The sequence below is a fragment of the Silurus meridionalis genome, chromosome 12, assembly GCF_014805685.1.
Source record: "Silurus meridionalis isolate SWU-2019-XX chromosome 12, ASM1480568v1, whole genome shotgun sequence".
NCBI lineage: Eukaryota > Metazoa > Chordata > Actinopteri > Siluriformes > Siluridae > Silurus > Silurus meridionalis.
The window spans coordinates 24,905,817-25,007,673 of NC_060895.1; the positions used below are offsets into that span (position 1 = coordinate 24,905,817).

The following is a 101,857-nucleotide window of genomic DNA, read 5'->3' on the forward strand; positions in this document are numbered from 1 at the left end:
CCGATGATAAAAAATGTGTTATGGTCATTTGGAATGACTGCTTGTTGCTAGTTTAACTCAACATGCTAGCAAGCTAACTGCAGACAAATTAGCATGCATCAGTCAAACACATTTAGTTTCTCTGTGATTTATATGAGTTAGCTAGCTAGCTGGTTTAGCATTCGGTTTCTGCAGCTAAAAGTTTGTAAGTTACAGATCCAACATCATTGAGACTATTTTGTGAAGGAACATTGGGATTAATGTGTTTTTAAAAATCCAGGACTGTGGATGGAATCATGTAAACGTCCATCCAGACAAATGATGTTGATTATATGTGTAGTTATTTCTATATCTTGAGAACAACGATGGACAATTGTGTATGACTCAATCAGTCATGTGATCTGTAGATCGTCTAAGCCCCACCCCCTTTAAACAACCCTGTTCATCTTGAGGAGTTTCAGCAAGTCTGCCCCTGAACGTCATTTCAAAACGTTTATAACATGAAACCACGGAGCGTAAAGAGCTGATATAATAACTGATAAGCAGTGAAAGGTTGAGGTGAGATGATCAGTAGGCCAGGAGGTTGGACCTGCTGCGTGTTGAATGTAAGCCTCTGATAGCGCATTGTGAAATGTCAGGAACAGAACAAGGAGATCACCAAACCCATGGAAACACACGTCCTTACCTTCCCCTCATCGTCTAACAGAAGAACCTGCTTCCCATCGAAAGCCTTCACCCGAGCCCCAACCGGGACCCCGAGGCCAGAGTCCACCCAGACATGATCACCCTAAACACACACACACACACACACACACACACACACACACACACACACACACAGCCGTGTTAGTCTTCATACACTTAAAAAATTCATCATAAAACCATAAAAGAAAAACACAGTTATACTAAAAAAACTAAAAAATGTATTTATAATAAAATTAATAATAATCAGTAATAAGTAACAAATAATCAATAATTATAAAACGCTTATAGAAATAAATATAGAAATATAAAAGTACACAAACAAATATAAAAATATAAAATAATACACATTTATATCTAAAAACAAATATTTTAAATGACAAACGTCACCACAAAGCAGCTGTACAGATTCGGAAAATAAATAAAAAAATTTAAATAATAATAATAATAATAATAATAATAATAATAATAAAAGAAAATACATGACATGGACCATTTTGTAGGCATAAAAATCTCCTAAATAATTGTTGTTATTTTTTTAAAAGGATTTGTTAATTTTTATATTAATGACTAAAATAAATATAAAATGAACGGACAAACGTTGATTAATAAATATTTGAAAAAAATTCTGTTTGTGTCAAAGAAGTGATTAAAGATCATTTTTCTTTATATTTTTTTCCCGTTATATTTAAAAAGAAGAATCATAAGTTTATTTACACTTTAAATAAATAAAAAAGAAAGAGAGAATAGAATATTCTAATCTATGACATTAGAAGGAGAGACGTTTCTCCTGTACCTTGCTCAGCACCACCATTGAGACGTCTCTCCTGGCTCAGAAGTCACACAAAGTAAACCTCGTTCAAACACAGAACATGTAACCCAGCTGTAAAATCTAAGCTCCTGAGATCATTCTTTCTCCAAGCAGGATCCTCTTCAGAAGTTAAGGCGTTTCTGAGTGAGGAACAAGGAAGAAGACACAAATGGTTCTCTTTATAGAACTTTGCTCTAAATGTTGGGTTCGTCAGAAAGGCACCTGAGCAGCTTCTGGAAGGAACAACTCACCACCTTGAATATGTTAAGAGGTCAAATCATATCACAAGCAGGAGGTGGCCTTTTGGACCCGGGAATACACACACACACACACACACACACACACACACACACACACACACATAAAACCATAAAGCTGTAAAGCTAGAAAACAGAAGAGCACTTAAATACACGAAGGAGGATTTCACAACATGTTCTATAAACTATATATTAATATATCCACATTAGCGTGCAAACGTTTTCTGCAGGTGTGAAAAAAAGTCAGAACACCATCAGAAATTGGTGTGAAGAAGTGTTAATCTTTTTTATTATTATTTGAACTAAATGGAAAATAACTGAACAGAAGAAATCAATATTCAGCGTGAGCACCTTCTCAATCTTCTCAGTTCACTTGAAGGAATTCAAAAGATCTTCTGTGGATGGAGGCTCCTCGAATCCTTCTGTCTCTTCATGTAATCCAGACTCACACACTGATGTTAAGATCAGGACTCTGTTGAGGCCAAAAGGATCACTTCCAGGGCTCCTCGTTCTTCTCCACGCTGAAGATAGTTCTTAATGACATTTGATGTATGTTTGGGTTCATTGTCCTGCTGCAGAATAAATTTGGGGCGTATCAGACGCCACACTGATGGTACTACGTGATGAAGGAGTGTCTGTATTTCTCAGCGTTGAGGACACCGTTAATATTTCAGATTTTGACTCATCAGTCCAGCTGCCATTTTTCTGCCCCAAGTTCCTCCGTTTTCATGCAGAGTTGAGGCACTAAGCCTCGTTTCCACGTTGAAAGTTTGGCGTTTTGGTCCCAGTTCTTCCATGAAGAACACTTCTGGCCAGACATTTTTTTTCAAACAGCAAATAGGTGTACCTGGATCCTACTAGTTCCTGGCAGATTATTACTGATGGATCTGATTGATCTTTTCTGATGTCAAATGAAAGTAAGCATGATGTGTCTTTTACCTGCTGCATTAAGTTTCCTAGGCTGACTACTGCATCTACGCTCAACATCACCCGTTTCTTTGTGCTTCTTCAAAACCGCAGTTTTAAGATCTTTGCCTGGGAAGGACCTTGCTGATGCAGTTGCTGTGCTCAGTCTTGCCTGGGACATGAAACCTCACGATAGAAGCAGAGTTTGGCTGCTCCTCACCCAGTTTGAAGCTCCTACATTCCTACTCCTGCTGTTTTTGGTTCACTTAAAGACTGGGTTTCATCCTACATATGAAGTTGGTCTTCAGCACCTGCTTAGCAGAATCGGTTTATCAGACACCAGACTCTGATCCTACAATAATCCCTGAATTTGTGTATAAAGCTCATTCCAGAAATAATGGATGTGTTTGTTCTTTGGATTCCATTGCTCATGAACACTAACAAACTCAGCAAGTGATGAAGGTCCAAAGATAACGCCGCATCTCTCTTCCTTGTCACTCGTCTCCGTGGTGATGATGTATACAGAGAGATCATCGGAATACGTGATGACTTTCTGGAAGACAATAAATCGGAAGGTACTGTGGAACCATGATTTACATAAGAGCTCACTAAGGAGCTGAGACACGCCCTGAGACTCGGCTCTTATCTACAAGCGCTCGCTTCCTCCCAAAGATACGGAAGTGTGTAGACACATTACAGGGCCAAAAGTTTGTGAACACCTGGTCAGGGTGGAGGTACCAAGGATTCTTCAGGGAAAACAGACGTCAGCAGGACACTGGTTTAGTTAAGAAACAACTCCAAACACAAGCACACAAGCTCTTCAGTTTATTATATAATGCAGAAAAAAATCACTTTTTCAACTTGAGATTTGCACACACACACGTGAGCACACACACGTGAACACAAAAACATGAACACAAACATGAACACGCAGGCATGCACCGGTTCACCCACACACACTCTTTACTTCTGTGTATATATTTCACCATAAAAAGTCGGCTAAGGCAGAAAGACAGTGGTGATCATGAGGGCGTGCACCGAGATTGCTGTGCTACACACACACACACACACACACACACAAGTTCTCATCCATTCAGAGGTTTTGGTCCGAAGTGGCATAGTGATGGTCAGGAGGTTGTCAGTTCCACCACCCAGCACCTCCAAGATGCCACTGCTGGGCCCTTGAGTGAGGCCCTTAACCTTTAACCCAGTTTTAAGTCGCTCTGAAAAAGAGTGTCTGCCAAAGTGCTGTAAATGTGATGTAATGATTGTGTACGAGGCACACAGGAAGACGACTCCGTCCTGTACTGCACTGTGGGAAAAATACTGCACAGGCCCGGGTTAGAACAGTATTCCATAAACGGTCTCATTTATATTTAATACCTGATCCATGTGTGTGTGTGTGTGTGTGTGTGTGTGTGCATTATAATGGAAGTCATAGGCCAGGTGTTGGGGTGTTATAACATTTAATATATAACTGAAATATTTATAGGTAGCTTTATAGTGTGTGTGTGTGTGTGTGTGTGTGTGTGTGTGTGTGTGTGTGTGTGTGTGTATACACCAATCAGTCATAACATTACGAGTGGTGAAGTGAAACACTGAATGGCACCTGTTAGTGTGAGGGATTATTAAACAGCGAGTGAACAACAACAGGTGTGAGGTGTAAAGTAAGAGGTTTGGAGGTTTCTACTGCACTGCACTGCACTGCACTGCACTGCACTGCACTGCACTGCACTGCACTGCACTGCACTGCACTGCACTGCGTAAGGCCTGTACTTAAGACTGACTCAATACACAACCGTCTCGCAATATCATTACTATCATCATCATCATCAGTGAAGACGCTGTAATACTGCAGGTTGGCTGTAGATGCTCTCACACTGCTTTAGAGGAAACTCTTCTTATATATCGAGATGTTTTGATAGTATCTTCTGAAGGGAAAATAAAATAGAAATGAAACTTGGATAGATTTTAGTAGTCAGTGTGCAGCTTCAGTAGTTTCACTGTACTCTGAAAAATAACTCATCATACACACATTCATGTCTAAATAACTGCCGACAAAAGTGAGTCCACCCTCAGTGAACACGTCAAAACTGTGTCTGAAGTGTAAATATTGTGTTCGAGCACATCCTTATGAAGCACTGCTTTAATCCTCATGGGTGTGGAATTCACCAGAGCTGCACAGGTTGTTGCTGGGATCCTCTCCCACTCCTCCATGACATCACGGAGCTACTGGAGGTTACACACATGGTGCTTCTCCACCTTCCGCTTGAGGCCCACCGATGCTTAATAGGGTTCAGGTCTGGAGACATACTTGACCACTCCATCACCTTCAGCTTTCTCAGCAAAGCAGTTGTCTTCTTGGTGGTGTGTTTGGAGTCGTTATTACGTTGGAAAATTGTGGTTCGGCCCAGATTCTGAAATGAGGCATCATGTTCTGCGGTTCATTGAGGGAAACATGGATTCCAAGATGTACTGCAGAACATGATGCCCCAGACCATGATGCTGCCACCACCATGCTTGACTGTAGGCAAGACACAATTTTATCACAATGGTTCTCCTCACCAGGGCGTCGCCACACATCTGAGCCAAACAAGTTTATCGTAGTCTCATCAGACCACAGGACATGGTTGCATGCTCTTGGACAGGTTGTTCTTCAGCAAACAGGTTGCAGGCTTTTCTTGTGAGCAGCTTCAGAAGAGGCTCCTTCTAGAATGTATGAGTGGTCAGTATGAGACAATTGTACCAAATTTGACCTGCTCGAATACAAGGTACACAAATTAGTTTGGTCCTGTTGAGCAAACAAAAACACAAACGTGATGAATAGGACGTGTGGCTTTGCACGTTTACACACGTACAGCTGTGATCACTGAGGGTGGACTCACTTTTGTTGGCAGTTATTTAGACAGTAATGTCTGTATGTTGAGTTATTTTTATAGGACAGTAAATCTGTACTGGATACAAACGGCACATTTCTACAGTATGAGTAAATCTCCCTTGAGAAGATTATACTACAATAGATGCTGAAATGTGAGGGGTGTACTCACTTTTGTGAGATACTGTACATAAGGCGAGAGACCGCCTATAGCTCTTATATAAAACCACCTGCAGATACACTATCTGGGGAAGAGTTACATTCTGAACTATGTGCGTCTGAGTCTGTGGAGTTTGGCGAAGGAGCACATACGGCTGGGAAAATCAGGCGTCCTAATACTTTTGACCCGCGTTCTCAAAACATTCACGACCCGAAAATTTTAAAAAGTGGCAAAAAAACAAAACTGAATGGATTACCGTACGAGGTGCGCCGCCCCTGACATCCTGTGGTGCATGATGGGAAAGTTTGGGGTAATCAGTAATAATGTGCGATCGGAGACAAGGCGATATATTTATTATATACATTTTTTTATATAATTAAAGAGACAAATGGAAAAAAAAAACTACACATCCGACTTAATCTAAAGATACTCGAGTCCAAGGGTGGACAAATCAGAAATCATAGAAGACACTGTCCAGGCTGCTACTGTTCTCAAACAAGGATATTTATACAGTCTGGGTCTGTAAAATATATAAACAAAAGTATGTGCACCCCCCATTACCAAACCCAACCAAGTCTGAAGCTGCACACTGTAGAACTACAGGTTCCTCAACACCTAGGAGACACTATTACTGCTCCAGCACAAGGATACCTGAGCTCCATGTTGATGTGAAAGTTGGATTAGAAGAACTCGAGTGTCCTGACCTCCTCAACCCTCTCAGCACTTGATGAATAATCCTCCTTACCTCCTCCCTGATCTCAATCATGCTCTTAACACTGATTGACAAAGCCACACCCCCAAAAAGAGAAGAAAGAAAAAGAAAAGTGGCGCTTTTGCCAAAACAAAAGGGGGAGGATCATATCAGCATTCATATGTAGGGTTACTGCACACGTGGCACCACGTTTCAGACTCGGGAACATTAGTGCGTGGGTTCACATCCCAGCACCACCACTGTTGGTTACCAGTTATAATAATATGGATAACGGCGTCAGCCAAACACCTTTAATACAAATGTTATGGTTTGGGGGTTGAGGGGATTTTATACGCTTTCTTTCTACTAATGCGCCCAGCTATCCTTGTGTTTACGGAATTTCTAAACATCCTTAATTACAGTATGATACAAGGTGGTATTAAAAAGGTTTTGAAACACGCCACCAGGATGCGCACACAGTTACAGGGAGCACCGACCTTCATAAGTGCGCCAGACATCGTCCTGTGTTCATCGGGAGCCGTGCGACCGGTGCGTGATTGCGTCTGCGATTTCATCACAAGTTAGAACAAAGAGCAAAGTGAAAATCTGTGTGAAACTGGGCAAATACGCCACAGGGAGGTTGCGACTTGATTCGGCAAGTTTACGGCGACGCAGCAACGAGTCGTTCAAGGTGTTCTGAGCAGCACGCCGTGCTTCAAGAGCAGGAGAAGATCACCGGAAGATGGCGAGAAATCAAGAAGACCTTTAACGAGCTCGACCCCCGATAATGTCGAAACTCGTGCATGATGATCGCCGGAGAACAAGCCACAGCATTGCTGCCTTTGTCGTTGTGTCACACGTGATTTGTACATGTGCCGTGTTGCTGCCGTGTTCCTCAGGCTGCTTACCCAGGAGCAGGAGGAACTCCAACCTCGGGTGTGGGTACGATCCTGACACGACAGTCTTCACAGTGGAAGAGTCCAACGTCTCCGCAACCGGAAAAGGTGAGGCAGGTCGCGCATGGAGAATTTGTCCCCAGGGGGCCACTCCGTCAATAGCGAGTTCTAATGCCGGGTCATTTGGCGAAAGCGACCAGAACTGTGGGGATCTAAACTCAAAACCTTTTAATACCACCTCCTATTAACCTCTTTATGAACTTTGGATTTGTCCACCCCTGGATCATTACGGGGGTCCGAAACAATCACCTACGTGTAAACGCTTTTAGCATACAGTTTGGAAGAAGAGATCGACATGTTTCCGTTCAGGCTGTACGATAACTCTGAATAATACATTTTATTTATTAATTAGAAGATAAATAATCGTTTCTTTGTTTAATATGGAACTATCGATAGCATATTATATATGATACGTCATATCATGAAAAAACGTCTTCAAGTATTGTCCTATCAAATCCTATTATAACTATTATATAATCCTATATTATAGAGGGTTTTTTCACCATCTCCAGCACCCTCTAGTGTACATATAGTGTGGAGGAACTGAGACTGTCCCTCGTGTGTGTGTGTGTGTGTGTGTGTGTGTGTGTGTGTGTGTGTGTGTGTGTGTGTGTGTGTGTTCTGTAGTGGAGGTAAGGCTGACGTAAAGACAGTAATGCTAACCACGTCCAGCTCGAGGACAGATGTAGAGAAAGGGAGAGGGAAAAGAGAGAGGGAGAAGCTTCTCCAGGTTTTAATGCGCTCCTCTGCCGGTTTTCTTTTCCTCGGAACTGTTTATTCCGTGCCGGACGTGACGTGACTGAGGTGTGATGGTTGCCGGCTACCGTGTGTGTGTGTCACGCCCTGTCTTTGCGTTTCTGGAGCTTCTGGAGCTTCTTGGTGCTGCTGTTCTTGTTGAGGAGCTTGAGGACTCGCTCTCTGTGGTCCAGCACCTTCATCATGGACTCGCGAGCCTCCGTGATCTGATCCATCACCAGCTTGCAGCGCTGCATGTTACCCTGTGGAGTAACCATCACAAACATCGGTGAAGCTTTCACCAAAAAAAACCAACAACAACAACAACAACAAACAAAACCATTTCCATTGTGTTGGTTCTCTTCAGGTCTTGAAGTTGCACCTTGGTTTCCCAGGAGAATCTTCTCGTCTGGTTAAAAATTCTAATTGCGAGCAGAAATATACCTTCACCGTACACATCAACAGGAACACCTGCTCGTTTGTGCAAATGTTTTGAATCAGCCAATCACATGGCAGCTGAGGACTCTGTATAGATCATGCAGGTAGAGGTCAGGTTAGAGTTCACATTGGTCCATGGTGGATTGGTTTAAGTATCTTAGAAATGTCCTTAGATATGAAGATGGAAATGTCTTGCTGATAAGAGCAGAATCAACAGATTGGTTTGAAGCTTCAAGGATGGAGAAACTCTCATATTTACATTTCACCTCCAAGGTGAGCAGAGAAACATCTCACCAGGAACAAACTATCAGACTTTGAAGTTCCTCTTACTAACTCATATCACGTTCCACTATTATGAGCACAGACTCACCCACACTCGACATATAAAGATTGAAGGGCTCAGGAAAGCCTCAGGTTCTTGTTCTTGGCTGACAGAACCCAATTTTTCTCTGATTCCTCTCATCAGTGAGGCACCTCCCACTCGCAGAACTCACTGTTTTTTGTTTTTCACACCACTCTGTGTAAACTCTGTGTGTGCTGTTTTGGTTACACGGGTCGTAGGTTTCTTGCTCACCTGTATGAGCTCGCTGATGCGGTGCAGACCGTCATCTGCTGATGCTTTCTTCTTAGGGACCAGGCCCTCCTGCAGACTCGTTAAACGGCTGTAGACGTCGTGCTCCAGATTCGACTAGACGTCGTGTAAACACAAAATAGAGCGTAAAAACCTGATTCTAGATAACTATTGTAAAAAAAAAAAAAAAAATCTAATAGTTGCGGTAGGAAGTGGAATCTGCCAGACCTTCACTTCCTCTCCAACAATGACTACACAACACAGCCAACAATCCACTACGTCTCTGTCAAGCTTCTCAACCTTAACAGAAGATGAGATACTGCAAGTCATCCGTTCTTGCAATCCCACCACCTCTCCTCTGGATCCAATCTCTTCAACTACGCTCCAGACCATCACGCAAGATCTCCTGCCCTTCATCTCCACAATCATCAATGGGTCATTAACATCTGGCTATGTACCAACTACCTTCAAGCAAGCAAGGGTCATTCCTATCTTGAACAAACCTGCTCTGGATCCATCAGACATCAACAACTACAGACCTGTATCACTTCTCTCCTTTCTTTCTAAATCTCTGGAACGCACTGTTTTTAACCAACTGTCTGTCTATCTCTCACAGAACAACCTCCATGATCCGAACCAGTCTGGGTTCAAAGCGGCACATTCCACAGAGACGGCCCTTTTGGCTGTTTCTGAGAAACTGCATGCTGCTCGGTCAGCCAAGCTGTCATCTGTACTTATCTTCCTAGACCTTTCAGCAGCATTTGACACAGTCAACCACAAGACACTTTTGTCAACCCTCAAGAGCCTTGGTATCTGCGAAACAGCATGGAAATGGTTTGCTTCCTACCTGGAAGGTCGCTCATACCAGGTAACATGGAGGGGATCCACACCTGCCCCGTGCAGACTCACCACTGGTGTCCCACAAGGCTCTGTACTTGGTCCCCTCCTTTTCTCCCTCTATACCCACTCCATTGGTGAAGTCATATCCTCACATGGGTTTTCTTATCACTGCTATGCAGATGACACTCAACTAAACTTTTCTTTCCCTCCATCAGACACCACAGTTTCCGCTCGGATCTCAGCATGCTTGTCAGATATATCTTTATGGATGAGTGCTCACCAACTAAAACTCAACCCCAGCAAAACAGAACTGTTGATCATTCCAGGTGATTCATCTCCAGGTCAAGATCTCCAAATAACTCTACATGACTCTCTGCTCTCCCCTTCAGCCACTGCTCGTAACCTTGGGGTAACTATGGACAATGAACTTTTTTTTTTTCCACACATCGCTAATGTTGCTCGTTCTTGTCGATTTCTTCTCTATAACATCCGAAGGATTCGACAATTTCTGTCCACACAGGCTGTCCAGATGCTTGTTCAGTCTCTTGTCATTTCAAGACTTGACTACTGCAACTCTCTGATGGCAGGTCTTCCCCTGAACGCTATTCGTCCACTGCAAATGATCCAAAACGCAGCTGCACGACTTGTGTTCAATCCCTTCACTGGCTTCCAGTAGCTGCACGTATCAGATTCAAAACACTGATGCTTGCCTACAAGGCCAAAAATGGACAAGCACTATCTTACCTCGGTGACCTCATCACATCTCGCACTGCACCACGCTGTCTGAGATCCTCTAGCACTGCTCGACTGGTACCTCCTTCTCTCAGAATGAGAGGTAAGTACACTTCAAGGCTCTTCTCTGTTCTGGCACCGAGGTGGTGGAATGAACTCCCCCTAGATGTCCGTACAGCAGAGTCCCTGACTATCTTCAAGCGTCGACTGAAAACCTACCTCTTCCTGAAATACCTAAATTAGCACTTTCCAAGTTTGTAGAATTCGAGTTATATTTATATTAAGTTTATAATCTTGCGTACCAGTGTAGATTTATTCATTACTAGAGACTCAAAGCACTTTTGTGCGTCGCTCTGGATAAGGGCGTCTGCTAAATGCCACAAATGTAAATGTAAATGTAAATGAATCATATAGTCATAATCAAAACACATTAAACTTTTCCTTAATAGTTTTCTGTGGGAGAAAAACACAACGCATAATTAAACAATTTACATTCGTATTCTGGACTTGTTTGGTGAAATTCTGAACGTTCTGATTTCTACCCCTGATAATAATTACCTTTGTATCGTTTCTTCCTGAATGAACAAACAGTTCATTTGGCGCCCATGAGGTATCCATGACAACGCTCTTACCTTAGCTACTATAGGGATAACTATACCAACACGGCTAGATTTATAATTCTTATTAAAGGTAATGTAGTGCATGATGATGGAGGAGATTCCTCACCAGCTGCACCAACTGAGCAGCACACAGATGGATCTTCCATCCCTGAGCTCGACACATGACGCCCTTCTGATTGGCCACATCCTGTAGGCTTCCTTTCTTCTCCTCTGCCAAAAAAAATTAATTTGTTAGGACGCTTATAATCCATCTAGCATCTAGTTACAGGTGTGTGTTAGCGGTGTGCTCTGACCTTTGACCCGGATGTCACTGTATCTCTGGAAGTGATGATAAGCAGCTTTCCAGGGGTTACGGTAATGACGCAGAAGTGTGACGGGAGGACGGATTCGGACGGGGACGTAGCGCACGCCCTCCTCGTCTACACACACACACACACAAATAGTGTCAGATCCTTCAGGTGTAGGAATTTCACTAAAGTGTTTCTCGACCTTCATATGACATTCTGGATGCTCTCGGTTTAGAAGGTATTTCCAAGGTATTTCTTTTATATACTGAAGCATAAAATAGATCAAGAAATAAAAGTAACGTTTAAAGAAACAAGTGTTTATACGCTATACGGACACCCGACCATAAGATTCTACGCTTTCTGAACAGCTCAGATTTTTTGGAGATTTTGTGCGAGATAAATTCAGCCACAAGGTGGCGTGGGTTAGTAAAGTCAGGTACTGATAGGTGAGGAGTGCCGAGGTGCAGTCAGCGTTCACATTCATTTTCATTTCAGAATGGTTGGAGCTCTAAAGCACAAGATCTTCCACACACTTCCAACCCATGAACAGCATTGTCATGCAGGAGCCTACAACATTGTGCTACAATTTAAAGAAAAACACATATTTGGATGGTCAGGTGTCCTGTGACGTCCTGTAACGTCCTGTAACACACGCAGGAGCATGAAAAAAACTTAAGGACTGACCGATGTACTCTTTAGGAGGCGATTTGCGTTTCTCGGGTCGGTGGCTGACTGGTTTGACGGGAGGTTTCTCTTCATCTGTGCTGTTGGTCTCCACCATCTCGCTCTCCTCAGTGGAGATGACGTGCTGCTGCTTCCGGGGCTTTTTCCTGGGTGAAGCTCCGGGTGTGAGCTCTGCAGCCGACACCGAGAGAACAGGAGTGCCGCTAGGAGGCGCTGGAGGCACTTGATGAAGTAAGATACGGGCAGAAGGAAATTATATCATGCACAGGTTTAAAATCCGGATAATGTTTTAGAGTAGAAGAATCATTATTGTAGCCACACTACCTGGCTTGGAGGTGTCCATGGGCGTCGCCTCTTGCTTAATTTCTGGAAGGGCAGAGCTAACCGCACAAGCCGCGGTACTACTGGCTGCTGGGTGAGAAGGCGGCGCCACAACATTGGCCAAAGAAGGGATGGGCGGAGTCACAGCCATAGCAGCAGGGACAGGCTGAGAAGGAGGTGTGACCGAAGCCAGGAGAGAAGATCCGGACTGGGAAGGAATTTGAGAAGGAGGCGGGGCTGCGTTCTGCTCGCCGCTTTGTCCAGACATGACATCCACTGCAGCGGGAAGAGGAGGAGCCAAACCCAAGAGGACCTCAGGTTTGGATTTCACTCTGTAACAGAAGAACCTTCTAGATTTACACAAGATTTGTGTAGCAATTCAGTCCAGTGCACATCAAAGAATTTCACAGGTTTTGCTCATCAAACAAACACAAATGTTCTGAACCAGGGACACCTATAGGGGGCAGCAATGCTCAATGCTACTACTGATATTCTGCAGGGAAAACTAATTCTGCTAATATTTTCACAAAGTAAAATACTTGATATGAAGGATTAGAACAGGGGGTGGGAGCTGTACCCAGATGGTCGTGGCGATCCTGCAGCATTCCTCAGACCTCCGTCCATCCTGGAGGAGTCACTCAACTGAGCCACCATCAGGTTTTTTCTCACAGCAGTTCTTCACAAAAACAAACAAACAAAAACCCACATATATCCATCTCAATGAATGTAGCATGTTCTAGAAAGTGGTAATTAATGTATCATTGTTGGAGCTCTGTAGAAGGTGTATTACAACACAGGATCTTGAAGAAGCAGCAGGTTTACCAGGGCTTCAGTAACGAATATAATAAGTTTTACAATTCCCCACTGAGCTCTAGATAACATGAGGGGGCGAAAAAACTTCACAACACAATCTTGAGATGCTGAAATTATAATACTTATAATCGTTACACTTTTATCAACATTAAAACCATATGACCAAAATATCATAATATATTATTCTGTAAACATACTAAATGTGTGTCGAGAAATTATAATTTTACCTTTTACCTGTTTATTATTAAACTTTAAAACATTTATTTAAAGTTTATTTTATATTTATTTATTATTCAGAACTGAAATAAGGTACTGTGAGGTGGGAGTTTTGTTCTTTGCTGGTGTGTAGTAGTGTGTAGTGCGTATGGTGTGTGTAGTTGTGGTACGTTTGGCTTGTGTAGTTGTGTGTAGTGGTGTGTAGCTGTGGTGCGTATGGCGTGTGTAGTTGTGTGTAGTGGTGTGTAGTTGTGGTGCGTATGGCGTGTAGTTGTGTGTAATGGTGTGTAGTTGTGGTGCGTATGGCTTGTGTAGTTGTGTGTAGCATGTAGCTGTGGTGGGTATGGCTTGTGTAGTTGTGTGTAGTGGTGTGTAGTTGTGGTGTGTATGGCGTGTGTAGTTGTGTGTAGTGGTGTGTAGTTGTGGTGCGTATGGCTTGTGTAGTTGTGTGTAGCATGTAGCTGTGGTGCGTATGGCTTGTGTAGTTGTGTGTAGTGGTGTGAAGTTGTGGTGCGTATGGCTTGTGTAGTTGTGTGTAGCATGTAGCTGTGGTGGGTATGGCGTGTGTAGTGGTGTGTAGCTGTGTATAGTGGTGTGTAATTGTGTGTAGCTGTGGTGTGTATGGCGTGTGTAGTTGTGGTGTATATGGCTTGTTTAGTTGTGTGTAGTGTGTAGTTGTGGTGAGTATGGCTTGTGTAGTTGTGTATAGTGGTGTATAATTGTGTGTAGTGTTGAGTAGTTGTGGTGTGTATGGCGTGTGTAGTGGTGTGTAGCTGTGGTGTGTATGGCATGTTTAGTTGTGTGTAGTTGTGGTGTGTATGGCATGTGTAGTTGTGTGTAGTTGTGGTGAGTATGGCTTGTGTAGTTTTGTGTAGCTGTGTATAGTGGTGTGTAATTGTGTGTAGTGATGTAGTTGTGGTGTGTATATGTGTAGTTGTGTGTAGTTGTGGTGTGTATGGCGGTGTAGTTGTGGTGTGTAGTTGTGTGTAGTTGTGTGTAGTTGTGTGTTGTGTAGTTGTGTGTAGTGGTGTGTAGTTGTGGTGAGTATGGCTTGTAGTTGTGTGTAGTGATGTGTAGTTGTGGTGAGTATGGCTTGTGTAGTTGTGTGTAGTTGTGTATAGTGGTGTGTAATTGTGTGTAGTGATGTAGTTGTGGTGTGTATATGTGTAGTTGTGGTGTGTAGTTGTGTGTTGTGTAGTTGTGTGTAGTGATGTGTAGTTGTGGTGAGTATGGCTTGTGTAGTTGTGTGTAGTTGTGTATAGTGGTGTGTAATTGTGTGTAGTGATGTGTAGTTGTGGTGTGTATGGCGTGTGTAGTTGTGGTGTGTAGTTGTGTGTTGTGTAGTTGTGTGTAGTGGTGTGTAGTTGTGGTGCGTGTACTCGGAGCAGATTTGAGACGCACCCATCACCGGCCGGTTTTTTGCGGAGGATGCTGGGTCGAGGAGACGAGGCGAGTGCCGGCGTCCCGGCCCCGCCCCCCTGTGAGTGCGTCTGTGTTACCGTGGCGACAGGCTGACTGGCGTTGAAGCCGCTGTGGATGGAGTTGGCGACCAGAGCGGAGGCGTCGGTCAGCACCACTGAGGAGACGGAGGAGAAGGAAGGACAGTGAGACCGGTTCTGAACGCGAATCAATAAATCAGGGGTCGTGGTCGAGCTCCTGACCTGAAGTCTTGACCTCACTTTGGTTTTGTTGGGGGTTGATGGGAGCAGCCTGGATGTTCTGCGTGGCGATTGAGGCGTTGGGGTGAAGCCCCTGAGCCGCTATGGTTGCGTTTTGGCCTCCCTGCGCCGCTGCGACCGCCGGCTGCGTGTTCTGCGTGTTGATCTGAGCGATGCGATCCACCGTCATCAGCTGCATGGAGTTCAGATGGACAGCCGAGGCCACGCCCATACCAGGCTGAGCAGCAGAGGGAGCCTGAGCTGTCAGTGTTACACACACACACACACACACACACACACACACACACACACAGACAGAGTGAACCAAGAACGACATGTAAAAGGGTAGCTTTTCCATTACTGCTGGTCCACCAACGAGAACGCTCTTTATGATGTCATAACTTTGCTTGATGTGCGTCATGGCGATATTTTTTTTTCTGTACCTTCCAATAAGGGGCGTGGTCTTGCGTGTTACCTGGATACGGGCGTATGGTGGACACCGAGCTGGTGATGGGTGTGTAGGTGTGTGTCAGCGGATAAGAAGCTGATTGGTAAGTTGGAAGGAAGTACTGAAACTGCATAGGAACAGACTGCCTGTGAAAAGAAACACACACACACACACACACACACACACACACACAGAGAATAAGTACACACACACACACACACACACACACACACACACACACACACACACCCAATGCCAGCACCTGAGACACTCCGTTAGGGTTTGTACCTGGCGTCGCTGCGGTTCTCCATGACAGCGGTAGGATTTGGGGAGGCGCGATGGGCTGAGATGGGGATGAGGTTCCCTCGTTCTCCACTGAACTCAGATGGGATACGAGGAGAGGTGTGTGTGATGGGCTGGGGCACCACCTTCGCTATAATGGAGAAGAAAATGACCACAGCATTATAGTGTATGGGTTGTGGACTCTTCACCACTGGGATGGTGGAGGTGTGTGAAAGTGTATGTAGATGTTCAGGAGGTGGACTCTTATCCATGGGGATGGTGGAGGTGTGTAGAAGTGTGTGTAGATGTTCAGGAGGTGGACTCTTCCCCACAGGGATGGTTTAGGTGTGTGAAAGTGTGTGTAGATGTTCAGGAGGTGGACTCTTACCCACGGGGATGGTGGAGGTGGTCACTGCAGTGGTGTGAGTGGAATGAGAGGCCATGGTCACTGTTACTATGTTGTTGGTAGACACCTGGGACTGGGTCATGGAACCTGAGAGAGAGAGAGAGAGAGAGAGAGAGAGAGAGAGAGAGAGAGAGAGAGAGAGAATATATTTTTAAAATAAAATTTTAAAAATAAAAAAAAATGTAACAGAAAGAAAAAAAAGAAAGAAAGAAAGAAAGAAAGAAAGAAAGAAGTGGTGGATGAGGTGGTTGGAGCTTCAGGTGTTTTGTACCTGTAGTTGTAGTGGATGAAAGTGTATTGGTGGCCAGGATTGGGGCCACGGTTGCCGCGGCGACAGGAGTCACAGTGCTAAAGATCGGTTTCTGCAAGAAACAGTGCAAAATTTTAACAATCACAAAAAGAAATGTAATAAGTCGTTTCGTTTTTTGGATTACAGACCTGTGCCATGGAGTGTGGGAGGGGCTTCTGAGCGCCGATAGCTGGGTGTGATGGAAGTGTGATGCGAGTGGGCGTGTCCCGAGCGTGAGGAGCTCTCTGGATACTCAGGGTCGCAGGAGGAGGGTGGATGGTAATGGCGGAGCGTCTGTTTAAAATAAAAAGGCAGTATTTCAGGCTGGGGCTGAACCCGAGTGCAGGTGTGGGGGTGAAGGTGCGGTGGAGTGCTGCTCTTACCCGTGCACTAACTCTCCAGAGTGAGCCGTCACCGTGCTGATTACAGGAGACTGAGGCCTGGTGGCTGCCACCGGAGCCACGACTGTGGGCAGGACCGCCGTGGACGTGGTGACAATCGGACGCGACTGTTAAACAAACAAGCACAGTGCAGTGTGGGATCATCAGCAGGGCGGAGTCACTAAAACAACCCTGAAAATGATTATTATCTAATAACTGCAGGTCTGACCACTGCAGCGGACCTTCACAAAGTGCTCACATTACTCACAGAAATTCTGCTTTTTATTAAATACGTTTGAGAAAAATACACACACACAAACACGTGATTCGCAGCTGCACTACAGTCAGTTACACTACAATGTAATCAACACCCCACATGTATAACTGTAGCTTCACGCTTTTACTTACCAAGGAATAAAAGTAAAGAAGGAGAAGAGAGAAGGGCAACAAGAAAACGAAAATTAATGAAGTGTGAATGAAGCGGACGTGAGAAAGAAGTGAGAGTGAGAATGAAACGGAAGCAAGTATGAAGCAGGATTTAGAATGAAGGAGGAGTGTGGATGAAGCAGAAGCACACGCGAAACAGAACTGTGAATGAAGCGGAACTGTGAAGGAAGCGGGAGCGCAAATGAGGCAGAAGTGTGAATGAAGTGGACAGATGAATAAAGCAGAAGTGTGAATGAGTATGAGCAGGAGTATGGATGAAGCGGGAGAGTGCATAAGAACCTGAATGGGCTGGTGAATGATGTGTTGCACCGTCGGCGGTCCCACAGTGTTACTCGGTCCGGACGCCGGCCTCAACACAGTCGCCCCCTTTGAACTGGACATTACAGCAGCGGCCGCAGCTCCTACAGTTATCACCAACACACACACACACACAGACAGACACACACACACACACACACACACACACACAAACCCCCCATGAATAAATACTCTTACATACTGAATAAATGTCATAAAGAACACAAAATCGTCTCTGAGATGCTTCTCTTACTGACCTCTGGGTAAATGTGAAGGAAATTGGTGCTGTGGAGCAGCCGAGGAGCCGAACTGCAGTGCCGGAGTCCCGCTACGGATAATCTGCAAATTGGCGGCCATGATGCGATGCAGGTTTCCAGTGTGACCCTGGCCAAAAAAGAAATAAATAAATACCCATGATCCCAAACAGGATATTGAATTACGTACCGTGACTGAATACGGGTTATAGAGGTTTTCTGAACCTGCTGCCCGCTGATGGTGGCCACCGGGATCCCGGAAGCCTGCGGCATGGCGCTCTCCATGGTGACGGTGATGTGAGCGGGGACTTTGTGAGGCAGGGTGAGATGCCCCTGTGCCGGGGCTGGGGCTGGGGCAATTACACGGCTAGGAACAGGAGTCTTCAGAGCAGACTGGAGCAGAGAAAGAGAACAAATTCATGATCGAACGATCCTGTCTTCTGGTGAGGGTACTAAAGTGGAGATGCTGTACCTTGCCAGGTCCCTCTGTGAAGGCGACGGGGAGGTGCTGGGACAGCGACGGAGGAGCGGAGGACGTCGCTCCATACGGTCGTACCACCACCGGCTCCTGCTTATCGTCTCTGAGGGAGGACCCGAGACCCGAGTCACGCCCACCGTCCTCATGACCTGCGTAAATTCAATCACAGACACATATTTATTCAATCTCTATAGAAGACCAATAGGACATTTAAAATATATACATTTTATATACACTTTATACAAATAAATCATTTGATCAAATTTATATGCACACACACACACACACACACACACACACACTAACTACCCGGGAGTACAACTGAAGCGGGAGACTGAACAAGGTGGAAGTGTGAAAGAGTAGGGATGAAGCGGGAGAGTGAATTAGCATGAATGAAGTGAGAGCACAAATGAGTAGGTATGAAGTAGGAAACAAATATGAATGAAGCAGGGGTTCGAATAAAGCAGTATATAAATGAAGCGTTAATCTAAATGAGTAAATATTAAGTGGGAGCATAAATTAAGGGAGACTGTAAACACGAATGAGTATGAATGAAGCAGGAGCGTGAATGAAGAAAAATATAAATGAAGTGAGATATGAAGGAAGAAGTATGGACATATTAAATGTAAAATTCTAATTATAAATAATATTTTACAACCCTAGAGGTAAAAATAAATAAATAAATCACATGTACATAAGTATCACAGTCTTTGCTCAATACTTTGTTGAAGCTCTTTGGCACTAATTACAGTGTCGAGGCTTTTTGAGTTTGATGCACTTTTTTTTTTTGGCAGTTTCTCCCGCTCTTCTTTGCAGAACCTCTCAAGCTCCATCAGGTTGGCTGGGGAGCGTCAGTACACAGCCATTTTTAGATCTCCAGAGATGTTCAGTGGGTTTCAAGTCTGGGCTCTGGCTGGGTCACTCGAGGACGTTCACAGAGTCGTTCTGTAGCCACTCCCTTGTTATCTTGGCTGTGTGCTGAGGGTCGTTGTCCTGTTGGAGGATGAATCGTCGCCCCAGTCTGAGGTCCAGAGATGGAGGTCCAGAGATGTACATAGACATCAAGGACGTCTATGTACATTGCTGCATTCATCTTTCCCTCGATCCTGACGAGTCTCCAAGTTCCTGCTGCTGAAAAACATCCTCACAGCATGATGCTGCCACCACCAAGCTTCACTGTAGGGATGTAATTGGCCTGGTGATGAGCAGTGCCTGATTTCCTCCTGATATGATGTTAGCATCCAGCCCAAAGAGTTCAATCTTTGTTTCTCATGGTCGGAGAGTCCTTCAGGTGCCTTTTGGTAAACTCCAGGTGGGCAGTCATGTGCCTTTTACTGAGAAGTTGCTCCCATCTGGCCACTCTACCATACAGGCCTGCTTGGTGGAGTGCTGTAGAGATGGTTGTTTTTCTAAAAGCTTCTCCTCTCTCCACAGAGAAACGCTGCAGCTCTTTCAGTGACAATTGGGTTCTTGGTCACCTCCCTGACTAAGGACCATCTCCCTGATCGCTCAGTTCGGCTGTGCAGCTCCGCTCTAGGAAGAGTCCTGGTGGTTCCAAACTTCTTCCATTTACAGATGATGGAGGCCACTGTGCTCATTGGGACCTTCAATAGTGCAGAAATGTTTGTCTCCTTCCTCAGATCTGTGCCTCGATACAATCCTGTCTCGGAGGTCTACAGACAATTCCTTGGACTTCATGGCTTGGTTTGTGCTCTGACATGCACTGTTAACTGTGGGACCTTCTATAGACAGGTGTGTGTCTTTCCAAATCATGTCCAATCAACTGACTTTACCACAGGTGGACTCCAATGAGGTTGTAGAAACATCTCAGGGATGATCAGTGAAAACAGGAGGCACCTGAACTCAATTTTGAGTGTCATGGCGACGGTTGTGAAATTTAAAAAATTTGCAAAGATTCCTAACAAACTTCTTTCACGTTGTCATTATGGGGTTTTGTTTGTAGTATTCTCAAGAAAAAAGATGATTTTAATCCATTTTTGGAATAAAACTGTGACATAATATGTGGAAAAAGAGAAGTGCAGTGAAGACTCTCAGGATGCACTGTTTATTATAATGTTTATTATCTAATAATAACTGATGCATTATTGGTGTGTGTGTGTGTGTGTGTGTGTGTGTGTGTGTGTGTGTGTGTGTGTGACCGACCTGTGCTGGTCTGCTTGGTTTGGACCCCCGGTGTGTTTGGGGTGTGTGTGTGTGCAGGGTTCAGTCCTGCTCTCTGGTACTGCTGTGAACTCATCTTCCACCACTCTCACGTCCTGAACGTCACACACACCGACAATAACCATCAATAATCACACAAACCTGCTCATGAGACTCCACCGACACGTACACAAAAACCCCAAAACATTTTATACTCATTATTATTTTGCAGGATCCACAAAACATCTGTATATAATATTAATAAAATAATATAATTTTATTAATTGGTCCATTCACTTTGTCAGAGTGACACTTTACCTATTTCTCTAGAATATAATATTGTGAACGTGTGTTATTTAAAAACTAAATATATATTTGTAATTATTTACAAATATTTGTAACGAGTTGCATATAATATCTGACTGATTATTATTATTATTATTATTATTATTATTATTATTTTACAAAATCTAAAAAAGCTGCACGAACCTGTGACCCTCAAACCACAGGCAATAATAATTCGTATTATTTAATCTGGTTTATATCATTGTTTTTATAGGTTTTAACAGCAAATAAATAATAAACAATATAAAAGAATCAGGCACTTGTGATGCTAATCCATGGAAGTTAGCAAACATGCTAGCATGCCAGATTTCTTCTAGCCTAGAAAGCTAACCGGTGACGTCACATCCCGGGTCACGTGTCGGTTTTAAACGCTTTAAATGTCTCACGTGCAGATGTCCATCAGAACCGGTTGTTTTTTTTCCTCGACACGGTTTTTGGTACCTAAAAGCGGAGGCGAACTCTCTCCGTCCGGTTCTGGGTCCACCGGACCCCCTCCACCTCCTCCACCGGAACTGCCGCTACAGCTGAACCGGCACCTACTTCCGGTTCCAGATTTTATAGTATATAAGTAACTGATGATGATCCCAAATAATAAATTTCCTCTCATAGAGTTGATCTAATAACAGTGAAACTAAAACTGAAATATGAAGGTTATAAGAGATGATATGGAACTCTTAAGAGGCTCTGCATTATGATGTGTTTTTCTTTCTTTTCTTTCTTGTTTCGTGATCACTACTTCATTTTTCATTATATTCGTTATTAGAGCATGTTCTAGAGGCAGCATGGTGGCAGCAGCATGTTCTAGAGGCAGCATGGTGGCAGCAGCATGTTCTAGAGGCAGCATGGTTTGGTTTGGTCCGCTGCCACAAACGCTCATGTTATTATCCATGATGCTGCTCCTAGAACACGCTTTTGTGCCGAATACACCGAAAAATCAAGTGCTGGTCACAATAAAACGATTTTTGTTATGTTGAGTTCACGAGAAAATTAAGTGGTGATAAGGAGAAAATGAGAAAGAAAGAATTAAATGATTATAATGCATGGCCTCCTAGGACTTCCGTAAGATAGAGGTTATAAAATTGTTTATAAGAATGTACACGTTTTTTCCTTATAATTGTAAGTTTGTCTCAGTGGTGACTGAGGTAATAAAAATAAAGTTGGCATGAGGAGGAAACTTTATTCTCCACAGTGAACTCTGTTTAACAGATGTTGAGTTATTTTATGAGTTGCTCAGTAGCTCCTAGTTTTATAACCATAAAGACTGTATAAGACTGTAGAAAGATCATCAGTCATAATCACACACTCCAGTGCTCATGTTAGTTCTCACTCTCCAGTGTTCTGTAGTGTTTAAAGACTATAATCACACTCTTGATGTCACCCAAATGAGGATGAGGTTCTGCTTTTGAGTCTGGTTCCTCTCAAGGTTTCTTCCTCATAACATCTAAGGGAGTTTTTCCTTCACCGCAGTCTCCATGGTGATCATCAGAGATAAACACACACCATTCACCTTCACTTTTAAATTTTGTAAAGCTGCACAATAGAAATAAACTTGACTTGACTATAACACACACACACACACACACACACACACACACACACACACACACACACACACATTATTTTGTGTATTGTGTATTGTCCTGCACTGTCCTGTGTTGTCTTTTTGCACTGTTTGCACACATGCACTTTATGTGGCAAGGATTTTCTTACTAGTCCTTAACCCTGTGTTTTTCTGTTTCTGTGATTGTTGTTTTATGCTGTTGTATGTAGCATCAGGGTTCAGGAGGAACGTTGTTTTATTTCACTGTGTTCTGCGTCAGCTTTATATAGTTAAAATGACAATTAAAGCTTCTTGACTCTTGACCAGGAATTTCCTCTCAGAGGATACGAAACTCAGAGAAATCGTAGTCTGTCTCTCTCACACAGCAGGAAAATGGCAGAGGCCATCTATTTCAGTAGACCAGGATCAAGTTATCTGTGCAGTGTGTCTGGATCTTCTGAAGGATCCTGTGGACACAGGAACATGTTTAACTCGACAGAGAGAGAGAGAGAGAGAGAGAGAGAGAGAGAGAGAGAGATCAGGGGTGATGAGAGATAAGAGAGGAATAAGGATTATTGAGTCTCCTTATTGTTGTATAAAAGGTAAAGACACTGTACAGTGATCAGAGTGAAAGTAGGAACAAGACTTACTGTAGCAGCAGAACTAAAAGGGAGAAGCAGAAGGAAACACAGACATGAGGATCTCTGGGATAAGAGACGACCCACCACACCACCATCAACAAACCTGAGTGAACATGTGAGAGTGAGGAGACGACAGCATCCAAATATCCCAGTTCACCAAACACTCCATATCCATGATCCCTCCAGATCTGCTCCTTTACCTCACAAACACCTACTGATTAAGGTTTGATTTAACAAATGTCTGAGTACTGAACTTGGAAGGCTGTTCCCACTGTGAGGTTTTGAATGATGAGTCAGCATACAGAGAGGGGGTGCAGAGCTTAACGGACTGGTGTAAAGCCAAGATCCTGTCTCTGAATATAAACACAACACAGGAGATATTTGTTGACATTAGGAGGACACAAAATAACCACTTCCTGATGAACATCAATGGCTTTTCCATGGGGATTGTGGAGAGAACCAAATTGCTTGGAGGTCATTTGGCAGAGAACATCTCCTGGTCCCTCAACAACGGCTCTGAAACAAGGAAAGCCCAGCAGTATCTCTAAATTTCTGAGAAAGCTGAGGAAGACACAGCTTCCCTCACACATCCTCACAACTGTCTACAGAGGGACCATCGTGAGCATCTTGAGCAGCTGCATGGTTTAGGAACTGCACCGTCTCTGATCACAAACCTTACAGCGGATAGTGAGGACGGCTGAGATGATCATTGCCGTCTTTCTTCCTTCCATAATGGACATTCACACCACATGCTGAATCCATAAAGCCACCAGCATTGTGGCTGACCAGACACACACCCCTCATTCACACACACACACACACACACACACACACACACACACACACACACACATCTCACACACTCTCCACTCTCCCGTCTTGTGGAAAGAGGTACAGAAGCATTCAAGCCTCACATCTAGACTGTGAAACAGTTTCTTTTCACAAGCCATCAGACTCCTCAACATGAAGGGACTGGAATCACACACACACACACACACACACACACACACACACACACACACACACACACACACACACACACATATTCATCAATGATGAACAAAAACAAAACTCTGGACTACTCTGTTCCTTACAAGCCTGAACTCTCTTGTGTTTAAAGCCACGCCCACTCTGTGTGTTACACTATAACACACACAACAGGAAGTTCATTCCAAAGAAAATGAGACTCAGAACTTGTAGCCCCTCTCTCTCTCTTTCTCACACACACACACACACACACACACACACACACACACACACACACACACACACAGCAACAGCAGCAGCAGCAAAATGGCAGAAGCCAGAATTTCAGTAAATCCGGATCAGTTCATCTGTGCAGTGTGTCTGGATCTCCTGAAGGATCCAGTGACTATTCCTTGTGGACACAGTTTCTGTAAGGTGTGTATTAATGGCTGCTGGAATCAGGAGGACATGAAGAGCATCTACAGCTGCCCTCAGTGTAGAGAAACTTTTACTCCAAGGCCTGTTCTATGCAGGAACAACATTCTGGCTGAAGTGGTGGAGAAACTGAAGAACACTGAACTCCAAGCTGCTTCTGCTGCTCACTGTTACACTGGACCTGGAGATGTGGACTGTGATTCCTGCACCGGGAGAAAACTCAAAGCCGTCAAGTCCTGTCTGGTGTGTCTGGCCTCGTATTGTGAAGATCATCTTAAACCTCACTATCAGTCTCAGGCTTTTAAGAAGCACAAGTTAGTTGAAGCCTGTGTTGATCTCCAAGAGAAGATCTGCTCTCAGCACGACAAACTGATGGAGATCTACTGCCGTACTGACCAAAGCTTCATCTGTTACTTGTGTATGACGGATGAACATAAAGGCCATGATACAGTTTCAACTACTGCAGAAAGAAGTAAAAAACAGGTGAGATCTGAACATTAATTTATGAATTCACACAAATTCTGTTTCTACTGTAAATTCTGTTCAGTGGATTTACTCGGTTCTGAGGTGAATTTGTATTTACTGTTAGAGGATCGTGTGTAAATACGTGTTAAACACGGGCGAGCAGTCAGTGTACTTTAAACAACCTTCATACAGCTTTTTACAGCTAAAGTGCACAAATCAACAGATGATATTTGAGATATATATGAGAGATCAGATCTATTTATAAATGCACACAGACACACACTATAGAGAAAGATCATATCTGAGAACCTGCATCTCAATCAAATAGTAAGTGATGCTGTTAGACTTTCTACCTTAAAGTTTCTGTAACAGGAAAAACAGTGACATTTCAACCAGGTGCCGTTTTCACCCAAAACCAAAGAGATCATGTGACACCTGCTGAAGAATGTAGTTTATTAGAACTTTTATACTTTAATTCTCCTTTTAGCAGAATTAGTTCTAGAGACAATATTAAGAACTTTTACTATCATTCTGTAGAACACAATAAAATCTATCTGAAATGTATTTTATTTGGTCTCAGAATGAACTAAAGGAGGAGCAGATTAAATCCCAGCAGAAGATCCAGGAGAAGCAGAAGAAGGTGCAGGAGCTTAAACAGACTGTTGATATAATAAAGGTGAGCAATGAACACACACACACACACACACACACACAGACACACACACACACTATAGACTCATTATAAAGATGTGTGTCTGTGTGTGTTCTAACAGATGCGTTCACAGGCAGCAGTAGATGATAATGAGAAGATCTTTAATGAGATGATCAGCTCCCTGGTGAAAAGGCGCTCGGAGGTGACGGAGATGATCAGAGTTCAGGAAAAAGCTGATCTGAGTCGAGCTGAACAACACCTGAAACATCTGGAGCAGGAGATCACTGATCTTCAGAGGAGAGTCAGTGATCTGGAGCAGCTTTCACACATACCTGATCACATCCACTTCCTCCGGGTAACACTCACTGTCTGATCTACAGAGGGCGCTGTTCCTCACAAAGTTTCCTCCTAAAAGCTCATTACAGCAAAAATAAATGTTCCTGTCTGAGATCACAAGTGTGTCTTTGGTCTGATTCAGTCTGAGATTCATTTGTTTCTCTCCTCCACTTTTCTCCTTCTCTATGATGTGTTTCCTCTCTGTAGAGTTTCCCGTCTCTCTGTATTTCTCCTGGATGTGACGACTCACCCAGCTTCACTGTCAATCAACATCTCTCATTTGATGGAGTGAGGAAATCTGTCTCAGATCTGAAAAAACGAGTCGAGGAAATCTGTCAGGAGAAATTCAACAAAATCCGTCCACAAGGTAAACAAACAGTTGTGTTGGAAATGATTTATTTGTTGTGTATCACAGTAAAGAGGGAGAGAAATTTCATGGAACAGGAATAAGTGGAGGTCACATATGCAGAAGAAGGTAGATAGCGTTCTCCTCTGAGTGTATTCCACTGCCTTGTGAGACAGCATGAGCAGCAGATTGTAAATATGCAGTTGTCTGGATTCTCATGTCTCTGAGGAAGCAGCTATTAGTGTTTCCTCTCCCCAGATGATAACTGTCATATAAGTAGAGCTGTGTGTTGGGTGGGAAGTGGCAGGGGACCAAAAAATGGAATTACATCAAGATAAACTCACCAGACTGTCAGAAGAAGTCAAGTCAAGTTTATTTCTATTGCGCTTTTTACAACAGACATTGTCTCAAAGCAGCTTTACAGAAATCCACAGTGAAGGTGAATGGTCTGTGTTTATCCCTGATGAGCAGCCGTGGCGACTGTGGCAAGGAAAAACTCCCTTAGATGTTATGAGGAAGAAACCTTGAGAGGAACCAGACTCAAAAGGGGAACCCATCCTCGTTTGGGTGACATCAAGAGTTTGATCATAAATCTTTCAACAGAGGTTTCCAACAGAAGAACTAATCTAGAATATCATAGTTGATGTTTCAATTACAATCTGGAAAGTTTCCTTCAAAATTTCATATTACTACTTCTTCCTCCGGCTTTCTTCCATTAGGGGTCGCCACAGCAGATCATCCGTCTCCAATCTCCCCTGTCCTCTACATCTGCCTCTTTCAAACCAACTACCTGCATGTCTTCCCTCACCACATCCATAAATCCTCTTTTCCTAGCCCTGATGGCTTCATCCTCAGTATTCTTCTATCCCATACCCCATGTCCCTCCTCTCCACATGTCCAAACTATCTCAATCTCACCTCCCTCACCTTGACTCCAGAACATCCTACATGCGCTGTCCCTCTAATAAAATCATTTCTAATCCTGTCCATCATCATCACTCCCAATGAACATCTCAACATCTTCAGCTCTGTCTTTTACTCAATGCCACTGTCTCTAAACCATACAACATCTCAGGTCTCACCACAGTCCTATAAACTTTCCCTTTCACTCTTGCAATTAAATAAAATTCATGGTTATTTGTATTGAGCTTTTAATAATGAACATCGTCTCCGAGCAGCTTTACACAGATAATGTGGTGATAAAAATGAAGATGTTCTTTATAAGTGTAAGTTTGTCCCTGATGAACAAGTCAGTGGTGACTGTGGTGAAGGAAAAACTACCCGAGATGTATAAGGAAGAAACCTTGAGAGGAACCAGACTCAACAGGAAACCCATCCTCATCTGGGATGCACCGAATGTCCATTTATTACAGATAAACTATGTTGAGGTGCACTGATGATGGTCAGAAGCAAACTGTAGTCCTGAGTCAGTGTAGCAGGCTGTTGACATAAACTACAGTCCAAATCCATCCTCAAAGCTCCAGTTCTTACTCCGGAATTTCATGGATCCCCAGGGCATTGATGGGAAACCGTCCCCAGCTGCAAAGAGTCGCCTCCAGTTGAAAGAGAACACTATCCAGAGGCAGACCAGGACAAAGTGGGCAGATACAAGGAGGGGAGAGAAGCAGGAACAGTGGTCACTGGAACCTTGGGAGCATGTTTAACTCGACAGAAAGAGAGAAACAGAGAGAGAGAGAGAGAGAGAGAGAGAGATTAATAAAATGGAGGACAATATTCAGGAGACTGTGAAAGAATAAATGAATCCATAAAATCCTTAATTTTTACTTTTTTATTTTATTTAAATAAAGTGGGAAGATCCACGGAGGGGAGAGGGGCAGGAACAGTGGTCACTGGAACCTCAGAGCATGTTTAACTCGACCGAGAGAGAGAGAGAGAGAGAGAGAAGAGGGTGACAGGAAGAGAATAATATGGATTATTGTGTCCTTATTGTTCTATGAAATGTAATGTCATTGTGCAGTTGGGACTCCAGCAAGACTCGCTGTGGCAGCATAACTAAAAGGGAGAACCAGAAGGTAACACCAACATGAGGGATCTCTGGGATAAAAGACCCACCACAACACCATCAACAAACCAGAGTGAATGTGGGAGAGTGAGGAGACGACAGCATCCAAATATGCCAGTTTACCAAACACTCCATATCCATGATCCCTCCAGATCTGCTCCTTTACCTCACAAACACCTACTGACCAAAGACTCCACTAAATAAATGTGTTCAGCCTTGACCTTATAACTGTGGGGTTTATAAGAGAAATATCTGCCCCCTGCTGTAGTCTTTATTATTTGAGGTACCAACAAATAGCCTGCACCTTTTGATCAAAGTAGGCGTGGAGGATCATACTGGTACAGAAGTTCACTCGGATACTGCGGAGAGCGTTAAGTGCTTTATACCTCAGTAGTAGTATTTTATAATCAGTGTGAGATGTAATTGGGAGCAGTGTAGATGATTAAAACAGGGCTAATGTGCTCATATTTTCTAGATCTAGTGAGGACTCTTGCTGCTGCATTCTGAACTAACTGAAGCTTATTTCTGCACTTCCTCCAACACCCAGACAGTAAAGCGTTACAGTAGTCTAATCTAGAAGTAACAAAAACATCAACTAGTGTTTCTGCATCCTGTAACAACATCATATTTCTAATTTTAGCAATATTTCTCAGGTGAAAGAAGGCGATCCTGGTAATATTATTCACGTGAGCCTCAAAAGAAAGACTCGGGTCAGTAATTCCACCAAGCTCTTTGACAGCCGTACATGCTGAAACAGAAACAGCTCAGGGATGGGCAAACTTTTTGACTCACGGGCCACAATGGGTTCTAAAAATTTAAACGCACGACGATGTCAAAAGATAAACTCTCGAGAGAAATAGTTGTGAAAGGAAGGAGGAAGACAGTGAACAATGACTTTCTTGGTAGGCTTCTGTTTAGATACAAGCCGTTGTAACGAGTTGAGTCTGGGTGAAGGGAGAGCTCGCTAACTCCAGTTACAACAGAAATCATATAAGCACAGACAGGTTTCCAAAACTCGTGTTTTTTATTTTTCTTGGCAACAGCGATACGGGTTAGTCAAAAAAACTTCGAAATCAGCATCAGAAAATAATAAGGACATAATCCTCGGTCTTGCACACATGCAGTAATAGCGGGAAAATGCGGCAGCAGGCTATTCCCAAAATACCGCTATGCTCCTAAAGGAGCCACAACATAATTCACCTGTGTAACAGACACTGTCATTAAAACCTGTGTAAAGTTCATTAGTTTCAATGTAGACACCTGCAGCTTTTAGACAGGTGCGGCTTATGTATGTTTAAATTAAAAATCTTTGTCAAATTCAGTGGGTGCGGCTTATATATGGGTGCGCTTTATAGTCCGGAAATTACAGTATATATATATATATATATATATATATATATATATATATATATATATATATATATATATATATATACATACATGTATATATTACATTAGAGATAGAAAAACCTAGGATTCTGCTCATTATTTTCTATGAGTGAGGAGAAATATGCTGATCAGCAGCACTAAGAGATTTTCTATAATTTAGGAGATTCTCCTTTCATGCTATTTGAAATACTGTTCATTTGTTTTGACGCCATTTACGTTGTAATTTCCGAGAGGTCTGTTTTAAGGTGCGCATATAATAATTATACCACCGTGCTGATTTTTTCTCTCTGATCATTTTGGTTTTAAGGGGAGCTCTTTCATCTAAAGTTTAACGGAATGTTGATTCTGGACATTCAGTGGGCCAGTCGAGCTCTGCAGGGTCAGACGGAGATCTATTGATTAAGATTATTGATAAAACTTGACGTGAATGTGCTTAACACTGTAACGTAGCAAGGAACTAATGCAGTGACTGAGACAGATTTAAAAAAGATGAGGTAATGATCTGAAATAGCTTCAGACTGTGGAATTATGACTAATTTATTTTTTTATTATTTAGTTTATAGTCAGTGCTTTTGATGTGAGAGATCTAATATTCAACAATCCTATCTTTGGATCAGAGGTGCTGCTGTGCATTAAGTCCTATTTAATTTAATGTTAATCAGGTTACTTAAACAGACTTTCTGAGAATTTCTACTTTGGTTTTGCTCGGGGGACAGACACAGTCTCAATATGGTGAATCCTGAGTGAGGACTCTGTGCAGCTAGCAGACGGTGGGTTTAGCTGACAGGCTGCTCCCTGGCCTTGGCTCTGGACAGTCACTGGTTAACTGGTGCTGTTCCGAGACTATGACCTATACTACAAGAAATTAGAGCAGCACCTTCTTGAGTGGCATGGATACCATGCCGCCCTAACAGTTCTTTCAGGTTTCTCAGCAGGTGCTTCACTGAGAAGAGCAAACCTTTTGGACACATGAAGCAGAGAGGAATGGTGCTCCCGTGGGCAATCATTAGCACTAGCTTTGGCTTTACGAGTATGCCGCCGAGTCATCAACCTCTCGCCTCGCTGCGAGGGCTCTAATGCTGGAGTCCGGAAATGCTAACTCCACCTAGGGCATCCAGACGTTCTCCTGCAGAACCTGGACTGCTCTTGCACTCACTTCTTCTCTCTATGCTCTGGATGCTAAGATCTTCTCCGTCAAAGAGCAAACTAACTTACACTTCTCACAAATAAAATTATCGCTAGCAAAGGGAGAAAGACTGAGTAAACATGTCACACTTTACACACCGAATGAGCTGGATGTTCGCCATAGCAGAAAAATTACGTACCTTAATGTGGTTACTGTAGTGTTTGTTCGTAGCTCTGATGGGAATGGTCTCACACTCACTGCTTTCAAACAGGGAATAAAGCGCTCTTCCAAAAGAAAAAAAGAGAAGAAATGGAGCCGAAGGAAAATAGACAATGCAAGAAATCAAAATTATATTTTGAGATTTTTAAGCGAAGAGAGAGAAAAAAAAACAAAACTGTACAAATTTGAACGCAGATACTCTTCTATTACAAATCACTCCTGCTATCACTCTTCTCCACCCACTCCATCCTGCCTGCACTCTTTTCTTCACTTCTCTAACACACACTCCATTACTCTAAGGCCACTAAGGACAGATTCATAAATAACCTGCCTGATTTATCTCAATTTCTCACTAAACCCATAACTACTAATAATCTTTATGAGATAACTAAGAACATAGACCTTATCCTCACTAGCACATTAGACACCGTTGCCCCTATCCGGTTAAAAAAGGTTAGAGAACAAGCACCTGTATATAATAGTCATACGCATGCCCTCAAGAGAACAGCCCGTAATCTGGAGAGAAAATGGAGGAAAACTAAATTGGAGGTATTTTAGAATCGCGTATAAAGACAGTATGCTCAACTACAGACGGGCGCTAAAAGCTGCTAGAGCTGAACACCTGAGCAAACTTATAGAAAACAACAAAAACCATCCCAGGTTCCTTTTCAGTACTGTAGCTAAACTAACTACAAATCAGGGCTCTGAAAATTGTGTTCCATCACAGTTTAGTAGTGAGGACTTTTTGAATTTCTTCACTGAAAAAATAGATAACATTAGAAAAACAATTGTGGCAGTTCAACCTCTGAGACCATCTCCTGAGACAGTGTTACCTTCAACTCCACAACTCCACTATTTTACATGTACAGGACAGGAAGAGCTGTATAATGTTATTGCCAAAGCTAAATCGACAACATGTCAGTTAGATCCAATTCCTACTAAATTACTGAAGGAAGTGTTATATACAACTGGTGAACCTCTTCTGAATATTATTAACTCCTCACTATCTTTAGGTCACGTCCCTAAATCCCTCAAATTAGCAGTTATTAAGCCCCTCATTAAAAAACCTAATCTGGATCCAAACACGTTATCAAATTACAGACCAATTTCAAATCTCCCATTTATGTCTAAGATTTTAGAAAAGATTGTCGCTGCACAGTTATGTTCCCACCTGCAAGAGAACAATATCTTTGAAGAATTTCAGTCAGGTTTCAGGCCCCATCATAGCACAGAAACTGCTCTAGTTAAAATAACTAATGACCTGTTTTTAGCTTCAGACCAAGGCTTCATTTCGCTGTTGGTTTTACTAGATCTTAGTGCTGCATTCGACACTATAGACCATGATCTCCTCCTAGATCGCTTACAAAATTACATCGGCATTCAGGGACAGGCATTAAGCTGGTTTAAATCCTACCTGTCCGATCGTTACTATTTCGTAGATTTAAATGGAGAGCTATCCAGGCTAATGCAAGTAAATTATGGCGTGCCGCAAGGTTCAGTTCTAGGACCCTGCTCTTCACAATATACATGCTTCCGTTAGGAAATATTATTAGAAGGCATGGAATTAGCTTCCATTGTTATGCTGATGATACTCAGCTATATATCTCATCTAAACCAGGCGATACAGCTCAATTAACCCGGATAACTGAGTGTGTTAAAGAACTAAGAGATTGGATGACCCATAACTTTCTACTTTTAAATTCTGATAAGACTGAGATTTTGCTCATCGGCCCAAAACTAGTATACAGACGCTCCAGCATCTCAACCTGCATTTAGACGGATGTTCTGTAACCACTAGTTCAACGGTAAAAGACCTGGGTGTTATTTTAGACAGCGACTTGTCTTTCAAAAATCACATCAATCAAGTTACAAAAACAGCCTTCTTTCACCTTAGAAATATTTCTAAGCTAAGAAATATGTTGTCTATATCTGATGCAGAGAAGCTCGTCCATGCTCATGACCTCCAGAATAGACTACTGTAATGCATTACTAGGTGGATGTCCTGCATCATTAATAAACAAGCTTCAGTTAGTCCAGAATGCAGCAGCCAGAGTTCTTACAAGGTCAAAAAATATGATCACATAACCCCGATCTTATCGTCCCTACATTGGCTTCCTGTTAAGTTTCGAATAGACTACAAACTATTACTTCTCACTTATAAAGCACTAAATGGTTTGGCTCCATGTATCTATCCAGTCTTTTAACACGCTACAATCCGCCACGCTCCTGAGATCTCAAAACTCTGGGCTTCTAGTAGTTCCTAGAATAGCAAAGTCCACTAAAGGTGGTAGAGCATTTTCACATTTAGCTCCTAAACTCTGGAATAGTCTTCCTGACGGTGTTCGGGGCTCAGACACACTCACCCAGTTTAAGTGTAGATTAAAAACATATCTTTTTAGCAAAGCCTACACATAACACACATCACATCATAACCTTGTGCTCCAGAACATCTGATCACATGCACATTATCAACTTGTGCTGTTAATATCATCATGAACAGCAGCTACGCTAATTCCTCTCCACTGCTTCTCTTTCTCTCCCCATCCCGAGACACCCTGAGGTTTGGCCAGCTCCAGTCACCTCCCACCTCGTGATGATTACGGACCTTTGAAGAAGTAGATGCCGAACTCACAAACATCCCGAACCATCTAGAGACGTACCAGTGCCATTTGGATCCCGCTACATGTGTGGAGTTTTGACATTGGACCTCCTGGAGTGTTTAAAGGCTCTGGCATGGAGAAGCTGATGCTGGATCTGTGGTGACCACAAATGCTGAGCTCATAAAACTCGGAGCTACTAACCATATAGACTGTATAAGACTGCAGAAAGAACATCACTTATAATCTTATACTCCAATAATCATGTTAGTTCTCACTGTCCAGTGTTCTTTATTGTTTTAAAGATTTATGATCAAACTCTTGATGTCACCCAGATGAGGATGGGTTCCCTTTTTGAGTCTGGTTCCTCTCAAGGTTTCTTCCTCATAACATCTAAAGGAGTTTTTCCTTGCCACAGTCGCCACGGCTGCTCATCAGGGACAAATTCACACCATTCACCTTCACTGTTGATTTGTGTAAAGCTGCTTTGAGACAATGTCTGTTGTGAAAAGCGCTATACAAATAAACTTGACTTGACTTGACTTGACTTGACTTGACTACTCTGCACTGTTGACCCCAGGTACCTGAACTCCTCCTCCAGGCTCTTCTCCACCTGCTCCCTACTCTCACCACAAATCACAATATCACAACTTTCATATTTATGATGTAAAATGTTTCCACATATTTTTTAGTCTCCATTTTGTCTCTGTGTCTCCACAGCTGCAGCAGTTCAGATGATTTTACCCTCAGAACCAAAGAGCAGAGCAGATTTTCTGCAGTGTAAGTGTAACACACACACACACACACACACACACACACACACACAGAGTGTAAATATGTCTGTATTGTTGATCTAAATCTGATCCATGTCTCCCTGATGACTGATGATGTGTAATATTTAAAATAGTTCATGTAGAGCAGCATTAGGAGAACAGAAACACACACAGGTGTCTCACACACACTTATTATAAATCCTGTGATTAACATCAAACCTGTGCACATTTTATTGTTCTAGATTTCTGTTATCTGACTCTGGATCCCAACACAGCACATCCTCAACTCATTCTGTCTGAGAAGAACAGAGTCGTGACACGCAGTGATACAAAACAGCGATACTCTGATCATCCAGAGAGATTTGACTACAGGCCTCAGGTGTTGTGTAAAGAGAGTGTGTGTGGACTCTGTTACTGGGAGGTGGAGTGGAGCGGTCGTGGTGTGGACATATCAGTCTCATATAAAGAGATCAGCAGGAACGGACGGGGTTTTGAGCATTTGTTTGGACACAACAGTCAGTCCTGGAGTCTGGTGTGTTCTTCTTCCTCTGTCTCTTTCTGGCACAACAACATTAAAACTGCACTCGAGGTCCAGCGTCCTCCAGAATAGGAGTGTATGTGGATCACAGTGCAGGAACTCTGTCCTTCTACAGCGTCTCTGATACGATGAGGCTCCTCCACAGAGTCCACGCCACATTCACTCAACCTCTATACGCTGGATTCTGGATAGATTATAACACAGTTATGAGGTTTTGTGATTGAAAATGAACTGCATGTAAAGAATCTGTAGAATTTTTCTAGAATAGAGGAGGGAAGTAATGAAGTACAAATCCTTTGTTACTGTAGTTAAGTAGATTTTTCTGGTATCAGTATTTTACTTCTACAACTTTTAACTTTCACTCAATACATTTTGACACAAATATTGGTACTTTTTACTTCTTACATTTTAAAACCTCGTTACTTTAGTTTTAATTTATTTGGTGAAATGTCAATATTTATTTTTCTCATTGTGCCGTTTTCAGTCCATCAACATATTTCTTGTAATTTCCTGTCTCTCTCACACAACAGATGTAGACTAGTTTCTGAAGCTCACAATGAGCAGGCAGAAGGCAGTAAGAAGTCTGGGGTTAAAGTGAATGAGACAGAGGGAGTCAGTGATGAGAACATGACTGAGAACAGAGACATTCCTGATCATCATCATCTTTTCTCTGCTTTTGTTCTATATGGTGGCTCTTCAGTCTGAATACATTTATTAGAGAACAACATTAAATAGGGCTGTCAAAAAACGTGTTAACGAAAATTCATTTTAACAACATTCATTTTATTAATGAGCGCATTTCAGTTTGAGCATTTTTATAAAAAATATAAATTAAAATCTTCAAAGCGACACACGTTTGTTGTTTGTTGTTTGTTCTTTTTTTACTCATATATACTGTGTATATATATATATATATATATATATATATATATATATATATATATGAATACAAATAAACTCCACCAAAATATATTTTTTTTCATATTAAGTAGAGTATCTAAACTTGAAAAGTATTAAATTAAGGTACATTTAGAACAGATAAAAATTTACAAATTAAGTTTCGTTTAATGTTGAGTGAACCCACGATGGTCATGCCATTAATCGTGATTAAATATTTGAATTGATTAACAGCCCTGATATTAATCTGATGTGAGGTTCAGTTACAGCGTGACACTAAAACAGGCAGTAATAATCACTAGTTCTTACTGAAGAACATGTCGGAGCCCAAACTTCTTTACTTTAACCTGAGTGAAAAAGTGCAGTCAGAACTTCAACTTTTACCAGAATCTTTTAAAACCTCAGTATCTGCACTTCTACTGAGTGAAGAATGTGTGGACTTTTAACATCTCTGTTCTAGAATGAAGGTAAATGTCCAGAGATGTTTCTCACGGTTGTGATAATGGTTTAAAATAACAGAAAGAGAGAGAGAGAGAGAGAGAGAGAGAGAGAGAGAGAGAGAAATGAATGGAGGATAATATTCAGGAGACTTCTGAATTAGTGAATCGTTTATTTTTTATTTTATTTAGCTTTGTGCTGATTTACTTATTATTCCAGTTAAATATTATTAATAAGCTTTGATGCATTGTTATTGCAGCATCAACTTTTTGTTTCTCTCACACCTATTGTGTGCATGTTTTTTTCTTATTAACTGTAACTGGCATAACATGATATAATCGTGCATTTTTTAAAGTTAGTAGTGCCCCTTTTTGAAAAAGGTTAAATTTGTAATTTGTACTGTTGGCTACCAGGTGGCGCCAAAACACCATAAAATAGCACCGTGCATAGAAAGCTTAGTTTCTGGCTCTATGCAGTTTTCAATGGAGTATATCAGAATATAATAGTGTGTGTGTGTGTGTGTGTGTGTGTGTGTGTGTGTGTGTGTGTGTGTGTGTGAGAGAGAGAGAGAGAGAGAGAGAGAGAGAGAGAGTGGGTGACCTTTAAGCACTGACCTTAATGTGTCAAAATCTGAAAATATGCACCTCAGCTCTCAGAACTATTAAAGTTTACATTAACAAAAATAATATTATTATTATTTATGCACCTGCATGTCATCCTGCAGGTCATTTGATAGTGAGAAAAGCAGCAAGCAACATGAGACCCTTCACTTCTGCAGAGGTTTTAGACAAATTTTTAAAGCCCGACCTCAGCAAGCTGCAGGAAACATCTCCCCCCTGACACCACCGACTCAGGAGAGTCACATCCAGATTTTGTTGCAGCACCTGGCTGAAGGTGAGGAAGATTCAGAGGATCCTGGAGCGGGTTGGATTGGAAGAAATGGCCAAGTGTGGTTTTCCACCAACGCAGAGACAACTCTTTCTGCAGCATGCCTGAGGCGTGACTTCAGGGCCGACACGTTATGCCATTGTGAGGGTCCAGAATGTGAACTCTGGATTAAAGTTTTTTTTGGAGGAGATTTAATAATTCACTTGTCATGCTGAGCAACCATGTGGACCGACAGATGTCAGAGCCTACATGGGACTACTGATTTTGTCCAGGGTCTACAGGCCCGGAGGTGAGTCCACGAGCTCCCTGTGGGACATTCGAAGTGGCAGTGCAGTTTTTTCAAGGCCACTATGCCCCTTTCGGATTTTTAATTCGTGATCCACATATGTAGAGGACAGGGGGGTAGGGAGACCATTATTATCTCCATTATTTTTGCACTGTTGACCACAGGTACCTAATGTCCTCAACCTTGTCCACCTCTTCTCCCTGCAACCACACCACTCCACTGCCCTCCCTCTCATTCACACACATGTACTCTGTCTTACTCCTACTGACTTTCATTCCCCTTCTCTCCAGCGTATACCTCCACCTCTCCAGGCTCTTCTCCACCTGCTCAAACTACTCTCATCATAAATCACAATATCATCCACAAACATCACAGTCCACTGAGACCCCTGTCTGACCTGGTCCATCAACCTGTCCATCACCACTGCAAACAGGAAAGGGCTCAGTGCCAATCCTTGATGCAGTCCATCCTCCACCTTGAACCAGTCTGTCATTCCTACTGCACACTTCACTGCTGTCACAATGTCCTCATATATGTCCTGCACCACCCTCACATACGTCTCTGACAAACCAGACTTCCTCATACAACACCACAACTCCTCTCTCCACCCTGTCGTATGCTTTCTCTAAATCGAAAAACACACAATGCAACTCCTTCTGACCTTCTCTATACTTCTCCAATGCTCTTCCTCAGCATGAAACCACACTGCTGCTCACAGATGGTTACCTCTTCTCTCAGCCTGGCTTCCACTACTCTTTCCCATAACTTCATGGTGTGACTGATCAACTTTATTCCCCTGTAGTTACTGCAGGTCCGCACATCTCCTTTATTCTTAAACATCTCCATGCTTCTACTGGTATGTCATCTGGGCCAACTGACTTTCCTCTATTCATGCTCTTAATAGCTGCTTTCACTTCCTCCTTCCTAATCCTTTTTCCCAGCAGCAGTGGCTCTGAGACTTCTCAGGATTTAGGAAAAGATTACCAGATTGAAGGTATGAGATGAGCTTGAGGAAAATAAGATCTCAGACAGGAGACAATTTTCACCTTCCAACATGACAAAGAGCCGAAACACACCCAGTACACTGTGCTGATGAAAGTGTGTGAATGTTCATGAGAGGTCTAGTCAGAGCCTGGATTTCAATCCAAATGTATTCTCTCTGAAAACAGCTGTACAGTGACATTCCCTAATTCACATGACAGATGTTGTAGACACTGCAGAGAGCAAACGGAGAAGATCCTCGAATGCAGATGTGGTGAATTTGTAGCATTACACCTACAAAGACATGATGTGCTGAGTGAAGCGTCTGAATGCTGTCAGTTTTATATTTCTGTTATTATTAAACCCACAGTCAAATTCACAACAAAGAACAAATCAGACTGCATTGGATTGGACTGTTTAGATCAGAAAGTATCTCCAGGTGTAAAACTACAATGTTCCTTACAAGCCTGAACTCTCTGTGTTTAAAGCCACGCCCACTCTGTGTGTCACACTATAACACATAACAGGAAGTTCATTTCAGAGGAAACGAAACTCAGAACTTGTAGCCCCCTCTCTCTCTCTCTCTCTCTCTCTCTCTCTCTCTCTCTCTCTCTCACACACACACACACAGACACACACACACACACACAGCAGGAAAATGGCAGAAGCCAGTATTTCAGTAAATCAGGATCAGTTCATCTGTGCAGTGTGTCTGGATCTCCTGAAGGATCCTGTAGCTATTCCTTGTGGTCACAGTTACTGTAAGGTGTGTATTAATAGCTGCTGGAATCAGGAGGACATGAAGAGCATCTACAGCTGCCCCCAGTGTAGAGAAACTTTCACTCCGAGGCCTGTTCTACGCAGGAACAACATGCTGGCTGAAGTGGTGGAGAAACTGAAGAAGACTGAACTCCAAGCTGCTTCTCCTGCTCACTGTTACACTGGACCTGCAGATGTGGACTGTGATTTCTGCACTGAGGGAAAACACAAAGCTGTCAAGTCCTGTCTGGTGTGTCTGGCCTCGTATTGTGAAGAACATCTTAAACCTCACTATCAGTCTCAGGCTTTTAAGAAGCACAAATTAGTTGAAGCCTGTGTAGATCTCCAAGAGAAGATCTGCTCTCAGCACAACAAACTGATGGAGATCTACTGCCGTACTGACCAAAGCTTCATCTGTTACTTGTGTATGATGGATAAACATAAAGGCCATGATACAGTTTCAACTACTGCAGAAAGAAGTAAAAAACAGGTGAGATCTGAACATTAATTTATGAATTTACACAAATTCTGTTTCTACTGTAAGATAAGATAAGATAAGATAAGATATACCTTTATTCGTCCTACAGTGGGGAAATTTCTTTGTTACAGCAGCAAAGGAAAGAAATAAAAATAAAAAAAAGAATAATAAATGCAAATATATAAAAAGAATATACACATACTATAATATACAGTATATACACAGTACATTGTATAAATACAATAAGGGAAGGAAAAAGTACTCATTGCAGGTAGTATTTTCACACAGGTGGTATTGCACATATTGCAGGTAATATTTCACATGTTGCATGTAATATCGCACACAGGTAATGATATTGCACTGCTAAAAAGTAATAACAGTGTTGTATTTTTGTAACTGGTTTTACTGGGAGCAGCTTTGATTGTAAAGTCTAATAGCAGCAGGGAGAAAAGACCTTCTATAACGCTACTTTAGACACTTAGGATGTAACAGTCTATTACTGAAGGAGCTGCTCAACGATGTAATGGTTACATACAGGGGGTGAGAGGCGTTCTCCAGCAATGATGATAGTTTTGCTACCGTCCTCCTTTCTCCCACCTCCTGTACAGTGTCCAGAGGAATCCCCAGGACTGAGCTGGCCTTCCTGATCAGCTTGTCCAGTCTCTTCCTGTCTGCAGTAGAGATGCTGCTGCCCCAGCAGACCACTCCATAGAATATGGCTGAGGCCACCACAGAGTCTTCAGTAAAAAAGGTCTTCAGTAGCTCTCCTTGCACTCCAAAAGACCTTAGTCTCCTCAGCAGAAAGAGTCTGCTCTGCCCTTTCTTGTAAATTGCCTCAGTGTTGTTTGTCCAGTCCAGTTTGTTGTTTAGGTGAACACCCAGGTATTTGTAAGAGTCCACTCTCACAATGTCCTTTCCCTGAATGTTCACTGGTGATAAAGTTTGTTTGTGCCTACGGAAATCCACCACCAGTTCTTTGGTTTTTCCCGCATTTACAGTGCCCTCCACAATTATTGGCACCCCTGTTTAAGATGTGGTCGTGGACTTCAAAAAATTCTCCTTTTTTTTAAAACAACATAGAACCCAAATGCAAAAAAAGAGAAAAATCCAACCTTTTATTTAAGTACATTACTTTGGTGGTAAAAAAATCACACATTTAGAAAAAAAAAAAAACTTGAAATCATGTGCCACAATTATTGGCACCCTGATGTTAATACTTTGTACAACCTCCTTTTGCCAACAAGACAGCACTTAATCTCCTCCTATAACATTTCACAAGATTGGAGAACACAGAGAGAGGGATTTTTGACCATTCTTCTTTGCACAATCTTTCTAGATTATCCAGTGTCCTGGGTCCTCTCTTATGCACTCTTCTCTTTAGCTCGCCCCACAGGTTTTCGATTGGGTTGAGGTCTGGGGACTGAGATGGCCATGGGAGGACCTTGAGTTTGTGACTGCTGAACCGCTTTTGTGTAGATTTTGCCACATGTTTTGGATCATTATCCTGCTGAAAGACCCAATGACGACCCATCTTCAGCTTTCTGGCAGAGGCCATCAGGTTTTTATTTAAAATATCCTGGTACTTCAAAGCGTTCATGATGCCATGCACCCTAACAAGGTTCCCAGGGCCTTTGGAAGAGAAACAGGCCCACAGCATCACAGATCCTCCACCATACTTCACGGTGGGCATGAGGTGCTTTCGGCATACTCATCTTTTGTTTTACGCCAGACCCACTTAGAGTGTTTGTTGCCAAAAAGCTCAATCTTAGTCTCATCTGACCAAAGCACACGATCCCAGTTGAAGTCCCAGTACCGCTTAGCAAACTCCAGACGTTTACGTTTGTGAGTGTTAGTGAGAAAAGGCTTTTTCCTTGCATGCCTCCCAAACAGCTTGTTGGCATGTAGAGAGCGTCTGATGGTTGTTTTGGAGACTCTGTGACCCCAAGATGCCACTCTTTGATGCAATTCTGTGACGGTGAGCTTGGGAATTTTTTTTACTTCTCTTACCATCCTCCTCACTGTGCGTTGTGGCAAGATAAACTTGGGACCTCTTCCAGCCTTGTTTGTCACTGTTCCAGTTGTTTTAAACTTCTTAATGATTCCTCTGACTGTAGATACCGCAAGTTAAGGCGAGTGGCTATTTTCTTGTAGCCATTGCCTGACTTATGAAGGTCGACACACATCTGCCTTACTTGAATGGTGTGTTCTCTTGTTTTTGCCATGTTGACAAATGGGTAAGAGAATTAGGCCTCTGTGTCACGTCATATTTATACCCCAGGGAAACAGAAAATCATGAATTACTAATTAAAAGTCCCTAGATACCCTGACCAACCTTAGCAACTACAGAAATATATATATATATATATATATATATATATATATATATATATATATATATATATATATATATATATATAAAAAACAATTACATTTTTCAGAGGAATTGTTAGGTGCCAATAATTGTGGGACACATGATTTCAAGTTTTTTTTTTTCTAAATGTATGATTTTTTTTACCACCAAAGTTATGTACTTAAATGAAAGGTTGGATTTTTCTCTTTTTTTGCATTTGGGTTCTATGTTGTTTTAAAAAAAAGGAGAATTTTTAGAAGTCCACGACCACATCTTAAACAGGGGTGCCAATAATTGTGGAGGGCACTGTATCTGGGGGCAGCTCCGTTGGCACCAGTCCACAAAGTTCTGTATAAGTCCTCTGTACTCCCTGTCATCATCATCCGTGATCAGACCGACGATGGCAGAGTCATCAGAGAACTTCTGTAGGTGACAGGTTGCTGAGCTGAACATGAAGTCTGCAGTGTAGACGGTGAAGAGAAACGGGGATAGAACTGTTCCCTTTAGGGCTCCAGTGTTGCAGACAATCATGGCAGACTCACAGTCACGAGTCCTCACATACTGGGGTCTGTCTGTGAGGTAGTCCAGTATCCAGGCAGACAGATGATGGTCCACTCCCATGTACACCATCCTATCCCTCAGGATCGCAGGTTGGATGGTGTTAAAAGCACTAGAGAGTCATCAAAAAACATGACTCTCACAGTGCTCCCAGCCTTTTCCAGGTGTGAAATAGCCCGATTTAGGAGGAAGATGACTGCGTCTTCCACTCCAATGCCAGGTTGGTAGGCAAACTGAAGTGGATCTATTTATGGGCTCACCAGAGGTCAGAGATCAGTGTGCACCAGCCTCTCCAATGTCTTCATCAGATCTACTGAGGTCAGTGCTACTGGTCGATAGTCTTTGAAGTCTTTTGGGCGCAATGTCTTTGGAACAGGCACGGCGCAGGATGCTTTCCATATCTGTGGCACCTTTCCCAGCCTCAGGCTCAGGTCAAACATGTACAGCAATATGCCGCACAGCTGGTCTGCACAGGTCTTAAGTAGCCTGGAGCTGATGCCGTGTGGGCCCGCAGCCTTCCTCGCTTTGATCTTCCTGAGCTCCATTCTCAATTGGGCTTCTGTGAGGGGCATTGGTGTGTATTGGTTGGAAGTTAGGTGTGTTGTGTATTGACTGTGAGCTGATAGCAGTACAGAGAGAGATGGGGCTGGAGCTGCTTGCTGTGATAGCAGAGAAGGGGGATTGCAGCAGGGGGGACTGGATGGGGGCAGGGGAGGGTAGCTGATCAAATCTGTTAAAGAATAGATTCAGATCATTCACCCACTTCTGGTCACCCTCAGCCTGAGAGCTGGACTCCTTATGACCAGTGATGGTTTTGAGCCCCTTCCACACACCGCTGACGTTGTTCTGCTGCAGCTGATCCTCCATCTTCCTCCTGTAGCATGCTTTTCATTCCCTGATCTTCTTTCTCAGTTCTCTCTGGACAGTTTTCAGCTCTTCCTTGTTTCCTGATTTAAACACCATCTACTTCTCTTTAAGGAGAGTCTTTATATCAGGGTTAATCCACGGTTTGTTGTTGGAAAAACACTGTACAGTCCTGGTGGTTACAGTATTCTCTACACAGAAGTTGATAGGCTGTAATACAGTCTGTTAAATTGTCAATATCCTCCCCATGTAGATTGTACAATTCCTCCAACATAGTTGTTTCAAAACAGTCTTTCAGAGCCTCACTGGTCTTATCAGACCATGTCGTCACTGTGCGGGAGGTAGCTGGTTGCCTGCATACAAGGGGTTTGTACACAGGTAGGAGATGAACCAGGTTGTGATTCGATCTTCCCAAGGGGGGGAGGGGTGCTGATGTATAAGCCTCCTTTGAGTTTGCATAAAATAAATCCAGTGTTTTATTGTCTCTAGTGTGGCATGAAACATACTGAGTGAATGTGGGCAGAGTGGAGGATGGAGGGGAATGATTAAAATCTCCAGAGATAATGAGAAGGGCATTTGGGCTCTGTGTTAACAGTCTGTTAACAACAGAATGCAGGACATCGCATGCCGATTCACCGTCAGCAGAGGGGGGAATATACGCAGCTATTGTGATAACATGCGAGAATTCCCTGGGCAGATAGTACGGCCTCATTCTAGCGGCTAACAGCTCAATGTCCTTACAGCAGATCTGCTCTTTAATAGTGATGTGTCCAGTTTTACACCATCAATAATTCACAAACACTGCCAGTGGTGAAAGGCAAGGAAAAGGCATATGAGGAGCTATAGGAGAGGAAGGAAGGAGAAAAGGATTTGTACCGATTGGCCAGGCAGAGGGACCGAGCTGGGAAGAATGTGCTGCAAGTTAAAGCAATAAAGGATGGAGATGGACGAGGAAAGTGTGCTGAGAAGGTGGAGGGAGTATTTTGAGCAGCTGTTGAATGAGGAAAATGAGAGAGAGAGAGAATGTGAGAGTGTGCTGGTACCAATCTTTAAGAATAAAGAAGATGTGCAGACCTGCTGTAACTACAGGGGAATCAAGTTGATCAGTCACACCATGAAGTTATGGGAAAGAGTAGTGGAAGCCAGGCTGAGAGAAGAGGTGACCATCTGTGAGCAGCAGTGTGGTTTCATGCTGAGGAAGAGCATTGGAGAAGTATAGAGAAGGTCAGAAGGAGTTGCATTGTGTGTTTGTGGATTTAGGGAAAGCATACAACAGGGTGAAAAAAGGAGTTGTGGTATTGTATGAGGAAGTCTGGTTTGTCAGAGACGTATGTGAGGGTGGTGCAGGACATGTATGAGGACAGTGTGACAGCAGTGAAGTGTGCAGTACGAACAACAGACTGGTTCAAGGTAAAGGTTGGATTGCATCAAGGATCAGCCCTGAGCCCTTTCCTGTTTGCAGTGGTGATGGACAGGTTGACGGACGAGGTCAGACAGGAGTCTCAGTGGACAGTGATGTTTGTGTAGTACCCTCACCGCCTGATGAGGGGAGATAAATGTGAAATAAAAACAAGTGACACGGAGCTGCTGCGGCTTCACCACTGTCAGTGTATTGTTTTTTATTCTTTATAACAAATGAGAACAATATTATTTTTTATATTCAAATAAATTATATAACTTTAAGAAAGTACAATATATAAATATATACACATGTCAGTACAAACACAACTGTTGCATTTTTATGAAAAAAGAAAAACACATTACACTTAGCAATTAACTCATACCATGCTATTTGTGAGACCGCATGGTCTCCATGACTAGTATGAGAGCTGCAACAAACACATACAAAACAAACTTCCACGCTGATAACAACAAGAACCCAAACACTCTAAATAGTGTCATCTACAATCTTTAAAACAACCACAACATGCAAAAAAACACATTTTAAACTTTAAAAATGTTTTTCCCATACCTGATGAGGGGAGATAAATGTGAAATAAAAACAAGTGACACGGAGCTGCTGCTGCTTCACCACTGTCAGTGTATTGTTTGAGCAGCACGCCCCCTCCCCACTCAGGTGAACACTTCAGCCAAGACAGAAGCAATCGAATGATCGATTGTCAGACAACATTAATACAACGACACACCATTCAGTCACTACCAAACCATCTATCCATCACTATTTCCCCCAGCTACCACATTTGCGGATGATATTGTGATTTGTGGTGAGAGTAGGGAGCAGGTGAGAAGGGGAATGAAAGTCAGTAGGAGTAAGACAGAGTACATGTGTGTGAATGAGAGGGAGGGCAGTGGAGGGGTGCAGTTGCAGGGAGAAGAGGTGGAGAAGGTGGAGTTCAGGTACCTGGGGTCAACAGTGCAAAGTAATGGAGAGTGTGTTAGAGAAGTGAAGAAAAGAGTGCCGGCAGGGTGGAGTGAGTGGAGAAGATGACAGGAGTGATTTGTGATAGAAGAGTATCTGTGAGAGTGAAAGGGAAAGTTTATAGGACTGTGGTGAGACCTGAGATGTTTTATGGTTTAGAGACAGTGGCATTGAGTAAAAGACAGGAGGTGGAGCTGGAGGTAGCAGAGCTGAAGATGTTGAGGTTTTCGTTGGGAGTGACGATGATGGACAGGATAAGAAATTAGTTTATTAGAGGGACAGCGCATGTTGGACGTTTTGGAGACAAGGTGAGGGAGGCGAGATTGAGATGGTTTGGACATGTGCAGAGGAGGGACATGAGTTATATTGGTAGGAGAATGCTGAGGATGGAGCCACCAGGAAGGAGGAAAAGAGGAAGGCCAAGGAGGAGGTTCATGGATGTGGTGAGGGAAGACATGCAGGTAGTTGGTGTGAAAGAGGCGGATGTAGAATACAGGGTGGTATGGAGACCGATGATCTGTTGTGGCGCCCCTAATGTGAGCAGCCGAAAGAAGAAGACGACTATAATTCTGTAGAACACAATAAAATCTATTTAAAATGTATTTTATTTGGTCTCAGAATGAACTAAAGGAGGAGCAGATTAAATCCCAGCAGAGGATCCAGGAGAAGCAGAAGAAGGTGCAGGAGCTGAAACAGACTGTTGATACTATAAAGGTTAGGAATGAACACACACACACACACACACACACACACACACACACACACACACACACACACACACACACACTAGAGGGAGACTATAAAAAAACTAAGTGTGTGTGTGTGTGTGTGTTCTAACAGAAGCGTTCACAGGCAGCAGTAGATGATAATGAGAAGATCTTTAATGAGGTGATCAGCTCCCTGGTGAAAAGGTGCTCGGAGGTGACGGAGCTGATCAGATTTCAGGAAAAAGCTGATCTGAGTCGAGCTGAACAACACCTGAAACATCTGGAGCAGGAGATCACTGATCTTCAGAGGAGAGTCAGTGATCTGGAGCAGCTTTCACACACACCTGATCACATCCACTTCCTCCGGGTAACACTCACTGTCTGATCTACAGAGGGCACTGTTCCTCACAAAGTTTCCTCCTAAAAGCTCATTACAGCAACAATAAATGTTCCTGTGTGAGATCACAAGTGTGTCTTTGATCTGATTCAGTCTGAGATTCATTCGTTTCTCTCCTCCACTTTTCTCCTTCTCTATGATGTGTTTCCTCTCTGTAGAGTTTCCCGTCTCTCTGTGTTTCTCCTGGATGTGACGACTCACCCAGCTTCACTGTCAACCAACATCTCTCATTTGATGGAGTGAGGAAATCTGTCTCAGATCTGAAAAAACGAGTCGAGGAGATCTGTCAGGAGGAATTCAACAAAATCCGTCCACAAGGTAAACAAATAGTTGTGTTGGAAATTATTTATTTGTTGTGTATCACAGTAAAGAGTCCTCCCTCACCCCATCCATAATCCTCCTCCTTGGTCTTCCTCTTTTCCTCCTTCCTGGTGGCTCCATCCTCAGCATTCTCCGACTGATATACCCCATGTCCCTCCTCTGCACATGTCCAAACCATCTCAATCTCACCTCCCTCACCTTGTCTCCAAAAAGTCCTACATGTGCTGTCCCTCTAATAAACTCTTCAGCTCTGCTACCTCCAGCTCCACCGCCTGTCTTTTACTCAATGCCAATGTCTCTAAACTATACAACATCTCAGGTCTCACCACAGTCCTATAAACTTTCCCAATATCACAACTTTCATGTAAAATGTTTCCACATCATTTTTCAGTCTCCATTTTGTCTCTGTGTCTCAACAGCTGCAGCAGTTCAGATGATTTTCTCAAAACCAAAGAGCAGAGCAGATTTTCTGCAGTGTAGGTGTAACACACACACACACACACACACACACACACACACACACACACACACACACACAGAGTGTAAATATGTCTGTATTGTTGATCTAAATCTGATCCATTTCTCCCTGATGACTGATGATGTGTAATATTTAAAATAGTTCATGTAGAGCAGCATTAGGAGAACAGAAACACACACAGGTGTCTCACACACACTTATTATAAATCCTGTGAATAACATCAAACCTGTGCACATTTTATTGTTCTAGATTTCTGTTATCTGACTCTGGATCCCAACACAGCACATCCTCAACTCATTCTGTCTGAGAAGAACAGAGTCGTGACACGCAGTGATACAAAACAGCGATACTCTGATCATCCAGAGAGATTTGACTCCTGGTCTCAGGTGTTGTGTAAAGAGAGTGTGTGTGGACGCTGTTACTGGGAGGTGAAGTGGAGCAGTGTTGTGTACATATCAGTCTCATATAAAGAGATCAGCAGGAAAGGAGAAGGTGATGAGTGTGGGTTTGGATGCAACAGTCAGTCCTGGAGTCTGGTGTGTTCTTCTTCCTCTGTCTCTTTCTGGCACAACAACATTAAAACTGCACTCCGAGGTCCAGCGTCCTCCAGAATAGGAGTGTATGTCGATCACAGTGCAGGAACTCTGTCCTTCTACAGCATCTCTGATACGATGAGGCTCCTCCACAGAGTCCAAACCACATTCACTCAACCTCTATACGCTGGATTCTGGATGGGTTATAACACAGTTATGAGGTTTTGTGATTGAAAATGAACTGCATGTAAAAGTGTTTAATAAAATTATAACTGAGGAGTCAGATTTCATTTCTCCCTGAACTTCAGTAATTCTGTTTGCAGAATATGTAGAATGTAGGATGTTTCTAGAATGAAGGTAAAGCTACAGAGATGTTTCCAGGCCGCGTTCCTCATGATTGTGATAAATGTTTAAAATAACAGCGAGAGAGAGAGAGAGAGAGAGAGAGAGAGAGAAAAAATGAATAAAATGAAGGACAATATTCAGGAGACTGCTGAAGTAGTGACTCTCATGCCAAAGCTTCTCGACTTTACCTTTATTTTATTTTATTTTATTTGCTTCTGATTAACTCGTGATGATCTGTGACAAGCAGAATAGACTGGGGTGTCCTAATACTTTTGGTCTAACTTTTATGATGATTTTTTATGACGATTGTATGAATCATTTGTTTGTGTCAAAACAGAATCTATGTTCAAGTCAAATTCATAACAAAAAGTTTAGCTTCAATTTCCTAATATTTTTTGGTAATTTTAAATGTATGTATCTGTATGTTTTTATTTTATTTCTATTTGTTTGTTTATTTACGGACAATACGCTAGAAATTATTACACACTGATGTCATGTACATAGTGCATGTAGCATAAAGCTGGTTTGTGGCTTTCGTCCCTCGTTAGACTTTTACATAAAGACAAAACAACCGAACAATCACAAAAAAACAAAACAAGTACAAATAAACGAGTGAATATAAATTAGTGCTGCAACTAACGATTATTTTTCTGATTAATCGGATAAAAAAAAATGTGAATAAGCCGTTTTTCTGATCATAAATATATAAAACTCTAATTCAGGGTGTTTATGTATAAAAGTGCACTTTAAAAAATGCAAAAGCCACATATTGAGTTTAACTACCTTTATTTTGGACATTATAATGTTTATAGAAGCTGCTTGTGGAGGAGTGAATGCGTGATTTCACCTTTAAACAAATTCACTCATGTTGGATTGTTTCTTTCTGTAAAAAATAAATAAATAAAGCATTCAATTATGCAAGATGTAAATTGTGTAAATCAACATTTATATTGTTTTAATAATATTGCAGATGGCAAGAAGGCAGTATAATAAGCTTATTCCCACAAAGCTTATTATTTCCTCAAAACTTATTAATAATCTTTGATTAATTGTTTTTGCAGCATCAGTTTTTTGCACACACTTATTGTAGATGTTTTTCCTCATTAACTGTAACTGCCATGACATGATATAATCGTGCATTTTATAATAGTGTGAATATAATAGTGTGTGTGAGTTTGTGTGAGAGAGAGAGAGAGAGAGTGAGAGAGAGTGGGTGACCTTTGACCACTGTCAAAATCAGAAAATATGCACCTCAGCTCTCAGAACTATTAAAGTTTACATTAACAAAAATAATATATAGTAAGAAAAGCAGCAAGCAACATGAGACCCTTCACTTCTGCAGATGTTTTGGACAAATTTATAAAACCCGACCCCAGCAAGCTGCAGGAAACATCTCCCCCTGACACCACTGATTTAGGAGAGTCAGGTCCAGATTTTGTTGCAGCACCTGACTGAAGGTGAGGAAGATTCTGAGGATCCTGGATTGGGTTGGATTGGAAGAAATGGCCAAGTGTGGTTTTCCACCAATGCAGCGACAACTATTTCTGCAGCATGCCTGAGGCGTGACTTCGGGGCCGACACGTCATGCCATTGTGAGGGTCCAGAATGTGAACTCTGGAGTGAAGTTTTTTGTGGAGTAGATGACTAATTCACTTGTCAGCATGACCATGTGGACCGATGAATGTCAGAGCCTACATGGGCCTGCTAATTTTGCCTGTGTTCTACAGACCCAGAGGTGAGTCCACAAGCTCCCTGTGGGACGTTCAAAATGGCAGTGCAGTTTTTAGGGCCACTATGTCCCTCTCGAGGTTTCACCAGATAAGCAGAGCGCTCCACTTTGATGACAAGCTGAATAGACCAGCGAGCCAAAGAGACAACAACCTTGAACCTATCAGATCCCTGTGGGATATGTGGGCTCATTGACTTCCTCTACTTTTTTTTTACCCAGGCATGAGATGTAATACCTCTTATTCACTTGCATAAGAGCTTCTGAGAGAGAAAATAGTCTTAATCTGCACAATCCTAAGAAATAAACCTGGACTGCCAACCAACCTACTGCAGGTTAGAGGAAGACCTGTCCTCTCGTCTGTCTTTACCTTTACCAGAAACTCAATGGCTGTTAATTACATTCCCAAACGAGGGAGGAATGTTATCCCTCTAAGCACAAGGCACTGTAAGGCAGCAGTGACAGAAAGACATAAATGCATGCATCAAATCATCACTGTCTACAACCACTGGAGGTGTCGACAATCTAGACAAGATGTGTGCTATTATATATTTGTTACTACATGCATCCATTGAGATTTGTACTGAATTCATGTGCTTTTTTGAGATAAATTTAGAAGATACAGTTTGTGTTTGCATGTACTGTATGTTGCAGGATTATTCTCGTTGTTATGTGCAGCTTTAGAATTAATCTTTAAAATAAATTATAGATGAAGTCTGTACTTATTGTTTTCTTGTTCTTTTATCTTTGAAGGTTGTTTGCAGCCACAGCTGTAGAAGAAAAACCAAACAGTGTCCACAGACGTTATTTTTTAACATAGTGGATTTATCTGCTTATAATGCATATGTTATTTATACAGCTGTGGATCAGACCAGGAACCACCAATATAATTACGGGAGGAGGCTTTTATAGAGGAGCTGCTCAATTCAATGGTGTCTGCAGCACTTTTAAAGAGACAGCACTTTCCTCATTCACCAGTTACTGCTGCACTGGTGAGAGAGTTCCAGTCCACTGTAGCTGCTCCTCAGACACCAGCAGACACCAGCAGCTCAGGAGTTCAAAGGGGAACTTAACTATCAGCAAAAAAAGAACATTCAGCAACTGCATCGCCAGTGGTGGAGACACTTAAAGATCATCAATTGATTTGCTGCAAAGCTAAATTAAACACACACACACACAAATAAATGTGCCTAAATGTAGTTAATTCTGTCCATCCGTCCTTTTACACTTTTATTTATTTTTTTGTTTTATTTGTTTGAAGGTTGTTGTTGTTGCATTTTGTTGTTTGTTGTAACAATAAATTATGTTTACAAATCTGATGTGGAGTAGTGTTTTTTTTGTTTGTTTTTTTTTTACAGATGAATGGAAAAATGTATCTATGTACCTATTTTATGTTCTAATGGCGCCACCTAGTTGTCAACAGTAAAAATCACAAATTTTACCTCTTCCTAAAAGAGGAACCAACAACATTCAAAAATTCATTATTACAGACCGTCCCCGAGTGACGATGGTATGACTTAAGATTTTCTCACGATGACGATATCGATACGACAAAATTTAAAAACATTTCATGCCAGGCAGCCTACAAAGTACAATGTTGGACGTGCAGGTGGGATGAGCGTATCTTTCAACTTGTAAGATGCCCCACTCTCTCTAGCGTTCTACGGTCTAAAGTTTCTCACTGTGTGTATTTGTGAAAAGTGGGGTGTATGCGGTACCTCGAGGGCAGCTCCAAACTGTAAGACATTTTCACCTTGAAGGGCCCGATGAACCGGGGGCTCAGTTTGCGACAGGGCAGTCCCAGCCTCAGGTCCTTCATAGACGGCCACACAAGGTCTCCTGGACGGAAGCGCGGGGACTTCAACCGCCTCACGTCGGTGTGCCTGCGGGTGCTACTGAGAGCCCGTTGCAGCAGTGTGTTCTCCCGGAACCAGTGATCCACAACAGGGATGTCGCACGGCTCGTCTGACCATGAGAACAGGTGCGTTTAAAACCCCAGCATGCACTGTAATGGAGTGAGACCTGTGGTGTCCTGACAGAGCGAGTTTTGGGCGTACTCGGCTCATGGTAGAAAGCGGCACCACTTCGCCTGGTCTCGATTGCAGTAAGTCCTTAGGTCCTGACTCAGTTCTTGGATCTTCGTTCCGCCTGGCCGTTGGACTGGGGATGGTAGCGAGACGTCAGGTTGACAGACATCCCCAATAATCAAAAGAACGCCCTCCAGATCCATCCGTGCTGGATGACGGCCTCAGCCGTTTTAAGTGCGGTGGGCAGACCCTTCAGGGGAATGAATCGACAGGCCTTTCAAAAGCGATCAACCGCCACCAAGACGCAGGTGTTGCCCTCCGACCGCGGTAGGTCTGTCACGAAGTTGATACCTAGGTGGGACCAGGGACTTTAAGGGATATGCAGTGACATCAACTTGCCCACAGGAAGGTGGCGAGGGACCTTTGATACGGCACAGTTGGAACATTCCTGGACGTAGTGTGTGACCTCCTGTGACATTCTCGGCCACCAATTTCGAGTCTGAACGAGCTGTACAGTCCGTTTCGAGGGCCCAATGAGCTTGCCTGGAGTTGAGCCTATGCCGCTCTTAGTCGCAATCCGAAGGCCGAGGTTCTTTTACTGATGTTTATTAAGCTTGACATCAACACCGACATCAATACAGACATCAACACTGTAGAATTTACACCGTAGAATTTACACCGTAGAAATGAATAAAAAGGATAAATATACAAAATACTTCAGTTACAAAGAAAAATATTAAATTTAGACATAAAACAGAAAATATACTTACATACCACTTTGCTTGTAGACTAAGACTGGTAACTTCTTGCACAAACATATTTTAATTAAACATATCTTCTTTACAATAAGCATAGCAGCGTTTCAGTGCTCATCGTGGCTTTCTCTTGCAAGCGGTGAACAGGAAGTGACCTGTACTACCAAGTATTATGCGATATGTATTAATATAACCCAAGAAAAAAAATATCACATAAATCTGTTTATCTTATATCTTATATTATAAAAATAAACAAGTTAATCTAACGAGAAAATAATCAAAATAAATGAATACTTAATTGTGAAAGTGCCACCTTGTGGACATGTCATAGTACAAAAGGCATGTTTATGACTGCAGATACAGAGCCTCCGGGCCTCCTGTAGATACTGGAGGTTTTTGTGGTCGGTAATCACTGAGAATAGGTGTTCGGCTCCCTCCAGCCAGTGTCTCTATTCTGCCAGGGCCAGCTTGATGGTCAACAGCTCGCTGTTGCCTATATCATAATTCTGTTCGGCAGCCGACAGTTTGTGGGAGAAGAACGCGCATGGGTGGAGCTGTGGAAGGAAAACAGACCGCTGAGAGAGGGCGGCCCCCACGCCTGTTGAGGAAGCGTCCACCTCAACCACGAAAGGCCTCCGTGGGTCTGGATGGCGTAGTACAGGTGTGTGGCAGAAGCATTTCCAGGGCCTGTGGGAAGCCTCCTGGGCTTCGTGGGTCCACCGTAGGGTTTTAGCCTTGCCTCGGAAGAGAGAGGTAATCTTGCTATACCCCTGGATGAACCGACAATAGAAATTAGCGAAGCCCAGGAAACGTTGGAGCTCTTTCACAGTCTCCGGGATAGGCCAGTTCCAAAGGAATGTTATTATGAAAAAGAAGAAAAAAAAAAAAAATATATATATATATATATATATATAGATAGATAGATAGATAGATAGAGAGAGAGAGAGAGAGAGAGAGAGAGAGAGAGAGAGAGAATAAACAGAATAAATATGGATGGACATACAAAAGTGTAATTATAGTTTTTGGGTGGTGCAAGGATGCATGATTTTAAGGCAAAATAGTGCAAAACACAGAAGAAAAGTGACAGTGCAGTGGTGATTGTTAACACCATATCAGCTGTTCAGTGCAGAAACAGCCACAGAAAAGAAGCTATTTTTCAGTCAATTTGTTCTGGCTTTGAGACAACGGTAGCGTCTGCCCAATGGGAGAAGTGTAAACAGTCGTGGTTGGGGTGAGAGGAATCTTTGATAATGCCCCTCGCCCTTTGCAAACAGCGTTTTTTAAGAAATGTTCTGCAAGGTGGGTAGTTAAATACCGATGATTTGTTGGGCGGTTTTCACCACCCTCTGAAGGGCTTTACGGTCTGAAGCTGTGCAGCTGCTGTACCACACTGAGATGCAGTTTGTGAGGATACTCTCAATGGTACAGCGGTAAAAGTTATCCAGTATCCTGTAGCACATAGGCGCTGTTGTGCCTTTATGATCAGAATGGAGGAGTTCAGAGACCAGGTGAGGTCCTCAGAGATGTGTATTCCAAGTAACTTGAACCTGGGTACACGCTCAACAGCAGTTCCGTTGATGTGAATTGGAGGATCAGTGTGATTGCCAGCACGTCTGAAATCCACAATAACCTCCTTGGTCTTTTTGGTGTTAAGTTCCAGGTTATTGTCATCACACCATGCTACTAGGTGCTGGATCTCCTCCCTGTAAGCTGTTTTGTCGTTATCTTCAATCAGACCTTCCACTGTGGAGTCGTCTGCAAACTTTATAATGCTGTTTGAGGTATGGACAGGTATGCAGTCATGGGTGAAAAGTATAGCAGTGGAGACAATACACATCCCTGAGGAACCCCAGTGCTGATGGTGAGACTGGAGGAGGTGACAGTGTTCAGTAAGGAAGTCCAGAGTCCAATTGCAAAGTTGTGTGCTGATGCCAAGTTGTTCCAGCTTCAGGGAAAGGAAGGGCTAACTATATTTAAAGCTGAGCTGAAATCAACAAACAGCATCCTGGCATAGGTGTCAGGGGTATCCAAGTGAGTCAGGGCAAAATAAAGTACAGTGGAAATAATGTCCTCAGTTGATCTATTTGGGCGATAGGCAAATTGGTAAGGGTCCAGGCTGGGTGGCAGACAGGCTTTAAGGTGGGTGAGGACCAGTCTTTCGAAGCACTTAGCGATGACAGGTGTGAGTGCGACGGGACGAAAGTCAGCCAGTTCTATTGCAGTGAAGTGCTTTGGCACCGGCACGATGGGACTTGAAGCAGGTGGGGACGATTGCCTGGGCCAAGGACAGATTAAAGATGTCTGTGAAGACCTCAGCCAGTTGCTCCGCGCATGCTCTTAGTACGCCAGGGATGCCATCAGGGCCAGCTGCTTTCCCTGCATTCACCCTTCCCAGGGTGGCGCACACTTCAGAGGTGGAGAGTGTAAGTGACTGCTCACCTGGTAATGGCTCTGTCTTAAGCAAGGGCTCCATGTTCCCCTTTTCAAAGCAAGCGTAGAAGAGGTTGAGCTTGTTGAGGAGTGAGGCAGAACTGGTTGCAGGTGTTGCGTTGGGTGGTTTGCGGTCAGTGATAGCCTGTATTTATTGCCACATGCGTCAGGGGTCAGCAGAGTTGAAGTGCTCCTCAATCTGCTGTTTGTAAGCATGTTTGGCCTTGCAGATTCCCCTCCTCAGATCGGCTCTGGCGACGCTGTAGGCCCCCCGGTCTCCAGACCTGAAGTCGGTATTGCGTGCTTTGAACAGAAGACAGACCTCCTGGTTCATCCATGGCTTCTGATTGGGGAACACTTTGATGTTTTTTAGTCTAGTCACCCGATCCACACAGCTATTGATGTGATCAAGAACAGCATTGGTGTAGGTGTTGATGTTGGTGACAAAATCGGTCGTGGCCTGTGAAGCGAATTCACTCCAGTCTGTGTGTGAGAACTGCTGCTGGAAAAAAGCGTCAGCCCCATCCAACCAAACTTTAACAGTCCTGATAGTGGGTTTCACACGTCTGATGACTGGAGAGTACTTGGGCAGTAGAAACAATAAGAGATGTCCTGATTGTCCGAGGTGGGGGAGGGGTGTGACTCTGTAAGCATCGGCCACACTTGTATATACATGATACAGAGTTTTTTGTCCCCTGGTGCAACAGGACACATTCTGTTTTTGAATTTTGGCAGAACAGATCTTAAATTGCAGTGATTAAAATCCCAGCAACAATAACGGCTCCATCAGGATGCACTGTCTGCAGTTTGTTGATAGCAGAACTTAGTTCTTCCATGGCTATGCTAGCCTTAGCATCCGGAGGGACATACACTGCTATCACAACAACGCATGTGAACTCACGTATTAAATAAAAGGGTCTACACTTAATGATCAGGTATTCAAAATCAGCAGAGCAGTGAGAAAAAACAGTGACAGAGACAGTGCACCATGTTTTGTTTACATAAATGCATAAGCCACCGCCTCTGTTTTTACCCGTGCATGCTGCATCTCTATCCGCCCTGAAAATGCACCCCTTGAGCTCCAGCACGCTGTTTGGGATGCCGGTGTTGAGCCAAGTTTCCGAGAAGACCATGATATTGCAGTCCATAATCAGTCTCTGTGTGAGGGTCCAGATCCTGAGCTCATCCAGTTTGTTCGTCAGGGACCGAACATTGGCTAGAAAAATACTTAGAAGCGCTGGTCGATGTGGGTTTAGCTTTAACTTAGCCTGAAGTCCTCCACGTTTTCCCCGTCTCTGTTTTCGGTCTCTGCGTCGGCGCTGGCGCCGGACATGTCCGGTCAGGATAAAGGGCTCGCTGTGTTGCGGCTTCCTTACGAGCTCCGATGGTATCTGGTCAAATGTGAAAATAAAGTCCGAAAGAGAGTTTGTGCAGATGTGACTAAAAGTAACTGTCTGTTGAATGATATGCTTGCATGACAAAATCGCGCAATCATGCAGGAGAATAGTGCGTAAATAAGCACAAATACGGCAAATCTAAAGAGACGCTGAGCCTCGCGATGTGTACGCACCGCCATCTTGATCAATGTCTGCGGGGTAATCCAAGTATAAACTTCGGCAGAAGCGTAGCGCAGGATTAGCGAGTGAGTCCAACTGTAGACGGGGCATACAGAAAACAATAACGGACGGTGAGTGAAAGTGAGTGAGGGTTTTATGTGTGTGCCAGGAATGAGTGTCAGGTGTGAATAATCAGTAGGATGGCGAGGAGCTCCGTGCGGGCGAGGCGCTCACGGGAGGAGAAGCAGGGTGCTCCCTGACATCCTGCTTGTAGTGAATAAATGAAGAGAAAAGTCAATCAGTTTAGAGAAATTAAAATTATTAATCAGCATGATCCGAACTGAGGTTGATTGAGGTTAACAGGTTTAAACAAATAAAAATTTATCAAATATATTTTACAGCAGTTGAATTTATTATTTTGCGGGGTTGTATTGTATTTGTATGCACTGTGTGGTTTATGTGTGCAGGTGCCATCATAAGAGCCAGGCCCACTTCCCTGTAGATGACGTCACCAGGAGGATTTTTTTATAGGCGACCTATAAAGTCGGGTCAGACTCCTCATCATGAATGGACTGGAATGACCCACACACACACACACACACACACACACACAAACATTTAGAAATGACAAACAAATACAAAACTCTTTTTGCACACTTCTTGTTGATCCAAATGTTTACATGTACAGTATTTATTTATTTTTTTATATGGACAATCCACATGCACAACCTTCTGATCGGTTTTACTGTGTATGACAAAACATACGCAAAAATCACAGTCCATGAAGACTCCTGTCTGTCCTTGTCCATCAGTCTGTCCATCACCACTGCAAACAGGAAAGAGCTCAAAGCCGATCCTTGATGCAGTCCAACCTCCACCTAAAACCAGTCTGTCGTTCCTACTTCACAATTCACTGCTGTTACACTGTCCTCATACATGTCCTGCACCACCCTCACTTCCACCCTCACTTCCACTACTCTTTCCCATAACTTCATGGTGTGACCAATCAACTTTATTCCCTTGTAGTTACTGCAGATCTGCACATCTCCCTTATTCTTAAACATCTCCATGCTTCTACTGGTATGTCTTCTGGGCCAACTGACTTTCCTCTATTCATGCTCTTAATAGCTGCTCTCACTTCCTCCTTACTAATCCTTTTTCCCAGCAGCAGTGACTCTAAAACTTCTCAGGATTTAGGAAAAGATGAACAGATTGAAGGTATGAGGTGAGCTTGAGGAAAATAAGATCTCAGACTGGAGACAATTTTCACCTTCCAACATGACAAAGAGCCGAAACACACCCAGTACACTGTGCTGATGAAAGTGTGTGAATGTTCATGAGAGGTCTAGTCAGAGCCTGGATTTCAATCCAAATGTATTCTCTCTGAAAACAGCTGTACAGTGACATTCCCTAATTCACATGACAGATGTTGAAGACACTGCAGAGAGCAAATGGAGGAGATCCTCGAATCCAGATGTGATGATCTTGTAGCATTACACCTACAAAGACATGATGTGCTGAGTGAAGCGTCTGAATGCTGTCAGTTTTATATTTCTGTTATTATTAAACCCACATTCAAATTCACAACAAAGAACAAATCAGACTGCATTGGATTGTACTGTTTAGATCAGAAAGTATCTCCTGGTGTAAAACTACACTGTTCCTTACAAGCCTGAACTCTGTGTTTAAAGCCACGCCCACTCTGTGTGTCACACTATAACACACACAACAGGAAGGTTATTCCAGAGAAAACGAAACTTAGAACTCGAAGACCCCCCCCGCAGCCGCCTCTCTTTCTCCCCGTCTCTCTCTCTTACACACTGGCGAGAGAGAAAATGGCAGAAGCCTGTATTTCAGTAAATCGGTTGTCAGTGGATCAGTTCATCTGTGCTGTGTGTCTGGATCTCCTTAAGGATCCTGTAGCTATTCCTTGTGGTCACAGTTACTGTAAGGTGTGTATTAATGGCTGCTGGAATCAGGAGGACATGAAGGGCATCTACAGCTGCCCCCAGTGTAGAGAAACTTTCACTCCGAGGCCTGTTCTACGCAGGAACAACATGCTGGCTGAAGTGGTGGAGAAACTGAAGAACACTGAACTCCAAGCTGCTTCTCCTGCTCACTGTTACGCTGGACCTGGAGATGTGGACTGTGATTCCTGCACTGGGAGAAAACTCAAAGCCGTCAAGTCCTGTCTGGTGTGTCTGGCCTCGTATTGTGAAGATCATCTTAAACTTTACTATCAGTCTCAGGCTTTTAAGAAGCACAAGTTAGTTGAAGCCTGTGTAGATCTCCAAGAGAAGATCTGCTCTCAGCACGACAAACTGATGGAGATCTACTGCCGTACTGACCAAAGCTTCATCTGTTACTTGTGTATGATGGATGAACATAAAGGCCATGATACAGTTTCAACTACTGCAGAAAGAAGTAAAAAACAGGTGAGATCTGAACATTAATTTATGATTTTACACAAATTCTGTTCAAAATACTTTGAAGAACCTAGAATATGACATTTTTCAGTTGTTTCACACTTTTTTTATGTATATAATTCCATATATAATTCCACATGTGTAAATTTATAGTTTTGATGCCTTCAGTGTGAATCTACAATTTTCATAGTCATGAAAATAAAGAAAAATCTTTGAATGAGAAGGTGTGTCCAAACTTTTGGTCTGTACTGTATATGAGAGATCAGATCTATTTATAAATGCACACAGACACACACTATAGAGAAAGATCATATCTGAGAACCTGCATCTCAATCAAATAGTAAGTGATGCTGTTAGACTTTCTACCTTAATGTTTCTGTAACAGGAAAAACAGTGACATTTCAACCAGGTGCCGTTTTCACCCAAAACCAAAGAGATCATGTGACACCTGCTGAAGAATGTAGTTTATTAGAACTTTTATACTTTGCTTCTCCTTTTAGCAGAATTAGTTCTAGAAACAATATTAAGAACTTTTACTATCATTCTGTAGAACACAATAAAATCTATCTGAAATGTATTTTATTTGGTCTCAGAATGAACTAAAGGAGGAGCAGATTAAATCCCAGCAGAAGATCCAGGAGAAGCAGAAGAAGGTGCAGGAGCTGAAACAGACTGTTGATACTATAAAGGTGAGGAATGAAAGAACACACACACACACACACACACACACACACACACACACAGATAAACTCTTACTGTGTGTGTGTGTTTTCTGTTGAGTTGTGCTACACTACTGTTACAGCTAGCGATGCATCCGGAAGATAAATTGACGATGGAAATTAATCATCTTTAGCCGTTTTAGGCATATTTATTAAACTGCTGCCGACACATCAGTCTTACGGTCAGAGCAGCTCTCACACACACACACACACACACACACACACACACACACACACACACACACTGAGAAGAACCGTGAATCACAGTGGACAAACATTAACGCAAACGCGTTTCACAATAGTTAACACTTTAGTGCCCCCTAGTGGCTCACTCATATGCACAACACAGAAGAACTATACAGCATTACATTACATACAACTGAGGACATTATAAACATATTTTAACATTTACTAACAGTTGCATTCACAGGCAGCAGTAGATGATAATGAGAAGATCTTTAATGAGATGATCAGCTTCCTGGTGAAAAGGCGCTCGGAGGTGACGGAGCTGATCAGAGTTCAGGAAAAAGCTGAACTGACTCGAGCTGAACGACTCCTGAAACATCTGGAGCAGGAGATCACTAATCTTCAGAGGAGAGTCAGTGATCTGGAGCAGCTTTCACACATACCTGATCACATTCACTTCCTCCAGGTAACACTCACTGTCTGATCTACAGAGGGCGCTGTTCCTCACAAAGTTTCCTCCTAAAAGCTCATTACAGCAACAATAAATGTTCCTGTCTGAGATCACAAGTGTGTCTTTGGTCTGATTCAGTCTGAGCTTCATTCGTTTCTCTCCTCCACTTTTCTTCTTCTATATGATGTTATTCCTCTCTGTAGAGTTTCCCGTCTCTCTGTGTTTCTCCTGGATGTGACGACTCACCCAGCTTCACTGTCAATCAACATCTCTCATTTGATGGAGTGAGGAAATCTGTCTCAGATCTGAAAAAACGAGTCGAGGAAATCTGTCAGAAGGAATTCAACAAAATCCGTCCACAAGGTAAACAAATAGTTGTGTTGGAAATTATTTATATGTTGTGTGTAACCCTATTTTTAAACCCAAAAGGTTACAATTTTATATTTTTAACGTAACTCAGAAAACCTGGATTCCCGGCAGTTGAATGGTGAATTGGCTGGTAGTAGTATTCTATTTACACCAGTCTCTTATTACAATACAGAACCCTAATTAATGAAACACCAAAATACAAATTGAAATGAGCAAATTAACAACTTATTTATTTTAATTATTTCAGAGTTTTGCTGTTTTAGTTTGGCTGTAGTTTAAAACAAAAAAATGTATGAAACCATTAAACAACTGTAGAGGGTCAAATATTTAGAAATAAAATACTGTATCAAAATGGTATGAAAAGTAAAATTAAAGACCTCAAAACAAATAAATACAATAGAATATAACAAAAACCCAAGTGCACAATATTACACAGTCTATCAGAAAACTCATTTCTGTATGCAATATACAGTATATGAACCAACAACTCAGTCACATACACTATGTTTTCGATGGGGCCCAGTTGGTGCACATTCACAGTGTGAAGGGTTAAAGAAATTCTCTTAAGCTGAAACTTGGAAAACAATCACTTACACCAATCCAAGGAAACTAAGATGAACCGCGAACAGCATCAACTCACTGTTAGCGTAGTGAATAATTCCCTCAGCGTGGAGAGTCAGGCCGATCCGAGCACAGTGTAACCCTGTGATCTTTACAGCAGCAACAACGCAACACGTCCAGTTGCAAAGTCCCAGGTCCAACTAGATCCCATCTGCGTTCACTGTTCACACACGTTGCTAATGCGATAGCCGCTAGGCCTTGATCACACGTGATGGCGGAGATGGTGGCTTATAAACAGGCGGTGCCATTAAATAAACGTAAACTTTGAAAAAATCAAAGAAGAAAACCCGAATACAGTTCCGTTACAATTTTGGCCGTAATATTCAAGAATATACTCGGTCTCCAAAAGATGTTACCCTCTGTCTCCTGTATCGCACACAGCCTGCACGCAGTCTCTTCACGCCATGTGCGTTACTCCTCTCTCTCCTGCGTTGTAACTCTCATGACCTTTAACCTTTTGGTCAACAGTCATTGGCCAACAATAATTTACATTTAACAAATTAATTTTCTGGATATAAAACAAACCCATATCTGAACAAAACAATGTGGCATGTAATATTACATTTTGAAATAAAAAGAAAATAAATAAATTGTCTTCATAAAACATTGGAAACAAAGCACATTTTTAAAGGTTCCTACATGTGTATCACAGTAAAGAGTCCTTCCTCACCACATCCATAATACTCCTCCTTGGTCTTCCTCTTTTCCTCCTTCCTGGTGGCTCCATCCTCAGCTTTCTCCTAATGATATACCCCACATCCCTCCTCTGCACATGTCCAAACCATCTCAATCTCACCTCTCTCACCTTGTCTCCAAAACGTCCTACATGCTCTGTCCCTCTAATAAACTTATTTCTAATCCTATCCATCTTCGTCACTCCAAATGAACATCTCAACATCTTCAGCTCTGCTACCTCCAGCTCCACCTCCTGTCTTTTACGCAATGCCACTGTCTCTAAACTGTAAGGATGGTCAGATCTGTTCATAGTACCAGACCCCGAGAACTGCCATGCAACTTCATGAGGCCAGACCCCGAGAACTAACATGTAACAAAACAATAAACCTTCTAATCTGAGGAGAGGATCTCTTTGATCTGAGGAGAGAAAGCCATTTGTTCAGCTGCCCAGTCACCCATCCTTGAGCCCCCCTCTTTCCCTCCTGGGGAGAAGGCCGGATAATGGAAAGGTGACTGAGAAAATCCCAGAATTCAATTTACTTTACTTGAATAATGTATACATTTTACCTTCACATGTTTAGTATCATTTTAAAGGTCTCAGTGTGATTGAAAATATGATCTCAGTCCCATATCAGTAGAACAGACCCCAGGTTTGGGGAAATTCTGTCCTACTGACATAAGGTTTGCCCCGGAGAAGATCCTTACCAGGTGGTCTAGGTGACATTTGGTTTTTAGGTCACATCCTGTTCAAAGAATGGGTGTGCAAAGCTTTATCACTTTGAATTTACAAGTGTTTATGATGGTTTGGGTATTTAAGGAAATTTGGCGAAACAGTCTGGGAAGGTCCCCTGGTGGTCTAGTGGTTAAGACGCAGCGCTCCCACCGCTGCGACCCGGGTTCGATTCCCGGTCAGGGAACCATCCCCAGCCACTCTCAGTGCCGGTGTTTAATAAAATTATAACTGAGGAGTCAGATTTCATTTCTCCCTGAACTTCAGTAATTCTGTTTGCAGAATCTGTAGAATGTAGGATGTTTCTAGAATGAAGGTGAAGGTACAGAGATGTTTCCAGGCCACGTTCCTCATGATTGTGATAAAGGTTTAAAATAACAGAAAATGAGAGAGAGAGAAATGAATAAAATAAAGGACAATATTCAGGAGACTGCTGAAGTAGTGACTCTCATGCCAAAGCTTATTGACTCCTCAGTATTTCTGAATTGTGTTTGGAATCCTGTGGAGACGAGTGAATTGTAAAAGAATAAATTAAGCCATAAAATCCTTCATTTTTACATTTTATTTTATTTTATTTTATTTACTTCTGATCAACTCGTGATGATCTGTGACAAGCAGAATAGACTGGGGTGTCCTAATACTTTTGGTCTAACTTTTATGATAATTTTTTATGATGATTGTATGAATTATTTGTACATGTTGAAACAGAATCTATGTTCAAGTCAAATGTTCAAGTCAAATTCATACATTTTCAAGTTTAGCTTCAATTTCCTAATATTTTTGGGTCACTTTAAATATTTCTATCTGTATGTTTTTATTTTATTTCTATTTGTTTGTTTATTTACGGACAATACACTAGAAATTATTACACACTGATGTCATGTACATAGCGCATGTAGCATAAAGCTGGTTTGTGTCCTTCGTTTTTCGTTAGGCTTTTACATAAAGACAAAACAACTGAACAATCACAAAAAAACAAAACGAGTACAAATAAACGAGTGAATATAAATTAGTGCTGCAACTAACGATTATTTTTCCGATTACTCGGATAAAAAAAAAATGTAAATAAGCCGTTTTGCTGATTATAACTATATAAAACTCTTATTCAGGGTGTTTATGTATAAAAGTGCATTTAAAAAAAATGCAAAAGCCACATATTGAGTTTAATTACATTTAATTTGGACATTATAACGTTTATAGAAGCTGCTTGTGGAGGAGCGAATGCGTGATTTCACCTTTAAACATATTCACTCATGTTGGATTGTTTCTTTCTTCTTCTTCTTCTTCTTCTTTCGGCTGCTCCCATTAGGGGTCGCCACAGCGGATCATCCGTCTCCATACCACCCTGTCCTCTACATCTGCCTCTTTCACACCAACTACCTGCATGTCTTCCCTCACCACATCCATGAACCTCCTCCTTGGCCTTCCTCTTTTTCTCCTACCTGGTGGCTCCATCCTCAGCATTCTTCTACCAATATAATTCATGTCCCTCCTCTGCACATGTCCAAACCATCTCAATCTCGCCTCCCTCACCTTGTCACCAAAACATCCTACATGCTGTCCCTCTAATAAACTCATTTCTAATCTTGTCCATCCTCGTCACTCCCAACGAAAACCTTAACATCTTCAGCTCTGCTACCTCCAGCTCCACCTCCTGTCTTTTACTCAATGCCACTGTCTCTAATCCATACAACATTGCAGGTCTCACCACAGTCCTATAAACTTTCCCTTTCATTCTTGCAGATACCCTACTATCACAAATCACTCCTGTCACTCTTCTCCACCCACTCCACCCTGCCTGCACTCTTTTCTTCACTTCTCTAACACACTCTCCATTACTTTGCACTGTTGACCCCAGGTACCTGAACTCCTCCACCTTCTCCACCTCTTCTCCTGCAACCGCACCACTCCACTGCCCTCCCTCTCATTCACACACATGTACTCTGTCTTACTCCTACTGACTTTCATTCCCTTCTCTCCAGCACATACCTCCACCTCTCAGGCTCATCTCAACCTGCTCCCTACTTTCACCACAAATCACAATATCATCTGCAAACATCATAGTCCAGGGAGACTCCTGTCTGACCTCGTCCGTCAACCTGTCTATCACCACTGCAAACAGGAAAGGGCTCAGGGCCGATCCTTGATGCAGTCCAACCTTCACCCTGAACCAGTCTGTCGTACCTACTGCACACTTCACTGCCGTCACACTGTCCTCATACATGTCCTGCACCACCCTCACGTACTTCTCTGACACACCTGACTTCCTCATACAATACCACAACTCCTCTCTTGGCACTCTGTCGTACGCTTTCTCTAGATCCACAAATACACAATGCAATTCCTTCTGTCCTTCTCTATACTTCTCCATCAACATCCTCAAAGCAAATAAGGCATCTGTGGTGCTCTTCCTCGGCATGAAACCATACTGTTGCTCACAGATGGTCACCTCTTCTCTCAGCCTGGCTTCCACTACTTTTTCCCATAACTTCATGTTGTGACTGATCAACTTAATTCCCCTGTAGTTACTGCAGGTCTGCACATCTCTGTTATGCTTAAAGATCGGTACCAGCACACTCCTTCTCCATTCCTCAGGCATCTTCTCACCTTCCAAAATCCTGTTAAACAATCTGGTTAAAATTCCACGGCCATCTCTCCTAAACATCTCACGCTTCTACCGGTATGTCATCTGGTCCAACCGACTTTCCATTCTTCATCCTCTTAATCGCTGCTCTTACTTCCTCCTTACTAATCCTATCTACATCCTGCTTCACCAACTCCACATCATCCAACCTTCTCTCTCTCTGATTTTCCTCATTCATCAGCTGCTCAAAATACTCCTCCACCTTCTCAACACACTCTCCTCACTAGTCAACACATTTCCTCTCCATCCTTTACTGCTCTAACTTGCAGTACATCCTTCCAGCTCGGTCCCTCTGCCTGGCCAATCGGTATAAATCCTTTTCTCCTTCCTTAGTGTCCAACCTCTCATACAGCTCCTCATATGCCTTTTCCTTGGCTTTCGCCACATCCCTTTTTACCTGTTGCCGCATCTCCTTGTACTCCTGCCTACTCTTCTCATCACTCTGTCTATCCCACTTCTGTTTTGGGAACCTCTTTCTCCTTATGCTCTCCTGCACTTCCTCATTCCACCACCACGTCTCCTTGTCTTGTTTTCTATTTCCAGATGTCACACCAAGTACTTTTCTAGCTGCCTCCCTCATCACTCCTGCAGAAGTAGCCCAATCATCCAGCACCTCTTCACCACCACCAAGCCTCTGTCTGATCTTTTCCCTGAACCTCACACTACACTCTTCCTCCTTTAATTTCCACCATCTTATTCTTCTTTCAGTCCTCACTCTCCTCCTCTTCTTCTTCGCCTCCAAAACCATCCTACAGACCACCATCCGATGCTGTCTAGCTACACTGTCCCCTGCCAACACCTTACAGTCTTCAATCTCCTTCAGGTTGCATCTCCTGCATAGCACATAGTCCACCTGTGTGCACCTTCCTCCACTCTTATACGTCACCCTATGATCCTCCTTCTTCTTAAAATAAGTGTTCACCACTGCCATTTCCATCCTTTTAGCAAAATCTACCACCATCTGCCCTTCCACATTCCTCTCCTTAAAACCATACCTACCCATCACCTCCTCATCACCTCTGTTCCTTCACCTACATGCCCATTAAAGTCTGCCCCAATCACCAATCGTTCTTTCCTAGGTACACCATCTACCACTTCATCTAATTCACTCCAGAATCTTTCCTTCTCCTCCATCTCACAGCCAACTTGTGGAGCATAGGCACTGATGACATTTATCATCATCCCTTCAACTTCCACCTTCACGATCATCACCCTATCAGAAACTCTTCACCTCCACTACACTCTTACTGTACTCTTCCTTCAGAATCACCCCTACACCATTTCTCTTTCCATCCACACCATGATAGAACAGTTTAAACCCACCTCCAATGTTCCTGGCCTTACTCCCTTTCCACTTGGTCTCCTGAACACACAACATATCTACCTTTCTCCTCTCCATCATATCAGCTATCTCTCTCCCTTTACCCGTCATAGTACCAACATTTAAAGTACCAACCCTAACCTCTACTCTCCTACACTTCTCCTTTCCATGCCGTCTCTGTAGACGTCTTTCTCCTCTCCTTCTCCTCCTTCGGCCAACAGTAGCCCAATTTCGGCTAACGATACCTGTGGCGGTCGTTGTTAACCCGGGCCTCGACCGATCCGGTATGAAATTCTCATTTGTGATCCGCATATTTGATTTGGCACATTTTACGCTGGATGACCTTCCTAACGCAACCCTCCCCATTTACCCGGGCTTGGGACCGGCACTAAGAGTGCACTGGCTTGTGCATCCATAATGGCTGGGTTGTTGGATTGTTTCTTTCTGTAATAAATAAATAAATAAATAAATAAATAAAGCATTCAATTATGCAAGATGTAAATTGTGTAAATCAACATTTCTATTGTTTTTAATTATATTGCAGATGGCAAGATGGCAGTATAATAAGCTTATTCCCTCAAAGCTTATTATTTCCTCAAAACTTATTAACAATCTTTGATGCATTGTTTTTGCAGCATCAGTTTTTTGTTTCTCTCACACTTATTGTGTGGATGTTTTTTCCTTCTTAACTGTAACTGGCATGACATGATATAATCGTGCATTTTTAAAAGTTAGTGGTGCCCCGTTTTTGAAAAGAGGTTAAATTTGTAATTTGTACTTTTGGCTACCAGGTGGCGCCAAAACACCATAAAATAGCACTGTGCATAGAAAGCTTAGTTTCTGACTTCAATGAAGTTTTCTATGCAGTTTTCAATGGAGTATATCAGAATATAATAGTGTGTGTGTGTGTGTGTGTGTGTGTGTGTGTGTGTGTGTGTGTGTGTGTGTGTGTGTGTGCGTGTGTGTGTGTGTGTGTGTGTGTGAGAGAGAGAGAGAGAGAGAGAGAGTGGGTGACCTTTGAGCACTGACCTTAATGTGTCAAAATCAGAAAATATGCACCTCAGCTCTCAGAACTATTAAATTTTACATTAACAAAAATAATATTTAAGCACCTGCATGTCATCCTGCAGGTCATTTGATAGTGAGAAAAGCAGCAAGCAACATGAGACCCTTCACTTCTGCAGAGGTTTTAGACAAATTTATAAAGCCCGACCTCAGCAAGCTGCAGGAAACATCTCCCCTGACACCACCGATTCAGGAGAGTAAGATCCAGATTTTGTTGCAGCAAAATCTCTTTTTTTAAACCCAATCCAGGATCCTCAGAATCTTCAGAAACCATCCGCGATGCTCTGAGATCCCACTCTGCTGCCTATAACACGGGGCTCGCCACCGGGGACACGAATGAGTACAAGGCTGCATCTTACAGTATTCGCAGAGCGGTGGAGGATGCAAAGCGGTGCTATGGGAGAAAACTAGAGTCACAGTTCCAACATGGTGGCTCTAGGAGCCTGTGGCAGGGACTAAGAACAATCACAGACTATAGAACACTATCTTCTATAATGGTGAATGCGGACGCTTCTCTGGCAGACGAGCTAAACACCTTTTACGCGGCGCTAGCACGCCGAGAGAGCAGGAGAGGTAAACACGTTCACCATCTCAGAGCATGTTTTGAATAGGGCATTCAAGAGAGTGAATACCAGGAAGGCAGCAGGACCAGATGGCATCACAGGTCGGGTTCTGAAAGCCTGCGCTGACCAGCTAGCACCGGTGTTCACTGAGATATTCAACCTCTCATTGGAACAGTCTGTTGTCCCCTCATGTTTCCACCATTGTTTCTGTCCGGAAGAAACCCCAGCCCGCCTGCCTTACCGACTATTGCCCTGTAGCCTTGACCACAGTAGTGATGAAGTGCTTTGAGAGACTGGTCAGAGACTTCATCACTGCCTCACTACCAGACACACTGGAGCCACTACAGTTCGCGTACCGTCTGAACCGTTCTACTGAGGACGCCATTGCTCATCTCCTCCACACCACGATGAGCCACCTGTACCAAAGAAATGGGAATTATACAAAGATGCTGTTTGTGGACTACAGTTCAGCATTTAACACCATAATTCCCTCCACACTCACCTCTTAGTTGGAGTTCCTGGGACTCAGCCTGCCGCTGTGCCAATGGATCTCTAACTTCCTGACAGACAGACCACAAGCCATACGGGTGGGAAAACACACCTCATCCACCCTCACCCTCAGCATTGGAGCTTCCCAGGGTTGTGTTCTGAGCCCCCTGCTGTACTCACTGTACACATATGACTGTGTGGCCACTTCCAACTCCACCACCATCATCAAGTTTGCAGACAACACTGTTGTGGTGGGCCTGATCTCCAACAACGACAAGACAGCCTACCTACAGGAGGTTAAAAACCTGGAGAGATGGGGCCAGGAGAACAACCTTCTCCTGAACATCAGCAAGACTAAGGAGTTGATCGTGGAATTCAGCACAAAGCAGGGGCGGTCATATCAACTGCTAAACATCAACGGGACCCCAGTGGAGAGAGTGGACAGTTTCCGGTACCTAGGTGTTCATATCACACAGGACCTGTCTTGGTCCTGTCACACCAAAACCCTGGTGAAGAAGACCTGGCAGCATCTGTACAATTTGAGATGTTTAAGGGACTTTAAACTACCCTCTCAAGTGCTAAAGACTTTCTCCACCTGCACCATTGAGAGCGTTCTGATGGGTAGCATCACTTCCTTGTTCGGGAACAGCACCATGCAGGACAGGCAAGCCATCCAGAGGGTGGTGCGTTCAGCTGAACGTACCATCCACATCGGGCTCCCTAACCTGCAGGACATCTACAGCACGTGGTGCAGGACCAGAGCCAGGAAGATTATGAAGGACCTCAGCCATCCCAACAATGGACTCTTTTCTTTGTTGCGTTAGGGTTTCTGCTCCCTGAAAGCAAACACAGAGAGAATGAGGAGGAGCTTCTTCTTCCCGCAGGCCATTCGGAGTTTAAACCAGGAAACACCCAGGATCTAAAAACTGGCCCACTCTCTCCATCATCACACTTTTTCTATGCACATATCTCTCTTTTCGCTCTACGACACTTTAAACTCTGGACTCGCACAGCACAGTGCACTTTATATTTTATACCACACCATACCGCACACAGACACTTTATGGACAATCACAAAACCACCTTAAATTGTTTACTCTTTTACTGCTTACTGCCAGAAGCATATTCTGTATATACATCTTTTTTTCTCATAAATATCTTTATATATTCTTATATTTTATATAGTTTTTAAACTTTATTTATCTGCCTTCTTTTTCTTTGTTTAATTTTTTCTCCCCATCCTATTTCCTCATGCCGAACCATCGTAAAAAGCATTTCACTGCATGTCGTACTCTGTGTGTATGTGACAAACAAATTTGATTTGATTTGATTTAAACATCTCCACGCTTCTACCGGTATCTCATCTGGTCCAACCGCCTTTCCATTCTTCATCCTCTTAATCGCTGCTCTCACTTCCTCACTAATACTTTCCACATAGAACATAGTCCACCTGTGTGCACCTTCCTCCACTCTTATACATCACCCTATGATCCTCCTTATTCTTACAATAAGTGTGTGTAAAAATAAGTATAAAAATCTTTGTATATATACTTAACTCAGTTGATTCTAGAGTATTGGTCTGTGTTTATTATTTCTATCAGGTGATTAATCAAGGGTAATCTCAAATTGGGAGATCAGTCATGTGTCTTAAACCCATCTCTGTAGTCATCTCTTACAGACACGGACGTTCCCATCCACAAAACAGAGGTCACATTGCCAGTAACCTCATCTATCCTCCTCTGTTGTCTCAATCTCAAACAGTGGTGGTAGGTGGGCTCTGGAATTGCCAGTCTGCTGTAAGGAAAGCTGACTTTATACCAGGCTTGGCTTCCCACTACACCTTCGACTTTCTGGCACTTACTGAGACCTGGATATCCCCACAGAACACTGCTACACCAGCTGCTCTGTCTTCTGCCTACGCTTTCTCTCAGTCACCAAAAGAGAGTTTTATCATCACCCCTTTCAGCTTCACGTTCATCACCCTATCAGAAATGTTCATCACCCTATCACTCTTACTGTACTCTTCCTTCAGAATCACATTTTATCATCACTTTCAGCTTCACGTTCATCACCCTATCAGAAACGTTCATCACCCTATCACTCTTACTGTACTCTTCCTTCAGAATCACCCCTACACCATTTCTCTTCCCATCTACACCATGATAGAACAGTTTAAACACCTCCAATGCTCTTGGTCTTACTCCCTTTTCACTTAGTCTCCTGAACACATAACATATCTACCTTTCTCCGCTCTATCATATCAGCTCCCTCTCTACCTTTACCAGTCAAGTCAAGTCAAATTTATTTCTATAGCGCTTTTCACAACAGACATTGTCTCAAAACAGCTTTACAGAAATCAACAGTGAAGGTGAATGGTGTGTATTTATCCCTGATGAGCAGCCGTGGCGACTGTGGCAAGGAAAAACTCCCTTAGATGTAATGAGGAAGAAACCTTGAGAGGAACCAGACTCAAAAGGGGAACCTATCCTCATTTTGGGTGACAGTTTGAGCATAAATCTTTAACAATACAGAACACTGGAAAGTGAGAACTAACATGAGCAATGTGCTTTCTACAGTCTTAAACAGTCTATATGGTTAGTAGCTCCTAGTTTTATGAGCTCAACATTTGTGATCATCACAGATCCAGCGTACACAGATCCACTGTTACCAGTCATAGTACCAACATATAAAGTACCAAACCGAACCTCCACTCTTCTCCTTTTCCTGCTGTCTCTGTAGACATCTCCCTCCTCTCGTTCTCCTCCTTCAGCCAACAGTAGTACAATTTAAACTGGTACCGTTGGCTAACAATACCTGTGGCGGTTGTTGGTAACCCGGGCCTCGACCGATCCGATATAAATTTCTGATTCGTGACCCGTATATTTGATTTGGCATGTTTTACGCTGGATGCCCTTCCTAACGCAACCCTCCCCATTTATCCGGGTTAAAGAGCTGAGGCTGATTAACAGGTTTAAACAAAAAAGTAAAAAAAATTGATCTGATATTTTACAGCAGTTGAATTTAGTATTTTGCGGGTTGTATTGTTTTTGTATGTGGTGTCTGGTTTATGTGTGCAGGTGCCATCCTGAGACTCCAGTCCAGACCTTCCCTGCACTCCAGTTAACTAAAGCCATGCCAAACAGCTTGAAGTCAAAACTGTCGTAGGTCATTAACAGGTAATTACACCTGTTCTGACTTCAAACCCTGAACTTTGCGTTGCTTATTGTAAATACTCACTGTATTATATGGTTGTAAATATATGTACGTGTGTTGTCTTGTTCACCTTGTTCTCACTTTATAACCACTTTATTTCTTGAACTTTTGAAAATCAATATCTGTTTGTTTTGCAAATATAGCAATTAGACTACTCATCATGAAGGGACTGAATGACACACACACACACACACACACACACACACACACACAAACAAACAGACACACGTTCATAAATGATAAACAAATACAAAACTTTTTTTGCACAGTTCATGTTGAAACAAATGTTTACATGTATAGTATTTATTAATTTTTTTATGGACAATCCACATGCACAACCTTCTGATCCGTACTGATCGGTTTCACTGTGTACTGCACTGTATATGACAAAACATACTTGACTTGACTTGACAATATCATCCGCAAACATCACAGTCCACTGAGACTCCTGTCTGACCTCGTCCACCGGACTGTCCATCACCACTGCAAACAGGAAAGGGTTTAGAGTCAATTCTTGATGCAGTTTCACCTCCACCTTGAACCAGTCTGTCATTCCTACTGCACACTTCACTGCTGTCACACTGTCCTTATACATGTCCTGCATCACCCTCACATACTTCCTAATACAACCACAACTCCTCTCTCCACCACAACTCCTCCCTCCACCCTGTCGTACGCTTTCTCTAAATCCACAAACACACAATGCAACTCCTTCTGACCTTCTCTATACTTGTCCATCAACATTCTCAAAGCAAATAATGCGTCTGTGGTGCTTTTCCTCAGCATGAAACCATACTGCTGCTCACAGATGGTCACCTCTTATCTCAGCCTGGCTTCCACTACTCTTTCCCATAACTTCATGTTGTGACTGATCAACTTTATTCCCCTGTAGTTACTGCAGGTCTGCACATCTCCCTTATTCTTAAACATCTCCATGCTTCTACTGGTATGTCATCTGGGCCAACTGACTTTTTAATCTTCATCCTCTTAATAGCTGCTCTCACTTCCTCCTTACTAATCCTTTATCCCAGCAGCAGTGACTCTAAGATGAACAGATTGAAGGTATGAGATGAGCTTGAGGAAAATAAGATCTCAGACTGGTGACAATGTTCACCTTCCAACATGACAAAGAGCCGAAACACACCCAGTACACTGTGCTGATAAAAGTGTGTGAATGTTCATGAGAGGTCTAGTCAGAGCCTGGATTTCAATTCAATTGTATTCTTTCTGATATCAGCTGTACAGTGACATTCCCTAATTCACATGACAGATGTTGAAGACACTGCAGAGAGAAAACGGAGGAGATCCTCGAATCCAGATGTGGTGAACTTGTAGCATTACACCTACAAAGACATGATGTGCTGAGTGAAGCGTCTGAATGCTGTCAGTTTTATATTTCTGTTATTATTAAACCCACATTCAAATTCACAACAAAGAACAAATTAGACTGCATTGGATTGGACTGTTTAGATCAGAAAGTATGTCCTGTTCTAAGACTACACTGTTCCTTACAAGCCTGAACTCTCTGTGTTTAAAGCCACGCCCACTCTGTGTGTCACACTATAACACACACAACCAGGAAATTAATTTCAGAGAAAAAAAAACCTCAGAACTACTTTATTCTGAGTCACTCCCCCCTTCTTTCTCTCTCATTACACACACAGCAGGAAAATGGCAGAAGCCAGAATTTTAGTAAAACAGGATCTGTTCATCTGTGCAGTGTGTCTGGATCTCCTGAAGGATCCTGTAGCTATTCCTTGTGGACACAGTTTCTGTAAGGTGTGTATTAATAGCTGCTGGAATCAGGAGGACATGAAGAGCATCTACAGCTGCCCCCAGTGTAGAGAAACTTTCACTCCGAGGCCTGTTCTACGCAGGAACAACATGCTGGCTGAAGTGGTGGAGAAACTGAAAAAGACTAAACTCCTGCTTACTGTTACACTGGACCTGGAGATGTGGACTGTGATTCCTGCATTGGGAGAAAACGCAAATCTGTCAAATCCTGTCTGGTGTGTCTGGCCTCGTATTGTGAAGAACATCTTAAACCTCACTATCAGTCTCAGGCTTTTAAGAAACACAAGTTAGTTGAAGCCTGTGTTGATCTCCAAGAGAAGATCTGCTCTCAGCATGACAAACTGATGGAGATCTATTGCCGTACTGACCAAAGCTTCATCTGTTACTTGTGTATGACGGATGAACATAAAGGCCATGATACAGTTTCAACTACTGCAGAAAGAAGTAAAAAACAGGTGAGATCTGAGCATTAATTCATGAATTTACACAAATTCTGTTTCTACTGTAAATTCTGTTCAGTGGATTTACTCGGTTCTGAGGTGAATTTGTATTTACTGTTAGAGGATCGTGTGTAAATACGTGTTAAACACGGTGAGCAGTCAGTGTACTTTAAACAGCCGACACCCAACAACCTTCATACAGCTTTTTACAGCTAAAGTGCACAAATCAACAGATGATATTTGAGATATATATGAGAGATCAGATCTATTTATAAATGCACACAGACACACACTATAGAGAAAGATCATATCTGAGAAACTGCATCTCAATCAAATAGTAAGTGATGCTGTTAGACTTTCTACCTTAATGTTTCTGTAACAGGAAAAACAGTGACATTTCAACCAGGTGCCCTTTTTTCACGCAACACCAAAGAGATCATGTGACACAACTGCTGAAGAATGTAGTTTAATAGAACTTTTATACTTTGCTTCTCCTTTTAGCAGAATTAGTTCTAGAGACAATATTAAGAACTTTTACTATAATTCTGTAGAACACAATAAAATCTATCTGAAATGTATTTTATTTGGTCTCAGAATGAACTAAAGGAGAAGCAGATTAAATCCCAGCAGAAGATCCAGGAAAAGCAGAAGAAGGTGCAGGAGCTGAAACAGACTGTTGATATAATAAAGGTGAGCAATGAACACACACACACACACACACACACACACACACACACACACACTAGAGGGAGACTCATTATAAAGGTGCGTGTGTTCTAACAGAAGCGTTCACAGGCAGCAGTAGATGATAATGAGAAGATCTTTAATGAGATGATCAGCTCCTTGGTGAAAAGGCGCTCGGATGCGATGGAGATGATCAGAGTTCAGGAAAAAGCTGATCTGAGTCAAGCTGAACAACACCTGAAACATTTGGAGCAGGAGATCACTGATCTTCAGAGGAGAGTCAGTGAACTGGAGCAGCTTTCACACACACCTGATCACATCCACTTCCTCCAGGTAACACTCACCGTCTGATCTACAGAGGGCGCTGTTCCTCACAAAGTTTCCTCCTAAAAGCTCATTACAGCAATAAATGTTCCTGTCTGAGATCACAAGTGTGTCTTTGGTCTGAATCAGTCTGAGATTCATTCGTTTCTCTCCTACACTTTTCTCCTTCTCTATGATGTGTTTCCTCTCTGTAGAGTTTCCTGTGTCTCTGTGTTTCTCCTGGATGTGACGACTCACCCAGCTTCACTGTCAATCAACATCTTTCATTTGATTGAGTGAGGGAATCTGTCTCATATCTGAAAAAACGAGTCGAGGAAATCTGTCAAGAGGAATTCAACAAAATCCGTCCACAAGGTAAACAAATAGTTGTGTTGGAAATTATTTATTTGTTGTGTATCACAGTAAAGAGGGAGAGAAATTTCACGGAACAGGAATAAGTGGAGGTCACTTATGCAGAAGAAGGCAGATAGCGTTCTTCTCTGAGTGTGTTCCACTGCCTTGTGAGACAGCATGAGCAGCAGATTGTAAAGATGCAGTTGGCTGGATTCTCATGTCTCTGAGGAAGCAGGTATTAGTGTTTCCTCTCCCCAGATGATAACTACATTTACATTTACATTTGCGGTATTTAGCAGATGCCCTTATCCAGAGCGACATACAAAAGTGCTTTCAATCTCTAGTAATGAATAAATCTACACTGTACACAAGATTACAAACTTAATATAAATATAACTCTAGAATTCTACAATCTTGGAAAGTGCTAATTTAGGTGTTTCAGATAGAGGTAAGTCTTCAGTCGTCGCTTGAAAATAATCAGGGACGCCGCTGTACGGATATCTAGGGGAAGCTCATTCCACCACCTCGGTGCCAGAACAGTGAAGAGCCTTGAAGTGTACTTACCTCTCATTCTGAGAGAAGGTGGTTCCAGTCGAGCAGTGCTGAAGTATCTCAGACAGCGTGGTGCAGTGCGAGATGTGATGAGGTCACTGAGGTATGATGGTGCTGGTCCATTTTTGGCCTTGTAGGCAAGCATCAGTGTTTTGAATCTGATACGTGCAGCTACTGGAAGCCAGTGAAGGGAGCACAGCAGTGGGGTGGTGTGGGAGAACTTGGGCTGATTAAACACAAGCCATGCAGCTGCATTTTGGATCATTTGCAGTGGACAAATAGCATTCAGGGGAAGACCTGCCAGCAGAGAGTTGCAGTAGTCGAGTCTTGAAATCACAAGAGACTGAACAAGCACCTGGGCAGCCTGTGTGGACAGAAATGGTCGAATCCTTTGAATGTAGTAAAGAAGAAATCTACAAGAATGAGACACATTAGCAATATGTGGAAAGAAGGACAGTTCATTGTCCATAATTACCCCAAGGTTACGAGCAGTGGCTGGGGAGAGCAGAGAGTCATGAAGTGTTATTTGGAGATCTTGACCTGGAGATGAATCGCCTGGGATGATTAGCAGTTCTGTTTTGCTGAGGCTGAGTTTTAGTTGGTGAGCACTCATCCATGAAGATATGTCTGTCAAGCATGCCGAGATCTGAGCGGAAGCTGTGGTATCTGATGGAGGGAAAAAAAAGATTAGTTGAGTGTCATCTGCATAGCAGTGATAAGAAAACCTATGTGAGGATATGACTTCACCAATGGAGTGGGTATAGAGAGAGAAAAGGAGGGGACCAAGTACAGAGCCTTGTGGGACACCAGTGGTGAGTCTGCACGGGGCAGATGTGGATCCCCTCCATGTTACCTGGTATGAGCGACCTTCCAGGTAGGAAGCAAACCATTCCCATGCTGTTTCGCGTATACCAAGGCTCTTGAGGGTTGACAAAAGTGTTTTGTGGTTGACTGTGTCAAATGCTGCTGAAAGGTCCAGGAAGATAAGTACAGATGACAGCTTGGCTGACCGAGCAGCATGCAGTTTCTCAGAAACAGCCAAAAGGGCTGTCTCTGTGGAATGTGCCGCTTTGAAGCCAGACTGGTTTGGATCATGGAGGTTGTTCTGTGAGAGATAGACAGACAGTTGGTTAAAAACAGTGCGTTCCAGAGATTTAGAAAGAAGTCAAATCAAGTCAAGTTTATTTCTATAGCGCTTTTCACAACAGACATTGTCTCAAAGCAGCTTTACAGAAATCAACAGTGAAGGTGAACGGTGTGCATTTTTCCCTGATGAGCAAGACTGTGGCAAGGAAAAACTCTCTTAGATGTAATGAGGAAGAAATCTTGAGAGGAACCAGACTCAAAAAGGGAACCTCATCCTCATTTGGGTGACATCAAGAGTGTGATCATAAATTTTTCAACAGTACAGAACACTGGAGAGTGAAAACTATCATGAGTACTGGACTATAAGATTATGAGTAATGTTCTTTCTACAGTCTTATGCAGTCTTTATGGTTAGTAGCTCCTAGTTTTATGAGCTCAACATTTGTGATCATCACAGATCCAGCATCAGCTTCTCCATGTCAGAGCCTTTAAACACTCCAGGAGGTCCAATGTCAAAACTCCACACATGTATTGGGATCCAGTTGGCACTGGTACGTCTCTAGATGGTTCGGGATGTTTGCGAGTTTGGCATTTACTTCTTCAAAGGTGCATAATCTTCATGAGGTGGGACGTGACTGGAGCTGGAGCAACCTCAGGATGCCTCGGGATGGGGAGAAAAAGAGAAGCAGTGGAGAGGAATTAGCGTAGCTGCTGTTCATAATATTAACAGCACAAGTTTATAATGTGATGTGATCAGATGTTCTGGAGCACAAGGTTATGATGTGAGACATATGTTATGTGTAAGCTTTGCTGAAAAGATCTGTTTTTAATCTGCACTTTAACTGGGAGAGTGTGTCTGAGCCCCGAATACTGTCAGGAAGACTATTCCAAAGTTTAGGAGCTAAATGTGTAAATGATCTACCGCCTTTAGTGGACTTTGCTATTCTAGGAACTACTAGAAGCCCAGAGTTTTTAGATCTCTGGGAGTGTGGCGGATTGTAGCGTGCTGGAGCGAGACGTCACCAACGGAGGAGCACGGAGGCAAGGCGTCGCTGACGGAGGAGCTTGGGGGCAAGCGGGGAGCCCGGGAGCGAGACGTCGCCGACGGAGGAGCTCAGAGGTGTGCCGTCGCCTTCCGGGGAGCTCAGAGGTGTAACGTCGCCATCGGAGGAGTTTAGAGGTGAGACGTCGCCATCAGAGGAGCTTTATGGCTATTATGTCGCCCTCAGAAGAGTCGGGGATCGCGACATCACTGCCGGATGGCTCTGGAAGCAACCTGGGGCTGGAGGAACTGTGGGTGGCCATGCCACCGTCATAGGCGGTCGGAGGCGATATGACCTCCTTCTTGCGTCCAGGCAGCGGTGCGACGACCCTTTTGCGACCAGGCCGCTGTGGAACGAGTGGAAATCCCCTCTGAATGCGCTCCACAGCTTACCAGCGAGAGAGAGAGAGTCTCCAGACAAGATGGCGATCTTAGCTGTTTTGGTGGCGTAAGAGGAGAGATGGAAACTCATATATTCACCCACACTCCATACAAAACCGCTTCACTCTGCCAATTCGCTGGAAAAGCGAGCCAGGATTTCCATAAGATTCGCGGGGGGCTTGGCGCGGCCGCGCTTGCACGTTCCTGAGCCGGCGAGGACGAATCATCAGCGTGCTTCCGGGTGTTTCCAGAGGCGGAGCTTGGCCGTCGCCTTCTCGTGGCACAGCGAATCCTCCATCCGAGGTTTGGATCGCGCCGGGACCATGGCAGCAACCCGATCATATTCCTGTCTTCTTTATCCTTCCATTTTCTTTTTCTTTTTTATATTCCTTTTCAGGGGTTCATTATTCTGTCAGGGTGCAAGTAAAACAGGAGGCGGACGCTGGAATACAGCTCGCTCAGGTTCAATAAGAAGATTGAGGGAGATACACACGAGCACACTCACACACACACACACACACACACACACACACACAGGCCAGCCCTTAGGTTGAAAGAGTACGAGGTGCGCTGGGGGAGAAGTGTAGCTGATCCGAGATGCGGGGGGAGAAGCACGGAGAGTCCGAATGGGACGGACAGCATAGAGCACTGCATGCAACAGTGGAACCATCGGGCAGTACGTAACATCTAACACATTCAATAACGAACGGGGAGTGAATGTGAGTGAGGGGGTTTATGTAGGAGCTGGGTGGAGTGATGATGAGCTTCAGGTGTGCATAGTTAAGCCTGGAGCTCCAGAGAGAGCGGCGGCATGAGTGACAACGAGCTTCAGGTGTGCGTGGTTAAGCCTGGAGCTCCAGGGAGAGAGCGGAGGCATGAAAGCCACAAAAGGAGGCATGGCAGGTGGCCTCCCTGACACCTACCAGGTCGATAACGTGGTGAAACATGGCTGTTAGGAAGTTTTTCCTATCCGGCTCAAAGGACCAAATGTTAGGAAGTTTTCTCTATAGCTCGAAGGACCATATAAGGATTCTCACTATCTGGTATACGCTGATCAGTGGATTGTACTCGCCCCAGCGCGTCAGTAAAAACACGATACAGGATTCAGAACACTCTACTTTACTGGGTATAGAATTGATAGTATATGAGGTGATTCTTGCTGTCTTCTGCTTGCTGCTGTTCAGTGGGTTGCGTGATGCAGAATGCATGCAGCGGCTCTGTGTTCTGGCCTTTTATACTCTTGGTGGAGGACGGTGTGCTGTGATGTCACAGATAGCTTGTCATTGTTTGGTAAACTGTATATCTGCCTCTAGTGGTGAAGCATGGAATTACAACTAAATAGGAATCCTTTCTAACACTGCCGCCCCCAAATATGCATAGCATATTTGCTTCTAAATCTTAGCTAAAAGTCTGTCGATTTGATCTTGGTGTCATCTTCAACTGCTAACTCTGGTAGATTAATGAGTTGGGTAACTGGCCGTGTGTATAATCGACCTTTAACGTTGACCTCTGCAGACCTAACTTGTCCGTCTGCTCCAGGAAATGTCTTTGACACTCTCCCGATCAACCAAAGGGCTCGTGGTAACTGGGGATCGACAATCATGACGACAGACCCAACTGTCAGAGTTTTAGTTTCTGCATACCATTTGTGGCGTAGCTGGAGATTGGGTAAGTAGTGTCTCACGAAGCTTGACCAAAAGTGATCAGTGAGAACTTGACTTTGTCTCCATCTACGTCGTTCTATGAGTTCATCGGCAGGGTATATCACTTGAGGTAAAGAGCTGTCTAGCCGCCCCATGAGCAGAAGATTTGGGGTGATTGGGTCTAAATCTGCTACATTGGAGGAGACATAACCTAAAGGTTTGCTATTAAGGATTCCTTCTATTTCAATAAGTACTGTTTGAAGAACTTCTTCCGTTACTGTTTGTGCACCTACTACTGTACGGAGGGCATTTTTAAGAGATCGGATCTCCCTTTCCCAGCTGCCACCAAAGTGAGGGGCATTAGGTGGGTTAAATCGAAATTCGATCTTCTGTTTGGCAAGATGTCGTTGAAGTTCTTGGCTGCAATTCTTTAAAGCATTTTTTAACTCTCTCTGTCCACCCTGGAAGTTAGTGCCTTGGTCAGATATCAGTTCTGAGGGGGTGCCTCTACGTGCTATAAATCTCCTCATAGCCATGAGGAAGGAATCGGTGTCTATAGCTGTGAGAAGCTCAATGTGTACACATCGAGTTGTAAGACACTTAAAGATTATTCCCCATCTTTTCTCTAAACGCCTGCCTATTTTGGTTTGGAAAGGTCCAAAACAATCCATACCAGTGCTATAAAAGGGTGGTTTATGAAGTCTCAAGCGTGCTGGAGGAAGGTCAGCCATTTTAGGGTTCTCAGGTTTAGCCTTCCACTTACGACACTCCATACAGTTATGTTGGGATTTTCGAATTGCTTCACGACCTCTAAGTATCCAGACACTTATCCTCATTTCAGCAAATACTCGTTCTGGTCCTGGGTGACATAACTTACTGTCATAGTCTTGAATGAGTAATTTGGTGGCTTGATGATGAGGGTCTAGGACAATAGGGTGAACTGTTTGGAGTTCTAAGCCTTCAGCACGACGTAGGCGTCCTCCTACCCGTATAAGCTGACTGGCTTTATCGAATTCTGGGGCTAAAGTGAGTAATCTACTTGTAGGGGATACGGGCTTACCAGAGCTTAGTTGCTCGTATTCTTCTGGGAAACTATCTTGTTGAATATTGCAGAAGAGGAGATGTTCTGCTGTCACATAGTCCTTAGCTGTAGGTATACTAGATTGATCTAAGTCACTTGGATGTTGTTGAACTATGGCTTCAACAAGGTCTTTTCAAGAGTGATACTTACTAGGGTCTAAGGACTTCAATCATGCCAATCATGTGACTCAGTTAGATCTTGGATTTCTGCTATTCTAGTGCCTACAAAGACTTTAAAACTGCAAGATTCAGATCTTAGCCATGAAAGAACTGTAGTTGAATCTGACCATAAGATCACTCGGCTGATCTTAAGAGTGAGTTCATTTTCGAGCAGCTTCGATAGTTGGGCACCGATTATGGCTGCACATAGCTCTAGTCTAGGAATGGTTTGTTTACGTTTAGGGGCAATTTTGGATCTGCCAATCAGAAAAGCAAGCTGTATTCTACCTTCTTGATCTTCAGTTCTCAGGTATGCTACAGCACCGTATGCTTGCTCTGAAGCGTCACAGAAGATATGAATTTGTTTTGTGGTATTGGGCCTATCCATATCTGGTGTAACATAACATCGGGGAAGTGTGACCCGAGAAAGAATGGGTAGTTCATTCTCCCATTCACACCAGGCTTTCACCAAATCTGTGGGCAACATGGGATCATCCCAACCCCTCTGTTTGTTCCACAACTGCTGAATTAGAATTTTGGCGCGGGTGGTGAATGGAAGGATGAATCCCAAGGGGTCGTACTGTCTTGCTACTATCCTATAGATGTGTCGCATAGTGGGTGTGGTTTTAGGTGTTGGGCGGTGTTTGTAACCGAGTATATCTAAGTTATAATTCCATCTCAGTCCAAGAGTGGATTCATGGGGATCGGTCTTGTCATGTGATAACCAAAGCTCAATGCTATCTGAACGGGCCTCTTTGGGGAGATGATTAACGACTCTTGGGATATTACAGGCCCATTGTCTAATCTCAAACCCGCCGTTAGCAAGAAGGCCACATAACCCATCCACTACTTGCTTGGCATCATCTGCGGTCATTAAGCTTTTAAGACAATTGTCTACGTAAAAATTCCTTTCTACTGTCGATCTGAGAATATCGTTAGGTTGAGTGTTATCGAGAACATGGCGTTGCAAAGCATAGATGGCACAACAGGGGCTACAAGTTGTGCCAAAAGGTAGTACTTGCCACTCATAAATACTGGGAAGATTATTGGTTTGAAGGTCACGCCATATAAAGCGAAGGAGTGATTTGTCTTCAGGCAGTAGGCGGACCTGATGAAACATACCCTTAATATCGCCACTTATTGCTACAGAATGTTCCCTAAAGCGCAACAGCACTCCTAAGAGGGAAGGGCTAAGTGTAGGTCCAGCAAGGAGGTAATTATTCAGATTCTGGCCTACGTGTTCGAAAGAACAGTTGAACACTACTCTATTCTTTCCATTATGTTGTACCATATGATGTGGAATGAACCATGACTCTTCTCCGGTGTTTACAGAGTCAGTGGTGAATTTGACTACATAGCCGCACTCCTCTAATTTCTTAATCTCTTCGTTATATGCTACTGCCTTTTCAGGATCCTTTGCCAACCGCCGCTCTATACTTCTTAAGTTGGGCATAACTGAGTCCTTAGTTGTACAGAGTATTAGCTTTCCTTAAAAGGGGGGTTGCATAACGATTCACTCCATCTACCATTACTCTAGTTGTTCTAGTTTGTAATAAATCTATTGCCATTAGATCCTGCTTTGATCGCGTGACTAGTTTCTCATTTCTGTGTGGAATGGTATCGCTTTGCCAGAGTCTCTCTACGTTTCGGGAAAGTTCTTCCATTTGGGGAGTGATAGAGATATGTAAGCATTGTTGAAGCTGTATCTGCTGCTGCAGAAAGCACGTTGGACCTTGAAGTGTCCAGCCTAATCTAGTTCTAATAGCTGCTGGGCCTCCTGGGGGCCCTAGGCGTATAGGCTCAACAGGTGTTATAAGGTGGGGATGGTCTGCTCCTATCAAGAGGAGGGGTTGTACTTTATCTATGGGCTGTAAAGGAATGTCCTTTAGATGTTGGTATCTCTGCTGGAGTGTTGCAATGGGATACGAATGTTCAGCTAAACCTAAGTGCTCAGAGGTAAAGGCATTCTGGATCCAATAACTCTTTTGGGGCTTTGATATAGAACGTATTCTAAAGGAAACTGCTGCTCCATTTAGTTTCTTCATATCTTGTCGAATAGTTCTTAATGTTAGATCTTCCTTCTGTCCTTGTAACCCTAGTTTCTTAACTGCAGCTGGGAGTAACATAGTCCTTTCGGATCCGTCATCGAGTACTGCATAAGTGTTCAGGGCTCGATTGTTGTGTTGTAATACAACGGGGATCACTTTCAGCAGAACACGCTTGGAACCTTGTGGCCTGTCTAGGTACAGAGTTTTGTTCGTGGAACTCACTAAACAAGTACTCTCCTTTTGAGGTTGGCTATTAACTTCATGAAGGATTTGAAGATGTTTCCCACTGCATAAACGACAGGGCTTCTTTAGGGTACAGTCTTTGGCTAAGTGTGATCGCCCACATTTCCAACAACGCTTGTTGTCTTTGATCCATTTGATCATCTGCTCTGTACTAAATGCCTGGAAAGTGGTACACTGGCTTAAATAATGTTCGGCACTGTTACAATATGGGCACAGAGGTCTGCTCTGTTCAGATCCCCGTGCTGGCTTGGACTGATGCGAGGGCGTCGGCACTCTAGTGATCGTCTCTGGAGGTCGGTCAGCTCCATGCAGGACAGAAGCGTGTTTATGCTTCGCCACTGGGCCTGGTTTGGGCCGCTCCATCCTACTTATCTGATCTTTTCCCTGATTCGATTGCGCAGAGTCTTGACACCGGGATTCAATCCTGAGCCACTCTGCCAGATCCGGTAGAGTGTAGGAATCTTGATGGGGCAGGTGTCGTTTGAATGCGGCACGCATATCCGGGGGTAACTTAGTGAGTAAGCGGGCTGCATGTGAGGCGCAACTTAGTTCGTTTTCTCCCTTTGGACCTAATGAGTTCAGGAGACCCACGAGAGCCTGAATTTCGAGAGCAAACAGTTTAAAACTAGTCGTATCTCCTGTCTGTACATTAGGGGCATCCATGACTCCTGCTATCTTAGCCAGGGCTAACTGGAAAGGTAGTCCGTATTGGCTATTAAGCATAGTCATAGTGTCTGTGTATGGCTGAGGGGAATTCAGGAAAGAATGATGTTTGATGTTTGCGGGGGCTAGTTTGTTTAGTATGAGGCACTGGCTTAGGCGCGGCTCCTTTAAGTGGTTTATTGAAAGTCGGGGGCAATGGGACCGATGTCTCTCTGACTCGATGATGCCGAGGAGCCAGCAGCTTTACTGTTAACTTCTGCATATCCTTGTAAAGGGCCTTAAGTTCTCGGAGTTCTTCCAGAATGGCCGCCTTATCTTCACGGAGTTGCCTAATTTCCCTCTCCATGTCATGACTCTTTGATTGGCTCTTTGACTTTGATTTATGTCTAACGGGTGTAAGGGCAGCCTCTTCCTCCTGTGAAGAAGGCTCTTCCTCTTCATCACTTTCAAAAGTCTGTGTGTTAACATCTAAATGCGGAGCGCTAGTAACTCCCATAATTGTGTCGATGTCATCAGCATATAAACTAGAGGGAGGAGAATCACTATCATCTGAGGTCAAAACACGAGATTCATCTCTCATTGTATTTTGCTGCGTTTCCTCCTCTTGTTCACGTGAACGCTGTGTATAGTATTGCACCTCATAGTCTTTAAGGTGGGATGGGGGCTGAGTTCTCGCTGGAGGGTTGTTCTGACATCCTTCTTCTGTGGTAAGCACACTTATCTGGCTCAAAGGACCAAATGCTGGCTAATGGCTAATCTGCTCTACCGGTAGTGTGTACAGTAAGAGGTAATTGTCTGTGATGTCATCTCTCTGATGTAAAATATCTATATCAGTGACGTCTGCTCCGTGGGATATTATTAAGTCTAATGTGTGGTTAAAACGATGAGTTGGTCCGGTGACGTTTGTTTAACCCCAAAAGAATTTAATAATTCCACAAATGATAATCCTAGGGCATCATTTGCATCATCTACATGAATATTAAAATCTCCTACAAGCAGCACTTTATCAAAATTAATCAAGAGGTCTGAAAGAAAACAAGCAAACTCTTGAAGAAAATCTGCGTAGGGCCCTGGGGGTCTGTAAACGGTGACCAAAGCGAGTTTTCTATGTATGTCTGAAAGTACAACTTTAACAACGAGCACTTCAAATGATTTAAAACTGAATCCTAATCTCTGACTAACATTAAGAGAGGCACTATAAATGGTACACCTCCCCCACAACCAGTCTGACAGGGCTCATGCTTATAAACATATCCTGACGGTGTTGACTCGTTTAGACCCATATAATCACCTGGTTTAATCCAGGTCTCAGTGAGACAGAGTGCATCAAGAATATTATCTGTGATCATCTCATTTACAATCAGTGCTTTGGGTGCAAGTGATCTAATGTTTAAAAGACCAAACTTTAGAACTTTTAGAACGTTATTTCTGGATCTTGTGTATTTAATTCTTGGTTTTACTACACGAGGAATAAATATGGTTTCTATAAATTGGGCTGTGTGCTCACTTGTAACTATTTGGTCTGTTGTATGCGTGTTCTTATAGTTGAAGATTTCCTGATGTCTTACCAGTCAGATGGTGTGAAGTGTCCTAGAGATGTTATCTGATAGCACTGCTGCTCCAACTCTGCTAGGGTGCAGGCCATCAGGGCGGAATAACCTAGGACGCTCCCAGAAACAGTTCCAGTTATCAACAAAGAGAAGTTTGTGCTCTCGACACCATGACTGTAACCATTCATTTAGTGCAAGGAGTCTACTAAACTTCTCAGCCCCTCGCTGGTAAGTGGGACGAGGTCCTGACACTATGATCCTCGTTGTGGGCGATGTGCTGCGTACCGTCTCCACCAGGATCCCGAAATCCCTCTTTAAGATCTCTGTTTGCCTCAGCCTGGTGTCGTTTGCTCCGGCATGGAGAACAACAGCTCCGAAGTTCCCGTTCAGGATCGCGGGTACCTGCACAGTGACATCGAGAACACGAGCACCAGGAAAACAGCAAGTGTTCACCTTACCTTTGGCTCCGGTAGCGTGAACATGCTGGACGATGGAATCTCCGAGAATCACGGTATCGCGTTCCGTCTCGTGGAGAGGGGCGAAGCGGTTCTCGGTCGAGATCTCGAAGGCCGGTGGTGGCGTGGGAGACGTCCTCGACCGGGGCTTGGCTAGCGGCTTCCGCTGCTGCAGCATCCAGGGTCCGTGGTGCACCGGTGCCGAAGTGAACGATACCTGGGCAGGCAGCATTGTAGGTGCGCTGAGCCTGGGCAGAAAAACACGCGGAGTTGAGGTGCTGGGAGCACCAGGTTCATTCCTGGAACTGGCTGTCGCAGCTGGTCATGCAGCTCACGAATCTGTTTCTCCAAAGCCTTCATCTCCAACTCCACCGTTTGCAACTCGAACGAGTCCTCACCTGTGCTCAAGGGCAGACACACAGCCGGCATAGTGCTTATAATCAAGAGCAGAGATATGATAGAGTGAGAGGCAATGAATATAGTCAACACTAGTTATAGTCGAGTTAACTAACTACAGGCACAAGTCAGGAAGACAAAAACAATTTAGGATTATTTAAAAGAGGAACAAAAAGGATAGATAAATAGTAAAGTTTGTTTGAAAACGCCGAGAGAAATACAAACACGGAACTCGCGGCAAACAAGTCAAACACAGGAAGCTACGTCACCGGAAGTGAGAAAGAAAGGACAGAAGTGATACCGGTCTGTAGTTGTTGATGTCTGATGGATCCAGAGCAGGTTTCTTCAAGATGGGAATGACCCTTGCTTGCTTGAAGGTAGTTGGTACATAGCCGGATGTTAATGACCCGTTGATGATCTTGTGTGATGGTCTGAAGCATAGCTGAAGGAATTGGATCCAGAGGACAGGTGGTGGGATTGCAAGATTGGATGACTTGCAGTATCTCATCTTCTGTTAGGGTTGAAAAGCTTGACAGAGACGTAGTGGATTGTTGGCTGTGTTGTGTAGTCATTGTTGGGGAGGAAGTGAAGGTATGGCAGATTTTCTTAATCTTCTCATCATAGAAGGAGGCAAAGTCATTAGCAGTCAGGGAGGATGGAGCAGGTGCAGCAGGGGGGTTAAGGAGTGAAGAGAAGACGTTGTGGAGCTTACAAGGATCTTGTGCAGAGGCCTCAAGCTTTCCCTTGTAGAAGGCAGTTTTGGCAGAAGCCAACTCCAAATAAAATTTGGTCAGGAGTGCGCGGTAAGATGCGAGGTCTACATCGAGTTGTGATTTTTTCCACTTCCTCTCTGCAGATCTGAGCTCTCGTTGATTGCTGCGCAAAACCTCCGACAGCCACGGTGTTGGATAAGAATTCTTCTTGGGTTTTGTAGTCAAGGGGCAAAGGAGGTCCATGGTTGAGGAAAGAGATGAGAGGAAGGAGTCAGTAGCAACGTTCAAGGGTAGAGAGGAAAAGGAGTCAGGGTCAGGAAGAGATGAAAGAGTACAGGAAGCTACAGAAGAGGGAGAGATGGAGTAAAGGTTAGGACGGATAAGAGAGACATGTAAATTATTTTTAGGTTGAATAGGAAGAGTGATTGAAAAAGAAACCAAGTGATTGATCAGAGATTGGAAGTGGAGTGGCAATCATGTCTGTAGCTGGAGTAGGGCGGGTGAAAACCAGGTCCAGGTCATTCCATCCCTTGTGTGTTGGAGGGCACCTGTTAAATGTCAAGGAGAAGGTATTCAGAAAAGGCAAGAGGCAGGATGGGAGGTTGAAGTCACAAAGAACTGTCAGAGGGGTGCTGTCAGAGGGGAAAGTACTGAGGAGTGTGTCCATCTCTTCTAGAAAATATCCAAGGGGACCAGAAGGGCAGTAGATGGCAATGATGAAAAGATTGATTGGAGAGGTAACTGATAACTGACATGGTTAGATGAAACAAAGGGAGAGGTGTGAAACACCATCTCCGTGATAAAAGTAGACCTGTACCACCACCTCTACCGGTTTCTCTTGGTGAGTGAGAGAAAGCATAGGCAGAAGACAGAGCAGCTGGTGTAGCAGTGTTCTGTGGGGATATCCAGTTCTCAGTAAGTGCCAGAAAGTCGAAGGTGTAGTGGGAAGCCAAGCCTGGTATAAAGTCAGCTTTCCTTTAAGCAGACTGGCAATTCCAGAGCCCACCTACCACCACTGTTTGAGATTGAGACAACAGGGAAGGGTAGATGAGGTTACTGCCAATGTGACATCTGTTCTGTGGATGAGAACGTCTGTGTCTGTAAGAGATGACTACAGAGATGGGTTTTAGACACATGACTGATCTCCCAATTTGAGATCAATGTGTTTTAAAAAGAAAAAGTACAAATAAGAAATTTTAAATAAAGACTAAGCATAACTGGCTTTAGGGGGGCTACCTACAACTGACAAGACTATGTCTGTAGCGGAGCGCCTTCAATATAAGTAAGTAAGCCCTGCCCACAATTCACACCTCAAGTGAGACTGAAACTACCCTTGATTAATCACCTGACCAAACTAATAAGCACAGAGCAACATTTTAGAATCAACTGAGTTAAATAGATATACAAAGTTAGAATCCTACCTTTCCAGAAGAGAGTAGATTCAAGATAGAGCACACTTTATATAACTGCTCTGGATAAGGGCATCTGCTAAATGCCGCAAATGTAAACTGTGATATAAGTAGAGCTGTCTGTTGGGTGGGAAGTGGCAGGTGACCAAAAAATGGAATTGCATCAAGATAAACTCACCAGACAGTCAGAAGAACTAATCTAGAATATAATAGTTGATGCTTTAATTTAAATCTGGAAAGTTACCTATAAACTTTCATATTACACCTTCTTCTTTCGGCTTCTCCCATTAGGGGGTGCCACAGCAGATCATCCATCTTCACACCCCCCTGTCCTCTACATCTGCCTCTTTCAAACCAACTACCTGCATGTCTTCCCTCGCCACATCCATAAACCTCCTCCTTGGTGTTCCTCTTTTCCTCCTTCCTGGTGTCTCCATCCTCAGCATTCTTCTACTGATATACCCCATGTCCCTCCTCTGCACATGTCCAAACCATCTCAATCTCACCTCCCTCACTTTGTCTTCAAAACGTCCTACTAATCCTTTCTAATCCTGTCCATCGTCGTCACTCCCAACTAACATCTCAACATCTTCAGCTCTTCTACCTCCAGCTCCACCTCCTGTCTTTTAATCAATGCCACTGTCTCTAAACCATACAAAATCTCAGGTCTCACCACAGTCCTATAACCTTTCCCTTTCACTCTCACAGATACTCTTCTATAACAAATCACTCCTGCTATCACTTTTCTCCACCCACTTCACCCTGCCTGCACTCTTTTCTTTACTTCTCTAACACACTCTCCAGCTCTCCAGGCTCTTCTCCACCTGCTCCCTACTCTCACCACTAATCACAATATCAGAACTTTCATATTTATGATGTAAAATGTTTCCACATAATTTTTCAGTCTCCATTTTGTCTCTGTGTCTCAACAGCTGCAGCAGTTCAGATGATTTTACCCTCAGAACCAAAGAGCAGAGATTTTCTGCAGTGTAGTAAATCTAGTAAGCACACACACACACACACACACACACACACACACACACACACACACACACACAGAGTGTAAACATGTCTGTATTGTTGATCTAAATCTGATCCATTTCTCCCTGATGACTGATGATGGGTAATATTTAAAATAGTTCATGTAGAGCAGCATTAGGAGAACAGAAACACACACAGGTGTCTCACACACACTTTTTATAAATCCTGTGATTAACATCAAACCTGTGGACATTTTATTGTTCTAGATTTCTGTTATCTGACTCTGGATCGCAACACAGCACATCCTCAAATCATTCTGTCTGAGAAGAACAGAGTCGTGAGACGCAGTAATACAAAACAGCGATACTCTGATCATCCAGAAAGATTTGGCTCCTGGTCTCAGGTGTTGTGTAAAGAGAGTGTGTGTGGACGCTGTTACTGGGAGGTGGAGTGGAACAGTGTTGTGTACATATCAGTCTCATATTGTTATGCGAGGAATCTGGAGGCAAAAGCCGAAGTGAAAGCAAATGACAGTTTATTTGAGACACAGGGCAATAACCAAACACACTCGCCGAAAAGGGTGAATAATCCGGGGGGTGCAGTGGCGGCGCGGTCCACGGTGCATGAAACACAACAAGCTAGTAGTCGGTGTATAGATCCACGGTACGCTTGGAAGAAGCGCGGTACTGAACAGTCCACGGGAAAGCGTGTGACGGGCAGCAAAACCATGAACAATAACTGACAAGGTGTGAGTGGAGGTGAGGGGCTTATATGGGTTAGGTGATGAGTGATAAACGAGGTCCAGGTGTGTGTGCCTAGTATGCTGGGGATGAGCTACGAGCGGGCGTGGCCCGCACAGGAGAAGGAGCAGGTAGCTCCCTGACACATATAAAGAGATCAGCAGGAAAGGACACGGTTATAAGAGTGGGTTTGGATTGAACAGTCAGTCTTGGAGTCTGGTGTGTTCTTCTTCCTCTGTCTCTTTCTGGCACAATAACATCAAAACTGCACTCCGAGGTCCAGCGTCCTCCAGAATAGGAGTGTATGTGGATCACAGTGCAGAAACTCTGTCCTTCTACAGCGTCTCTGATACGATGAGGCTCCTCCACAGAGTCCACACCACATTCACTCGGCCTCTATACACTGGATTCTGGATGGGTAATAAGACAGTTATGAGGTTTTGTGAGATTTCATTTCTCCCTGAACTTCAGTAAATCTGTAGAATGTAGGATGTTTCTAGAATGAACTCTTTCTTCATTCTTCTACCATCAGGGAAGCAGTTCCGAAGCATTCGGGCTGCCACATCCAGACTGTGCAACAGTTTCTTCCCTCAAACCATCAGGCTACTCAACAAACAACTGAACTGAACTCACAAACACACACACACACACACACACACACACACACACACACACACACACACTGTCAGGGATCCACCTGCCACGCCCCCTTTGGTGGCTCTCTATGCCTCTGCTCTCCCTAGAGCTCCAGGTTTAACCACGCTCACCTGGGGCTCATCATCACTCTACCCCGCTTCTATAAAAGCTCCTCATTCACTCCCAATCCCCGTTCGTTATTGTATGTGTTGGACTTTTGCTATCTATGTTCACGTGTGCAGGTCTCCACACAGAACTCTACTTGTCCGTTCCATCCGGAATCCACAATCCCATACCGGCTGCGCCTCACCTTCCCGTGCATCTCGGGTCAGCTAGCGCACCTCGGACTCTCTCAACCATAGGACTGCCGTGTGCTTGTGTGCATGTGTGTGTGCGCATCTGTGAGTGTGCTCGTGTCTCTCTCTCTCCCTCACACTTGCATTAAAACCCAAGCGAGCTGTACTCCGGCTTCCGCCTTCTGTTTCGCTCGCACCCTGACAGAATAACGAACCTCCTGAAAAGGATTGTGTAAAAAAAATAAAATAAAAAAATTTAAGGTAGACAGGAATATGATCGGGTTGCTGCCGTGGTCCCGGCGCAATCCAAACCTCGGGTGGAGGATTCGCTGTGCCACGATGAAGCGACGGCCAAGCTCCGCCTCTGGAAACACCCGGAAGCACGGCCGCGCTCCTGGGTGTTTCCTGGTTTAAACTCTGAATGGCCTGCGGGAAGAAGCTCCTCCTCATTCTCTCTGTGTTTGCTTTCAGGGATCGGAAGCGTTTCCCTGAACGCAACAAAGAAAAGAGTCCATTGTTGGGATGGCTGAGGTCCTTCATAATCTTCCTGGCTCTGGTCCTGCACCACGTGCTGTAGATATTCTGCAGGTTAGGGAGCTCGGTGTGGATGGTACGTTCAGCTGAACGCACCACCCTCTGGAGGACTCGCCTGTCCTGCATGGTGCTGTTCCCAAACCAGAAAGTGATGCTACCCGTCAGAACGCTCTCAATGGTGCAAGTGTAAAAAGTCTTTAGCACCTGAGAGGGAAGTTTAAAGTCCCTTAAGCGTCTCAGATGGTACAGACACTGCCGGGCTTCTTCACCAGGGTGTTGATGTGACAGGACCAAGACAGGTCCTGTGTCATGTGAACACCTAGGTACCGGAAACTGTCCACTCTCTCCACTAGGGTCCCGTTGATGTTTAACTGGGGTCCTGTTGATGTTTAGTACTTGGCCCTGTGTTTTCTGTTTCTGTGATTGTTGTTTTATGTTGTTTTGTGTAGGTTTCTGGAGAAACGTTGTTTCATTTCACTGTGTACTGTATCAGCCATATATGGTTAAAATGACAACAAAAGCTTCTTGACTTGACTTGACTTGAAGGTAAAGGTACAGAGATGTTTCCAGGCCACGTTCCTCACGACTGTAATAAAGGTTTAAAATAACAGAGAGAGAGAAACAGAGAGAGAGAGAGAGAGAGAGAGAGAAATAAATAAAATGAAGGACAATATTCAGGAGACTGGTGAAGTAGTGACTCTCATGCCAAAGCTTCTTGACTCCTCAGTATTTCTGAATTGTGTTAGGAATCCTGTGGAGACGAGTGAATTCTGAAAGAATAAATGAAGCCATAAAATCCTTCATTTTTAACTTTATTTTATTTTATTTACTTCTGATTAACTCAAGATGATCTGTGACAAGCAGAATAGTGTCGGAACTCAGAGCCCGTCTCTGAGGCGACACATCGAGGGTGGATTTCTTTGCTCAGAGGATTCCCAATAATGCCCAGCCAATTCTAGAAAAAACACAAATATAATAGACACAAACCGCCAATGAAGGATCCTCAGTCCTGGATGAGTAAAAGCAAAACTTCTTTATTTCCATGCACGTTCCAAAGAGCTCAGTAGAAGGTGGGTACTTCACATCAAAATGAACAGCACATCAACAAATGATAGAGCACGCCATAGTGAGGAAGTACACTGCCTGTTGTTTCACGCTCATATTTATACCCTGTAGCCACCGTATCTTTTTATTTTATTTTTTTATTCCTTGACCTTGAGTAATTCCCCTTATTTTCCATTTTCTGCCTTCTCTTCCATTTCTGTCTTCTTTTCCCCCTTATCTTCCATTTTCTGCCTTCTCTTCCATTTCTGTCTTCTTTTCCTAGTTCCCCTTATCTTTGGCCTTGGCTTCTATTCTCCCAACCAACACCATATTTGGGGTTCCTGTCTTTTTCCCGTTTCCCCTTATTTACGGCCCATAACTTTGTGTTAAAAAAAAATATGAGTGAGTATAAAGCCCTTATTTTTCTCTGAGTTCAACCATACGTTCTTCAGCCTCTCAAGTGTGAACAACCTTTTTGCGGCCTGTTTTGTCTTCCTGCATTTGCAATGGGTAAGTGTTATGCTTTATTCTTTTATAATGCTGTTTGCTATTCTACTTTCACTTATTTGAGTTATGTCATCGTCTTTGATTGCTTGTATACTGTGCTTGATTATATAATGCTTTTATTTAATACTTGCAAGCGCCTAGACTACTTTGTTTTTAATTGTGTATTCTGAACTGATTGTTACATAGTGTATATGATTTTTCTTGAGTGTTATCCTTTGCTTGTGCTCAACCGTCACTATGATATTCCCTATTTTAACACCTTATCTCTGTTGGTCTCATTTGGTCTCTTTTTGCTCAGCTCCACCACGCCGATCAGCTCAACCATCCCTGCCTCCTAGAGCATCGGCCTTGGCTGTTCTTCGCAGACAGTACCGCCAATTTCAGCTCTCCTCAATTGCTGCTGAGTTTACTCATTTTCTAGAACAGCTCTCCCGCCCAAGTGTCCCAGCTGATGCCTTCGTGCCTCCTCGCATTGCGCAGAGCACTTCTACGCGTGACAAGAGCACACAGACTTCTCCTGAGCTCAACAGCCGTCACGGATGCTCCTACTTCCCTGACACGACACCACAGTTTTCTCCCTATCCTTCACACTGGTCTCCCACTGATTATTCCCCTACGTCTCCTGTTGCTTTGCCAAGTCACCGTGCTCCTGTGCCTTCACCTGGCTTCGGGCCAAGCCGCTCTTTCATGTCTCCTGCCCATGCTTCTGTGTCTTCGCCCGGCCTTGGGCCTAGCTACTCCTCCATGTCTCCTGCAGCTGCAGAAGCCCGTACGCCTTGCTATTTCAATAAAGATGCTTAATCTCCCTCAAGTTTGTTTCCTGTCCTTCTTTGCCTATTCCATACACTCATAACATTCAGTCAGATTCTATCCTACTCACACATGTAAATACCTTATTATTATTATTAATACTTGATGTAAATAAAGGTTTGATTAACATATAGATCAAATAGGTTTTGTCAAACTACATCTATTATATCTAATAAGTTCTATATTGCTTTATTAAGTTAATTAGGTTAATTTAGTTTGATAATATTAGTTTGATTATAACACACGCTAGATATGGTTGATTAAAATATTTTTCTCGACAATAGACTGGGGTGTCCTAATACTTTTGGTCCTACTTTTATGATAATTTTTAATGTTGATTGTATGAATTATTTGTACGTGTTGAAACAGAATCTATGTTCAAGTTTAGCTTCAATTTCCTAATATTTTTGGGTCACTTTAAATATTTCTATCTGTATGTTTTTATTTTATTTGTATTTGTTTGTTTATTTACAAACAAATAAAGACTTTTACATAAAGACAAAACAACGAACAATCACAAAAGACATGTATAAAAGTGCATTTTAAAAAAAAGCAAAAGCCACATATTGAGTTTAACTTCCTTTAATTTGGACATTATAACATTTATAGAAGCTGCTTGTGGAGGAGCGAATGCGTGATTTCACCTTTAAACAAATTCACTCATGTTGGATTGTTTCTTTCTGTAAAAAATAAAAAAATAAAGCATTTAAATATGCAAGCTGTAAATTGTGTAAATCAACATTTCTATTGTTTTAATTATATTGCAGATGGCAAGAAGGCAGTATAATAAACTTATTCCCTCAAAGCTTATTATTCCAGTCAAAACTTATTAATAATCTTTGATGCATTGTTTTTTGCAGCATCAGTTTTTTGTTTCTCCCAACCTTATTGGGTGGATGTTTTTTCCTCATTAAATGTAACTGGCATGACATGATATAATCGTGCTTTTTTAAAAGTTAGTAGTGCCCCCTTTTTGAAAGTGGTTAAATTTGTAATTTGTACTGTTGGCTACCAGCTGGCGCCAAAACACCATAAAATATCACTCTGCATAGCTTAGTTTCTGACATTTCAGTCAGGTTTTCTATGCAGTTTTTAATGGAGTATATCAGAATATAATAGTGTGTGTGTGTGTGTGTGTGTGTGTGTGTGTGTGAGAGAGAGAGAGAGAGAGAGAGAGAGTGGGTGACCTTTGAGCACTGACCTTAATGTGTCAAAATCAGAAAATGCACCTCAGCTCTAAGAATTATTAAAGTTTACATTAACAAAAATAATTTGTTGGACGGGTTCCCCTTTTGAGTCTGGTTCCTCTCAAGGTTTCTTCCTCATAACATATAAGGGAGTTTTTCCCTGCCACAGTCGCCACGGCTGCTCATCAGGGATAAATACACACCATTCACCTTCACTGTTGATTTCTGTAAAGCTGCTTTGAGACAATGTCTGTTGTGAAAAGCGCAATAGAAATAAACTTGACTTGACTTGACATTTGATGGTAAGAAAAGCAGCATGCAACATGAGACCCTTCACTTCTGCAGAAGTTTTGGACAAATGTATAAAGCCTGACCCCAGCAAACTGCAGGAAACATCTCCCCCTGACACCACCGACTCAGGAGAGTCAGATCCAGATTTTGTTGCAGCACCTGACTGAAGAATGAGGAAAATTCTGAGGATCCTGTATCGGGTTGGATTGGAAGAAATGGCCAAGTGTGGTTTTCCACCAATGCAGAGACAACTCCATTTCTGCAGCATGCCTGAGGCGTGAATTCAGGGCTGACACATTATGCCATTGTGAGGGTCCAGAATGTGAACTCTGGATTGAAGTTTTTTTTTGGAGGAGATTCACTAATTCACTTGTCAGCATGACCATGTGGACCGATGGCTGTCAGAGCCTACATGGGTCTACTGATTTTGGCCAAGGTCTACAGGCCCAGAGGTGAGTCCACAAGCTCCCTGTGGAACGTTCAAAGTGGCAGTGCAGTTTTTTCAAGGCCACTATGTCCCTCTTGAATTTCTAATTCGTGATCCACATATTTGAGCAGATGTAGAGGACAGGGGGGTATGGAGACGGATGATCCACTGTGGCAACCCCTAATGGGAGAAGCAGAAAGAAGAAAAAAAAGAAGAAGAAGAAAAGATGTCCCTCTCGAGGTTTCACCAAATAAGAAGAGTGCACCATTTTGATGACAAGCAGAATAGACTAGTGCACCAAAGAGACGACAAGCTTGAACCCATCAGATCCCTATGGAATATGTGGCTCATCGACTTCCTCTTCTTTTTAAACCAGGCAGAGATGTGACTGTTGATGAACAGCTTGTGCCCTTCAAAGTGCGATGCCATTTCTGACAATATGCCAAAAAAAACAACCAGATATGGACTTAAGATATGGATAACCACTGATGTCGCCACAAAGTGTTCTCCTTATCTGATGAAGACGGGATGCTGCAGAGGTGGGCTAGGGCATGTGTGTTACTTGTGACAGTTTAATTTGCACAATCTGAATAAATAAACCCGGGCTGCCGGGTTTACAACCTGCTGCAGGTTAGAGGAAGACTTGTCTTCACCTCTGTCTTCACCTTTACCAGAAACTCAATGGCTGGTAATGACATTCCCAAACGAGGGAGGAATGTGATCCTTCTAAACACAAGGCATCATGAGGCAGCAGTGAGAGAAAGAATTAAATGCAAGCCTCAAGTCATCACTGACTACAACCGCTGGAGGCGTCGACAATCTAGACAAGGTATACTATATTGCCAAAAGTATTGGGTCACCTGGTCATAAGTACGGTTTGTGATTTTTAAGCTTCACATTCCACATTTAGTCCCAATTCACTCTTATAATTCCCTCCACTCTTCTGGGAAGATGTTCCACTAGATTTTGGATTGTGCTTATTGATATTTGTGTTCATCAGCCACATGGGTATTACAAAAAGCGGGTACTGATGAAGGTGAGGAGACCTGGTGTGCAGTCAGCATTCACATTCATCCCAAAGGTGTTTATTAGGGATGAGATCAGAGCTCTATAGCAGGCCACTCAAGATATTAATCTTCAAAGCATGTAAACCAGATCTTCAAGGAGTTCACTTTGTGCACAGGGGCATCGCCATGCTGGAACATGTTTGGGTTTCCAAGTTCAAGTGAATGCAAAATTTTATTAAAGCGCATATAAAGACAAGTACAATTGAGTGCCTCCTGATAACAGTTTGGAAAAGAAAAACAAAGGTCAGGTGACCCAATACTTTTGGAAATATAGTGTATGTGCCATTACATATTTGTTACTACATGCATCCTATTTCAGATTTGTACTGAATGTGCTTTTTTGAGATAAATTTAGGAGACACAGTTTGTGTTTGCATGTACTGTATGTTTGCAGGATTATTTTCATTGTTATGTGCAGCTTTAAAATGAAGCTTTTAGAAAAATTATAAATGAAATCTGTACTTATTGTTTTTTGTTATTTTATCTTTGAAGCTTGTTGGCAGCTACAGCTGTAGAAGCAGTTCAGTTCAGAGTGGAACTTAACTATCAGCAAAAAAATAACTATCAGCAACTGCATTGCCAGTGGTGGAATTCTCCATCTGTCCTTTTCACTTTTATTTTTATTTTTTTGTTGGAAGGTTGTTGTTGCATTTTGTTGTTTGTTATAATATATAATAAATTATTTTCCCAAATCTGATGTGGAGAGTTTTTTTTTTTTTTACAGAAAAATGGTAAAATTTATCTATGTACCTATGTTCTAATGGCGCCACCTAGTTGTCAACAGTAAAAATCACAAATTTTACCTCTTCCCAAAAGAGGAACCAACCACATTAAAAAATTATTATCACAGAGGGTTCGATTTAAGATTTTCTCACGATAATAATATAGATACGATAAAATAAAAAAAAAAAATGCAGAATTTCGATGTTGGACATGCAGCTGGGATGAGCATATCTCTCACCCTGTGAGATGCCCCACTCTCGCTAGCTTTTGACGGAGTAAAGTTTCTTAGTGTGTATTTGTTTCTGTTTCAAACGGTTTCAAACTGCAATTTTTGTGATAAAAGCATGTCTTACAGGTCCTTAAGTATGTCTCCTGCTTGATTTGTATGTGCTGTGTGGTTTATGTGTGCAGGTGCCATCCTGAGACTCCAGTCCAGACCTTCCCTGCACTCCAGTTAACTAAAGCCACGCCCACTTCCCTGTAGATGATGTCACCGGGAGGATTTTTTAATAGGCGACCTATAAAGTTGGGTCAGAAGTAGGAATCAGGACTTGGAACAGAATAACCAAAAAAACAACTGGAAGTCAGAACTGGCATAGGTCAATAGTCAAGTCAAGTTTATTTCTATAGCGCTTTTCACAACAGCCATTGTCTCAAAGCAGCTTTACAGAAATCAAAAGTCAAGGTGAATGGTGTGCATTTATCTCTGATGAGTGACTGTGGCAAAGAAAAACCCACTTAAATATAATGAGGAAGTAACCTTGAGAGGAACCAGACTCAAAAGGGGAACCCATCCTCATTTGGGTGACATCAAGAGTTTGATTAAAAAAAAAAACCTTCAACAATACAGAACACTGGAGAGTGAGAACTAACATGAGTACTGGAGTATAAGATTATAAGTGATGTTCTTTCAACAGTCTTAAGCAGTCTATATGGTTAGTAGCTCCTAGTTTTATGAGCTCAACATTTGTAATCATCACAGATCCAGCATCAGCTTCTCCATGCCAGAGCATTTAAACACTCCAGGAGGTCCAATGTCAAAACTCCACACATGTAGTGGGATCCAGTTGGCACTGGTACGTCTCTAAATGGTTCAGAATGTTTGCAAATTCGGCATCTACTACTTTAAAAGTCCTAATCTTCATGAGGTGGGACGTGACTGGAGCTGGCCAAACCTCAGGATGCCTCGGGATGGGGAGAGAAAGAGAAGCAGTGGAGAGGAATTAGCGTAGCTGCTGTTCATGATATTAACAGCACAAGTTGATAATGTGCATTTTTTGTAATTACACCTGTTCTAACTTCAAACCCTGAACTTTGCTATGCTTATTGTAAATACTCACTGTATTATACAGTTGTAAATATATGTGTGTGTTGTCTTGTTCACCTTGTTCTCACTTTATACCCATTTTATTTCTTAAACTTTTAAAAATCAATATCAGTTTGTTTTGTTAATACAGCAATCATACTCCTCATCATGAAGGCGCACACACACACACACACACACACACACAGTCTGTGTTTTACTGTGTACTTCACTGTATATGACAAAACATACTTGACTTGACTTGACAATATCATCCACAAACCTCACAGTCCACGGAGACTCCTGTCTGACCTCGTCCATCAACCTGTCCATCACCACTGCAAACAGGAAAGGGTTCAGAGCCAATACTTGATGCAGTTTCACCTCGACCTTGAACCAGTCTGTCATTCCTACTGCACATTACTCATACATGTCCTGCACCACCCTTACTTACTTCTCTGACACACCAGACTTCCTCATACAATACCACAACTCCTTTCTCCACCCTGTCGTATGCTTTCTCTAAATCCACAAATACACAATGCAACTCTTTTTGACCTTCTCTATACTTCTCCATCAACATTCTCAAAGAAAATAATGCATCTGTGTTGCTCTTCCTAGGCATGAAACCATACTGTTTCTTACAGATGGTCACCTCTTCTCTCAGCCTGGCTTCCACTACTCTTTCCCATAACTTCATGGTGTGACTGATCAACTTTATTCCCCTGTAGTTACTGCAGGTCTGCACATCTCCCTTATTCTTAAACATTCAAAGCAGCACATTCCACAGAGACAGCCCTTTTGGCGGTTACTGAGAAACTGCATACTGCTCGATCAGCCAAGCTGTCATCTGTACTTATCTTTCTAGACCTTTCAGCAGCATTTGACACAGTCAACCACAAGACTCTCTTGTCTACCCTCAAGAGCCTCTGTATCTGTGGAACCACATGGGATTGGTTAGCTTCCTACCTGGAAGGTCGCTCATACCAGGTAACATGGAGGGAAACCACATCTGCCCCATGCAGACTCACCACTGGTGTCCTACAAGGCTCGGTACTTGGTCCCCTCCTTTTCTCCCTCTATACCCACTCAATTGGTGAAACCATATCCTTACATGGGTTTTCTTACCACTGCTATGCAGATGATACTCCATTAATATTTTCTTTCCCTCCATCAAATACCACAGCTTCTGCTCGGATCTCGGCATGCTTGACAGACATATCTTCATGGATGAGTGCTCATCAACTAAAACTCAACCCTAGCAAAACAGAACTGCTGGTCATCCCAGGTGATTCATCTCCAGGTCAAGATGTTCAAATAACTCTTCATGACTCTCTGCTCTTTCCTTCAGCCACTGCTCGTAACCTTGGGGTAACTATGGACAATGAACTCTCCTTCTTCCCACATGTCACTAATGGTGGTTCGTTCCTGTTGATTTCTTCTCTACAACATCTGAAGGATTCGACTATTTCTGTCCACACAGGCTGCCCAGGTGCTTATTCTGTCTCTTGTCATTTCAAGACTCGACTATTGCAACTCTCTACTGGCAGGTCTTCGTCTGAACGCTATTCATCCACTACAAATAATCCAAAACGCAGCTGCATGAC

At 43.1% G+C, this 101,857-nt stretch overlaps 5 protein-coding genes and 1 non-coding gene across 13 annotated transcripts in view; 4 read left to right on the forward strand and 2 right to left on the reverse strand.

Annotated features, from left to right (window-relative positions):
- Positions 1–1,758, reverse strand: part of myo7bb (myosin VIIBb) — a 43,581-nt gene extending 41,823 nt beyond the window's left edge. Inside the window, exons 1-3 of one of the 2 annotated variants that reach the window (XM_046862320.1) lie at positions 1,744–1,758; positions 1,478–1,632; positions 665–766 (exon numbers count right to left, since the gene is read on the reverse strand). In XM_046862320.1, the coding sequence (XP_046718276.1) occupies positions 665–766; positions 1,478–1,495 (120 nt within the window). In that variant the 5' untranslated portion in view covers positions 1,496–1,632; positions 1,744–1,758. Of the gene's footprint in view, positions 1–664; positions 767–1,477; positions 1,724–1,743 lie in introns of those variants that run through there. The other variant, XM_046862319.1, reaches the window with a different exon arrangement.
- A 4,280-nt stretch (positions 1,759–6,038) lies between these two features.
- On the reverse strand, positions 6,039–21,607 carry sap130b (Sin3A-associated protein b). Of its 4 annotated transcripts, none has more exons than XM_046862328.1 (21): positions 21,480–21,607; positions 20,697–20,809; positions 18,528–18,682; positions 18,281–18,448; positions 18,059–18,185; positions 17,784–17,905; positions 17,061–17,185; positions 16,827–16,971; positions 16,660–16,750; positions 16,371–16,475; positions 15,989–16,133; positions 15,728–15,846; positions 15,274–15,513; positions 14,996–15,170; positions 13,143–13,241; positions 12,569–12,897; positions 12,245–12,466; positions 11,567–11,692; positions 11,380–11,483; positions 9,085–9,198; positions 6,039–8,335 (listed from the first exon to the last, which is right to left on the reverse strand). In XM_046862328.1, the coding sequence occupies exons 2-21, from the start codon at positions 20,788–20,790 to the stop codon at positions 8,174–8,176; spliced, it is 2,967 nt and encodes a 988-aa protein (XP_046718284.1). In that variant the 5' UTR covers positions 20,791–20,809; positions 21,480–21,607; the 3' UTR covers positions 6,039–8,173. The 4 variants fall into 4 exon arrangements, with proteins under 4 accessions (XP_046718284.1, XP_046718281.1, XP_046718282.1 ...); XM_046862325.1 differs by having other exon boundaries at positions 15,256–15,513; positions 21,480–21,606; XM_046862326.1 differs by having other exon boundaries at positions 15,256–15,513; positions 21,425–21,560.
- Positions 21,608–24,437: 2,830 nt separating this feature from the next.
- LOC124394211 (tripartite motif-containing protein 16-like) lies at positions 24,438–35,454 on the forward strand. The gene is given in 7 exon segments (XM_046862346.1): positions 24,438–25,103; positions 25,666–25,761; positions 25,859–26,092; positions 26,281–26,440; positions 34,493–34,552; positions 34,788–35,138; positions 35,141–35,454. Coding segments are annotated over 7 exon segments (1,659 nt in total). The 5' UTR covers positions 24,438–24,512; the 3' UTR covers positions 35,308–35,454.
- A 3,725-nt stretch (positions 35,455–39,179) lies between these two features.
- LOC124394212 (E3 ubiquitin/ISG15 ligase TRIM25-like) lies at positions 39,180–49,667 on the forward strand. Its single transcript, XM_046862347.1, has 6 exons — positions 39,180–39,822; positions 46,581–46,676; positions 46,803–47,036; positions 47,225–47,384; positions 47,807–47,863; positions 48,115–49,667. Exons 1-6 carry the CDS (start codon positions 39,232–39,234, stop codon positions 48,630–48,632), a joined length of 1,656 nt encoding a protein of 551 aa, XP_046718303.1. The 5' UTR covers positions 39,180–39,231; the 3' UTR covers positions 48,633–49,667.
- Positions 49,668–58,988: 9,321 nt separating this feature from the next.
- LOC124394216 (E3 ubiquitin/ISG15 ligase TRIM25-like) lies at positions 58,989–92,860 on the forward strand. 4 transcript variants are annotated; one of them, XR_006927448.1, is made up of 6 exons: positions 58,989–59,672; positions 60,257–60,352; positions 60,801–61,034; positions 61,223–61,382; positions 72,574–72,672; positions 74,430–74,781. XR_006927448.1 is itself a non-coding variant. In XM_046862351.1 (6 exons), exons 1-6 carry the CDS (start codon positions 59,073–59,075, stop codon positions 91,425–91,427), a joined length of 1,635 nt encoding a protein of 544 aa, XP_046718307.1. In that variant the 5' UTR covers positions 58,989–59,072; the 3' UTR covers positions 91,428–92,860. The 4 variants fall into 4 exon arrangements, 2 of the variants coding, with proteins under 2 accessions (XP_046718307.1, XP_046718308.1); XR_006927449.1 differs by having other exon boundaries at positions 74,377–74,482; XM_046862351.1 differs by lacking the exons at positions 72,574–72,672; positions 74,430–74,781 and adding exons at positions 90,637–90,705; positions 90,952–92,860.
- Positions 63,529–63,601, forward strand: trnag-ccc. Its single transcript has one exon. It is a non-coding gene; the product is annotated as a tRNA-Gly (tRNA).
- Positions 92,861–101,857: the final 8,997 nt, after the last annotated feature.

Bases quoted from the DNA above. Each gene is read 5' to 3' on its own strand.
- LOC124394216 (XM_046862351.1), top strand. From the start codon at position 59,073: ATGGCAGAAGCCTGTATTTCAGTAAATCGGTTGTCAGTGGATCAGTTC. The intron at 61,035-61,222 runs GTAACACTCACT...TCCTCTCTGTAG, and splicing joins ATCACATTCACTTCCTCCAG to AGTTTCCCGTCTCTCTGTGT. The intron at 90,706-90,951 runs GTAAGCACACAC...TTATTGTTCTAG, and splicing joins TCTGCAGTGTAGTAAATCTA to ATTTCTGTTATCTGACTCTG.
- sap130b (XM_046862325.1), bottom strand. From the start codon at position 20,790: ATGAGTTCACAGCAGTACCAGAGAGCAGGACTGAACCCTGCACACACA. The intron at 16,751-16,826 runs GTCTGTAATCCA...TGTTTCTTGCAG, and splicing joins TCCCACACTCCATGGCACAG to AAACCGATCTTTAGCACTGT. The intron at 13,242-14,995 runs GTGCGTCTCAAA...GTTTTTGTGAAG, and splicing joins AAAAAACCGGCCGGTGATGG to AACTGCTGTGAGAAAAAACC.
- LOC124394212 (XM_046862347.1), top strand. From the start codon at position 39,232: ATGGCAGAAGCCAGTATTTCAGTAAATCAGGATCAGTTCATCTGTGCA. The intron at 39,823-46,580 runs GTGAGATCTGAA...ATTTGGTCTCAG, and splicing joins CAGAAAGAAGTAAAAAACAG to AATGAACTAAAGGAGGAGCA. The intron at 46,677-46,802 runs GTTAGGAATGAA...GTGTTCTAACAG, and splicing joins AGACTGTTGATACTATAAAG to AAGCGTTCACAGGCAGCAGT.